The 144,179-nt window shown below is 35.9% G+C and overlaps 7 protein-coding genes and 2 long non-coding RNA genes across 26 annotated transcripts in view; 5 read left to right on the top strand and 4 right to left on the bottom strand.

Annotated features, from left to right (window-relative positions):
- LOC147845667 (uncharacterized) overlaps window positions 1–2,192 on the top strand; it is a 6,734-nt gene extending 4,542 nt beyond the window's left edge. The window contains exon 3 of the long non-coding RNA XR_015480982.1: window positions 1–2,192. This exon is cut by the window's left edge and continues 590 nt beyond it. This is a non-coding gene — a long non-coding RNA (uncharacterized LOC147845667).
- Window positions 1–5,563, bottom strand: part of ap2a1 (adaptor related protein complex 2 subunit alpha 1) — a 34,457-nt gene extending 28,894 nt beyond the window's left edge. For all 6 annotated transcript variants that reach the window (XM_087244733.1, XM_087244734.1, XM_087244735.1 and 3 more), the window contains exon 1: window positions 4,816–5,563. In XM_087244733.1, the coding sequence (XP_087100859.1) occupies window positions 4,816–4,882 (67 nt within the window). In that variant the 5' untranslated portion in view covers window positions 4,883–5,563. The remainder of the gene's footprint in view (window positions 1–4,815) is intronic.
- The window catches only part of tbc1d10b (TBC1 domain family, member 10b), a 442,453-nt gene extending 430,165 nt beyond the window's left edge, over window positions 1–12,288 (bottom strand). For both annotated transcript variants that reach the window (XM_087242780.1, XM_087242781.1), the window contains exon 1: window positions 12,169–12,288. The gene's annotated coding sequence lies outside the window, so the exon portion shown is untranslated. The remainder of the gene's footprint in view (window positions 1–12,168) is intronic.
- On the top strand, window positions 8,316–14,518 carry prmt1 (protein arginine methyltransferase 1). The gene is given in 10 exon segments (NM_200650.2): window positions 8,316–8,433; window positions 9,416–9,511; window positions 9,603–9,758; window positions 9,891–9,954; window positions 10,328–10,470; window positions 10,578–10,665; window positions 10,758–10,873; window positions 10,965–11,115; window positions 11,221–11,342; window positions 13,251–14,518. Coding segments are annotated over 10 exon segments (1,047 nt in total). The 5' UTR covers window positions 8,316–8,406; the 3' UTR covers window positions 13,335–14,518.
- A 9,087-nt stretch (window positions 14,519–23,605) lies between these two features.
- On the bottom strand, window positions 23,606–24,953 carry LOC147845666 (GTPase IMAP family member 4-like). The gene is made up of 2 exons (XM_087244722.1): window positions 24,922–24,953; window positions 23,606–24,827 (listed from the first exon to the last, which is right to left on the bottom strand). Exon 2 carries the CDS (start codon window positions 24,819–24,821, stop codon window positions 24,036–24,038), a length of 786 nt encoding a protein of 261 aa, XP_087100848.1. The 5' UTR covers window positions 24,822–24,827; window positions 24,922–24,953; the 3' UTR covers window positions 23,606–24,035.
- Window positions 23,790–42,837, bottom strand: prl (prolactin). Of its 2 annotated transcripts, XM_087243385.1 has the most exons (7): window positions 42,597–42,837; window positions 29,292–29,463; window positions 29,038–29,159; window positions 28,818–28,925; window positions 26,429–26,611; window positions 24,922–26,296; window positions 23,790–24,827 (listed from the first exon to the last, which is right to left on the bottom strand). In XM_087243385.1, exons 2-6 carry the CDS (start codon window positions 29,320–29,322, stop codon window positions 26,108–26,110), a joined length of 633 nt encoding a protein of 210 aa, XP_087099511.1. In that variant the 5' UTR covers window positions 29,323–29,463; window positions 42,597–42,837; the 3' UTR covers window positions 23,790–24,827; window positions 24,922–26,107.
- On the top strand, window positions 34,012–46,519 carry si:dkey-16p21.8. Of its 2 annotated transcripts, NR_170131.1 has the most exon segments (4): window positions 34,012–34,105; window positions 37,372–37,499; window positions 43,052–43,157; window positions 46,234–46,519. It is a non-coding gene; the product is annotated as a si:dkey-16p21.8 (long non-coding RNA).
- Window positions 46,520–47,437: 918 nt separating this feature from the next.
- brsk1b (BR serine/threonine kinase 1b) lies at window positions 47,438–78,100 on the top strand. Of its 8 annotated transcripts, none has more exons than XR_015480965.2 (20): window positions 49,875–51,175; window positions 54,317–54,411; window positions 54,779–54,864; window positions 55,046–55,186; window positions 56,730–56,846; window positions 56,927–56,960; window positions 57,072–57,140; window positions 59,866–60,012; window positions 60,849–60,880; window positions 60,991–61,155; window positions 61,851–61,948; window positions 64,960–65,110; window positions 68,096–68,156; window positions 68,969–69,257; window positions 69,532–69,580; window positions 72,046–72,169; window positions 72,270–72,483; window positions 72,561–72,650; window positions 74,895–77,075; window positions 77,388–78,100. XR_015480965.2 is itself a non-coding variant. In XM_087244701.1 (19 exons), the coding sequence occupies exons 2-19, from the start codon at window positions 54,406–54,408 to the stop codon at window positions 75,110–75,112; spliced, it is 2,091 nt and encodes a 696-aa protein (XP_087100827.1). In that variant the 5' UTR covers window positions 47,438–47,542; window positions 54,317–54,405; the 3' UTR covers window positions 75,113–78,100. The 8 variants fall into 8 exon arrangements, 6 of the variants coding, with proteins under 6 accessions (XP_087100827.1, XP_087100825.1, XP_087100824.1 ...); XR_015480964.2 differs by having other exon boundaries at window positions 68,648–69,257; XM_087244701.1 differs by lacking the exon at window positions 49,875–51,175 and adding an exon at window positions 47,438–47,542 and having other exon boundaries at window positions 74,895–78,100.
- A 3,786-nt stretch (window positions 78,101–81,886) lies between these two features.
- On the top strand, window positions 81,887–141,458 carry cpt1a2b (carnitine palmitoyltransferase 1A2b). 3 transcript variants are annotated; one of them, XM_087244704.1, is made up of 19 exons: window positions 81,887–81,959; window positions 86,406–86,548; window positions 86,779–86,918; window positions 92,677–92,848; window positions 96,210–96,311; window positions 96,457–96,594; window positions 97,786–97,863; window positions 102,834–102,941; window positions 104,951–105,038; window positions 105,120–105,315; window positions 112,377–112,565; window positions 112,647–112,752; window positions 113,656–113,772; window positions 122,647–122,811; window positions 123,039–123,167; window positions 126,334–126,489; window positions 127,515–127,628; window positions 127,728–127,820; window positions 137,695–141,458. In XM_087244704.1, exons 2-19 carry the CDS (start codon window positions 86,408–86,410, stop codon window positions 137,803–137,805), a joined length of 2,343 nt encoding a protein of 780 aa, XP_087100830.1. In that variant the 5' UTR covers window positions 81,887–81,959; window positions 86,406–86,407; the 3' UTR covers window positions 137,806–141,458. The 3 variants fall into 3 exon arrangements, 2 of the variants coding, with proteins under 2 accessions (XP_087100830.1, XP_087100829.1); XM_087244703.1 differs by having other exon boundaries at window positions 104,951–105,315; XR_015480966.1 differs by lacking the exons at window positions 112,377–112,565; window positions 112,647–112,752; window positions 113,656–113,772; ... (4 more) ...; window positions 127,728–127,820; window positions 137,695–141,458 and adding exons at window positions 110,330–110,468; window positions 110,794–111,165.
- Window positions 141,459–144,179: the final 2,721 nt, after the last annotated feature.

Here is a 144,179-nt window from a genome sequence, read left to right as displayed (position 1 = left end):
AGACTTATTCTTATAATTTTCCTGATAATAAAGAAAGTAATTTTGGAAACCCTGTCACCATAAAAATGCTATCATGAAATATGTTGTGTGCTTTATTGTGTGTAGGAGACATCATTTCACAGAAGCATGTGCACTCAAGTTCAACATTAGCAACGTTCACTACAAAGGGCCATAGTTCACTGTTTGCGTAGCTTTTCAGATGTCAATATTGCAGCATGATTATTTGAGATTTGACTACTGCATGATGATATCGCATGAAATATTTTGCGTAGCTTGGCATAAAACCATGGCTTTGTGACTGTAGTAAACTCTGCTCCAGCTGAACCCATGCCGGAGATTCACAACCAATATTAGAGCTAGCTTTATAGACAACTGTGCACGACAATCATATGTGACTAACTGTGCAGCCCCAATGTTTCATGCAATTCCGCTTGCTATCTTTGTCATCCTATGCAGTCCAGAGTCAATCACAAACTCTAGACTAAACCTTGAGTTAACAGAGAAGGTTTAGCCTGTATCAAGCACTATGAAACCACTGATGTAAACCCGATTATGTTTGTTTGTCAACTCTAAACCTACTCTGACTGCAACTCAGAGTTTGTTTAACTAGCTTCATGCAACCGACCACTGAACTATAGAGTGGAGCAGGATACACATTCTACTCTCAAATTTGCATAATGTGCAACATTTTAATGGGCAAATAAGTTAATAGGCAAAATCTGTTTACACAGGAATAGCAATTCCATCAAATTACACCAAAATAAAAGCAATATGAAATTAAAAAAAAAAAAAAACTTTTTATAACTGAAGAAAATAGGTCAAAAGTACTGTAATTTCACTAATGTAGCTCAAAGCATAATAAAAAAAAAATCTGAAACATTTATTGATTTTTTTTTTTTTTTACAAAATTCGGTTCAAATGTAGACAGATTACAGATTATATGCAGGAATCCTAAAGGAAATTTTAATACCTTTTTTAGACTTTTTAAAAGACCTTCTCAGAATATTTTAAGACCTCATCGCAACTTCAAGTTTTAATCACTATCAAAATTTAACTTTTAAACTGTTGATAACTGTAACTTTTTAACTGTAGTTAAATAAAGCAATGGAGCACAACCATGCAACAGAACTCAGATAAGCTTGGAAGAAACAAAGTTTAAAAGAATAAATTACACCGTTGTCTTCAGCCACAGGCTTCAGCCACTGTTTAAACTCGTCTTTCTCCAACCAGGAGTACGCAAACTTACATTTTCCCATTTTGCCCTCTGTTTTGCTCTGGTTTCCCTACATGTGGGAGAGCGTCACATCACCTTTCTGCATTTATCGTGAATTACGTGACATCACCTGGGCGGAAGTGCTTGGCCGGATGCACCCCGGTCTGAACTAATTGCGTGGATCGAGCACGCCGTTGTTAATATTAGGAGGAAAATAAATATGTTTATGCTTTTTTGGTGTTAAACACTTTGGACAGCGCTTGAACAAAATTTAAAACCTTGTAAAACGCGATTAAGACCTTTTAATACCTTTTAAGGGCCTTAATTTTCTGATAATTGATTTATCAACTTTTAATAATTTAAGATCCTGAGGACACCCTGGATTACATTGCAAAAAAAATTATATAGTTCCCTTTAGATGGGCCAAGGTCCCCTCACCACAGTCTCAACAAATCCTGGGAGAAACTGCAACATTTTCCACTGCCTCAAAACCATCTCCACACAGGTGGTCCTTTTCTTAATATTCCCTCCATCAATCACTGTTAGGAAAATCTTTAGATTTATTATTTTATTCCAATGTTACTTGCGCACAATGGATAAATTGAAAAAGGTATAAACAAAGGTCGGAGCCAGTCCAACCTTTTGTGTTTTATGAATCTCTACACCTACCACAAAGCTCTAAACCTAACCTCACAATGACCTGTTACGTTTTATTAACATACACCTACCCCAACCCTAAACCCAACCTCACAGTAAACTGTTGTGTTTTAATGTCTACCACACGTACACCAACCCTAAACCCAGCCTACTTGTGGCGTAATCTCTCCTATTTGGAGATCTCTGGGCTGCAGCGATACCTACATGGATAAAGATGCTTTGCTTTGGATTCGCATTTTTCAAAAAGGGATTTGATGACATCTTATTAACTGCTGAAACATAAGATAATGTTCAGAGAACCAAAAAAGTGCCATTTTGAACCGCTATAAATACATTAGTGCTGACATCATGTTTTTGTGGACTATGAAGCCTGCAACCTCTTTTCTAAACAAAAAGTATCAAAGAGTACTATTAGAATCTGATCCACACACAAAACATTCTTTCATTTCCAATGCACAAGTCAGACTCTCTGTTGACCATGCAGGCAGGCTTTTACTGGTGTTGTAGTTTTAGCAATTCCTACAATTGAAATTGTTTTACAATGCAATTTTTGATGAATTAATTAACATGACATTTACAGTTATCACAAGCTATCTTTTTAGAAATTGTAATGGAGTCATCCACCTATTTTTTTATGCTGGCCACAATGAAGGATCAAATTAGTTTATCGACGCATTAATAAAGTGATTCTACCAAACTAACTTGACATAGCTGTAAGTGGCATGGGGTCAACATAATGTTTCCACAATTTACAAAAAGTTCGAGCTGTGTAATGGCTGGCTTATTGGTGTGAACGCTTGCAGTAAAATGTGATGTGATTGCATATGAAGCCAACAACACCCATCATTGCTAAATCTCAAAGCAAGAGAATAAACATGGCAAAGAATTTTTTTTTTTTACATTTAGATGCAAGCAAGATTGCTGGAATGAAACATCAAGTGTCTTAGACCGCACAGTACTAAAAACACATACACCTAATGTGCTCTGTAATGGACAAGCTAACAAAAAAAAAACTAACTGACTTCAAGGCATTGATAACTTAAATCTTTTATTCGTTTTGCTCAGCTCATAATGACCTCAAATCAAATGTGATTACGCATTTGAAAATCGTTTTCTGAAGTAGCATTTTTCACTCACTAGCACACAAAGCTGAAATTAAATATATCTGAAAACAGATCACTTAAGTAGTGTCAGCTATCAACGAACATCTGAGAAGAATAGCAATTAATGAATTATACATTGAACATATCCCTTAACTACCAAACACCCACAAAGCGCTCTGATGTCATCGGGTGACACTCCAAAAACTAATAAATCACTGAGCATGGATTGTAAGAAAATTCATACATTTGATTTTGATTTTATAAGCTATAAAAGAAAGTACAGCATGAAAGATGGGTAGTGGGTAGGGCCAAACCGAATCAGCAGACATTTTGGAAGAAGATTTTGCAAAAACAAATCTGCAGATTTATCCAGAATGAGTTTGGGAGGATCATAACTAAAAACTTAACATATCAAATGTTTTTCAACATTTACTATACAAATCTAATTAGATCTGCTTTGTTTATTAAACAAGTGGGTCCCTAATATAAAATGTCTACTAAAAGACTAAAATATGACTTGAATATGAAATTAACATTTTCATATGAGTCAATAATATTACTGAAATTAATTTAAAAACTGGACAGACATAAACGTATGCATATTTACACAAGTAAATAAATAGACTCAATGATGGGCTAAAAATCTACGGATTTCTGCGCGTGAAGATTCCATATGGTCCTATTAATGGGATACAACACAGGCTGATGAGCTGTGATGAATTGATTAAATGAATAAAAATATGTATAAATATTACGTATAAAAGCAATAAATCTTTGTGACACTGTATATTGATGACATATAAATAATAATAAATAATAATTAAACCATAATAGTACTGTGCCATGTTTTGATATATCTTCAAATGTCATACTGACAATCAATCAGATTGTAACATGTTTGTGTGCAAATCGGACAGTCATTTTCACAAACATATGCATTATACATCAAGCCTTGATTCTGTTATTTTTTGTATGCAAAGATGTGTGCATAAGATCCCTATAAAATGTGCATATAAAACAATGCATGCCAAAAAACAACAATCTCACAAGATTCCTGGAATTGTGTGCATGTGTGGTGCCAAAATATGATGCAAGATACAAACTACACTACTCAGACCAAGCCCTCTGGTTCCAATACTAAACATTTGGGCAAAACAAATGACTATCATTTATATCTTGTTATTCAAATGACAATAAACCTATTTTACAATGATCAACAGAAAACGAAAAGCAAAAAATACACCAGCATAGATCTTATTTTGTGCCATTCTTTAAAACCCTTAAAAATGCATCAAGTAACTGTTATCAAACTCAACAGCAATCTTTAAGAGGTAAAATTGAAGGTACAAAACAGGCAGATGCAGAACACCAGAGATACATCTTAACAAGATGACCCTCCTATAACGCTTAGCTCAAGGCGACAGCTTGATAACTGGATTATCGTGAAAAACACAACTGAAACGTGTCCTGTTGGCGAACAGCGATATCAACTGCTATCCAGCAAGTCAAGGTGACGAGAGACAAGACATGCTGGATAGCCGATCTGCAGAGGAAAGACGCGGTTTTCGGTGGCGGCCTAGCGGACTGTCTGCCGATGTAGCATCACTCCATCATCACCGGAGCTAAAGCTAACGGGCCTCAGAGATCAGCGATTACTCTCCTGATCTCCCTCATCAAGCGCCACTGATCTGACTGGCATGATTCACCCCGGCTAGAAAGCACAGCGAAGCAATGCAGAACAGAGCAGTTTGATTCAGCGTAGGGCGTATGTAGGAAGAGCTGAACACAGATGTTTGCGTTAGAAAATGACTAATGGTGTTTGAGTGTGACAGGGGCACTTACAGTTCCTGATGTCCGAAATGAACACCGCTAATCCTCGCATTCCGTCTCCTTTCGACACAGCCGGCATGTTTGCAGGGTTCTTCTCTCCAAGCCGGCTTCAAGACGAAATAAATGACTTTCAGATGTTCAGAGGTGCAGGTTTGACTGGCGCTGGGTGAGTTCGCCGAGCTAGTGAGCTAACTATCACGAACTCAAACACTAGCAGCAATTTAGCCTTGAATTGAATTTGAAACGCTCGTTAAACACAAAAATAACACCGCGAGATTATTCAGGGGTAAAAGAAGTGAGTGCTGTGAGAGAGAGAGAAGCTGGGGAGTCGGCGCGACTGGGGTTTCCGTTGGCTAACGTTAATTCATTCAATCCCGTGAACTCTCTTCAATGGGAAAGCGATGCGAGGCATAAACTTACGTTGCGACACGAGCTAATTTAAAAAACAAGCCAACGTGTTGATTTAACTGACGGGTACGCACCTAAATGTCGATGGTGCTAAAATATCAATTGATACCTCTCTGACTTTGAGTCACGCACGGCAAGCTAGCCAAACAGCTAGCGAGCTGGGCTAGCTCTATCAAATGTTAGAATACATCACCCAAAGGACCGCGATAGGACAACGGGGAATCCTGCTTCTTGACGAACTAATCTGACAAGCCTGTTTCTCGACAGAAAGGTGAATATTGGCTATAATTAGTCGTCAATTATGTACGAGACTTTTCGTTCGGTCGGTGTTCCCGGACGGAGCTCGTGACAGAACGGCCACCGAGCTCGCTCTTGCGCTTCCTCCACACAAGTCCCGCCTCCTGCTTGTTTCTCTTCATTTAATTGGCTAGTTACACTTTTGTCTCTGTCATTCGCTACTTGATTTGTCCGCTTATACATCAATTAAAATTGATAACTATTCTAATTGGCTTGAAAACAAGATCGGCACTGTTGAAAGTATCAAAGTGCAAGTATGTGGGAATGGTGATAAGTTGGCAAAATAGAGGTTGTAAATGGCACTAATTCCATCTGACGATTGCTGTTCCTATATTTATTTGCAATAGTGTGCAATTTAATGTGTGAAAGGAGAGAAATTACTTTTTCTGCTTAACAGAACTGTTTGGGAAAATATCTAATTGCGATTTGTCTGACAGAGATTGCAATATGATTTCTAATTTAATTATGTGAAGTAAAGCTTTAGCTCAGTATTGTCAACAGTATGCAGCACTCACTTGTCCAATGATCTAAACTAATTAAATCTTACAGTTTTTGAGGCATTTTCTAAATCTCTTTAATTAAATTTAGCATTTAAGGCAATATCAAATATGTTTATTGTGGACAATGGTGGCCAATTCAGTTAGGTACCCACTGCAGTATAAATAAATAAATTAAAAAGATAAAATATGTTGAATATATTATTAATAAAATTACACATTTGATTTGTTTACAGCATTCGTTGCAAATATGTTTGTTTTTTTCAACAAAGTAAGCTATATTTGATGATGCATAACCATCTTGTACATGGTAAATAAATATATTTTCTTTTTGTATGGTCTCTGTTACAATTCACCAGGAACTGAACAATGTTATATAATGTAAACTTTGATTTATAGGAACTATTCATCAAAGAAAAAGTGTCATGGCAATTGTTTGCCATGATACATAAATACAAGATCATATTCTCAAGAATGTTGTCCAAACAATATTATTTCCTGTTAAGTATGAAAAATGAAAAAATTACCAAACTAACTTTTTTTTCTCATAGAAGATGTAACAAGGAGGACATTGGTCTTAATCTGAGCTAAATCCCATAGTATGATAATGTACAAACATCCATTTTCTCCAGATGTTGTTTTGTAAATAATCATTATTGTCTCCTATTTTATCAATGCCTTCTTTTTTTTAGAAATGTGCTTACTTTGCAAACTTTGCTTACTTTGTATAATTATAACCATATAGTTTATTTTGTGAACAAAACACATGACTAAAGGATGGTTTCCTAAAAAGATTTTGTAAGCTTTTCTATTAGCTTGACAAAAGTCCAACTAATAAAATTTACATGAAAACAATGAAACCATAATTCATTCATTCTCCTTCATCTTAGTCCCTTTATTTATCAGGGGACGCCACAGCAGAATGAACCGCCAACTTATCCAACATATGTTTTATACAGCGGATGCCCTTCCAGCTGCAACCTAGTACCAGGAAACATCCATACACACTCATTCACACTCATACACTACACCAATTTAATTTATTCAATCCACCTATAACACATGGCTTTGGTCTATGGGGGAAACCGGAACACCAGGAGGAAACCAACGCCAACACAGGGAGAACATGCAAGCTTCACACAGAAATGCCAACTGACCCAGCTGGGGCTCAAACCAGCGACCTTCTTACTGTGAGACGACAGTGCTAACCACTAAGCCACTGTGTTCCATAAACAGAAATAAAATGGAATACAGAAACTTGTGCAAAATAAAATATTTTTTCATATTTATTGTACAACATATAGATACATTTGGTACATAACATTTACAATAATAATTATATTATTTACAATGGTACCAATAAAGAAACAACACAAGAACAAAAAACAACAGAAATCAAAACAAAGAAATATGATATCAATAGGTTATCTAATCTGAGAATAGATGCAACAGATAATGAAATTGAAAATAAAAAGGGCAAAATAAAAAAGATAACAAAGATTGGGATATTTAATAGATTACACATGTTGTGCAAATTGTTTACGTTTTGAGTGCATTCTTGTTAAGTGAATCTGGAATTGTAAGTAAATTTTGATCTCTTGTATAAAATACACAAGTGGATTTTATATTTGAAAATTTTATTTATAAATATAAAATATAGGCAGGGCGAAGCAGTGGCGCAGTAGGTAGTGCTGTCGCCTCACAGCAAGAAGGTTGCTGGGTCGCTGGTTCGAGCCTTGGCTCAGTTGGCGTTTCTGTGTGGAGTTTGCATGTTCTCCCTGCGTTTGCGTGGGTTTCCTCCGGGTGCTCCGGTTTCCCCCAGAGTCTAAAGACATGCGGTGCAGGTGAATTGGGTAGGCTAAATTGTCCATAGTGTGTGAGTGCGTGTGTGAATGCATGTGTGGATGTTTCCCAGAGATGGGTTGCAGCTGGAAGGGCATTTGCTGCGTAAAAACTTGCTGGATAAGTTGGCGGTTCATTCCGTTGTGGCGACCCCGGATTAATAAAGGGACTAAGCAGAAGGAAAATGAATAAATGAATATAAAATTAACATAAAAATAGAATAGGGTTTATTGTGAAGCAGACATTAAATTTGTATCTACAACCCAAAATAATAAATGTTGGATTCACAGTAAAATTCTGTAAAATAATATTTGAGATAAAATAAATAAATAATAATCATGTTACAGTTTGGACCAATGACAGTCACGCATCAAAAGAGCGGAAAAACGCATAGTAGAAAAGCCTATGACGAAGAGCCGCAGGAAAGTGGGTGTGGTTATTGTAAAACCACGTGATTGTCACCCAATCAAATCATACAGTCACAGCAAAGAGGCGGGAGCAAAACAAGTGTGTTTTACATGAGCTTTGCTGCAGTCGCGGCTGTGTCCAGTTTATCGAAATGGCGGAGACGGCAGACAGAATGGAGGTAAGCTGAAGCTACTCAAGGCCGGTTCGCCAAAAACGCTTCTGATGCTAAATATCTCGTAACCGTATCAGAATCGACACGGCGATTTTATTTACGTCACACGCCGGTTCCGAATCTTTGGTCTGTGAACAGATTTGATTGCTGCGTATGTAGTTATCAGGTGGCTAGAAATGTGCGCACACGCATCTTGAGCATCCATTTTAGCCTGCCGCAGATAATTCATTCATTTCGCATCACGTGTATGCTAGTGCTAATGTGCTAAATTTGAGCTAGCTTCGAGTTTTTAGTTGTTGAGTGTAACCACAGATGAATTTTGAGATTAAATGTATGAATATTTCTGTCATGTTAGCTACCGTTAGCTCGCTGTTCAGTTTCCACGTGAGCACGCTGGCGGAGGACTTCAATGACTTATTGTTGGGCAGAGACCGCATGGGACTGATGGATAGGAGCTAACGTTACGCTTTTTTTCCTCTCTGCTAATCACAGTGATTGGGTTTTTTTAATAAAACATCCTGTATTGTTTACTATGATCTAGTACTTGCGTCGTGACTAAGTTTTCTTTTAGACCACTTTTCCTCAAATGTGTATAATTAAAAAGTAGAAAAATTTAAGCTTAAGAGGACTCTTCAAAGGTTAACGTTAGGCGTGTGAAGATAAAATATGACTTTTTTTGCTTAACTATCCATTTAAAAAAAAATGTGTAAAATGGTTCATTGCCTGCTGTGATATTTGCCAAAAGTTGGAACTAAATTCAGAGGAAGCCACCGACTTTATGTAGTTCTGTGTAAAAACACTGTTTTCTCAGGGTTATTTACACTTGGCATGTTTGGTTTAAACATGTTTTGGGTCATCTCATGACTGCTACCTTATTGCTTGCTTGTTTGTTTGTTTTAATATACTGAAGATACTGCAAATGTTTGAGAAAAGCCCAGCTCATGACTTTACTTGCTTATTTACATTTTTCTTATCTATTGAAATTGAGGTGTCCCAGGGAGAGAGCTCAGCGAAACCTGCAGCTGAAGACATGACGTCCAAAGACTATTACTTTGATTCCTATGCACACTTTGGCATTCATGAGGTACTTTCTTGTTAGTTCATTAATCTCAGCATTAGTGGTGAAGTCAATTTAATTTATTTATAATTAATGTAAACCCATTGAATGTTCACAGGAGATGCTAAAAGATGAAGTTCGTACTTTGACGTACAGAAACTCCATGTTTCACAACAAGCATCTCTTCAAAGATAAGGTTGTGCTGGATGTGGGAAGTGGTACTGGCATCCTCTGTATGTTTGCAGCCAAAGCTGGAGCCAAGAAAGTTATTGGGGTGAGAAGTAGTCCCATGATTTATTTAAAGCATTTTTGTTACATTTAAGCCATTTATTTGTATGTGGTATTATTTGATCATGCTGTGTATTGTCAGATTAATTTATTAATTTGTTGGTCATTTATTCCTTAGATTGAGTGCAGCAGTATATCAGACTATGCTGTGAAGATTGTGAAGGCCAACAAGCTGGATCATAGTAAGGCCTTCTCAGAGCTTTTGGCATCTTCATTGTTAACTTATTTTCTCAGCATGTTTCAAGGGATAGTTCACCCAAAAATGAAGTTTTACTCCCTCTCAAGTGGTTCTAAACCTATCAGTTTCTTTTTTTCCTGTTGAACACCAAAGAAGATATTTTGAAGAAAGCTGTAAACTGGTAACCGTAGTGACAGGTTTGCATCTTTCTTCAAAATATCATCTTTTGTGTTCAACAGAAGAAAATCACAGGTTTAGAATGAGTGAGGGGAGGTTAAACAATGACCCTTTTCAGTTTTGGATTAACAGTTTTGGCCTATACCCATTTTATTCTTTATGTGCCTAAAATTTTTAACCATGTACTTTTTCCTGTCCAGTCGTCACTATAATTAAGGGCAAAGTGGAGGAGGTCGAGCTTCCTGTGGAAAATGTAGACATAATCATCTCTGAGTGGATGGGCTACTGTCTCTTCTATGAATCCATGCTTAACACTGTCATTTATGCCAGGGACAAATGGCTGGTGGGTGTATGCTAATGTCTTTTACCATGTTGAAACTGTTCAGTATAAAAATCGTATGTGCTTTCTTGATTTAATCACTGTTCACGTTTTCCATTGTTGGCTTTCAGAAACCTGATGGCCTGATTTTTCCTGACAGAGCCACCCTCTATGTCACTGCTATCGAGGATCGGCAGTACAAGGATTACAAAATCCACTGTACGCATCAATCTCATAATGCACTCTTAAGTCTGTTCAGCTTTCTTTAAAGCAGTAACTCATTTAATTGTTTCATATATGCACTTTTTTAGGGTGGGAGAACGTGTATGGATTTGACATGTCCTGTATTAAGGAAGTGGCCATTACAGAGCCGCTGGTGGATGTTGTTGACCCCAAACAGCTTGTTAGCACTGCTTGCTTAATTAAGGTTTGTTTGCAACCTTTTATTTTATTTTCCAATGTTCACATAATCCCTGCTTTCCTCATTTAATATTCAATACGTTTTCTTGATTCCTTAGGAGGTGGACATCTACACCGTGAAGATTGAGGACCTGTCCTTCACGTCACCTTTCTGCCTGCAGGTGAAAAGAAACGACTACATTCATGCTCTGGTAACCTACTTCAACATAGAGTTCACTCGCTGCCACAAGAGGACAGGCTTCTCTACCAGTAAGTGCTGTGTGTGGTGTTCACCACAAAATCACTTTGTATTCACCATGAGTTTATTGTATTGAAGGATGGTTGAACCCTGTTTAAAGTGAGTTTTTCTTGCAGGCCCAGAGTCTCCTTACACTCACTGGAAGCAGACTGTGTTCTACCTTGATGACTATCTGACAGTAAAGACTGGAGAGGAGATCTTTGGCACTATCAGCATGAAGCCCAACGTCAAGAATAATGTGAGCCTTGTGTGCACATCTCACTTTTAGCACCTTTAGTGAAAGTGTAGGGATGGTCATATATATCTTGTTATCATTTTAATGGGTTGATTTCTGTATTAAATTGAACATTTTTCCAGTTTCTAATTTATGAAGTCTAAAAGCTCAATTCATTTGGAAATTATATTGTAGAATTACAACTTAATCACTTCTAAACGTTTTCACTTTCTTTAATATTAATTAGGGGTGTGAACCTACACTGGTCTCACGGTTCGGTAACGATTATCATGCCATCGATTCAGTTTAATTCGATATCTCAGTGCAAAATGAGTTTTTTTTTTTCTCCCAACACTATTTTTTTTTTTATTAAAATCTGAAAATATATTAATATTTATATATTATTTGTAACACAATTTTGTCCTTTAATACAAGAAGTAAGATATATGAACTGTACCTTTAATTTGACCTGCTCAAAGAAAACACTCTTTTTCAAGGTATCAAACAAAACTCCCAATACATACACAGAAGACAACATGAGCATTTTTAGGCAATAAACTTATGGAAATATTATCCCACTTGCTTTTTGAGCGTTGTTGAGTGAGGTCTTGCCTCTATTACTGGTTATTGTCTTCACCCGTTTGACAGAAACAGCTGTGTTTGGCTTTAGACATAAAAGTGCTGTTCACTGATGAGTGACACGGGAAGAACAGCCATGGTTACAGTCTATATGTGCATAATATGCAGTTATCAAAGGTAATCCACAGTGGAGAAAACTCGCACCTCAGGGAGGTTCGTGTCTGGATCCACAAGTATCGCTTTACCAGCCAAGAGAAGGGGAAAAGTTAACTCATGAACAGGCCAGCGGGTCAAATATACAAAAGTGAGGGAGGGAGGAAGGGAGAGAGAGAGAGGCAGAGATGGCTTTTTACAGCATTTCTCCTTAGTAGTGAAATAGCGGCTCATGTGCTGTGTCTTCTTCAGTCAGTCTCAATGAAAGCCTTTCCAGTAAACTCACAAGCAGTTGAACTGCAAAATTATCTACCTTTTCAGTAGTAGGAGCGTTTTATTTACTCGCCCTCTCCTACTTCGCCATAGTATTCTACTGCGACATTGTGCATAGGAGATAAATGACATCAGTATCCAATAGTTTTTTGACACCCCTAATATATTAAAAACTTCTTTAATATCGGCCAAATGTTATTTGCAGAAAAGTTAATATATTTAGACATGCATCTCTTGACTAGCCAATTTTTTTTGCAGGATCATGTACACTCTGCCTGCCTGCACTCCAGATTCAGTGCAGCCCTAACATTTTTAATAGTTCCTCCCCCAAAAATGTTTTGTTGCTTAAGTAAAATTTTCTGCTATACATAAGTCATTAATGCTTTCAGAGAGAGGATTTTTTTTTTATTATTATTTATTTTCCAAATTATCAGCATTTGCTTTTAAAATGATCAAGATTCATGTCTAAAAATAATAATATAATAGTACTAAAAAAAGCATGCATTAAAGCATATAATCCTTGGACTTCTGTAAAATAAGAAAATAGGCAAAAGTTAGTTACAGTGGAAAATTGCACATGTTGGTTTGGGTTAAACAGTAATGTAATTTAATAACGCAAATGAAAAATAAATGGATTCTATACAGTTTGTATATTCTGATTTATATATTCAAATTAATTTTATATTCTATAGTAATGTTGGAAAATTCAGCAAAAAAACAGTATTATTGGCTAGTCACACTTACCCAAAAAAAGTCTAAATCAGCCACGAAAATTGCTATCGGTACATCTGTAAATTTTGTCTTCATTTTAAATGAAGCTTGTACTAGAAGTTGTCAGTGTTGCTGCAACTCTATTGATTTTCAAAACTGTTCACGCTCTTATAATTATTACAATTTAAACATGTACTTTTTTCCCTCCCCCTACAGAGAGACCTGGACTTTACTGTCGACATTGACTTCAAGGGTCAACTTTGTGAGGTGTCCAAGACATCAGAGTACAGAATGCGCTAGTTTCCATTAGCATCAGTGCACATGTGTGGAGCAAATCAAGAGAGCAGTGTATGCCTGTGTGTTAAACCATGACCCTTTGTTCCATGACTGCGCAGTTTTAGAGATCTTGTTTTGCAGAATGTTGTCTGACATGGAGGATTTAGAATTGTTTTGTAAGTGAACTCTTGATTTTGTGTAAAATGCGCACGAGAGGACTAAACATGGCAGAGTTTACCGTGTTTTTTCCATCTTGTGTGTTAAACCTTTTTGGCCCTGCCTTTTTCAAAGTTTAGATGCACCATCTGGGAAAGGATTCCTTGAGTTCATACACACATGCACACACTTGCGCCTGCTCTTTGCCCTCTGTCTGCATCTGAGACATGTCATTCATGTATGTTTTTTTTTTCTTCCCCTGCCATGCCAGCATGTCTTTATTGGTGACAAAAAAATGCTAATCAGCCATATCTTTTGATAATCCATCTGGTAATGCCAGCATTTTTCATGTAGGTAAAACCTGTTGTCATGTTTGACTGTGGACTGAAACTCTGCCCTGTTACTTGCCGAATTATTGTTTTATTTTTTTTCTGTCTGTACTGGAAGGCAGTTGTCTTGGACCATCACTAGAGGGCGCCTCCATAACATGCCATTAGTCTGAGGAGTAACCATTTTAATTTCCATTGTGCTCCTATGTCCATGCTTTTTTTTTTTTTTTTTAAGTGCTTGTGGCAATGACCCAGTCAGAGGATAATATTGTGTCATTTGAGATGGTGCAATAATCTCCTGTACAACTCATAGATGGTGTTAATAAGCACTCTTGTAGATCTTTTGGTCTTTTTAAATCTCATGTAGGACAAATGTTCATCTGATGACTGTTTAGTTTAAGCTTATCTGCTGCTCTTTTGCACTGTAAGCACTTAACTAAGTTTCTCAGACCCAGAACTACAATATTATAATTCCACTGAAGGAAACCTTCAGCCTAAATTTTCCATTGAAATGCTTTTATTGAAAAATGATGCATTTCCTGTGTTTGGGTAACTTCACGTTTGTTGATCTTCTCTGTGTTGCTGTGTACTACAGTGTTTTTGTGGAGGGATGCCAGTTTGTGTCTGATGTCTAGCACTGGTGTGGATTGTTATCAGGCAGACATTTGTCTAGGAAGTGTATTATTTTCTTTTCTTTTTTTGAAATAAAAACATTAAACCTCATTCGTTGATTTCAGTGATTTGAAAAATGCAAAGTTTTTTTTTTTTCCATTTTGAGTGTACAACTGATGATCAAAAAAATTATAATCTTTAATGTTTGAAACGCTGCTTGTTAAATCGAAGGTGATGTTGCTGTAGATGTAACGGGGGCAAATGATGAACTGCCCACCCACTATAACTGTCCTTTCAATGCATTTCAGAGCTTGATTAGATTTGCTGTTCTTTTGTTTAGTGCAAACTAGTAAGCATAGAATTTTAGTGTACTACCCTCTGCTTGTGTTTTTTCAGAGCCTTGAGATTTACGTTCAAACTTTTTTTTTGTGCCTGTATGAACAACATTGGACATTTTAATTTTTTATTTATTTTGTGATGTGAAGTTGTGTATTCTGAGATGAACACAATTCTTACTTTGAACTAAATAATGTAATGCTTAGCCTATAGAGACATGCGATTGAAAAACATTTTTGCATTCAAGCTAATCTGTTATGTATTTTTTTTTTCTTGGCTCTCTGGACTTGCGCAAAAACCAGGAGCTAAAGTTGTTTTTGATTACATTTCAACAAGTATATAGTTTTAAATGTCCATGTTGCTTTTAATACTTAAAATATATCTGAATTATTAATGTGCAGGACTTTGTTGCCTAATGCCACACAAACAAATTGATTAAAATACTGTTTTATTTCAGCATATTTAGTGACATTTGTACAAATTATACCTATAAGTCTGTGAAACTTTAAAAACCTTGTAAGTAGTTTATGAAATTCTGCATTCATGCTTTGAGATTTTTCTTTATAATTTCTTCTCTTTCAGCTTCAACCTTCCCTTTCTGTTTTTCCAGCAGGAGAATTCTTGATTCATTATTTCTTTCAATGTCTTCTCCTTTTCCAACTTCTCCTGTTGTAACTTTAGCCGTTCTCACTCCATATTCAGACTCGTTCAGTTTTTGGTTCTTGAGATTTTTTCATTGACATTCATCAGCCTGGGCACTTAATGCTTACTGTTTCTTCCTTTCTTAACCAAAAAACTTATAATACACATAATGGTTAAGATTCAAAAGTCAATTCTGTGGGTTCAAGTAAAAATACAAAAAAAAAAAAAAAAAAAACTGGATTTTTTCCATTCATTGTGCCTCAGTTTGCCAGATCAGAGAGTATAGGAGAGGAAATAGAGAGTTTTTAAAGGCATACTTCAGTCCACCTCCTTTTACGGGAACAGCTTATCAGTTTTTCAGATTATAACCTGAAATCAAAACTGAAATACAAAAGAAAATATTACTGTTGTTTTTCGAAGCATTTATATTCGACAGTTTTCTCAGTGTAAAAAAGTCTCCCTTTATACCATTATTAATTCTATGTTTGGGAGGGTCCATTTAGTGCTGATTACTTTATATTTCATAAATTTGAACCTTGTAACCTGAAATGTTTATTGTTTAAAATCTACCTTTTTCTGATTTGCATTTTGATTATGAATACTAAGAAGGGTTGCTTTTTTAGCAGTTTTTTATCCAAGAATTTTTTTTTAAATAACTGTCTCTGAGAAATGCAATAGAAGAATGTTTGTTAATTAAAAAACAGGTGCATTAATCTAAGATATTCTTTCCTTATCTTTTATTGCAGATGTATGAAATTCAAATTCCTGACTATAAAGATCTGTAATTTTATCACATAAAATTCTTATCTTGAAGCTGTTACCTTACCCGGAAACAAACAGCAAACGCATATCATGCTGTTTGAATTTTTGATAATTGTATAAAGATTATAGCTGCATACAGATAAAAAAATCCTGAATAAAGTTCACACTGAGAGGCCATTAAGATAAAAAAAGGAAAGCAATTTATTAATTTATTTTTGGCCTTTATTATTAGATAGGACAGATTTTAGACAGGAAGCGAAGTGGGAGAGAGAGACAGGGGATTAGGAAAGGGAAATGTCAAACCGGAATCCGAACTCGCGACGCCCTGACGTGCTATTGCATGATATGCCGGCGCGCTAACCACTAGGCCAGTGGTTCTCAAACTGTGGTACGTGTACCACTAGTGGTACGCGGGCTTCCTTCTAGTGGTACACGGAGGAATGAAATATCTCATGTACATGCTACAAATAATTAAAAATTTATAAAAAATGATGTATATAATATGCCATATATTATATATAGGCTATATTTCTGAGGTAATCTGCCAGGTTTTTTAACTGTGCAGAGTTGTAGCTGCTTTACTGGGCCTACTACGCTACTGTATTTCAATACTGCTCATTTTGGTGGTACTTGGAGAAACTATTTTTTCTAAGGTGGTACTTGATGAAAAAAGTTTGAGAAGCACTGCACTAGGCTATTGAGCCGACTCAAAAAGCAATTTAAAACATCAGCAACTGACATAGTGATAAAACACCGTCTTTAAACTTGACCATAGTTGAACTATGTTTTTCAAAACATTGAAAACAAAATAAACACAAAACAATAAATCAAGTTATTTTAAAAGTCATGGTAAGTAAAAATGTATATCGTCCAGAATTGTCCAGAACAAATAAAATAAATAAATAAATATATAAAAATAAATAATAATAATCGTTATTATTATTATCATTACTATTATTATTATCATCATCATTACTATTATTATTATTATTTATTCTTCCTCCTTTTTCTTCTTTTTATTATTAGTATCTTTATTATTATTATTATTATTTATACTTCTTCCTTTTTTTCTTCTTCCTATTCTTCTTATTATTATTATTACTGTTATTATTATTATAAATAATAATTAGTATTTGTAGAATTATTATTGTTTCTTTCTATACAAGCACACTGGAACCAGTGAATGGTGACCCCTCTGCTTCAAAGTTTTAAAAACAGCTCTTTTAGCAATAGTTCATGTGACACACAAGCTGGCAATAAGGCAGTGTGGTGGCACAGTGGGCAGTGCAGTCGCTTCACATCAAGAAGGTTGCTGGTTCGAGCCTTGGCTGGGTCAGTTGCATTTCTGTCTGGAGTTTGCATGTTTTCCCTGTGTTCATGTGGGTTTCCTCCGTGTGCTTTGGTTTCCCCCAAAGTTTAAAGATGTGGTACAGGTAAATTGGGTAAGCTAAATTGTCCGTGGTAAATGAGTGTGTATAGATGTTTCCCAGAGATGGGTTGCAGCTGGAAGGGCATCTGTTGTGTAAAACATATGCTGGATAGGTTGGTGGTTCATTCCGCTGTAGCGACCCCTGATTAATAAAGGGACTAAGAAGAAAAGAAAATGAATGAAGCTGGTAATCTTTTTGGTAAATAAAAGTAGGCCTATTACTTTGTTTAAAATAGAAAAGTGTTACTTCCACCATATGGTATGTCTTGCACAATTTAAAACAAGTCAACCCAAGTTGCAATGTTTACTACAAAATTTATGTCACAAAAAAAAGTCTATATGGAATTTGTGAATGCAGCACAATAGAATAAAAACATGCCTTTATCATATTCCTTATAAATAAAAAAAACTTTATTAAGTTAGTAAACTTCTTTTTAACCAGAAACAAGACAGCATACTTTGTCTGCATTTTATGTACTACTTTAAAATGTACTTTTCTTGGGATAAAGACGTTTATTAAAGTATTATTACTGTTAGACCTAACTGTTGGACTAAGTGATGAAATCACAGGATATTTGGCCAAATTAGCTATTATAACTTGGAAAGCTAATTTTGTCTGGCCTCTGAGATAATGGGCTCTACTGTGATCGATCCATGCGCAAAGTGCAGGGCGCAAAAGCAATTAGGGTGTGTCAGAATCCACTTTTGCTAATTTAAGGACGGAAAAATCCACTTTGCGCCATGGCGCATGGTCTAAAAGGGTTGAGTTTACTTTCTCAATGAGTTATAGGTGTGTTTTGAGAACAAACAAATTAGAGTCTCATCTCCCATTTCCCTTAAGAGTCAGTTGCGTCGCACCATAGCGCATTTGCTATTTACATGACGTAAAGTAAGGGTAAGTAGAAAAACTGAGCGCTTCACTAGCAAGAAAACAGTTAAACAGAGCATCCACAGCATGAGAATGAAAGATAAGACGTCCTCATTATCTACTTTCACTTTCTCTAACTCTAATATGTGGATGTCTTGATGTAGTAACCAGCAGTATAGATGCCATCTTTACTAGCACACTAAATACTGTGGCACCCATCAAACTAAGAAAGGCAAGAGAGAATAAAACTACACCATGATATAATAGTCATACTCGTGCTCTCAAAACAGCAACCTGTTTAACCCTGGAACGTAAATGAAAAAAAAAAAACTAATTTAGAGGTCTTTAGAATTGCGTACAAAGACAGTATGTCCAGCTATAGAAGGGCTCTAAAATCTGCCAGGGCTGAGCACCTCAGCAAAACTGATAGAAAATAATCATAACAATCCAAGATTTTTATTTTACACCATTGCTAAATTAACAAATAATCGGTCATCCTTGGAACAAAATGTTCCACCGCAAATAAGTAGTGATGACTTCATGATTTTTTTTAGAGATAAAATCGAAAGGGTTAGACAGAAAATAGGAGATGCCAAACTTTCTGCACTGCCTTATACTCCAGATCCAGTAAACATTTCACTGAATCATAATAATAATAATAATAATAATAATAACCTACAGTGCTTCAAAATCACAGAACAGGAAGAGCTAGATAAAATTATAAATATAGCTCTAAACCAGTTATGTGTATGTTGGACTCAATTCCAACAAAATTACTGAAGGAATTGCTACCTGCTATAGAAGAACCTCTTCTTGATGTTTTCAACTCTTCCTTATCTTTAGGCCATGTTCCAAATTCTTACAAGCTAGCTGTTATTAAGCCTATTATTAAAAAACCAAAACTGGACCCCAACAACTTATAGCTAATTATAGGCCTATTTCAAATCTTCCATTTATGTCTAAAATACTAGAAAAAGTTGTTTCCACCCAATTATGCTCCTTTCTGCAGAAACACAATATTTTTTAAGTGTTTCAGTCAGGTTTCAGGGCTCATCACAGTACAGAAACCGCATTAGTTCTATTCGGTCTTAGTGCGGCATTTGACACCATTGACCACAACATCCCCATAAATCGCTTAAAGTCTACAGGTGTCCAGGGACAGGCTCTACAATGGTTTACGTCATACTTAACTGACCGTAACCAGTTTGTGAATATTAATTGACAGCCTTTACAAGCCCAGTAAAGTATGGGGTGCCTCAAGGATCAGTTTTAGGCCCTTTGCTGTTTACAATTTACATGCTACCTCTGGGAGACATTATTAGAAGACATGGGATCAGCTTTCACTGCTGTGCAGATGATACTCAATTATATATTTCAACTAAACCTGATAAGATGGCTGAACTGTCTAAGCTAACTGAGTGTATTAAAGATGTAAAGAATGGATGACCAACAATTTTCTTCTCTTAAACTCAGACAAAACAGAATTATTAGTTATTGGGCCTAAATCCTGTACACAGCAGATCTCGCAACTCAATCTACAATTAGAGGGATACAAAGTTAGCGTTAGCGCTACTATTGTCACCGACTCGGTCCCAGTCATTCCCCTCGCTGGCCAGCAGAGGCCGCCATCTCCGGACTTTTAAGCATTACATCATCCACTTACACTGATCGTGCACACCTGTTTCCCAATCCAGTTAATTGCCCACGACCCAAGCCTAATACACGGACTCTGAATCACGCCGCCTGCCTCTGACCCATGCCTGGTAAATCACTCTGTGTCTGTCAGCCGCCAGCCTTGAGACCTTTATTGCTACTGTTGTTGTGTGTTTGCACCTTTGTGCGTATTGAATGTTTGAGTGAGAGTGTGACTAATAAATACTGCATAATGGATCCCTCCGTGTCAGTCTTGTTACAACTATAAAAGATCTGGGTGTCATAAGACAGCAATTTTACTTTTGAAAATCATATATCGCATGTGACAAAAACTGCGTCCTTTCATCTGAGAAATATTACTAAATTACGAAGTATGGTTTCGATGTCAAATGCAGAAAAGCTAGTCCATGCTTTTATGACTTATATGCTGGATTACTGTAATGCTCTCAAAAGTTTCGTTTTGAATTTTAAAATCTTACAAGCTTTAAATAATCTAGTTCCTGTTTATCTAACCAACCTTCTGTCTTACTACAATCCAACTCGCTCTTTAAGATCTCAAAACTCAGGGTTTCTGGTTGTACCTAGAATAGCAAAGTCGAGTAAAGGAGGTCGAGCCTTCTCCTTTATGGCTCCTTAACTCTGCAGTAGCCTTCCTGATAACATCCGACGCTCAGACACACTCTCCCAATTCAAAACTAGATTAAAGACCTATCTGTTTAGTAAAGCATACACTCAGTGCATCACTTAGTGGGTTGTCACAAAGTTTTCTGTATCTTGTTTATATACACTATGAAAAGCAGCTACGCTGATTATTCTGTTTTTTTTTTCTCCATTTTCACCTGAGGATACTCATCCCGAGGCCCTCAGACTATACGGAGTCACTGATTGGATCCAAGACCAGTGACGAGATGATCCCAAGGTTTCCATATCCTAAACCAGGCCGTATCCTGAGCTGCTGCTGCGCTGGTGGTCATGGGGGAGTGGAGAGCATGAGACTGATTCCAGTGAGCTCCAGGGACAAACGAGTCTTTGCTGAGGCCATCTTCCAGCCTCCACTGCTGAGACTGCAGCTCTGCACAAGACATTTGGCCAGCAGAGAAATTTCAATGGTGGTGCCCAACTGGTTTCTCTCAAGGTTTTTTCTTCACTCGCCAATCGGTGAATTTTTTTTCCCTCTCTGCTGTCGCTTCTAGCTTGCATAGTTTGGGATCGGTAGAACTACGCATTGATGGATTTGCTCTTCAGTGTTTGGACTATCAGTTATGATTTTAAACCACACTGAACTGAGCTAAACTGAACTTAAACACTAAAAAACTGAATTACTCTGTTCCAATTTACTATGACCATTTATGGGTAGCTGCTTTGAAACAATCTATTGTAGGAATAGTTTACAGTTTAACCCAAAGAATGACCAGTCTGGTAGATGAAGAAGAGCCGGAGTGAGAGATTTAAATAAATAAATCAAGTTTACTGAAGATAGTTTGCAGTTTCATTAGCAGAAGCCAGCTTCAACACTCGCAATGAGTTCCTAGGCCGCTCTGCTTACAGTTTCAACAATCAAACAATTACAGTATACTCTTTACACAAGTACAGAAAGGGTGGGATCCAGGTAAACAGTTCTCATTGGTTTACAACAGAAATAGACAATTCTAAATACATGCGTCAATGAAACATAGTATCTACTTCCAGATATGGATGGCCTTAATGTGTGCGTCAAAGAAAGCATTGTATCTGTTTCCAGATATGGATGGCAACCTGATGCCTAGAGGTGAGGTCGCCCTAAGTTATTAGGAGCTGATCTCCGACCTGTAAAAAACTAAACCAGGAACACAATAGACACATAAGACCATCTTGTGTCAAGACTCAAGGATGTTTCTTGTACGTTCAGCTGTGTTATCAGGCTGGTTCAAGACTGTTTCCATCAACAGTCTGCAACAATATCTTGGCTACACACAGTCTATCTCCACACAAAAAGGAATTACATTAAAATTAATTATACTCAAAAACAGATCAATCAAACAGCTATAATATTATAGGCAATATCAGGACAACTAGAACAGGTGTCTTCTTCTCCTCTGTATTGGACCTCCAGTCATAGGAACAGATGGGGAGAGAGAGAGAGATCTCCATGACCTATGACCTGGTTTGTGTGTCTCCAGAAAACAAAGTTAAAATAGACAGGCAAAAAGAGAAACAAGGACACAGAACATTCTTGCAGTAAGCAGTTTTAACTTATTCATTAGTTAAAATCAATTCACAGTTAAATACTGAGAAACAGGATGATGAAAAGGATAAACGGTGGTCCATGATGAGACGAATTGGAAAGCAGAAATCCGAATCCTTCACTATATTGTAATAGCGCTATATAATTAAAGGTGAATTGAATGTCTTTGGACTGTGGGGGAAACCAGAGGAAGGAAACCCATGCAAACATGGGGAGAACATGCAAACTACACAGAAATGTCAACTGACCCAGCCAAGGCTCAAACCAGTTACCGACTTGTGTGAGGCGATCAAGCTGTGCCTGTGCCACTGCACCCCTACAGTCCAACAGAAGTTTTTGTTTTTGCATATGTGACCCATACTTGTTCATTGACATAATCTATACTTAAAATTATAATTACATATTCTTAGTATACTTGATTTTATTACGTTTTACATATTATTACATACAGTACATTACTGGTTTTAGAGATCACAAGTTAAAGGCTAGTCTGAGACTAGTAATATTACTTCTACTGCTGTTAGTATTGTTTATACAAACCTTTTCTTCAGTATGAGTAAGCGGAGTAGTCAGAGGAGTACAGCATAATTGCATGATTGTATGTTTGACTTTGGTTTTCAAGTATTCCTTTTGCATTTCTACTGTTTTGTCTTATGTCTACTTTGACTTAAAAAATAAACAAGCAAAAAGAAAAGTAATCTAGTTAACTACGAGTACACTGAGAGCATTTCTGCATTCTTGACCTGGTGAGAGTCAGACTTATGACGGGTTTGTGTCTCAGCACCGATAGGTATCTAGTTATACTTCAACTTTACTGAATGAAAAAAAAAAATAAAAAAAACTTGAAATATACTTCTTTTTCGTAGAGGGTGTCTTTATAATCTTGCTTCTCAGTTATGTGAGAGTAGATGTCCCACTCCCCACACATTTAGAAAAAGGCAAATGCAAAATGTGCAAATGCTGGGTGCAATGCACTTTTTCAAATTAAAACAAAATATGCCATTTAATGTAGCGACTTTTCAATGGACCAGTCACACGAGAAGGCAACACTACTTTATTATTAATTACCAAGTGTATTTACTTTTTGGATTTGTTTAACCACCAAATTAAAAGAAAAGTTCACTAAAACTGAAAACTGTCATCATTTACTCACTCTTTACTTGTTTAGAACCTGTTTGATTTTCGTTCTTCTGTTAAACACAAAAGAAGATATTTTGATAAAAGCTGGAAACCTTTACTCGTTGACTTTTTAAGTACTAACTTTTGCTACTATGGATGTCAGTGGTTACATGTTTTCAGTGTTCTACGAAGTATTTATTTATTTATTTGTAAAGAAATGTGTAGAATCTTTTGTTATGTCAACAGAATAAATTTTGGGGTGAACAATCCATTTAATTTCTACTATAATCTAAACAGATGTGAATCGACAGATGTGAATTCACTTTTATTACATTTAAACTAAATTAGATTTTTGTTGTTTTTGTTATTTGTCCTTTATTTAGCAAAAGAAGCCCCATTAATATAATACAAAACAATCACTGTAAATTACACACAAAAACATAAACAACAACAAAACAAAAACAATTAATTCCTTCAAAACGGTTTGAAAAATATTACATACTACGATTGATTCTTCTACGCACAGACCAATTGAGAATATACAAATGATTATTACATGAAACTGTGTTTATTACAGAAATGAGGTGATTGTGGATTAATTTTGAGAAGTAAAGAGAGTTTGAACTTGTTGTATAAATCTCCTCCAAAAATGATTTGTTTTGCTTTTTTCATCTTGCAAATTTGTTTTTGTCTGCTCAAATAATTCCTGAAGATCTTCCATTTTCCTTCGTTGCTCATTTAATTGATTCATCACGTGCTCCTTCTCTTTGAGCCACATTACCTCTCCATTCTTCAGTTCTTGATGGCGTGCTGTTGTGTAATATTTCCCCTCATTCTTCTCTACCATCATATTGATTTTCTTCAGAAGAGAAGAGACTTGATGGTGATCACTTTTGTCTCTGTTGTTAAAGACGTGATATCTTCCTTCACATATCTGAATGATTTTCTTTAAATCTGAGTGGACGTCCTTCAGGTAGTCTTTAATGGGTCTGTCCTCCAGATCATCACCCCTGGTGAACAGCACAATCATGTATTTGTCAACTTCATCTCCAAACACCTTCAGGATATCCATGATTGTGTTAATCTCTTCATCAGTAAACCTGCCAATGGGTAGCACCAGGAGAAACGCATGTGGCCCAGGACTGGACAAGGCAATGCATTGGCTGATTTCCTTCTTGATGTCAGAAGAATCACTCCATCCAGGAGTGTCCGTCACTTTGATTTTTAGCTTGTCTACAGTGCACATGCCCATTGAACAAGCTTTGGTAACTCTCTCTGAACTGGCCGCTGAGTGGAATGCATTTTTATGAAGAAGAGTGTTTCCTGAAGCGCTCTTCCCTGCGCCCTGCTTTCCCAGCAAAACTATTCTCAGCTCATCCATTTCAGCCTTTCATTGACAAAGAAAAGACACGAATAGATGTGAAAGTCAATAAACATTTTTGCAGCAACATATTAATGCAGAATTTAAATTATTTTAGTACCTTTTTCCTCTGTGTCCTGTTGCTTTCTGTTTGTTACAGTGGAAGCATTCCTACACATTTATACTCTTCCAAAAGCAGATGCTCCACCTGTGTCTGTGTGTCACACATGCTCCACCCTTGTCTGCTCCACCCCTGTCTGTATGCCACACACTCTGCTTTACAAAGAGCACCATCCACTGGAGCTCACTGGACTTCCAGGTTTTTGCTTCATTTCAACTGATGTAAATTTTTTTAACAGCTGATGTAAAATTGTCTATGTACTCACCATTTTTGTGCATTATAAAAAAATAATAATACAGTTTTACTACGTTGTCCATATCGTTAACTTTTATTTATTAAAATTAGTTAAAGTTTAATTATTTTCGTTCTCAGAGTAAATTAAATATAAAAGAAGTTACATTTAAAGATGGTATCATTTTATAAATATTTACTGTGTTGTTTATGAGTTTTACTTCACTAAATTCATGAGTCAATCTGAACATGCATGATAGAAGTTTATTGTTATTGGTGCAGAGCTTTAAATATCACATTAAAGAAAACGATGTTAAAATACATGTGCTTAAGATTATTTTCATAATAAATACATTTTAGTCACTTAATATAGGCCTACAAATGTCTTATCAAACTGCGGTCAGAACTTACCTTAGAATTATAAGGTTCTATCATCCATTTTTGTCAAAATTAGGTTATTGACATATTCCTATTATTTGACAACTTATTTACATTATAGGATTTTTTAAAAGTTGTTTACATTTAAAGACTTTTTATTTGAAAAACAATTGTTACACACATATGTGTGCTATGGAATGCAAAATCTTAAAAGCTCAATATCTCAAAATCAATCAGAACGCAGATAGATCCTTATAATTTCAAGGTAACGATACAGTATTATCACATGCAGATGTTTTAAGGAGTCATTTATTTTATCGCTTTAAAATTAACTTTTATCTATGGGGACAGTGCAGTACAATATTTATATTTATGTAATTTATTTAATATGTATATGTATGCAAGTATATAAGAAGTATAATCAAGTATATATTAAATGAAATATCTACATCTTCCAAACAAACAATAAAGAGGGTATATTTTGCCATGTGATTGTAATGAATCACTCTGAAGCACTCTCTGCTGTCATTTTAAATTAGCATTCACACCGAGAGCAGCAGAGAGCAGTGTTTTCACTCTAGCACATGTCAGGCCTCTTCTTGGCTGCCCGACAGCGGAGGACTTTGAGAAAACTGTCAATTTTGTGGGAGTCTCTGCGGAAGCAGGACAGCAGGAAGTGGAAATTGACAAGTCGAGACGTTTTATCCTGACCAAGGTTATTGCCATTAAACGGGAGAGTGGACAGGTTGTCAGAAGACGAGCCCATCTGTAGAGAAGAAAACACATTGGTCTGGACAAAATATAAATCAACCTCAAATCCAAATGATCAAGAAATCAATCAGATTTCGTCCAAATTGCAACATCAGAATCTTTATTCTCCAAATGTGCAGTCCATCACCTTGTGTACGACGTGCTCCAGGCCTGCTCCCAGACTGTTGATGTTGTCCTGCAGCTCTTTGGTCTTGCTGTTAATGGTGTTGCGTTCTGGATGTGCCAGACTGGACGCCTCAGAGGAGAGCAGGGCGAGCGGATCAGACCAAGCCAGCAGCAGAGACCGAGCCAATGACAACAGCTCATCCTCCTGCACAAACCAAACTTCAGAAACTTGCCATATACTTTCACCCGTCGCTCCACACGAGACCACAAGAGGGAGCTGTTTCACTTAAAGAGTTTATTCAATTTCACCTTGGATTTAAAATAAGGCTCTATCCACTGATCTATAATAGAGAACAGTCATTATTTACAGATGAGTGTCTCTATCTGAGATTTTAATCAGACTATCACATAATTTTATTTTGAGGCAACTTGTTTACATTTAGTTTTTTTTAAAAGTTTTTTTGTTTTGTTTAAAAGTTTAAATCTAAAAAAACCCTAAAACAAAAATTAAGTTAAACTCTCAAACTGTATTCAGCAGGCCTACTTCAAATGAGATGAAGAGGACCAATCTGAATCCTCTTAGAGGCCAAGATGAGTGAAAAGTCTATTTTCAAAAGTATTACAGTGGTGTGTTAGATACATGACATTTTATTTCACATAAGAATGTAATCTAAAAAATGCAGCACTTGTACCCACATTTCCAGGTCCAAAGCAAGGGGGTGGTTTGAAAGACCCACTCTTTACTGACAAAGGTCTAGACGTTGTTCCATACACAAGCTCATTTGTCCTATTTTGACTGCTATCTATGCCATCATAATAGTGAAATTAACCCATCGAAAAAGCTTTTAAGACCAAGTGAAATCCTCTGTCGGCTGTCACTTCAGTGTGACTTCAGCTGATCGGTTTTGGCCAATGCAAACTTATTTTTCATGATCCAACACCCAGCTGTGCAAGAAATGCATAGGCCTACAATCTGATGTAAGTCAAGTCATCGTTGGCTTTTGTATTGTTTTTAAATGAAGGAAAGATTTTACAAGCAACTTTTATTCTAAACCGTTGAACAAAAAATTACTAATGAAAAGGTGTGAAGCACCAAAAGCGACCATTATCAAAAATTTATTTAAATATTATTTTTGCTATTGTTGTTATCCAAGAATTTTCAAATGTGCTTTCTTGGTTATGATGACCATCCGACAATCTGTTTTAACTAAAATAGTGCTTAAAATGTCACTAAAATGCAGTATTTAAATCTCAATATTGAATAGAAGCCTAAATGAGGCCTATACAAAAAGTCAACTTTTTGAGAAAAAAACAACTACCCCTTTCACCAAGCTGGCTACCTGATCTTTATGATAATTTTAAATGCAGAGCTCATGTAATTTATTAAGTTAGATTAAGATTCAGAGTTTTATTTTAATAATTTGGGAAACCTGAGTTGTTACAATAGAAACAATTTATACATTTTTAAATACATATAGCTGGTAAAAGAGTTTTGCTGAAACATGGTCTGTTGGGTGAAAAGGCTTTCAACAGAGGAATGGAAATCTTCTCGATATATTTAGCAATATTTCACTTGTGTTTGGGAAATGATGGATATGAAAGAACATGGGCTTGAGTAAATGATGACATTAGGTGTGCTTAAATTTGCTTAAACAGGTTAGATTCTCTAGATAAAAACTCTTCACATTTGCAAGCTTTATAAAATAATTATGTTATAATTGTAATGTTTTAATATTTTGTTTTGTATATTAGTTGTCTGTGTAGATATTTTAATTTAGTATTTTATTTTTGAATATAGTGTAAATACTGTTTAAGTATTTTTTATTATACAAATAGTTGACATTTTATTATTTTGACACTTTTTTGACATTTTTATTTTTATTATCTAATAATAAAAAAATTGAAGTCAGAACTATTAGCCCCTCTGAATTATTAGACCGCTTGTTTATTCTTTCACCAATTTCTGTTTTACGGAGAGAAGATTTTTTTCAACACATTTCTAATCATAATATTTTTAAAAACTCATTTCTAAAAATTGATTTATTTTATCTTTGCCATGATGACAGTAAATAATATTTGACTAGATATTTTTAAGACACTTCTATACAGCTTAAAGTGACATTTAAAGGCTTAACTAGGGTTAACTAGGCAGGTTAGGGTAATTAGGCAAGTTATTGTATAATGATGGTTTGTTCTGTAGATTATTTAGAAAAAACATAGCTTAAAGGGGCTAATAATATTGTCCCTAAAATGGTGTTTAAAAATGATTAACTGCTTTTATTCTAGCTGAAATAAAACAAATAAGACTTTCTCCTAAAGAAAAAATAGGGGGCTAATAATTCTGACTTTCAGAATGAATTAATTTGACATTCTGACTTCAACTGTATATATGTAATAAAGTACACTCTTACCGGCACTTTCATGGCTTGGTCTTTGTCATTAGGGATTTGAAGAGATGACGTGTGGCATAAGGATGGGCGCGGCATCATTCCCCTTCCAATAGGAGGGAAGTGAGAATCCTGTGGTCAAAAAACAATAGAAACACTATCAAATCAATGGAATGAACAACAATTTGGATAAAACGGAAGTCACAATAGACCCAAAAGACAGTAAACAAATGCATTTACTGACCAGATCATTGGTGAGTGAGGTGCTGAGATAGTGAAGCTTGTCTGAAAGTTGAGAAGCTCTATCCAGCAAATCATTCAGACCCACACCATTGATGGAGACAAATGCACACATCAAAATAGCCACTGAAAAGCATAAAAAATGTAAGGTCAATACAGATATGAAACCGGCAAAAGTTGAAAAGAACAAACTTAGGACTAGAGGAAAGATAGCCATAAAGTGTAAAATAGGCAATGTTTAGATTGAGGATAAGATACCTGCAAAGTATTGTCTAGACCCTTGAGCCATTACTAGAACAGGTTTCTTAATTTTCTTGCGTGAATCTGTGTGGTCCTCTTTCCTCTCTTGTGTTTTCCTCTCATTATATAGACGTTCATTTAAATATGCAGTATAACACACTCCAGGTGTGGGGCTTAAACTAGTTCAGACCTGAAAATAATGAAAAACATTGTTTTTTTGAGGATTAGGTCAGTCTTTGCAATTGAGAAGATTCAGGACACTGAGTCAGATGAAGTGCCAAATAAATACATGTCAAAGTGTCTTTCTTTAATTAAACAAGGGTCATATTTTAATACACAATCTAAATAATAAAGGTTCCAACATTTTTTTGCAGCAGTGCAATAGAATAGGAAAAAGTTTGGTTTCCAAAAAACATATATTGATTAGTCTAAAGAACTTTATTTTACACACGTAGTCTCTGCGTTAAATTCATATTTTTTATCAGGAACCTATACAATATAATATTTGTGCAGCGGTATAATGCATGAATGTGCATGAATGTGCTCCACGCATCTCGTTTATATACACTAAGAACAGCAGCTACACTAATTATTCTTATTATTCTTTATTTCCACCTGGGGAAACTCATCCCGAGGCCCCCAGAGATTATTCAGTGCCACTGAAGCCATGCAAGACCTGATTTCTTTGAGACTCCAGGAACAGACAAGTCTTCGCTAAGGTCCAGCATTCTCCAGCCTCCGGCGCCTAGACTGCAGCTCTGCACAAGACGTTTGGCCATATGAGAAATGGCCATGACCAACTGAGCCTGGTTTCTCTTGAGTTTTTTTTCCCCCTTCACTTTCACCAACTGGTTAAGTTTTTTCTTTGCCACTGTTGCCACTGGCTTGTATAGTGCAGGACTTGTGGAGCTGCGCATCAATAGATTAGGCTACTCTTCAGTGTTTGGACTCTAAGCACTGAACATTAAACACACTGAATTGAAGGGCGTTTCCCAAAGCCATCAATAGCCAACTAAGGCTGCAAGTTCCGTCGTTACAAACATAGTTTGTTGATTTGCCGTTTCCCAAATCCATCGTTCCAACGAACATTCGCAAACTTGTGCACTTGCAAATAGGCTACACCTCTGGTCTGGAGCTGTAGTTAGAAACAGTTTCTGGCTGTGTTCTATTCCCACTTATTCCCCCTATGCCCTATTCATTTAGACCATTCTAACATTTAAACTTGGAATGATTAAAAATAAAAAAGCATTAAAGTCATCTCTCTTAAGTGTAATTTGCTTTCAAAATATTATTACAGTTCAGTTTTAGCAATCTTCATGTTCACAATTGTGCTCCCTCCGCAGTGCACTTTGAAAACATTGATGTCATTTTGAACACAGCCTCATGACGAAATCTATTTAGGTGACTTATTATTTAAAAGCGGAATTCATGTTATGTCTCCAAAGCTTGTAAAAACAAAAAACATGTAAATGCTGTTAATTTATAGTAAGTTTCTTAAATATAAATAAATAAATAAATAAATAAACAATATCTCACTCAATAATAATAATAATAATAATAATAATAATAATAATAATAATAATAATAATAACAACAATTGAAATCATAATAAATATTATTAATATTACTATAAAAAATATTTTTTTCATTTCCTAATAAATACTAAATTTCATTTGTTAATAAATTGCCTCATTATTTTTTTTTTATGATTTATATATGATATTAGAATACATGTTAGCTTTAGTAAGTGATTTTATGTTTTAGAATAGAATATGTAATATTTTCTGTAATACTTGCAAAGGAAGCATTGGCCCTAAATGTCAGGGTTCTGCCACTCTGGTCATGTAAATTCTTGTTTTGGTGGTAGAGTCCGGACACTAGTCATGTCTAGTCCTGTCCTGTTGTGCTCGGCTTGAGTTTTCTTGGGTCGAGCACTTGCCTTGCCTTGCCTTGCCTTGCCTGCCCAGTCAAGTTAATTTGTTTATTTGTTTTATTTGTGCTTTCCCCTTCGGGGTAGTTTGTTTTGCCTTTTTGTTTTATTTGTGCTTTTATATTAATAAAACCCATTATTTTGTTGCAATTGAGTCCTCGCTCCTTTTTCCCCTCACCGACCGTTACACTAAATGTGCCATTTACATATATTTCCATTAATATGGAAAATGAGTGCATGTTTTTAACAAAACTAATATTGGATTTTATTTTAAATGCGTGTTTGTGTAAAACAATATAATTTTCACAAAGAAATTGTGATGTTCTTTTCTAAAGAAGTTATTACCACTCCGTTTAAAGCATTATTATGGGTGTTTTATGTTCTACCTAACATAGTTCAAACAATGGATCTGCGACAGGGAAACTACGGGTTTAGGAAACATTGGTCACTACTTCGTTTTATTTTCCAAACGATGCATCGTAGTTATGTCGTTGTTTGGGAAACGCACCCCTGAGGTGAACTAAACTAAACTGAACTAAACTAAACCTAAACTCTAATAACTGACACTGTTTCAATTCTCTATAATCTTCTATGTGAAGCTGTAACAATCTACATTGTAAAAGCGCTATACAAGCAAAGATGTATTGAATTGTACACTAGATTAGTCAGAACTAAAGCCAAATCTGGAGCTTATCTAACAAAATTTTAAACAGAACTTATGATAACACTCCAAAAAGTAGTACACCAAAATTTATGTTATAGAAAAATATTATATACAAAATAAACATGAGGAAAAATCAAGAGAAGCAAAAATAAATAAATAAATAAATAAATAAATAAATAAATAAATAAATAATTTGGTTGAAATTTTGTAGGTTGTATTTTTTCTTTGCAATAGTTTGCTTGATATTAATTGCATTATCTTTCAATTTCTAAATACGTTTGGTGACTAAAATAGGATTTTAATAAATATATCTGTTTATTATATGTTTTGTTTAAATGCATAAAAATACCTTGACTATATCAAATCAAATCAAAACACTTTTATTGTCACATCATCAGCAGCACGTGTGTTATGATGAGTGAAAAGCTTTGGTCCTGACTCCAGACAGTGTAAAATACAGACAGTGCAAATATTCACTGAGAAATGGATACAAATATTCATTTTCAACATGTGGTGTACTCAATTATGCTGAGCACTGTAAGAACTATTTAAAATACCTGTTGCTATATTAAAAGTCTTAAACAAATTAGATGTGAAATGCTGAAAATTTGGTTTTATTTTAGTTATTTAGTTTTTTATGTATTTATTTTTGGTGTTTTATATTTAACAAACGTTTGTTAAATAAATGGTTCCTTCTTTATGAAACCCTTAATTGTAACAATTGGAAAAGAAAAGATTGCACCAGCATTCTGATTCTACTCTTTTGCAGAAATCATTTAAGAGTTTCTCTATTCTGCTGAACATAAAAGAAGCTATTTTGAAAAATTACAAAAATCTTTAACCATTGACTTGCATAGTATTTGTTTTTCCTGTATGTCAATGGTTAAAATTAAGTTTTTCTTCTTTTTGTGTTTAACAAAAGAAATAAACTAAGATGTTTTGAAACTAATTGAGGGTGAGTAGATTTTCATTTGGGTGAAATATCCCTTTAAAGAAAGTCTATATGAGAGACACATCCTCAAGAAAATACTTTTTTGTCATGTCCTGCTGTGGACTAAAAACTTATTTTTAATGTCCTTTGTTGCTTTTTATTTATATCTGAGTATGCTGGTTGAGTCTGATTCTTAAAGTTTCTTGTTGTTCAAAAAATATCTCAGTGGGTGAGTTTGCATTTTTCCAAGTCTGTGTGGGGAAATTCCTCTGTTACCCCCTTGTTCTTGAGGTCTACGTTCTACATTATTATTATTACACAATTTAGCCTACCCAATTAACCTGTATCGCATGTCTTTGGACTGTGGGTTGAAACCGGAGGACCCGAAGACAACCCACGCGAACGCAGGGAGAAACATGCAAACTCCACACAGAAACGCCAACTGACCCAGCCGAGGCTCAAACCAGCGACCTTCTTGCTGTGAGGTGACAGCACTACCTACTGTGCCACTGCGTAACCCAGAGAGAGAGTCATGTCTTTTAAATTCACTGTGAAATGTGATAAGTTGACTTTAAACCAATTACTAAAATTATTAAGTAAATGTGTATAATTCTAAAAATTGAGTTGAGTCAACTGAACAGTGCAAGTTACATTAGGTTTACTGTGTTTTAAGTCAACCTATCACTTAAGGCAACAGGTTTAACTCACTTTTTTACTTTACTTTTTTTTTTTTTTTAAAAAGTAACTTTTTACTTTTAGTTCTCCTCAAAACGGACATTATAAATGTTTTTTTAGGTTAGGATAGTTATAATTACATTTTTATTGTTTGAAATATTTTATAAAACATAAATTTATACAAAAAATATTTTTAGGTATAGACTAAGAGCAGTTAAAAAATGTATGCCAGTTTGAGAGTAATGAATGATTAATTGTAACACAACATTTCTTGCATAAACTTACCTAAGGTTTAAGAGTGTTACATTTTTGGGTCATGCACTCTATTAAAATTTTATTTTTTTGTTTTTAGAATTTCATTGCTCAAATTTAAACTGCAATTAAGAGTAGGTATAAATCTCCACTGATGTAAAATATATATTTGAAGAAGGATGACAAATCCAATGAACATAATCGTATAATCTCATTAAAGCGAGGGGTGTGTTGAATTCCCGTGGGTTCGCTGTTTTTGGGCGGTTCTCCTCCCTCAAGGCTCCATGGAGAAGGGGGCGTGGATCCACTATTTGGTAACTACGCGTCCCACTTCACTTTCCAGTTAACTCTTACCTGAGCTTTCCGGTGTGCAGACAAAGGTAAAGTAATTGGCTCACATTTTATGCAAATGTAATTAAAACCCTTTAGCTTGTTGACAGCAGCGTCCATGCATGTGAATGAAATATTGTTCAAGGAACACCGTGTTCTGGAGGAAGCTAAAAGAATACTCCGTCAGATGCGCACGCTGCCTTCACTCATTTGTTCCTGCGGGTTTTATTGTGACCTTGATTTATTAAGACGGCTATAGGCTTATCCAAGCTTAACTTTTTAACTAAGCGCTGAGGAAGTGATTTATTAAAGAAATCCGCAAAACTTTTCGATTTTAGAAAAGTACGCCTAAAACGCGCTTTTGTTGCAGTTAAACGCTTCCATATGCCCATACTGTGTTTTTAGGCCAGCTGAAGCTAAGATAGAAAATGTTAAGCATTACAAATCGAAAGAAACATATTGTAACTTAATAATTTTGTATATTCAAAAAGCTTAGTGCAACCACCATTAGCAAAATAAATAAATAAATAAATAAATAAATAATTGCAAAATACAAAAGACACATAATACAAAATAGGCTGCTAATGATTCACCTACATGTACTAAATAACACCTTTATGATTAATATGATGATTGTGCAGCACTTTTCAGTGTTCTTGGGTGGTTATAGGGCTGTGAATTACAGCCTATCCAAATGTAATTTGTTGTTAGATTTAGTTATTGATTTAGTTAAAGTTTTCATAGAATACGATCAGCAATACATTTAAATATTTAAGAACTGGTTGATAATAATTTAAAAAACACAATGACAACTGTTGTGAATACCAGTGCACCATTAAAGGGCTCCTATTTCGACCTTTTTACAAGGCTTAAAATAAGTCTTTTTGTGTCTCCAGAATGTGGCTGCGAAGGTTGAAATACTTGTCAGATCATTATATCCTGTTGAAAGTTTTGTGGTCAGAGCGCCAGTGCCTTCAAATGAAAATAAGCTTTTTCCCCCCACCCACTTTTAAGATATTTTGCTTTAGAGAAGTATAACCATGGTTGGATGTCGGGATAAACAAATCAGAATGACAGACAACAACTCAGACATGATGAAACATGGACCAGCAGTCACATATACACCATAGTACGATAAATGAGCCACACACAAATCTTTTAAACGATTGCTGCTCTGTGCTGTTTTCACTCATGCTCTCACAGTCAATCTGACAGCATATCTACCAAATCGGTAACTATGCGAGAAGGATTGGCTGTAGACTGGGTGCAGATGCAAGCTGAGCTGCATGCAAGGCTTTTAATGTGCACGCCTAACTCCGCCCCTAACCCTACCCCACCAGCTCTATTGAGTGCATTGTGTCTGAGATTGTGTATCTGAGATTGCATGTCTGAGGGTGCTTTCACACCTGTGGATTGTTTTAAAGATTTAGATCATTTAAATTGTTTCAATGTTGCACTTTATTATTGGTGCGGTTCACTTTTGCACAGGGCAAAGTTACTCAACGGACCAAAATAGCTAAAACAAGTCACGTAGCTAAAACAAGTCTTGTCACATTGGTCAGAGCTCAGCTGTCATGTGTCCTTATTTTAATTTATGATGATGAACAATAAGACAATATAAGCGAAAAACTGTGCTTTCATTTTGAATGATTACACCCACAGACATCGGCACCATGTATAAAATCAGAGATAAGACTTTCTCATACATAGCCGTTGGCTAGAGTTATGCATTATAGGCTTCACATTATAGAGAGAAATAACAGATGAACCAAGACTGCTGTTCAGTCAATTTTCCTAATGGATAAACCGCTCTCATTAATAGTTCAGCTTGCTTTTACTTTGGTATTTGACATGAAATGCACATTTACTGGTAGGGATGACATCCCATCCTACTCATAACTCCCTCTTTATATAGTCATATATATGTCTACATATCCATAATACACTGTGATATAGCCTGGTTCGGATTGTATTGCTCTCTCAATTCAATTGATCCGCTCAAGAGTTTGTTTCAATCGAGCCAAAACCACCTCATTCAGGCGATCTCGGACCAATTGTTTTGGCGGGGATCCGAGCACAATTGCGGGTTTGAAATATGCCAAACAAACTGGGCTAACTGGGGAAACACACCAGGTTCCAAAACAAAAGTCTAGGTGTGAAAGCACCCTGAGACTGTGTTTCTCAGCTTGCATGCAAGTCCGGAGTCAGATACTTTAGAGATCCATTATAAATAAAGAGATCCATTCTAAACAATTTACTGTACAAAACAAACCTGATTTAACAGCCACAAACCAGACTCTTGTTGTGTGAGTGAAGCATCCTCGTATGTAGTTGTGTACACTATACGTCTTTGGTGATTCCATTGGTTAGGAATTACGTTTTAAATGTCAAAAAAAAAAACAAAAGCAAAGTGTACCACTTAATGCTGATATTTTAATTTCAAGTTTCTTTGCAAATCATGTTTTGTGGACATGATTAGACCTGTTAATACTGAGACATGGTAATGCTGGTGTCATAAATATTGGTGGGCAGGGAAACTGCACTGCTACATCACAGTGCAGTGGGCCTCCAAATTGCAGGGATTTGGATTCAGTGTCAGTTTTCAAAAGACACATCACACCAGTGTGACAGTGGAAACACTATACTTCAACCCATTTCTGTCCAAACAGCTTCAAAATGTTGATGCATGACAGATACCCTTAATAGTTCTGTATATTTCACCTTATTGTAAAGCGGAACTGTTTAGCTGTTAAAAACATTCACATTAAAAATGCATTCACATTTTTAGTTGTTGGTTTCCTAATTTACATTATGTAAAACTTGCTAAATAAACATGTTTATAATTTTATTATAAATGTGATTTATTTAGCCTAAGCCTGACACTTTTTTTTTTTTTTTACCACAAGTTGTAGTGTAATGAAGATGTAATGAAAACATGTTACCAATAGAGGGTGTCCTAGCACAGTTCACTATATAAAGCAACAAAAAGTAAAATTTTTCTGAGTCCAATTGCAACTGAAGTTTGTCTGCATACTTTAGACTGCCTCGGCATACTTCATTACACACTGTGCCTCAAGTTGCAGAAAAAAAGCACAATTATTTGGTTCTTGCATTTAAAGCTCCAAACTTTTCAAATGTTTCTTTTTGCTGGAAAATGTTGAACCTGATCACCTTTTGATCTTCTTCTCATGTACACATATGTGCCCTCTCACGTTCCCCCCTCCTCCCTCCCCGTGTACTATGTACACTCCCCCCCCTCCCTCTTGCAAGCACTAACTCTTCATTCTCTCTGTTTCTCTTGCACATGCAACTACAGGAGCGCACAGAGCACAGGCACGCATACACACCAACGCCATAGACCATGTCGGACTCAGAGACTGCAGCTCCTGCCGAAACCCCTGTCCCAGCAGCCTGTGTGGCCATCAAAGCAGATTTAGACAAATGGTAAGTGACTGGAGTAACAGTCATGTAGTGTCCATAGTACTGGTCCATTGCAACCCGGTATGGACCGCATGAAAAATGTTTTAAATTCTCATGCAGTATTTAGATTTAATCCCATAGTTTCACTGTAGGGTTTAAATGGTTGAAATCATGTTGGGATTGATTATATTTGTAGAATTATGATGCACAGTGTAAATTCCGCATCATGATGGCGATTCAAAATGGAGGGAGGGAAGGAGTTTTCGACGAATGCGAAGCGGCGGGTTCGCGAAGGGGGTATTTTTAATAAGACAAAACATGATTAAGTTTTGTGAGTTTTTTAAATGGTTTGATTGGTGTCAGATTGATGAGAGATGACAGCAGTGGTGGGGCCGCTCATTAAAAGCATTCTGGGGGTTTTCTTCACTTCAGTTCTTCCTCACGGCTGATTGGCTGTTGGGAATGTGTCTACGTCATGCCTTTCCTCTCGCTCGTCCTGCCATCCCTGTTTCTCCTCTCAGCCTTTGCCATTTCTGTCCCTGCAGCCCCCCTGGCCTCGATTTGGCATGTTTAATTGTCAACCACTAAAAAAAAAAAAAAAAGGAAATCGCTGATGTTTGCTTATGAACCTTTTCACCGTTTTTCCTTGTCCTCCCACTAATACATTTTGTTGGTTTTATATCATGCAAATGATGGAATTAAGATGGGCAGTGATGAATGTCTGTTCTTTATGTCATTTCTTTTCTCCTGTTTAAGATATCATTGTGTTCCCTCTGTCTCCTGACCAATGACACCAGTCATTGCTCAAGCTGTATTTTGACCCTAATCCCCACATGCACCTAAAAATGCAGATTGTCTGTTTTTGGTGTTTGTAGTGTCGACAGGCCTGGGCTGCATGAGAAAGCAGATAAGGTTGCACATACCCGGACCTTTAGTGTGCAAGGACCAGATAGCAGAAGGGTGTGGATTTATTAATTTGGTAGAATAATGTGTCAATTTAATCTAAAGTGCTGGCCCTCTCTTAAATTACAGGTTATAAAATAAACAAAATCTACTAATTCGTCAAAGATTAAACATCTGTAGTTTCCTCTTTCACAAGCAGCCACTTCAAACATGACAAAGCAAGGACCAGAAGGCCACAGGACCAGATATGACACAGATTGTTGGGAGAAAGGAGGATAAGCAGTTATTTAAATCATTAAAATGCTATTAGCAGGTCAGTTTGACATTGACCTTCCTGTGATCATTATGATGAGCAACTTAAATGTGTTGCTGACTAGCTGAATGTTTGGAAGGCCAGCCTTTAAGTAACATACACCACATTAGTATTTATAGCACCCTCACACATGGTCCTATGTAGATGTGTGCATCTGTCATTCGTTATACAGTGTGACGAACATGTTCTCTGGATCAGTTTACACCTGGTGTAAGCATGTCGCAGTGGCCATCTTGTCCCTTTTTTATTTTTACTGTTCCACAAAGGGGATTCATCATGGGCTTTAAAACTAGAAGAGGATTACCATTACCGGTTTAAGCCCAGCAGTTATCCACTGGGAGGATGCATCTGGCCAAGTGTTATGGAAGATATGACCTTTTCACAGCTTTATGGTGGTGTAGATTTATGCACAGTGGTGACCTAATGACCTTGAGGCGTTCTCCATCTTTTACTGCCTCAAAGTTTATAACTAAACAATAGCTATCTCACCTGCAGCCATTTTGTCCGAGGGGTGTCCTCTTAAGAATGATGAAGTTAATCTTTTACACCTTAAGCAGACTTTTTCATCTCATTTCTCTTAGCATGCCTGCTCTTGTAGCGGTTGGAATGTGTTGTTCTAGTTTTGCAAAAGCCCCCCTCAGGGTAAACAGTGGTACTCAGTCTATCAATAACAAAAAGCAATTGGTTTATTAGAATGGGATGAGCTTTTGTTGCAGGAGCTGCACATTAAAATCCACCAATCAGTTCCATAAATTCAAAATGTATTAGAATCTTTATTAGAGAAGTAAATCTGATCATTTGAAGAGTATTATTTGCAGTTTGTTGTGTTCTAAATCATGCACTCATGAGCCGTGCCCTTTTTCCTTTGCATTATACATGAGGAGGACAGGCCATCATGTGAATTATTCAGTCTTAATTTGGGAAAGGTGATCAATCCAATGCCTATTTGAATACTTAAGTTGTCATTTTAAACCCTGTTTTAAATTAATATTTAACTCTTAAAATAGGTTTTGATCTGTGTAATAATTTATTATCTGTTAAAATAATAAAAAAAAAAACAATAAATAATTATAATAATGAAATCAAAAATTTTTTCAACATGTTTTTACATGCAAAATACAAAGATATTTTGAACCAGAAACCATTTTTCTTGCAGACTACACATTTAGGACTAGCCACCGCTTTCAAATTTGATTTTATGTCAAAAGCTCTGGCTCCGTCCTGGCAAACATTTGACCTTGAGGCTGATATGTTAACAACCATGTTACATAGAATAACATCTCACTATTTTGAGGACATTTATAGAAGTTTTTTTCAGTAGGTGCATCATTAAATTGTAAGAACCAACTTGACGTTTTTGTCAGAACAGCTGTTTTTTGGCCCGCAACTACAGTATGCCATCTCAGTCATTCTTCTGAGGGGACTCTGCAACTGGAATCTAACGATGTACACAGATTGCTAAGCTATTTGTATACATAAATATTACATTTTTCTCTCTCAGCCCTATATATCCTTAAACTCTGAAAACTATACTGACACAGTTTGAAATTATAGAATGTCTATGTTAAGTTGCTTTGACACAATCTACATTGTAAAAGCGCTATAGAAAACAAACCTGGATTGAATTGAATTAAATTCATCACATGTGAATCACTTACTGCTGCCTAAAAAAATAAAATAAATATAGCAAGCAGTGCAGGTGACCACAAATAATTACCAAAATGGTGCCTATTCACACATTGATCTCTACAAACTGCCAAAACATTGTATTATGCATGCCAGGCCAATTTTAATAATTATTATAATAAATACTTTCTTACATTTATTTAGCACTTTTCTGGAAAGTCCTTTACAGATGTTGGTAGGAATCTCCTCATCCACCACTTGTCTGCAGCATCCACTTAGATGATGCAATGGCAGCCATATTGCGCCAGACTGCACACCACACATCAGCTTATTGGTGGAGAGGAGACAGAGCAATGGAGTCAATTCTGAAATGAGGATGTTTAGGAGACCTTGATGGACAGAGGCCAGTGAGAAAATTTAGCCAGAATACAAGGATTACACCCCTACTCTTTTTGAAGTACATCCTGGGATTTTTTTAATGACCACAGAGAGTTAGGACTTCGGTTTAACATCTAATTCAAAAGACTCACGGGACAGCATAGTGTCCCCATCACTATACTGGGGCATTTGGGACCCACATAGACCGCAGGTTGAGCACCCTCTGCTGGCCTCTCTAACACCTCTTCTGGAAGCAAACCTAGTTTGTGGTCCCCATGTGGTCTCACAACCAGGTACCAACCAGGCATAGATCTGCATAGCTTCAGTGGGAAACCATGTGAGAGCAGCAGAATAGAGAGCAGCTAGCTTCTGGCTATAGTATACAAGTGAGCAGTTGGTGAGGTAATTTATGTGCCCCCATTGACACTTCAAAATGGATTATGCCTATTCCCAAACCCTTTAAAGGGTTTAGGGTGTGAACCCGTCTTATTGAAACACTCTTTGACACCAAACAACTTCCTCAAGGATCATGGGGGTAAAGTGTCAATCAGTTATACACTTAAAAAAATCCTTCATTCCTTTAGCAGGTTATCATACTAAAATAATTGATATGTGTCTTGTTATTGCAAGGCGTTTGATAGCACTCTATTGGAAGAACATAGAAAGTCCATCCATTGATCACTGGCTGAAAGATTTGACACATTACATTGCATTGGAAAGAATGACGTACAGTATAAAAGGCGAATTAAAGAGGGATCATAAAATTTGGGATCCGTTTAAACAAATTTTGGAACATAACTATACAATGGCACAAGCAAATATCTCTAACTCTTATTGGTTAAATAATTGATATATGTATATGTGTTTTTTGTATGTGGAATACAGTATATGTTTTTCTTTGCCTTAGCCCATGTATAACAATACATTTACCTGTTCAACTGAATCTGAATGCTTTGGGGGAGGAAGGGGGAAAAGTTAAAATGTAAAAAGTGTATTTTAGTGCTAAATATTAAGTGTTTTTCTGCAATAAAGAAATGTTAAATCCTTCATCCCAAAGGCCCCTTCGAAGTGGTCAGATTTGTGCACTTCAGTTTAGAACATGGCCATGATCACTACAAAAGTGCCTTTTGGAGGGAAACATAGCCAGTTTGGAATACACTGACTGTCCTGTAGTTCATTGTTGTTGTTTTTTGGTTGCCAAGTACTCAAAGATGACTACATGCTGAACACATTATGCATATAATGCACGTTTTTACAGTCATGCTTTTATAGATAAAATAAAAGCATAGTTTTCCGAAAGGTTGGGGCTGTTTTTCTAAAGTTTGTTTTTAAGTCACTTAAAATGCTGTGAAAATGAAGGAGCATAATTAATTTAAATGCATTGTTAGTTTTAAAAAAGCACTGTCAGCTAAATGCATGCTTAAACCTTAATAGGTCATCCAAGTGGTTTTGTGATCTCTATTGCCTGTTAAGGATAAGGGCATGATCTGACCCTAATTGGCTTTTGTCCATTAGAATGCAGATTTGTCACACTGTTGATTAGTCTTGCACTTCACAATGGTCCATTCTCTCCTTGCATGTCCTCACTCGAGTATTAAAATGGCTGCCTTTAAAGAGGAAATGCCCTTGGCTTATGCTATCCCCTCATACATCCCCACCCCTGTGTCACATGGCTCATTAGAACCAGTCTGCATAAGGCTCTTTATATTTAAATTGACCAGCTGTGTGTTACATCACCGCTCGCTGAGGAAAGCGTGATTATGTCAGTGTGTTAGATGCAGCAGATGATCAATGGGGGAGGGAGACACTCAAAACGCTTTCTAACCGGAGGAGGGGCTTTAATTCATCGTAAGTCACGACATCGCCCTCTTTTAGCTGTATGCATGTCTCTTTTTCATTACCTGCTGGCTTTGTCACATGACTCTAGGGCTCTGTTTTTCTCTGGTTCAGATGATCCCCGCCTCGCTCTCTTTTCATCTCTTTTCGCCCTTTGCGGCATCATTCCAACCCTCATTTTCGCTCCATCACTCTAATGCAGTGTGTCAGTGTCTGCCGTTGTTTGGTGTGGAGAGGCTCAAACAATCTCACTCGCACAAATGCATGCATACTCCCTCATTCAGCTCCCAGTCTATCATGAAGTCTGTGTATTACATGACACGGCAGAATCTAGAGAAACAACCAGAGTTATGTAATATGTTTTTAACACTTTGTGGTACAGAAGCTCTCACACTTGTTCATGCAGTCTTGAAGCTGCAGAATGAAATTGTTTTTTTATGTTGAATATCTGAAACAACTGATGGTGAATTAATATGTGCATGCGTGTTAAAGTAATGACTGTGTTTTGTGTGTGCTACAGTGTAAAGGAGAAAGGTGAGGATGGTTGTAAGGAGCTGATGGAGGCGTTTGCTGCCTGTGTGAAGAGCAATGCTGAGGCATCATGAGGAGCTCAACATGCAGGAAAAGTAATGGACATTTCCTTGCTTCATTCATCTTTACTTTTTGTGAAATAGATTGTCTTGTCAGTTATATCATAGCTTTTTACCTTCCTATGTGTGACTACTCAGTTTTACATATTAGTTTTTTATTATCGATGCAAGTTATTTTCGATGGCAGACAAACTTTTTTTGCAAAGACTAGACCAACATAAATGATTATGTAATAACATGGTTTGCCTTATTGACCTATTTTGAACCGAACTTTTAACTTCAAAATTATTACTTTAAAGGACTTACTTTACTTAAAGTTTTACTTTCCCACAGAAATGAACATTTCTTAACCATTTACACACAAGTGGTTCTCATTTATACTTAAGTGGCTCTATAACTTAATGAATTTTTGTCTTCTGTTGATCACAAAACAAGATCTAAACCGAGGACTGTTGTAAAAACTGCAGCCATAAGAATAAAAACATAATCTGGAGGTCAATCTCTGTTCCCCGATGTTCTTCAGTACATCTTCCTTTGTGTTCAACAAAAAAAAAAAACTCTGGTTTAGATCAAGTAGTGGATGACTAAATAATAACAGAATTTTTGTTTTGGGGTGAACTGTACCTTTAAAAAATAAGTCACTAGTCCAGTGTTACGTTCCTGACGTGAAGTGTCTGAGAGTAAGAGTAACATTAAAGAGATTAAAGTTGGTTGGGGTGAGTGTGGATCAGTCCCCTGCCTTCACGACAACACACCAAATGCAGTTAAAGAATTTATTAACAATGATAACACAATTATAGACTTTCAGGAAGGGGAAAGGCCAAAACACAAACAAAAAAGTACACTCTAGCAAGTTAGGGAGTAAAACTGTCTAACCTGACAAGGTAAAATTAAATTAACAACAGAAACATGCACTAACTCCATAACTAGTGACTCTTTCAAGAGTTCACACTTAGCTAATGATTGATTTTAAAGCTTGCTTGCTGTTCTGGAAGAGAGCCCTGGGATCATAAGATCCTCGAGCACGGGGCTCCCTCCCGTTGCAAGGCGAGAGGGGAGTTTGAGCATAGATGGAACTCGAGACCTCCTCTGCTGTAGAAGCTAATAAACAGATAGAGAGCTCTTAAGTGATAGCTAATTGCTACGTGCATGTCTATGGTGCCGATTTGGATTAGTGAATTCATTTAAGATGCATGTTTTTGGACAGTGGGAGGAAACCGTGGGACCCAGGGGAAACACAAGCGAGCACGAGGAAATCGTGCAAACTCTGCACAGAAATGTTTGCTGGTTTTGTAAATGACCAGAACCAAAGACGTTCTTGCTGTGAGGCAACAGTGCTCATCCAAATATGAAAGGAGGAGTAGGGGTAGAAGGGGGATTCTTCAAAATGAATATGGTTGCATCCGAAACAGCATACTTCCATACTATACAGTACGCTAAAATCAGTATGCGAGCCGAGAAGTATGTCCGAATTCATAGTATTTGAAAATCAGTATGCGAGAAGTACCTGGATGACTTACTATTTCCGGCAAGATTCTGAAGTGCGCATTCCATGCACGCTGCGCTATCCCATGATGCCCTGCGAGAGAATTCATGAATGGGACTGAATTGACGCAGGTTTGTCGCCTGACCATGACAAAATGGCGGATGTAGTACATCCGAATTCCATTCATACTTTTCACATTCACTGTATAGAACGTACTTTTCTAACAGCCGAGCAGTACCTTTAAATTGAAATGCAGTACTACCTACTGAGTAGTAGGTGGTTTCGGACTCAGCCTATGTCTCTGGTATGAAACTTAGGGCACTTATAGTGGCTTAGGAATCGTCTGATTGGTGAATCATAAATTGTATAATGCAGAGCAGCTGCAAGCAACCATAAGCACGTGATCCTCTTGAAATTACTTTAAGAATAAACTTCACTTGTGACATAAAATGGCACACACCTCCATACGACTTCTAAACACAATGTTAAGTTTCAAAAGCAGAGTTTAAGCAATTTCAAATGCTTTACAACAAATTTTAACTTCAATAAGTTACAATAAGTAACAATTACCTTTCACAAAACAACAGGCAGGAGAGAGACCACACTCTGGTAGCAAGCTTCAATGTGGCTTGCAATGAGCAGCAGACTCAATTAATCAACTTCCTCTCCTTTAGACTAGTTGAGGAACAGATAATAGAGAGAAAGAGAGGAAGAAACCAAACCCAACACAACATTTCTTCATTCATTTTCTTTTTGCCTTAAGCTGTGGTCACACTAGAGTTTGAAAATACAAAATTCTGTTGTATGGCGCTACGAAAAAGGGGCGGTAATAAATAATAAGCTGATTAGATATAAAAAAAACAAAGATTGATCCTTATTTTAAATTTCTGTCCAGAGGTCATGTTTTGATCTTTGATTGGTCTCACGGAATCATGTGATGCGATTTACGCAGGTCAAAGTTCACCAAACTTGAACTTTTCAACGAAGCGAACTGCGAAACCTGCCGCACGAGTCCGGTCTGACGCATTCGTGTGCACATGAATGGAAGTCTATGGGGAGAAAAGTCCAGTGTGACTGCAGCTTTAGTCCTTTTATCAAACAGGGGTCGCCACAGTGAATGAACCACCAGGTTATCCAGCATATGTTTTACACAGCGGATGCCCTTCCAGTCGCAACCCATCATTGGGAAACACCCATACACTCTCATTCACACACATACACAATGGAGAATTTAGGTTACCCAATTCACCTATAGCGCATGTCTATGGGAGGAAACCCATGCTAACACATAATGTACAACAATAAATTTAGGGTAAATGGGATGTAACACCAGGCATTAAATGTTTTTTGTTTCTGTAATGAGTGAAACCACATTAACTGGATTCTTTTTTTGTTATTTTAACTTAATAAGATGAGTTGTTTTGAATGTGTAAACTGCCTTAAAACCATTTTGTCTAGTGTTAAAATTGAGAACATATATATTTCATTTAATCAATGTCTTCTGTAAACATATATAAAATATGATGCAGATATATTGTATTCCTGAAAACATTCATTGAATTGTTACATTTTGTAGCTGTCATAATAAAAATGAATAAGATTGTCTTTTTTTCTGTTTCTTCCCAGGGGTTAACTGCACTGAGTCCTCCACCTTCCCAGCATTCCCTGCAGCTCATGGCACTGGACTAAATGATGGGGTTTGGCTGCAGAGACCATTCTTGTGTCTCTTCCCTTCTCCACCCCTCCTGTGAAGCTTAAATGGATTCCTTCTACCACCAACCTTCCCTCCCCTTTTTGTGGCTGATTGTATTGATCTGATTTGTAGACCGTTCGGAGCTCATGAATTGATGTAAATGATGTGTCTCAGATGCTTACAAAATGGAATAAAGATTTTAAAATGGTCCAATGTGTATAACTGAATTGTTCACATTGTTTGTGCAAAAAAGGGTTTTAATGTATTCACTTAGCATATCTTGTTTTGCCAAAAGTGACTTCCAGCGAGTCCCTGTGGTTTTATATAGTCCAAAACTTTAGATGGCTTCAGTAAAGTGGATTGCTTGGCAAGGATTATGTAGGCATTTGTAATGGGTTTAGGTGAACTAAAGAAGCAGATTAAGATTTCCGATGTCACTAATACTCTAAACTCCTCACTTTGACTCATTAGGATGCACACAAATACACCCACTCAAATCCCCAAAAGCACTTATCTCACCAGTCAATCAATCAATCAGATCTTAAGCCCTTTCATGCACTGATCCAGGAAAGAAGCAAGCTAAAAGTGTGAAGACTTGTACTATAACCAAGACGAAGAAATCTCCAGGGTTTGTATTACACTCACACATGCAGTACTAAGGATTATACAGAGTAATATTAAGGGTCCAAAACAACAACAAAGCAAGCTCAATGCAAAAGCCTTGTCATTTTCGCTTGCCTAATATTTCAGAAAAAACGAACAGATACATAAAATATGCTAATACCGACTACCTTCGACTTACCTATTATGTTGTTGATTACGCAAATGTTTACTACAAGTCTTTAATAACATTTACTTAAAGTCTAATAAAGTATATAGTGTTTAGGCCGCTTCTAGTTTAAAAAAGAATCCCTGGGGCTGGGGTGTGTAGGTGTGAAACATGGCGGTTAACAGGTTTGTCATGAATAGTCACCTTTCAGTTTGCTTAATACAAAATGGGCTGAATGTTTTCGCTCATTAACACATGCATATCCTAAATGATTAATAAAATGAAATAATATAACGTAAATGTGAAATCTGAAACATAGAAAAAGTTATAAAACTTCGACTTAAATGGCCTTTGCCGGAATCTCCTACATCCGGTCAAAAGATCTGCAGTCTCGCCTCTGGGCACTATAGGAGGAGTGAGGGTCTACAGATGTTTTCCTTTGTTATAAGCTTGCTCTGAATGCTTCCAGACAGGTAGGAATATTTGTCAGTACAAAGTTAAAGAGGACCCTGAAGGTCATCGAATGTGTTTGACTTTGAAAAGTAGCGCGTGAGGAGCAAAATGAAAGTGCTGAGAGGAATTTCAGGTAAATCCTTGTGGAATCCATCCGCTGATCTCTACACATAACACAGGATATTAAAACATCTGGGTCTAGCCAGAAAATGTAAGATATGTGCATACATTCACTCACAAAAGATGCAAATGTACACACGCTCTTTTGAGTGCAGTTCTTCAATTACTTTAGAAATACAGTATGAGCTCAAAAAAGCTAGACCAGTAACCCGTGCTGTCTGCACCGAATCTGCTTGGTAGCCTAAACAGGCAGAATCTGGCACAAGACGATACATAACACATTTCGCAATGACAAATGTTTCTAGGTAAGGTTACAAAAAACAAAGCCCAACATACATGCGCATTAGATTGTTGGGATGTTTCAACCTCTTCTGAACACTGTCTTTGTCTCTACTTCCATCTTGTGTTCACACATTGAACTGCATGGACGGTGCTTTCATTTTTTTAAATAAAAAGTTTCTCTTTCCAGTGAGATGACAACAAAACAAAGAAAAACCACCAACAAAATTATTGTTAAATATGGTAATTATGGCTATGGTAACCACAAATTCACCAGGGTTTTGCTAAACTGGGTATAGTTTTAACATGGCATTCATAGTAAAACTCTATAAAAGGTAGGCTACAAATTACACAAATAACAAAAACTTCTCCTAAATAAAATGTGGACACTTTTACAGTTTGAAAACCATGGCTGATTTTCATAAGGGCTTGTCATTAGTCACAGTTATTAATATAAAGAATATTATTTAAGTTTTTCTGCTTAAAAAAACGTGTTTTATTCAGTGTGATTTTTGCATTTTTCTGTGCATGAATATGATTGAATTTTGTTCTACATAAATATCTTATCATTAGACAGCAGCTAGACAACAGCTTCCATAAAAACAGGATAATTGTTATAGTTCACCCCAAAAAGAAAATATTTGCATTGTTTATTTGCCAAAGAGTTGTTGTAGGCTATTTATTTCTTTTTCTTTTTTTTCTTTTTTATAGATATGGACGTCTCTATGGAGAAGATACTGTTTGCTTGTTTTTTAAATTTATATGTGTTCAAACCAGTTAAGGTTTGTTACAGGATGAGAATATTTAAATTTTTGGATGCATCTCTTTAGGCTTATTAAAATGCTAAAACAAATACATAATAATAGACCCACCCCAATACTAATATTAATACAACAAAATTAAAGACCCACCCCTCATCGACAGAGGTCCAGAATTTGTCCCATAATGAGCTAATTTGTCCTGTTTTAACATAAATAGTGAAAAAAAACCTTCGAAAAAAGGCTTCAAGACTAAGAGGAATCCAACTTCAGTGTGATTTAAGCTAGTTTTGACCTATGCTAAGAAATATTTTTCATAAGTCCAACGTCCAGCTGTTGAAAAAAAGTTTGTTATTTGCCTAATAAATGACAATAGGCTTCCGTTCTTAATATAAAACTTTAACAGATTCCCTTTTTGTCTGATGATATATGATGTGATAAATTGGTATTTAAAAAAGTATTTTTTCACATTTCTTTATTCTAAATCTTTAATATACTTATTTGGTACATCAAAAAGTGTGATTATGATGATCATCCGACAATTCAGCTAAAAAATAGTGCTTAAAATGAAGTAATGTTATTTAAATCTCACAAATAACTGCAAAAACATCCACTTTTTGAGGAAAAAAAGAGCAACCCCTTTTACCAGGCTGCTATGTATGTTTCGGCAAACAGTAGCGTATGTGTCTGAAGAAGACAAATCGTCACCTCGGAATTATAAGGTTTTATCTGCGTTCTGAATCATTTTAAGATGTTGAATTCAAAGTTTTTGCATTCCATAGCAAACAGTATGTGTGTAGCATTTGTTTTCTTAAATAAAAGTTTTAAAATGTAAACAACTTATAAAAGAACATCCCATAATGTAAATAAGTTGTCATTTAATAAGAAGATGTCAGTAACTCAATTTTGACAAAAATGTCAGATAAAACCTTATTCGGTGACGAAATATAGAAAGATAGAATAAATCAAGTTTCATTAACAGAAAAACAGCTACTAGGCAGATGGGACAGCCAGTCCACAAATATTATGAAAACAAATGATGTGGAAACGTATCTATAACAATGTGTCAGATGCGTCCATTGGCAGTAATAGTTCCAGTGATGTGAGGGACGTGCTCTGTGGCGGAAATGGGGTGGGGGTCTGTGACGAGTATGTTCGATGGGAATCGCGTAAGGGAGGGGACGCAAGCGGCGCAGAACCCGGATGCTGATGCTGCTCGTGTCGGATGGGGAGAAGGAATACAGGGAGAGTGAGAGCTAGAAAACAGAGAAAGGCCCCACTTACAGAGGGACTGCTACCCTTGCGGTCGCAAGGCACCCAAAGCGCACGGATTAACACCAGGGGTTTTCAAGCGACCGTAAACGCGGCGCGGAGAGAATGAGTGGCCGCGCGGTAGCCGAGGTGACGGGAGGAGAGCGAGAGGAGATGCTGTGATGTGCACATAGCGAGCTGGAGAGGGAGGGGGAGAGGAGGCTCCTACGCTAGTTAAAGATGCTTGTTTTTTGACCAGGAATGTGTTCCGTAACGAATAAAGCACGGGATTTCTGCGCCGACACCATAGCTGACAATAGCGCAATGCACACTTGGCACGCGCGCGGCGGATTCGCTGGCGGATTCATGTGACGGAAGACACTGAGGCTTTCTTTCGCGAAAGGGTGGCTGTTTTCTCCCGTACAATTCTCCCGTATTTCCGGATGTGAGGCCTGGAAGATACCGTAGTTTATATGACGGGCACGGGACGCTCCTCTTTCACGTCTTCAGATTGATCCAAATCAGACAAAACACTTTGAAGAGTGAAGGAGACACAGAAGCGCGGTCAGAATAATACGCGCAAGGTGTAACAGACCGGATGTGCGCCTCTTTCGCAGGATAGATGTGGCCAAGTTTTTAATAAATAGGTCACTTCCACTTCCATGAATATATTCATAAAGAGATAACATTACCGGTGAGAATGAACTGATGACTCGAGCAGGCTTCCTAATATCCCTGCTATCTTTATCAGTCTTAAGTCTCCATCCTCATTTCACAGCTATTATCTGATGTAGTCCTATAGTATCGGCCCATATGCTGACAGATCTGGTCGTGTCCCCTCAACAGACCCCACTGGCCGCGCAGTTCGCAATAACAGCTATAGCTTGACGTATATGCTCGGCCGGACACGCAACCACTTTTTAATCTCTGATTTATCTGAGGTAAAAGATGCATTAGCGGGAACTTTAAGGAGACGGCAGATGTTTGGGAGTAGGCCACGGCACTGACATCACGCCTCAGCATCCCTGTGTCATCATCGCTCACCGTCTGTGATGTCTGTACGGCGGAGCTATTACGTGAGCAGGACAGACACCAGTGGATACATTGTGAAAATACACTGATTTAGCCCCTTTATATTGTGACACAAAACGAACGCAATGTCCAGTAAGGAGCTGTCGGGGAGTCAGGCAGCTCAGTATGTCGGGCCCTACCGACTGGAAAAGACGCTGGGGAAGGGCCAGACAGGTAAGAGCATTTCCTCTGCGGGATATTAGCACTCAGTTAATGCATTGGAATAAATTCTGCTCTACTTCGCGCGTCTCATTAAAGAATTAATCTATTGAAAGGTGGATTCGGCAATAAGCAAAGCGGTTAATGTGTGTGCAGGGGTATTTCAGCTGATGAAATGAAATGAGGCACGGAGGCAAGTGACAGCATAAGGGCAGTGTTTGAGGGAGGATGATTATTTCATCTCTCTGGCGTTTTGTTTTTGAGTCATATATGTGGCAGTGATTCATTAGTACTGCTTCAAAGCTTAAATGTGACTGCAAGCTGTTGTACTTTTATATCTAAAGACTGTAAAGACAGATACTCAACTGTATCTATTTATGCTGGCAGTAGTGAATAGCCTACCTACTAACTTTATTTATCACAGGCCTACACTAGAGGTTCAATCACTAACTTTTGTTATTAAAACTTGTTATTTTGCTTTAATAATACTTTAGATACTTCATTGTTATTTGTATTAAAGCTTATGCCAATAAAGTCTATGGGAATCTGCTAATTGAATAACTGTATATTGCTGAATAAAATCCCAGCAAACAATTTAGTGTTTCATAGACATCTAATAGACATCTAAACATAGACATCTTGGCTAAAACAAGGCTAAACTTGCGCTCTCAGTGAAAATCTAGATATCTAAAAATAGCCCAAAGCTAGACTAGTCATCAAATAAACAGATTAGACAGACTTTATATGTGTAGTAATTCATTTCTGTTTATTTGAGGACTAGTCTAGTTTTGGCCTATTCTTAGACGTTTCCAACAGCTCAAATTTAGCCCTGTTTTAGCCAAGACAGCTATGTTTAGATGTCTATTAGACATCTAATAGACATCTTTTAAAAACAAAAAAATGCTTGCTGGGATGTGTCTCCAATGTTGCTAAAGCCTATACTCCAGATGTGCTAGAAACTGATTAAAACGTTCTAGTTCTAGTGATAATTAATATGATACTAGGTTTATGTGTATCTAATTTTTGCAATGTTTCCTTTTACACCAGGCAGCTACAATTACTTATTTTGCCTTGTTATAATGACTAGTAAGCGCCAGTAGTTCAATTAAATGTGCAACACCTTGAATACACAACATATGATTATTATTAGCCATCATGTAAAATATTTTTTTCTTTTTAAAACATTTACCAAGTGATGTTTAACACAACAATGACATTTTCACAGCATTTCCTATTATTTATTTTTGTTTTGTTGTTATTTTTTAAAATACACTTTGAAAAGTTGCATCAACTCAAAACTTTAAGGCAGCTTGCTGCCGAATTTTTGCCGTGACTCAACTTTCAACCCAAGTACTGCACTTGACTCAATTTAAGTTGAGTCAACTCAAAAATGTCCTGAAGTTGGTTGCCCTAAAATTTTAAGTTGAGTCAACTTTTTTTTTGTAGTGTAGTTTTTGGTAAAAATAAATATTATAGGCTCAATATCATTAGCCCCATTAAGATTTGTTTTCAATTGGCTGCAAAACAAACCACTGTTGTCCAATGACTTGTCCAATTAATGGAGTTAACTTGTTAACAAAGGAACCACGCCTTACTTTATCTTCTTAACCAATCAACCACTCCCTAAAACATCATTTAAGGCAGACCAGTCCTTTAGCTAGGGCTGGGCGATTTGGCCTAAAATCAAAATCTCGTATAATTGAATATTTTAACTCGATTACATTTTAACTCGTTTTGCCCTCACAGTTCACTGATAAGTTTTGTACAGTAAATATGCTCACATATTATAAATGAGACATTTTTGAATGTAGTGTGCATTGTTTGATTTTAAATTAATTAAAGTAAACACACTCTATCTACTATCTTTGATTATTTACTGAACACCAACGCTGAACAACTGAAATTAAAACATTCATTGCCTAAATTGCGGCTCTCTGCACTGCCCCCGTCTTCACCGATACCAAACCTACCAATCACAAAGCTGGCGCTATGCGTTGTTGTGACGTGTAAGTAAATTTCTTTGAGAGGTCCGCGGGTATGCGAAGGCTGCGCTGGACTATCATAATAATATAACAAGTATAAATCCGAATATAATAAGTATAATTCAGCCTTAACAGAGCGGGGTCATTTAACTCCACACATGGCAGGGAAAGTAACTGAAAAAATTGACCTGAAAAATTAGATCCATTATAGATTCTGAATGTTGACTTCGAAAACTTTTCGATTAACCGCCCAGCCTTACTTCTAGCACTTTTCTTCTCATTCTGTCAAATCCACCCTCCCTTTCTCTATTTTCTCGCTTCCCAATAACAATCCTATAACCCTCTCTTCCCTCCTAGGTTGAAATGGGGGGTCCAATTACTCTACCAAAATATTACAGAGACGGCACCCCCACTCTGCATCTCTGAGCATCATCGTAGGACACCTGAACAACCTACCTACCTGTTCACTAATTATCCTCTAATTTCCCTTCCCCTTCATCTAACTGTTCCCTTACTATTCCTTTCATCCCTACAATAAAGTCTAGCTCAAAGTGTGGCGTGGTCCATGCTGTTGAAACCAAATTTAAGCTCTGTATTAGTATCTTGCAAAACAAGTAGTACATTTCATGCAGTGTCATGGAAAAGACTAAATCTCTCTATTAAACAGCACTTGGGAAATATTTGAAAAAGAAATACAATTTCACAGGAGGGCAAATAATTTAGACTTTAACTAGATTAGATAGTAAAGCTAGTCAGTATTACCAATAATACGTATACTAGTTATAGTTTTAAGGAATGACGATGACTGTTCTAAATTCAAACGCTTTAGAGATCATTTTTGCCAATACATAGTAAGTTAAATGTGAATGTACACTAGATTGATATAGATCTACATTAAGAGGTTGATTATTTTTGGCAACTGAAAGAGGCTGCTCATTAACAATATATGTTATCGTCTACAACAATATGCCCTGGTGTTTTTCTGATATTTTTTAAAGAGTGCATGAGTCAATATTATTTTTAATTTCATGTACGAGTTTGTAAATGCACATTGATTGCATACTATTTTGCAGTCTGAACATTGCAGATGTACATTTTAAGTTTCCACAAGGGCCTCTCATCTGATTTGACATAAGCATCTAATGAAAGGTGACCATCTGTGCTCCTCTTGCAGGTCTGGTGAAGTTAGGAGTTCACTGTATCACAACACAGAAGGTGGCCATAAAGATAGTTAACAGAGAAAAGCTATCAGAGTCTGTTCTTATGAAAGTAAGTTGACACACAGCGAATTTACAACTAAAACATCTGAAAGTTGTAGTTTCTCTCAGTCTTTTTGCGCTTACGCAGAACTTTCTTATTTACCTTAAAAAAAACACAGCAGCTGCAAAACTCCAACTGCTTTATTAACCACAGTTTATTCTGCATCTGTCCTAATGTTCTGCACTAAAGACTCCCCTTGCTAAGGCATTTTTGTCCATGTCTGCTGTTGATGTTTAGACTCTTGTTAATACATAGACTGAATTATTTCACTTCTAATTAAGAGTAATCGTCTTTCCTTGGTGTTTTCCTACAACAAATTGCTTCTTTTCTCTATTCGACACTCATTGGATGTTCCCCGCTCCCCCCGTTTCTGCAGGTGGAGAGAGAGATAGCTATTCTTAAACTAATAGAACACCCTCATGTCCTAAAACTGTATGATGTGTACGAGAATAACAAATATCTGTAAGTACTGCTCTGTTTCTGCACACATCTGAAGCATGCCTGGCCTTGTCTTGTCTTGTCCTCTCTTGTCTCTTGTCTAGACCCACACTCTGCTGCATTCTCTTGTGGTGTGCTTGTGTGTAATATATTTTATATGCTTCTATATGCATGCATGTGTTTTATAATTGTCTTCTTTTCTTAGGTATTTAGTGCTGGAACATGTATCTGGTGGGGAGTTATTCGACTACCTGGTTAAGAAAGGCAGATTGACCCCTAAAGAGGCACGAAAGTTCTTCAGACAAATCATATCTGCCTTGGATTTCTGTCATAGTCACTCTATATGGTAAATATTTCTTTATTTATTATTTGCATATTTTTATAAGAATACTTTTTTAATATATATTTTGTAGCAAGCGTTGAAATGTAAAAAAGATGTGGATGCATGTTGAGAAAAAATATATGAGTCCATGTGGATAAAAGAAGAGTTGATTTGTTTTATTATGTGCAAAACACACTGCCGTATAGTGGAAATAGTTATACAAACAGTTGAAGTCAGAATTATTAGCCCCCCTAAATTATTAGCACCCCCATTTATTTTTTCCCCAATTTCTGCTTAACGGAGAGAAGATTTTTTTAGCACATTTCTAAACATAATAGTTTTAATAACTCATCTCTAATAACTGATTTATTTTATCTTTGCCATGATGACTGTAAATAATATTTTACTAGGCATTTTTCAAGACACTTCTATACAGCTTAAAGTGACATTTAAAGGCTTAACTAGGTTAATTAGTTTAACTAGGCAGGTTAGGGTAATTAGGCAAGTTATTGTATAATGATGGTTGTTCTGTAGACTTTCGAAAAGTATATAGCTTAAAGGGGCTAATAATATTAACCTTAAAGTGTTTTTATAAAAATAAAAAACTGCTTTTATTCTAGCAGAAATAAAACAAATAAGACTTTCTCCTAAAGAAAAAATATTATCAGACATACTGTGAACATTTCATTGCTCGTGAAATATTTCAAAAAAGGAAAAATTCAAAGGGGGCTAATAATTCTGACTTAAACTGTAGTTATATTTATAGTTTTCTTCTTTAAACAAGCTAATGCTTTTGTTTAGCATGCAATAATGTAAACAAAAATGGCAGTATAGATGTTTATGATGTTCTTTTAAGACTTCTGTTTCAAATAAATATTGTTCTTTTGAGCTTTATATTCATCAATAATCCTGAAAAAATGGATCACAGTTTTCACAAAAAAATTAAGCAGCACATATGTATTCAACCTGTTAATCACAATTTTTTTCCTTGAAGACTAAATCTTATTTTTCTGTATCAATTTCTGAGGATGTGACAATAAAGACTTGATTAATTGTTTGTTTTTAAAACAAATTGTTGTTAATTTTTAAATAATAATACAACATTTTAATACTTTTTAAAATATATAAAAATAGAAAAAGTTATTTAAAATAACAAATGTCATAATTTTTATTGGATTTGTTTTTTGTTGATCAAGTAATGCATCATTGACAAGCAAAGTTGACTTTTCTAACCCTTTATTATGCAAGGAACCACATATGGTAAATTCCTTGACACCGATTACAATATAATTTTTTATCATTCTATTTAAAAGCGCAAATGTAAATTCCCCCAGTAACTCTACAGGATGTTTTTCTATAAGGATTTCAATTTGTGCCCTAAAAAGAAAAAAAATGCTTAACTCCAAACCTTTGAACAGTAGTGATGATTTTAAATTATTTATTTGTTTATTTATTTCATATTACACAATTTCTCATTTATACTTGTGCTTTGTTCTGATTGTGCAGCATTAGAAATTGTCAAAAAAAAAAATGCTACAATGCAATCATTACATCTTTTCTGTACCAGTCACAGAGATCTTAAACCTGAAAACCTCCTTCTGGATGAGAAGAATAATATCAGGATCGCTGACTTTGGCATGGCCTCCCTACAGGTTGGGGACAGTCTGCTGGAGACCAGTTGCGGGTCGGTAGTTTATGTGTTTGTGGTTTTATTATCGTGTTAATGAGGATGAAGCATTAATGCTCTGTGTTATGAATCTACAGATCACCCCATTATGCATGTCCTGAGGTTATCAGGGTAAGGACAAAACTCTCATAACATAAGCACCTTGTGCTTTTGATAGAGATTCCGCTCTTATAAAATAGCCTGTGATTGTATGCGCTTAGTGTTTTTTTTTTTTAATCACAGGGAGAGAAATATGATGGACGTCGAGCAGATGTATGGAGTTGTGGGGTTATACTCTTTGCTCTGTTGGTGGTAAGAAGCTTGCTGCATCTTATATCTGTCAGGGCTGGGCGATATGGCCCAAATTTTTTCACAAAAATATTTTTGTGTCAGTCAGTATTGATAATTATCATGTTGGGAAGAGTACTGAAAAACATACTTAAGAAAAAGTATCATTACATGACAAAAAATGTAGTGCAAGTAGAGTAAAAGTATTTTACCTGTGTAAAGACTACTCAAGGAATGAAATGTGGTTTACACCAGTGCCGTTTTATTTTAAGGGTGTTTTTAAGTGTAAGTTCAATTATTTGCCCTTCATGGACTATAACTTTAAAATGTTTGATAAATGTAATGTGAGAACACATTGCATTAATATATGCACCTATAATAAGCAAGTTAATGTGTTTAAATGTAAAGAACAATTTGCACAGTATTTTTTGCACTTTAAAACCTGACAAACCAGCTACGAGTGTCCAACAGTTAGCACTGCAAACCAAGTTTGTAAAACACTGACGGAATACATGCAGTTTGTGCATATATTTGAAAACGTAATGTTCTGTAGTTGCATTTAGTTATTTTCTAAGGCCAAATGGTCATTTCATTCACCATACAGTTGACATCTTTTGATCGTTGCATCCAATGATTTTGCATCTTCTTGGACACTTTTAATTCTTCAACATGAATGCTGCATTTAAAAAAATGTTTGTGTCTTGAGGTTGGCAGATTAAATTTTTCTCTATGCAATTTTTTTACTCAAAGGTGTTTTTATTAAACACATTAGATATGATACATGCAGTACTAATAGCTTTTCACTTTTTCTTTTTTTTAAACAACAAACAAACAAAACCCGTCACACACGTATTTATTTAGAATTATATTAAAATAAAATAGAAATAAATAATATTAAGTAAAGAATATTTTACTTTTGAATATAAAATAAAAGAAAATAATAAAAATAACAAAGATTCTACTCTTCTAAAGTAATTTAAGGGTCCATCTTCTTCATGTGATATAAAACCAGTTGCTAAGTGAGTATCAGTACAACCTCTTACAGTATATCTCTGCTATTTGACTGAATGGAAATTCTGTGACTGATTATTCTACTTAGCTAGAAGAAAAGAGAAAATAAACATTTACAATAGGCAATACAGGTTAAGGGAAACAAATGCAGAAAAAGCTCCTTGAAATGTACTTAAAAGTATAAAAAAATAATATTTTTAAAACTGCATTGTAATTACAGTAATGTATGAGTACTTGTAAATTGTTACTTTGTTACAATTGGAGAACTATATTTAAAAATTCAGATTTTAATTTAGTTAAAATGACACATTGTCCTCCATTATAGGCAAGGGGTGGTATACGTTTTTGACAGTTTGATAACCCTGGCTAAAAATATCACGGTGTTGTGATTACTGCCCTAAAATGTATTCTTTTTAAATGTCTGGGTAAAAACAAAAAACATTTTCCCCCTTTTAACACAATATATTTTTATTTTGAGAAACATTTTTAATATTTTGGAGCAGTAAACACGTCAGGCTGTACTTCTGCTGGCTTCATTAGTTTCAAAAACACTGATTTCTTTACAACACATTTTAATAAACACATAAAAACTTTACATATACCTTAGGAACGGTAAAACAGAGGATTTTTTATGGTTTTAAAACCTTGACAAGTCCAGACCATGGTAAAGCTAAAAGCCGGTTATCATCTCATGCCTAATCCATGATATAGATTTAGACCATCGTAAGTCATATGTATCATCACACATATATATCAACTCATTACCATATTGAAATGTATCAATGTGGATTCTATGACAGTATGAAAACACATGCCGGAATACATTAAGTATAAATACAAATACACAAATGCTGTAGCTTAATAACAACAATTACTGTAGTTATCTTCCATTACTCATTGAATACAGTTCTATATTAATTCAAGAATAAAATTCAAATCTCTCAATGCTGCCACAAAAAATCATATTGCAGTTACGGGTACTACAGTGAATCCATGGTAGATTTATGGAATAATCTTGTTTATCCTCTTTGCCAGTTTCTGTTTGTCAGTTTCGTTGTCAGAACACAAGTGCTGTTTCATGGCTTCATGATAAATAACAAAGACGTTTATGTGCTTTGCTTAATTCAAGTGGTTCTTTTTGGAAGTAGCCACATGATTGATGTGAGAACTCTCTGCATGTAAACAAACCTAACCTTGCACATCACCACAGCTTAGTATGTGAGGTGTTTAGTTCTGTTCTGCTTTAAAGGACAAATTTTATATTAAACATGTGAAGAGTTCAGATGCAAAAACCTCTAAAGGCCGTCTGAAATTTTCTTCTAAAATGAGCATTTTTACCAAGCTCCGGTGTGTAGATCCAGTAATTTCACTTGTATTGCAAAGAATAAGTTCCTTTCATGGTCTTCAAAGTGAAATAACTTAATATAAACAAAGGAGGATAAGAATAATGCTAATTTTTTATGGAAATTTCAGGCGGCATTTAGAGGTTTTTGCATCTGAACATCTGATCATGTTTTACCAAGGAATAATTATATCTTCCTTATATCATTATGATTTTATCACCTAGCCTTTTTCAGCATTTTAATATCCTTTCTTCCATAGCAACTTTTTAAAACATAAGCGGCTGTGGAAATGACAGTTTTATGTCACAAGATGGTCATTGATTGTAAAGATATCACAGGCTGGATGCTCTCGTCTGCTCTCAGAAAGTTGTGAATTGTATCATCTCACTTCACAGGGAGCGTTGCCCTTTGACCATGATAACCTGCGTCAGCTGCTGGAGAAAGTGAAGAGTGGAGTATTTCACATGCCTCACTTCATTCCTCCAGACTGCCAGGCTCTGCTTCGTGGCATGATTGAGGTCAACGCTGAGAAACGCCTCACGGTATGCAACACAAAACAAGAAAAAACACCTGTTATATTTAAAAGGATTGGATATTATATATTTACACTAGTGTGTAGAAGTTTAAAGATAGTTAAAGGAAGTTAAAAACAATAAATATTATCACAGTTTAAAATGATATATCTAATATATAGTTATTTATATAAATGATTAGCCCTTCTGTAAAATTTTAATTCCTTTTTAAAAATTTCCCAAGTGCTGTTTAATGAAGTAAAACAAATTTTTCAACACATTTATATACATAATAGTTTACTAGTTATTTTGCAAGACACCATTGACTAGGTTAATTAGATAAAAAACAATGGTTCTGTAACTAATCTAATAATAAAAATCTTTAAAGGGCTAATATTGACCCTAAAATTATATTTAAAAAATGTAAAACTGCTTTTATTCAACAAAAAAAGACTTTTTTCCAGAAGTAAAATAATATAGGAATACCGTGAAAATGTCCTTTCTCTGTTAAACATCACTTGAAAATGAATAAAAATGAAAAAGGCAATCATTTTGCTATCAGCTGTATATTAAAATCCCTGTTTTTGACTGCGATGTCAAAGTTAAATTTTTAATGTCTGATTTGCAGCCGAAGAAACATTTTTTAAAAATTTGTAATTATTATTGTTTAAAATGGTTATGTTGCTTAATGTTTTTGTGAAACCATGCTGACATTGTTTAGATAACGGAGAGCATGTTTTTAAAATCTGTTATAGGATTTTATAGTCTTTACAATCTCTTTTGATCAATTTAATGCTTTTTATTTGCAAAAATTAATTCATTTCTTGATGCAATGCAATGTTCATGTGCCTATTTTCATTTCCCAGTTGGAAGAAATACAAAAGCACCCCTGGTATCAGTAAGTAAAACTATTCATAATAGAAAATTCACCATTCAGTCGTTATTTATTTAATCTTTCTTTTTTCAAAACTTTATGCTGTTATTTTCCCCCTTGTCTGTGTTTCTCAGAGGGGGCAGGAATGAGCCGTGTCCAGAGCAGCCGCCACCGAGGCGTGTGTGTGTTAAGAGGATTCTGTCTCTCACAGATCTGGACCCCGATGTCCTAGAGAGCATGCATTCCCTGGGCTGCTTCAGAGACCGAGTCAAGCTGACCAGAGACCTGCAATGTGAAGAGTGAGTCTGAGACATCTCAGACTTGATATTAAGCAACAACAAGAACACACTAATCTTAAAATCATAGTTCATAGTTTTGTTTCATTTACTAGTGGTGTTTTTTAGCAATTCATCAGTACAAAAAAAGTGCCCCATATTTTGATACTCTTTTTATAGTCCTGTTTTGGATATTTAGATATAAATTGTCTTTATGTGCTGTACAGAGTTTCAAAAGCTGCGTGTGCACTTAAGATCTGCTTCATCGCTGACACGGTAGAATACCATCACAAGTTTGTTTCCTAAAATAGATTGTAGGCAAATATCCACTTCATCACGCACTGTTTTAAAAAAACATCCCATTAGTCTGATGAGTGTGCAAGTGTGAACTGTCTAAATGAAACAAACTGTAATGTGACTGATTTGCATACCTCTTTTAACCAATTACATCAAGCGAGTGGTGCATTTGTGTTTTTAACTGCTGACAGACACAGCAAGATTGCTGAAATATGAATTATTCTCAGGTTTTTATATAATAATCTAAGTTGTAATAATAATCTACTGCAGTATTTGTGACCCAATATAAAAAATCTTGTCATTTACTCATTCCACTCCTGTGGGATTTATTTTTGTCAGTGTAACTTTAAATAAGATGCTTTAAAGAATGATTTTGATGATACAATGAAACTCACTCATGCCTTCTGGTATCTGTTTTTAAGAGAAAACCAGGAGAAGCTGATCTACTACCTTCTGTTGGACAGAAAGGAGCGCTACCCTAGTTATGAAGATGAGCATCTTCCTCCCAGAAATGACGTTGGTGAGTGAGTTTTGTGGTTTAGGGCTGCGTGTTGCCCATCATGTTTAAAGCTATTCATTGAATGCCAGGAGAATAGCTGGTAACCTAGAAAGCCTGCCGGTGCTTTAGGTCTGAAAGTAAGCCAGTTTCATTAAAGGGCTCTAAGGCAAACGTCAGTGATTTGTAAATGTAACATATTGAGGGCTCCTTCCCCAAAATAAACAGATCAAGACCAGACGGAGACTAAAAACAGACTTCAAGGTGGAGGATCATCAGCGTTAGGAGCTTGAGAGCGGAGTCGGAGCATGTGCTTGCTAGGACAGTGTAGTGAGGGGGAGAACAGGTGCTGCTGGTTTTTGAATAAGATCAGGATCTTTTTTATGTACTGTAAATAGAGCATATGAGTCAAAAGCTGTCACTCTGGTAATGACACTCACATAATTTTTCACAATACTCGCATTACATTTCTTTATTATTATGCATATTATGTGAAAAGAATGGTTCTCACCAACAGGGCTGCAAAATAGTTTTGAAATACATTATAAATGATACATTGCTTACACTCATGTTGATGGAAATAATATTATAAGCAGGTTTTTCCACCAAAATAAAACCTTTGGTGGAAGAACAGAAAAAAAGTAAAAACATTAGGTGGTAAATGTCTTATTGCAATTTACTATTGCTTTATAAAATAAAACATTATATATAATAGTATTAATAAGAACTATGCATACATTAATAGTGAACACTGAAAGAAGTCTAGTTTGGTTATTTTGATATAAACGACCCTGAGTAACTGTATATTGTCTGGGTCAAAATTATCAATTTTACCTTTATGCCAAAAATCATTAGAATATTTTGTTAAATGAAGACATGTTGTAAATTTTCTATTGTAAATATATCAAAACATAGCTTTTGTTTTGTAATATGTTTTACTAAATTATCAATTATGAAGGGGATTTTGTCAATATTTAGATTTTTGCAATCTCACATTTTAGATTTTTTAAATAGTATCTTGTCCAAATGTTATCACATTTTAACAAACCTAATACCAATTGAAATATTCTTATCAGATTTCAGAACATGTGTAAATCCCAGTTTTGAAAAATCAATGCTTATGACTGGTTTTGTGGTCCATGCTCACATATATGTGGGCCAAATGTAAATTTCAAAATTCATTGCTTGTTATTTTGTAGGTTTTTAGTCATGTTTACATCTGGTATTAAGGTCAACACTTTAGAATAAGGTTTTATTGGTTAATGTTAGATAAGATATTTAGTAACATGAAGAAAAATACATGTATTACAGTGTTTATTCATGCTTGTTAACATTAGTTGATGTTCAGTGTTGGCTCATGTTAGCTCACAGTCCATTACTACTGTCAACAAGCATGCATTTGTATTTTAATAATGCATTAGTGAATGTTGAACTATGTTTAATAAAGGCTGTACAAATATTGTTCATACTTAGTTCATGTTAGTAAATACATTAACTAATGAAACCTTATTCTAAAGTGTGACCAAGATGCGTGTTGTTGGATCACAAATAGATGAGGGAGACACAGTATTATTGACACTCTTTTTGTCCACTTTTTCTGACAAGAGTCTAGGCCAGGGGTGTTAAACTTCTGGAGGGCCGCATCCCTGTACAGTTTAGTTCCAACCCTGGTTCAACACACTAACCTGGAGGTTTAAAACAAGCCTGAATGACTCAATTAGTTTGATCATGTGGGTTTAATTAGGGTTAAAGCTAAACTGTGCAGAGCTGCGGCCCTCCAGGAAGTAAGTTTGACACCTGTGATATTGGCCTATGCTGGTGTATGTCTATGAATGTTGCTGTTTACTTGTCAATCATCTTTTTTATAGGGCTTTTACAGTGTAGATTGTATCAAAACCACTTTACATAGATGAACAGAAAAATATAAATAAAAAGCCATAACTATATTTCAGATTATGGAACATAATTAGCATATAAGGCAATCAGCAGATCAGTGGTAGAATGTTGGTGTAGTTGGATTAGATCATCTTAATTAGGGCTGCATGATACTGGAAAAAACTGACATTGCAATATTCTGTTTTTCTACAATGTATATTGCAATATGAACATAATTTCACAAGATGACTCTATTTGGAAAAAAATCATAATTTTAAAATCAATTAGGATCATGTTCATAAAATATACAAAATTATACCAAAAAAGTGACACAGATCAAAAAATAAAAATAAAAAAACAACAGCAACACTTCATAGTTTTTGTTGGAGTCTAGCAGTACTGATTAACACAAATTCTAAATTCAATAATCAAATGTAATATAATACCTTAAAGTCTTCAATATATATATATATATATATATATATATATTGTATATATATATATATATATATATATATACAATAATTCTGTTAAAGCTGCAAGCTATAAAATTTAAAATGTCTTTAAAATATTTAAAAACATAAAAATAAAAACCTTTTACTCTAATTATATTAAAGTTAAACTTTGCAATGACTCCAAAGATCACATGTCTTCTGAACTGTGGTTCCTATTAATAATAATCGCAAATGATAGATTCTGTGATGTGACTATTGCAGATTCACACAGTATCAATGATATATTGAGCAGCCCTCATCTTAATACCAGGCGTAAGCAAATCTAAAAAGATCTAGATATCTCTGATTTATTAAACCAAATCATGCAGCCCTGATACCTTCCTGTCCATCATTTCAATGTCATGCCCTGTTTCATCTGTCATCCAGCAAATGTTGTTTGCAGGTAATGTTTACCCTATTTGCTTAGAAGCTCTCTGTCTCTCATTGAAAAGGACTTCTTTTTCAGCTTCTATGCTAATTTCCCTCTAAACACTGTAATACAGATAATTCCTCCTGCATTGCAGCTGTGTATTTTATATATTGTGATATATATATAAAACCAAACCTTATTCCAGCTTGGATACAGTAAGGTTTGTGTGTGATGGATGAAGTGTTGATGTCTGTGTTACAGTGGGTGTGTGTTTGTTGTTGTGATTATGTGATCAGATCCTCCCCGTAAGCGGGTGGACTCGCCCATGTTGACTCGTCATGGGCGCTGTCGGCCGGAGAGAAAGAGTCTGGAGGTACTGAGTGTGACAGAGCAGGGCTCTCCAACACCCCCCCGCAGAGCACTGGATACCTCTGCACACAGCCAGAGGTACACGCAAACTCTTTTTGATCGCTCTGTCTTAACCTTCATCTGAAAGTCAAGCTTGGTGGACCACACGTGTCTTATGTTCATGTGCTTTCCAAAAAATGTGCAGATAAATAAAAGACTAGTTCACACAGAGGATGAGAATATGACGGATATACAGTCGAGGGCCAAAAATTTTAGCCCTCCTGTGAAATTGTTATTGATATTTTTCCAATATTGTGATGTTGACCAGAGAATAGACATTTTTACAGTATTTCCTGTATTTTTTGTCTGTTGAAAGTCTAGTTTGGATGGAATGAAAGCAGTTTTTAATAACATTTAAAAAATATTTAAAAAATATTTTTAGCTCACATTTCACACTTAGCTGATGATTGATTATGAGCTTGTTTGGCATGGTGTCCTGGGAGAGAGCCCTGAGCTCAAAAGATCCTTGAGCAGCAATGTTCTTGCTGTGAGGCAACAGTGCTAACCACTAACCACCGTGCCGCCCAATCTAAGAAAAAAAAGTGGGAGGAATAGGGGAGGATGGGGGATTCTTCAAGACGAAGAAAACTGTAGTATGAAGACTATGGTTATGATGACTTAGGAATCGTCTGATTGGAGAATTGTATTAGTTAATATGAGTCCTGCCGTGATCAGTCATAAGCATGTGATCCTCTTGAAATTCGCGAAAACAGAAAACTGCAAAAAACGTAGCTCCTGAGAAGTAGTGACCTTATTCTTCGCGTTTGAGCGGGTGTAGCCGTTTGAATCTCTTTGGGCCGAGATTTCTTATTCCTTTCCATTAATTGTTAGACGTTTAAAACAGCTTGTTAGGCTGCTTAATATTGCAAACAGATTTTTCTTATTATATTATTCTACTTTGTCTGTAGTCATGAACACAATTTGTTTGTAGTTTGGCCGTGTTCTGCCGTTTCCGTCAATCAGAAGTTCTAAAACAATAGCAAAAACAAACCCACTTCCACATTGAAGAATAAGGTCAATATAGCGATACGTTTTCAGAATGAGCCGGGGTTGAAAATATTATGTACCGTTATTATGGCAAAGATAATAGAAATTAGTTATTAAAAGGATTAAGTTAAAAACTTTCCATCAGACAGCACTTGAGAAAAATGTGAAAAATAATTCAAACTTGACAGGACGGCTAATAATGTTGACTTCAACTATACATAGTTTTACATAAAGTTGAGCTTTGTAGAGTTTGCAGCTGTAATGATAATGACATAGAAGCAATAATACAATTTCATCGGAGACACTTTCGAAAGGTATGATGATAAATGATAAAAAACACTGACAGCCAATCAGGATCCATACTTCTCTTAAAGAGCCCAAGTATTTAAAGTAAGCAGACAACAAAACTGCATCATGTGCATAAAATAAACAGAACATTATTGTGTGTTGTTTGAATACTCATATTGTTATCAATAAACTATTTTTTAGTAAACATCCTTGGTGTGAACAGGTCTTCAGATGCAGATTTTTTATCAGATGATATTTTAGTGTAAATTTATGTGTTGATTTTACTGTACATTTGTGTTTATTTATTCAATAAGCAAGAACAATCCAATGTAAATTTGCTGAAATAGTAAAAGTTTGTATTTAATTCTACTTTTATTATATATTCAAACTGAACAAGCCTAATTTCTGTGTATGTTAGACTCAGAACATAGAGTACTTTATTCTTAAACACTATTCACCTTCTACATCTTTGACTTTGTAAATTGTAAACAATAAGTTAAGAGCCCTTGTGCACTTCGTTCCAGTCAGTGGCAGAGTTCTTGGCAACTGCAATGGGCATTTTTCATGGTACATGTTAGTTGACAAAGTTTTTCTTGGTTTTTTATCTATCTTTTATCTTTTCTTATATCTTACATGTTTTTATTTTTGTTGGTTGTGAATAAATTAACCTCTGAATGATAGTTAGTGACGCGTGGCTGCCGACATCCTGTCTCCGGCAGCATCTCATGTGCCTTTCAAGTCAGAAATATCATAATTCTGTATCAGAGTTCTGTGCACATGAATGATCAAGCAAAGTTGTCTTTACATATGAAATACTCAGAATTCTAGACAATAAACAAGAAATTAATGTGTAATAATGTTATAGATTAAAATGTTTTAATCATTTTTTAACTTATAGTTTTGGTCTCTAAGAGTATTTGTGTTTATTGTTTACAGTATAATTATTTGTCTTGGTTGATGCTGCTTTTATTAGGCAGCATGTCTGGCAACCTGTGGTCATTGCATGGCATGTAAAGTGCCTTTAATTCATTAAAGATTGATCAAATGAATGAAAAATATTTTTTTGCTGGACACATATTCATAATACAAAAAAATAGTGCTAACAGTGGAGGCAAATTATTCTTAAAAAGTATATCTATGCTCACAATAAAGTCCAAGTGTTTTTGTTGATCATTTAAGGGGTGAAGGTCTTAAAGAATTGGGAAATCAGGGATTTCAAAAAGCATGCCAAAACATTCTAGACCAGTTTCCTTTAGCTGGTCATCACTTTAATATTCCTTTAGGTTGATGGTGATTTAATAGCTAAGGATTACCTTTTTCAGTCTATTATAAAAAGAGCTGTATTTTTTAACATAGGGTGACTTGACTGCTGAAATGCAGATCTAATATGCATATCGCTATGATCAGATGATTTCTTAACTGCTGCTCAGGTCTAAACTTCTTTTACCCATAATGAAGAATGTAAAAGAACTGTGAGCTGTGAGCATATTGGATTAAACTAATTGTATCAAGTTATTTAGCTTGATAGGATACGCTCTTTGGAACCAAAATAAGCTCAGCTTTATAGCAGTGGATTTACTTTGTATTGATTTTGTATTTAAAAAAAAAAGTTTGAATAAAATATTTAAAAAAATTTTTTAATTAATTTCGCCTCTTTTTTTTTGCAAATGATGTCACAGTGGTTTGCTCTTTGATCTTCCTTGTAGTACATCAGGACGGTTTTACTGACACGTGTCGCTCTTCTCATAGGTCTCGGTCTGTTAGTGGAGCATCAACCGGCCTCTCATCCAGCCCCCTCAGCAGCCCTCGAGTAAGTAACCCACATGTTTTTGACCATATCTATGTTGTATACAATGTAAAACACTACTATGTTGTGCTCAGTGACGAATGGTGAAACGTATTGTGCTTGTTTTTGTTATTGTGGTATCAATAGCAAAGCTGAAATGCATTCAGCTCCTCTTTTTATGTTCATCTATCTCATACTGTCCTCATACTGGAGCCATTATTCACACTAAACACACACACACACACACACACACACGTGCACACACACTCACAGGTATATTTACCTAGTTTTAACTTGCATTCTGCACTCTAGTGAATGAGCTAACAACTGTCTACTAATTTCTACTTTCACGTGCTTCTCAAAGAGAATCATTTTGCTAACTCTTCACAGTTTCAATGCTAATGTTAATGATCATATACCATAGCTCTCATTAACGCTCATGACCATTGCTGTGTCCATCTCTCCATTCCTCTTTCCCTCTCCATCCCTCTGTCCTTTCTCTTCCTACCTGTCAGAGCCCAGTTTTCACTTTCAGCCAAACTGAAGTCACCTCTGCTTCCGCCACCCAGTCCAAAGACCCCAAAGCTGGAAGTTCCACCACACCCCGGGCGTCCCAGCGTGCGCCTGAGCAAAAAACCCAGACTCTGCCCACAAAAGCAGCTTCTGACCGCCCCCACCTACAGTCTATGAAGTCCCTCCCCCTGCAGACTCCCCCGTCCCCCTCGCCCTCCCCTTCTCCGCTCCTGTCCCCCATCCCTCGCTTCTTCTTCCCTGCTCCTTCTGTCCTGAAGTCTGTCACTAAGACCATCTATCCTAACTCTGCCCATGTGTCGCAGGTTACCCCGCAGGGCTCCCCACTCCCCACCCCTCTGGGGACCCCTGTGCACCACCCCCAGCACCCCCCTCCCACCCCGCCCTCCTCCTCCTCCTCCTCGTCCTCCTCGCGGGCTGAAGGAGGTGGTGGTGGTGGTGTGGGTGGTGGTTCCCTGTCCCTCACCCCACCCTCTAGTCCTGGGGGAAGTGGTGGAATGGCTGCCAGTAGTTCAGCCCACTGGAGGACGCGCCTCAACTCCTTCAAGAACAACCTGCTGGGCTCGCCACGCTTCCACCGCCGGAGGCTACAGGGTGAGAAATGCATCTGTCCACTTCCTGTCTGCTTGTAAAGTCTTGACGTAAAGGAAACTTGTTCTGGGTGCAAGCGTGTACTCGTGTGAAGAACTATCTTAACATTTGATGCATTTGATGCTAATCTTTAAAAAATATTTACTTTACTGCAACTGTTTAAGCCTGGAAAAAGTGATGTCAGGCTTAACAAGCGGATTATTGCTATTATTGAGTCAAATATCATTGCAAAAATGTTGATTTATTACTACTATTTATCTTTTTCTTGTTTCGATAGTTCCTACGTCAGAAGACATGTCCAGTTTAACTCCAGAGTCCAGCCCAGAGTAAGTATTTAGTCTTTTTTGCTTATTTTTTCCCCTAATTTCTGTTTTAAGGACACCAGATTTTTTCAACGCATTTCTAAACATAATAGTTTTAAAAACTCATTTCTAAAAACTGATTTGTTTTATCTTTGCCATGATAAGAGTAAATAATATTTGACTATATATTTTTCAAGACACTTCTGTACAGCTTAAAGTGACATTTAAAGGCTTAACTGGGGTAATTAGTTTAACTAGGCAGGTTAGGGTAATTAGGCAAGTTATTGTGTAACGATGGTTTGTTCTATAGACTATCAAATAAAAATATAGCTGAAAGAGGCTAATAATGTTGTCCTTAAAGAGGTTTTTTTAATTTAAAAAACTGCTTTTATTATAGCTGAAATAAAACAAATAGGGCTTTCTCCAGAAGAAAAAAATATTATCAGACATACTGTGAAAATTTCCTTGCTCTGTTAAATCATTAGGGAAATATTTAAAAAAGACAAAAAATTAAAGAGGGGCTAATAATTCCGACTTAAACTGTATATACTGTATATGTACTGTTAAATGTAATACTTGGCAAACAGCTTTTATTTTTATACTTCATATTCAGTATTGAATTTTGCAAAATTCAGAATTCAGTAGAATACAGAATTTATTATAAATAACCTAATTATAAAGCTTGTGATGTTTAAAAGTGCGGTAGGTGATCTGCCATATTGCTAAAAGGTTAGCATATTAGCTTTGGATGGCAGGGGAGGGACTGTGTTTCAAAGCCACGCCTCCTGAAATCGTAAACGCGCGCATCGCGACACGACAGCAGACAACCCACTAGTTCATGTCATTCGCCAGTTAGAAGTGTATGTAGTGTTTGGCTCGGTGTTGTGCAAGAATTTGCACAATTACATGCTATTTCAGAGCGAATATTCAGATTAGCATGGTAAACAATATGGGAAGCGCGTCATTGGCTGTCATTGTTTAGAAATGACCCAATGTGAATATAACAGCAACTTCAGCTCAGTAAAGCAGGTTAGGCAGAATAGCGTTATTTACTGATGTTTTGTTGTCAATCTAAATATAAATCTACATTATCGATGCTTTAAAAGGCCCTTATGAAACTGAAAATAGTCACATTAATCTTTCGCCCGAAGATTTCAGTGGCTGAACAACACGCCTGTGCATATAGCTCATTTGTAACAAGAACATCTGCATCAGCTCTGCATGAAGCTAAAGTTTAAAACAGAACATTATCTGTCTAACAGAAATACTTCAGCCATGGTGTCGTCCTTCCTTCAGCATGCAAAAGTAACTCCAATATTGATTCAAGATTTTTAAAAGTTTTAATTCGGCATTTGATTTTGCCCGACTCGCGGCGCTCATGCAGGAGTGCTCACGCTAATGGCGGATATGCGAAAAAAGAGATGCGCAAAAGCACAAATCTGCATTTCAGCTTAAAAGCTGTCTAAAACCCGCCCAAACTCACAAAAAATGCCCAAAATATTAAATTAATATTTTATTTACTTAATGTTTTAAAATCAAAATTAACCTAGTTACTTTAACTGTAATAATTTTTAACCATACAGCAAAAAAACACCGGCAGTTAGAGAACCACAACATAACTGGATCACTCTCTCTCTCACTCACACACTGCACTCATGTTGTGTAGATTACACTACCTATTAAAGTATGTTTTACTTTCAAAATGGGGTGTAAATTTGTCCCATTTGTCATTTTAAATTCTTTTGCGCATAATTAGGTGCGGCTCGTCAGACAACGCTTCTATGTTTATTCTTGCTTTCAATCCTAGAAAAAAAAATAGGTAAAAGTGTTGTGATAAATCGCGGTAATTTTAACTGCAGGCGCTGTGTGATGCACGTGCACGCGAAGGGGAGTCAAATTTGTTCAGGCAGTCAGAACTTTCCTTCATCTCCTCTCGTGGGTGGGCACACGCTGTTTGTGCAATGCAATGGTCACTACTAATTGAAGAGAGTAGGAGCACACTGTTGTATTTTGTTAAATAAGCTGCATTTAAAATTTACATTTCAAAACCGCCCAAATTTTGTTAACCCGACTATGCCATTTTTTACCCGCACAATCAAATTCAAAACCGCCTAATTAGAGGTAAGGGGAAAGGTTAAGGGGTAGAATTGGAATTGGGCCTCAATATCATTTGTTAGTTTATAGATAGAAAAATAGTTTGTTTTTAAGCATATTTGTCTACTTTTCTCTGAAAGTGTACTCAGAAATAAAGACAGATGAGCTTCACATTTGCTGTATTATTTGCACTCTTACAGGATTAATTTCTGTATTTCTTTCTACTGATAAACCTCTTATATAATCAATTATTTAAACATCCCTAATATGTGTCCTTTGCACATTAGCAGCCATGAAACAATAACAATAATACATACTATATGTGTTTATGAGTATTTAATAAATGTTTATGTGTGTTTGTTAGCATATATTTGCATCTGTGTTCACTTTTTTAGGTTGGCAAAGAAGTCGTGGTTCGGAAATTTCATCAGTCTGGAGAGGGAAGAGCAGATTTTTGTGGTGATCAGAGACAAACCTCTAAGCTCCATCAAGGCTGACATCGTCCATGCTTTTCTATCCGTTAGTAGTATTTCACTTCCTCTTCCCCTTCATCTTCCTCTTCTTTGTTCCTACTTGTTTGAAGATTGAAACTTTGATGTGCGTCTCTGCTCTCCTCTAGATCCCCTCCCTGAGTCACAGTGTCATCTCTCAGACAAGTTTCCGGGCGGAGTACAAGTCCTCCGGAGGTCCGTCTGTCTTCCAGAAGCCAGTCAAATTTCAGGTTGACATCGCCTTCTCTGAGGGAGAAAGAGAACGTGAGAGGGACAAAGACAGAGAGAGGGAGGGAAGGAGGGAGACAGGCATCTACAGCGTCACCTTTACTCTATTATCAGGTATTTTAAAAGATGAACCTGTTTTACATGTCCGCTCAAGGTATATTTTCTGTTAATGTGATAATGTTGTTTTGCAGGTCCTAGTCGCAGGTTTAAAAGAGTGGTAGAGACCATTCAAGCTCAGCTTCTCAGCACACATGACCAGCCGTCTGTGCAGGCACTGGCAGGTAAATGTTGAACACTACACTTACACTCAAACATGTACTCCTGCATGAAAAGTTAAACTTAAAGGGATAGTTTACCCAAGACTGAACATTCAGTCCTCAGTCACTTTACCCCGTTTTTTGTTTTAAACCTCGCAGATTTTCAGTTGTATGTCGCAAATAATAGAAGATATTTGAAGAAAGCTGGAAAACGGTAACCATTGACTTTCAAAGTATTTGGTTTTTCTATTATGGAAGTTAATGGTTACAGGTTTTTCTTCCTTCAAGATATCGTCTTTAATGTTTAACAGATAAAGAAACTCAAAGGTTTGGAACAAGTAAGGGGTAAGTACAATTTCATTTTGTGGTGAACTATCCCTTTAGAAAAAGCTTGTGCCAGTGCAAACCCTATTTGGCACTAAAAAACAAAGACATGCAGTGAAACATGCCAAACCATGACATTATTTTTGTGGCTGACACTGTTGCATATGCATTTTTAGGTTTTGTGAAAAAGTATTTTAATGAATCATGTTATGAGATTTGCTAAGGTTTGTGGTGGTTAGTTTACTGAAATTTGCCCATTTTATTAAATAACGCAAAACTGATGCCTTAACCCATTTTGCTACTGTGTTAGAAGATTACTTGCATTTATTCACCATTGACCCAGCTTTTTTGTGACCTGATTTGCTCATGTTTATTTACTGCATTGAATAGGATGAGCTGTTCCTTGTCTATTATTTAATTACTACATTGTCAGTGAAGTACTCTCACAACATTAAACTTTTCTTTCATTGAGGTTTAATTATATACCTTTATATGTATATTATTATACCTTTTGTTAAACTGTTTATTTTAGTTTGATTTAAATATTTATTCATACATCTATATATTAGTTTAGTTGTAGTTATTTTAGTATATTTAAACCAAGTTAAACTTAATGAAACATTAGACATTAAAAGTTAGTTAAAACTGAACATAAGAAATATTTTTCTTCATTAATCAGTTAACTTTTTTGAATAACAAAAGGGATATTAGCTTAGTTTTAAGGTGCTGTATATAAGTTTTACACCCAGTGGTTGAACTGGATATTGGACTCCTAGATCAAAACAAACGCAAGCGCAGGTTGCCAGATTAACGATCAGCAGAAGCGAACCTGACTATCGAGTCTAAAGGCTGATTTCGTGTTCTAAATAAAAGCTACATCACGCAATAGAAGGAATGTTTTACATATTAAAAGGAGTTTTTGTCCTAACCAACAACTCAAATTGAAATATTTGAAACAGCTTGCAGTTGAACAACAGAAAACAGACAATGCTCACCTCAAGTACACCTCACGTTCTTTATTCAGTGTTAAATGCTAATAATGTGATTTTGAATGCATTTTACATGCCTTACCACTGAACGCAGAAGCAGATAGTTCACCTCAGATCTTGAAAATTAAACTTTAGAACTCAGTGCAGGCCAACACATATTAGTTATTCAGCATCTACATTTAATATATTTAATGTTAAAGAGGTTTAATATGTATTACTTAGATTATAAATCTTATATTTTTGTGAGTGAGTGCATATTCTGTGCTTCTAAATGGCTGTATTTAAATTTCTGTCTTGTTTCATCTGGTGCAAACAACCAAATTGCTCGTCACTGCAGTTCTCGTCACTTAGCATGTTGTTAGGACATGGGTTACTATGTAACCTGCTCACCTAATGTTTTCGCTCGTAATATTTATATTATTTACTGATTATTTAATTCCATATGTGGAACTCTGAATCTGCATCTCATATCGAAGTCTGCTACTGTACTACTGAGGCCGCATTTCGTTCACGGGTGCATGCTATGAGAGCCTTTCTGATTGAATGAATGACTGAATAATTCGTAGTTTTCACCAAGGCAATCTGGGGTGCTGAAATATGATTGGCTAAACTGGCAGTGGGTGGGTTATAAAAAACAAACCAAAGACAGACGTGCTGTCACATAACAGATATTTTCACAGCAAAATATCTGACTTCAGCATTGTTTTTCAGATAAACAAGAATGTTCACTTAGCATGTTTCCTAAATATCTGCAAACATATTATGGTATTTTATTCTTTAGAAAAGTCAAAAACTTACACACAGCACCTTTAAGAATAAAATCCCTGATGTATTAAAGTATAAATCCAAAACTAAATTGTGACCAGATAGTGTACCCTGATTTTTAAATTGACATAAAAAAATGTTTTTAAGCACAAATCACACTCTGATGGTTCCTGTTATTTTCTCCTTGCAGATGAGAAGAATGGGCTTTCGTCCCGTCCACCCAGCACACCGACCCGTCAGAACTCTCGTCGCTCGGAGGGCGGAGGTGATCGCGGGGAGCGGGCAGAGCGCGCCGATCGAGGAGAAGGGAGCAGTATTGGTGGTAGCGTGAGTGTACTACAAAGGAAGGGATCTGGCAAAGATAAAACTCGCCTCCTTTCCTCAAATGGGACCCAGTCTCAACCCTAAGTGAACTAATCAGACAAGCTGTAAAGGGGTTGACACGAGTCGCTCATGGTCCATCTGCACAACACACAACGACAGGTAAACTTAGCCCTGAATTTCACATCACACCCTGGGATCCAACTGTAACAAGTCAGGAGTCTGTTCACACGGAAGTGTTCTTACATGCAAGTCATCGTCAGAAGAAAAAATTATAATATCGTTTTTCCGATTCTAAGCATTTACAAACGTGAAATATAAACCCCAGCAACAAATTATTCGGTTCACTACAAAGAAGGATCAATGCTCAAGTGATCTAATGGCAACAAACTAGACAAACCATGGGACAGAAAAGAATGTCTCTCAAACTTATCATCATCATCTTCATCTCCATCATCGTCATTATAAGCAATGATCATCAGAAAAATCAGAATAAGCTGCTTAAGGTAGAGAAAAGCAAACAGAATGGCAAAAAGCAGGACCTTCTTCATTCTTAACACCACTTGGAGCACAAAAAAAGGATTTCTAAAACTTTTTTTTATTATTAAATTTTGTATCACAAAATGCAATTATAGTCTTACATGACTATACCCTCATGATCTGAGGATGTGTGTTAAGTGTTGAAGATATAGCCTGTGTTGTTGTAGATCCTAAAAATCGGTCACTGAAAGATATGCAGTGGAAAGATGGCCACCGGAAGCTACACTTGGAGAATGTTGTCAAAACTGGGCTGTTGTAAGTCATGGCAGTTCTCAGACTATACCAGATCCACCCCACTCACTAAACAGGCACAGAGGCTTAGAGATTTCCTATGACATGTTCAAACACAGACCGAACAAGAGGAATGAAATAGCCTGTCGTGCTCTTGTGTCCTACAATTAGACAAGAAAAAATATGCCTTCGCCATCTTAACCATCATTTGTTTTTCCATTTCTTGTTTAGATTATATTTTTGTTATATTCTGAAATAACATGTTTCCATTGAGTAAATGGAAAAAAAGTGAATGTGAAAAAAAACAAAAATAGAAATGTTGAACTATTTATTGATTTTAAAACACGTTATTTATTTATTTATTTATTTATTTATTTATTTATTTATTTATTTATTTATTTATTTATTTATTTATTTGATGGATTGTTTGCTAAATGTTCAGGCTGGTAAAATAAAAATCGCACAGGTTACAATTTAGAAAATCGTTTAAAAAACGACCCATTTCTGTTTGTTCCCAAATATCTTCTAACAATGCTGCAAAAGTCCTCTAAAAGACATTTCAGTAGTTTCCTGTCTCATTTTCATTTCATATCACATAAAAACAGAAGCCAACTCACAAAGGAGAAAAACTGGAGAGTAATGAAAAATCAACCAAGCAATGACTCCATGCCTTGGATGTCTCCCACAGGGAGAACATTTTAAAGCCCTCCAGGATGCACGTAAACCTAAAGACTGAAGTGAACCTTATGGAAGACGAGGAACAAACAGGGGAACGAGAATGAAGCCCTCCATGTTCGCTCTCCATCTTTGAGAATGTTACCCAGACAAAAGCCCAAAGTTTCGGACTCGTATGTACCAGGCCAGCCCCTCGTACGAAACGCGAGCAGTATTCTGTCTTTTTCACACACATGCACACACACGCACACACACAAAAAGACTCAAAACTGACAATATGAAACAAAATGAATGATAACTGGACTTTGAAACTGGAATGCACTGTCCTAAAAAGAGAATTGTATTCAAACAAATAGTTGTCCCTTTCCTCGCCCACCCACGGGAATGGGTGAAGTGCTCTCTTAAGTGCAGACTCAGGATCAGCAGGGCTTTTTACTGCATTACGGTTGTGAATGGAAGGAACCTGATCCTGAACATCCACTTAAAAGCTCTTTCTCCAATGAGTCTTGGCCCTGAAGCCCAGAATCTGACCGTAAAGCCCCCCCCTGCCTCTCTCTCTTTCACCCTCCAGTCCACTCTTTTCCTGACGCAAAGAGCACTAAATGCAAAGCAAGGTTTTGCTCTGGTCCTCCCTCTGCCACCATCCTGCAGCCATCACGTTAACTTCTACCCAAAAATAGCATAGCGGAAACGACAACGAGGACTGTTTTGTCATCCAGCAGCTCCTGCGTCTTCCTAAATTGATTTCGAATAGCACATTGACTTTTCTTCACTACTGTTGAATGTTTAGGAGCAGATATAATAAGGAGTACGTCCTTGTTTTAGTACACTATGAATGCCTTAAATCCACATCTACCAAACGGTCAAGCACGTGCGCTCTCAAATATGCCCGGTCATGAGGCAGAGGAAACGCCAGAGCAAAACCCTGACGATGTGTGCGTGTTCAGTTCTGTTAGTTCTCAGGCAGGGTAAGTCTGGGAGTGTGCAAATACAGACTGTCTGTCCAGCTCTGAGTGAATGTGAAATACACTCCACACACTTTCTCTGATCATGACGCTCTCCCGCTCTGTGTGTCCCCGTCCCCCTTCCCCCTCCCTTTCACATTATGCACTGAATGAGATTCTGTTTTAGTTACTCGCCTCACGCATACAGCACACGTATCACATTTCATATGTATCGTTACTCTTCACTTATTTACCATACATTATATACCTCGTTCCGCTCCCGATCATAGAATTATACTTTAGACCAATCTCCTTCCCTCGTCTCTCATTATATACATACGCCCTGCCTGTCCCCAGTGTATGCTCACCCCCTCCCCCTTCATCTCTGTTCATTGTAAACAGAAAATATTACTCATATCTTCATTCTTTATCCATTCTATATTCACCTGATGATTATTGATTATCTTTGTCGTCATTACTGATTACTCCTCTTAAGATTGTAAAGCTGTACTCTTTCTTTCCCATTGCGCACAGTAGGAACTTTTTTCATAAGAAATGCAAGTCATTAAATTGGAGGGAAAAAAATAATGACGAGAAAATAAATGTCTGTGTTATAATTACAAAAAAATGAAAGTGCACTATTGTTATTGCCTGTGATAAAGAACAATAAACAATACAAAAACAACCTGTTATGCAGCTTTTTTTGCTCTCCTTTTTTACCTTTCTTTTTTGTTGTAGCATCTGCATATTAGTTCAAATTTTCAAAATAATATAATTTTTAAGAGAATTTGTGAGCTATAGTTCCCTATGATATAGTACACAAAATATATGACAAAGTTGTTTAAATTCACAGTCAGTATTTTTCTTTTGAGTTTTTTTTTTGTGTATAGTTTATTTATATTGAAGATTAGTTTTTTAAGCTTTTTGCCTTTATTAGGTGGATAGGACAGTATTTCAGACTGAAAACAAAGTGGTAGAGAGAGAAAGGGTAGAAACAGGAAATGTCCTCAAGCCAGGATTTGAACTCAGGACGGCTTGAAGTGCTACTGCACCATATGTCAGTGTGCTAAACACTAGGCTATTGTGCTGACAATGTTTATAATTTCTGAAGCATTATATACTACATTTTACTTCACAATGATTCAGAATAAAGATAATTACTTTGTTATTTGTTTAACTAGCACTCCTCAGAGACACATTAACTCTATTTGATTCATGAAAAAGCTGGTTCTTAGCTAACCAGTTATATTTTTTTGGTTAGCTAACCAGTTATATTTTTTTGGTTAGCTAACCAGTTATATTTTTTTGGTTAGCTAACCAGTTATATTTTTTTGGTTAGCTAACCAGTTATATTTTTTCACAAACAACAATTCAACTGAACTGATCAGATTGCCTCTGCTCTCGTCAAGGCAAGTCTAGACTAACTGATTCAGATGATTCAGTCTGAACAAGTCTCCAGGTTAAAAATTAACAAAATCACAAGTCCGACTCAAAATAAGGAAGAACCAAGAACAGGGAGATTTTTGAGTTGAAGTACATGTGTGTAAATGTGCTATTTATTAATGCTAAGTTTAAGGATTTATTGTTTAAAAAAAAAAAAAATTTAGGTCATTAAATCAGTTGTTCATGTACTAAAAGTGTGATGAAAGGCCAACTTGAAGGGATAGTTCTCTCAAAACTAAAGATTTACAGCAGAAAATATTCTGAAGAAAGCTGAAAACTGGTTACCATTGACTTCCATAGAAAGAAAAACAACTACGATGAAAGTCAATGGTTACAGATTTCCACCATTGGTTTTAAATAAATGAAGTGTGAGCAAATGATGACAGAATTGTCATTTTTTTGGGTGAACTAAGCCTTGAAGCCCACTGTATGAAACGCTTGAATGTGGACATGTCTGCATTTGTGATATACATTCTGAAAAACCTTGTTGATGTCAGAAGAGATTGCCTGGACAGAAAGGCAAAAGTACCCCATATACCAATGGTCTTAAACTCAATTTCTGGATGGCCGCAGCTCTACACAGTTTTGCTCCAACAACCTCCAACTCACACCTGCTTAATAGTATTGAACATCCTTGATTAGTTGGATCAGCTGTGTTTGATTAGGGTGGAGCAAAACTGTGCAGAGCTGCGGCCCTCCAGGAATCCAGTTTGGGACCTATGACTTATACAAAAGAGCATCTCTGAAAACAGAACATGTTAATCCTTGAAGCAGATGAGCTTCAGAAGCAGAAGAGCCACAACAGCGACACTCCTGACAGCTAAGAAGGGGAAAACGATTGCAATTTGCCTGCCTTGTGTGGTGTTATTATGTTGTGGATATATTCTTTGCACGGCATAATTTCAATGCCACAGATCATCTGAGTTTTTATTTTGCACAGCACGACCATGCCTTTGTGTGGTTGATGTACCCTGATTCTATGATGGATACATCCAGCTGTCACAAAACTCAAATCATCTAAAACTGGTGTTTTGAATATGAGAGTAAGTTCACTATACTCACATGACCTCCACAATCACCAGATCTCTATCCAGTAGAGCATCTATTGGGTATCCAATGACAATTTATGCTAAAAGCAATGTATCTTAATTTTAAAAATTACATGTAAATGTAATTAAAAATGTAATTAAAAATGCAAAAAATCAGCTAAGGAAGCTGATTATTATTATTATTATTATTAGTCATAGTAGTAGTTGTATTAGTAGTAGTACACTAATTTATTGGATTAATAATTTTTTTTAAGGTAAGTGATTGTACATGATATATTTGGGTTCATTCTTTTTCTTTTTTTTCATGCTTAGTCCATTTAATCTAGGGTCGCGGCGGAATGAACCGCCAACTTATCCAGCATATGTTTTTTGCAGCGTATACCCTTCCAGGCGCAACCATCTCTGGGAAACATCCATACACACTCATTCAAACACATACATTATGGACAATTTAGCCTACCCAATTTACCTGTACCGTATGTCTTTGGACTTGTGGAGGAAACCGGAGCACCCGTAGAAAACCCACGTGAATGCAGGGAGAACATGCAAACTCCACACAGAAAAGCCAATTGACCCAGCCAAGACTCGAATCAGCGACCTTCTTGCTCTGAGGCGACAACACTACCTACTGCACCACTGCGTTGCTATGGTTTAAACTTAAACATATTAAAATCAGTACTATCTAGTACTTAAGTTGTTTGTTTTAATTCAGCTTATATGAATTGTTTGCAAGATGTTGAACCATTTTTTTTTTCAGTGCAGGAGTAATTATACTAATAGAATGATAGTAATACAGAAGGCAACTCTATTCAGTGTAGGGCAAGATTATTTTTCTAAATTAAAATAAAAATATTAAAATTTTCAATCACACATATGACTTTTTATTTTTGTAAACAAACCAAGAAAATACAAAATTATACAATATATGTAACTATATACAAAACTTAAAAATTACAAATCATATTTTCTATGTCGTCTTTGTTTTTTTATTATTAATATTCTCTAAACTGCTGCAGTAATCTCCAATAGCCTCTTAAAGAAAATAAACAAAGTTTGGCTTGGACCTAGACCATTGTTATGTGAAACTTTACAAAAAAATAAAAAATAAATAAATAAAATATTTACAAGGAAGATAAATTTTTTTGGTTATATTAACATAATAGATGCATATTTTATCATTTTATTTTCATTTGAATTTGCATATTTGTTTTCTTCCTAAAAGAATTTTCCATATTCACCTATAAAATCCTTGTGTAGCCTATGTACAATATCAAGACAGATGGACAATAGGGTACTTTTCCATAGAACAAAAACCAGAGGGTTAATTAGTATCCAAGTTAAATCTCTTTATAACCTCTTTAGCTTGAGAATTTTAAATGTTCACAATATAGTTGCCAAGAACAATTTTTTTCCATTTCATATTTATAAATACACTGGTCCATTTTAAGATGTATAACTGTATCACCTGTTATAATATTTCTGATACATTTAATGGTATAACTTTGTTTAATTATATCAAAGTCACTTATACAAAATGAAGTTGTTGATCAAAAAGTCATTAAAAAGATAACAAGGTATTTAAATTTAGGAATTATCTCACTTATATAATATAGTTTTCATACCATTTTCTTTGTAAGAAAAAAGATGTTACCAAAGAGGCTATCATTGTTTGGGGGAAATGTGCTTAAATAAATAGGCAATTTTTAAATAAAAAGATGTAAATGTTTGTATACATTAATACACTTAACAGCTTTCTTATTTCTCAGATTACAGATAGTTTTTATATACAGCTAAAATTTTGACCTCAAAATAATAGACTTGCAATCATTGAACTTGCTTTTGTGAATACTGAATTTTGCCAGCAGAAGTAATGACTTGGATGCCTATAGGCTACATCAGTGGCGCGTGATGTCATCGCGTATTGAAATGAGAGGCAGTGTTTATACACATTTTACCTCAGGTATGTGTTGCTGCAAGTCAAAGTGTGGAGATCGCAAAGTTTACATCAGTCGGAAGAAGCTGTTCCCGAACTTTCATTCAACAAACTCACAGGTATGATTTACGGACGTAATGCTTCTGTGGTGAAGTTCTGTTTCTATTTTAGGAACTTAAAAAACTGCAACCGGTTAGACTATTATGATGTGTTGTGTAAGTATGACATAAAGCCTTCTGGAATATTCCCGACAGCTGAAGGCGTGGGTTAATGTAGCCAACAGAAATATTCCTCTCTGCTTGCTTACTTATTCAGTGAAGCCATTCGTTGAATGAACACATTTAAAGGTAGAAATTAAATTTGGGGCAACTTTATTTGCTAACACTTTTTGTCTGTGTAATAGCGTAAACTAGCACGCAACTTGGGAACTTTTTGCGTATCTTATTGGGCTACTTATTTTTTTCTTGTGATGCTGTTTATCTACAGTAGGTATTGTCCATGTGCAAAATAAACTATTATCGGCATGCACAACATAAACTTGTTCGAGGCGAGCTGTCAGAGTTCCTTTGAAAATTACTTTTTTCTTCCGAGATTTCAGGGTTTCCTCTTAAATTAAAGATTACGTCAGGCGACACGTCACTGCAACGACATCTCCGAGTGGTCTCGTGCTTCCTTTTAAAAGCACTTGAGATGAGTCTGTGGACGGCAGCGCTCCATTGCGCGCGCGGGCTCTAGACATGGAAATCGTTGGGCCTACTACTGTTTTACCAGTTTAACAGCATTCACACCTTTCTCGTTAACATTTCTGACGTTTCCTGCTAGATCCCTATCTGACAATTAAAGGGATAGTTCACCCTCCCAATAAAGTACACACTATTTATACCTCCACAACCCTCCAGCAGTTGAAACTGTTTAAACTCCCCAATATATCTGAATTAAACACATAATTTTGTTAGCTCACATTGCTAGTTTTGAGGTAAATAATTAATCTGTGCATGTCCCTAAGAAAAAAATAGTTTTCTTCTAATCTTTAATTAAAATCTGAAAATGCACTTCCTGTTTGTTTCCAGTTAAATGAGGTATTTGCACACAGACTTTTAATTTCAGTAAGCCAGCCCCAGGCTTCCGGTTAATTGTCATCTCATACAAAATAGCAGCGTTTAAAATCTGATTTCTGGAAAAAAAAAAAAAAAAACAGCAACACTGCCTGCCTCAGATACGATATAAAGTGGGTATTAGACCATACAAGAAGCACTGCATTAAATTATATTTTGCCCCAGTATTTTAATAGTTTTTGCGCTAGACTGCTGCTAATGATGCCGTCTGCTTTTAAGTGGTCTTTCGTCTCTTTTTACGCTTTAACAACAAAATGGATGCTTAAGTCTATTTAACTGATTATATTTGAATTGCATCACAACATCGATGCTGTAAAAGGAACCTTATAAATGAAGCCTTATACATAAAGCTTTCACTGGAAGTTCATCGTTGGCTGAAAAACACTAGCTGCGCATATAGCTCATTGTCAAATTATGTATATGTTAGCAAATGGGTGTGGCTAACATATGTAAACCCACTGCTCCAGCTGTCAGTTTTGACAACAAACCGTAAGAGTGAGGAGGAGAAGTCTGTTAGGTTGTAATAATTTTCCCTTAACACTTTTCCCGATTTTTCTGAATGAAATGCCTACTTAACTACATCCAATCAGCCCACAGTAGAAAAAAACAAGCCACACCCACTGTTTTCTTATTTAATATTTCATTTTTATAGGAACTGCATGACAATACCAATAAAATAACTGTCGCAGCTTCCAGTTCATGGGGACTTTAATAGCAGAATATGCCCTTAAAAGTCAGTGGTTACAGGTTTCAAACATTTTTCAACATATCTTTTGTGTTCAACTGAATAAATAAATACATAACGGTTTGAAACAAGTTAAGGGTGAGTAAATGACAGAATTTTCATTTTTGGGTGAACTATCCCTGAAACAAAAAAAGCTCTCTTCTTTCTTTCTTTCTTTCTTTCTTTCTTTCTTTCTTTCTTTCTTTCTTTCTTTCTTTCTGCTCAGTATGTTTTTTGACTAAGGTTTCTTGGCTCTTCACTTTTAAGGGCATACGTTTGGGCATAGGGTTTGTTTGATGAAACTGTAAATGTCTAGAGGTGGACATAGGTTACATTACTGCAGAGTATGTAAACATTTTTTAAATAAAATAGTCCAGTTATGCTGCTATAATTTAGAATGTAGTGCACATAACTGTATGTGATGTAAAAGGTCTGCAAAGTTTAAAAGATCAAAGTGCATAATAAAGGTTATTATTGTCCTCTAAAAGAAAGTATTGATTAGATAACTGTAGATCAGTAACAAATTTGTATAATGCCAGATAATGATCGTATTTGCTGCCCGAGGACAACATCTACTTTGCCCGGAACATGACCTTTACAAACTAAAAATCACATACAGTTGATGAACTGATTACTTCCTGTCGGTCTGTGTTGTGTAAGTTGTGTCAAAAGCATTAAAAAATAATTATTTATTTTCATAAAAACTATTTGTTATATGTTATTATTATATGTTTTAATCACTGAAGCTGCTAAATTAATCTATTACACTTAGTTTCAACTTTTAGTATGAGAGAGTGTACTAGAGAGGGTGGCATGGTGGCTCAGTGGTTAGCAATGTTGCCTTACAGCAAGAAGGATGCTGGTTCGAGTCTCGGCTAGGTCAGTTGGCATTTCTGTGTGGAGTTTGCATGGAGTTCTCCCAGTGTTTGCATGGGTTTCCTCCGGATGCTCTGGTCTCCCCCACAGTCCAAAGACATCCAGTATGGAAGGGCATCCGCTGCGTAAAACATAAGCTAATAGTTGGTGGTTTATTCCGCTGTGGCAACTAATAAATAAGGCAGTAATCCAAAGGAAAATTAAGAAATTTATGATTTTACAAGAGCTCAGAATTATCCACTGAGTGTTCACAGCTACTCAGTTACTCAAAACATCTGATCATGTCTGATGTCTGTCTGACCATGACAACAAGAAAACACTAAGAAATGTCTTGCTTAAATCTTGTATGTGCAGTTTGGGTTGATTATTTTAATTTCATAATCAAACTGACGCTCTGATATAAAAAATATAAATATTATAAAATTTGATATTCATTCATTCATTTTCCTTTCGGCTTTGTTTCTTTATTAATCCGGGGTTGCCACAGCGGAATGAACCACCAACTTATTCAGGATGTTTTACGCAGCGGATGCCCTTCCAGCTGCAACCCATCTCTGAAAAAATTTGATGTGGTATGGTAAAAATAGTGGTGGCCAATCAAAAGCTGGTCCATCTGACCAATCTGAGCAGAGTACATTATTTAGAAGGAGGGTTAAGTCACAAATCTTAGTGAAATGATGTAATGTTCAATGCATATTTAAGCAAAATTAAAGTGTTTATTTATTTATGTTTTTACTTTACCAGCGTTTAAATCTATTTGAAAGCATCCCTGATATAAAATAGTGATCTTTAAATAAAATATCATAAATAAAAATTGACTGAATTATATTATTTCCATTTTGGCACTCATTAACTGTTCATGGCCTGAAAAAATAGAATTGGTTAATTTAATTACAAAATTATCCAGTAAGTTCTGTCTTTTATAAGAATAGGCTCATGTTTGTGTTGGGTGTGTGTTTGTGTGGGGGATGAATGCTTATTCTCAATTAAGACACATTCTGAAAAAACCCTTTTAATGTCAACTGACAAATGCTCCAGATTTTATAAAGAATTTTAACTTTGTCTTGTTCGGTATTTGCTATCAAAGTATTTGTAAATGGTGGACAGAAAAGGGAGAATTGAACAAGTTTTTTTTACACAAGTCTAACTGGGGGCGTCACCGTGGCGCAGCGGGTACCACAATGCCTCACAGCAAAAAGGTTGCTGGTTCGAGCCTCAGCTGGGTCAGTTGGCATCTCTGTGTGAAGTTTGCATGTTCTCTCTGTGTTTACGTGGGTTTCCTCCGTCTTAACTGTTTAAAAGTCTTAACTGTTTACATTAACCTTCTCTGCTAGACCACATCATTTCCATTTCACACTGTGTTGCGTGATCAACTTGGTCCTGTTGCACCATTTTCTGTGTTGTATTATTATTATTATTATTATTATTATTCTGTATATATGTAATTAATGCTAAATCTTCAATTCTCAGTTTTATATTCAAAACCAAAAGACCTTAAAGCAGATTCTTTTAAACTGTGTTCAACTGTACAATAAATGTCAATGGTTGTTGTACATAAATGCACCACTAGGTGTCATTGGTGTTTTAGTTGTGGCCTCAATTTGTTTCTAGACGTAAATGGTGTATCGACAGGAATTTACTTGAGAGGCCTTCCCTAAGATATTCATGTCTTTTACTCTGTTCCTCGTGTGTTTGCCTTAACAAACAGTGTAACCATTTCAAACGAAATGTAACAAAACTTTGTAGTTTGAATGCTGTATTGAGACCAAATTACACAAGTGAAGTATACATGTTTCAGACAGAGTTTTTTGTTCATTTTGCTGATGATATTGTGTTGTTTGTGTCCACAGTGATGGCTGAGGCTCACCAAGCAGTGGCATTTCAGTTCACCATCAGTCCTGAGGGGATCAACCTGCATCTGTCTTACCAAGCCCTCAATCAAATCTACCTCTCCGGATTGCGATCCTGGAAGAAGCGCATCAGCAGGATTAAGGTCAGTGAAAAAAAAAATCATCAAACTCAGTGCACTCATAGAATTACCTAAAAAAACAAAACAGTTTTTTTTTCTGTTGGGAAATTAAGCTAGTTATCTGCACAGAAGAGTTTTCTTCAATACATTTTCTGTGACATCATGAAGATCCTAATATAGTCAAATGTGCAACGTGTGTGCATGTAAATAAGTGGCATTAATAATTATGAACTTTTTTGCTTTTCTGTGGACAGAACAGGATCATTAAGGGTGCTTATCCAGCTAGCCCCTCCTCGTGGCTTTTTATTGTCATTGCAATTCTAGCCACGATGTACATGCAGTCCGATCCATCTATGGGTCTCATCGCCAAGATCCAGGAACACCTGCCCCTTAGGTAACTCTTATGGTTAAGTTGCATAGTAAAATTCAAGCTGATAGAGATTAAGCCCTTAGAACAACAAACCTCATTCAGACCTATTCTGTTTTAAAGGGCACCTATGGTAAAAAATCAACTTTTCAAGCTGTTTGGACAGATCTGTGTGTTGGTATAGTGTATAGACCGTCATACTGGGGTGATATGAACACACCCAGTCCTTTTTTTTCAATTTAACTACAAAAAAAAGGGTCGGCCAATTGGAGCTGTTTTCAAATCGATCGCACCATTACGTAGGTGTGCGATCCCCCCCGCCCACCGAATTGATTGACAGCTGCGCGCATTAACATGTTCCGGTAGTCACGTGTATATGTCAACAAGACCAGGCAGACATACGCAAAGCAACCGGGAATAAAAGGTCTCTTCTGTTCGCTAGGATCAGCAATCATCATCAAATGTGATTAAGAGTAAGTTTCACATGTTTAAAGTGTTTTAAAACAGAGTATGTGTGTAATTAATTACAGCGTTTTACTTCAGCTTTACTTCATCAGCACAGCCGCAAAGGTTTATTTTGTACATTAGCATAACAGATATCCACACAGTACTTGAGGTTAGCCTTAACTAAGCTAAGCACGCTCTGTCTGTTTGCCTGCCTGCGTGTGTGTGTGCTTGTGTGTGTGCGCTCGCGCGCGTTAACTTTGTAACGATATTGTGTGTGACTCATCAATGCAACTTCACAATACTGATTAGTAAAGGTTAGTTCTTACTGTAGTATCTCACAAACGCTACGTGAGACCTTCTTCCTTTAAGTCTGTCTGTTGTCTGACGCAGCTGAGGGAGGAGGCATGTAGTGGGCGAGAAAGTGGGCGGGAAAGACTCGTCTTAAAGGCGCAGTACGACAAAACCACCCCTTGCTGGAAATCAGTATAAAACAGCATCTTGTAAAAGGTATAATGAAAAATCTGATGGGTATTTTGATCTGAAACTTTATATACACATTCTAGAGACGCAAAAGACTTATATTAAATCTGAAAAAAGGGGTAACCTAGGTGCCCTTTAATTCCCTCAAAAAGCTGCCCAAGCAGCTCTGTTTTTTTATTAAGCTTTCAGATAGTCCTAAATGCATGAAGTATTTTTTTAACACAAGACTACACACATAAAAAAATGAAGGGTCATTAGTGGCATCAATGGTGCCTTGACAAAACTTTAACAGCAATGGAATCTTCATACCACATAAAGTTCTGTACAGTGGAACAAGTTTTTTTTTTTTTTTTAGAAAATCAAAGGTCCTTCACGGTATGCAAAAGAAAGGATCTTTGTAGTGGCAAAAAATTATGTTGACTGTTTAATTAAAGTTCAATAATGTATCAGAATTAATGTCGATTTAGATCAACAAAATTAAGGTTAGTATCTTACAATGCTTGCACATTAATCGTCTACTCAAGAACATGTGTTAGCCCACAGGGGTCAAACTCGTATATTTCTTAAACAGGTGCACTCTCTCTCTCCTTTGGCGCGCTCTCAGTGTCGCGCGCACTCGCTCTCTCTCCTTTCCTGCACACTCGTAATCTCTGTCAGTTATGGTGCTGCATGTCTCAGTTTCCCGCATTCGTCAGAAGTTAACCCCCAAATTGACAAAGCCAGGTAATAAAAATATTAAACTACAGTCATGTTCTGAAAAATTATCAAAATGTCCACAGTTGATTGTATTAGACTTTTGTTTTCAATAGCGATTTAAAGCATTATTATCATCAATCAGAAGTTGAGTGTACATAGTTTAACGTTAGAAAATGCTCTCTTGAATTTACAAGCAGTAAATCCAGAGAACAGATAGATGAAACACATTGATCAAATGTAGTTTTCAGTCACACTCATGTAAAAGTCATATTTAACTCACTTAGTTTCGCCTTCATTCATTTGTTTTCATTCGTGACATAAAGCACGAGTCTTCAAAACATAATTGATTTACATCACGTTTTTAAACATAATAGTTTAACCAACTAATTTCTAATAACTACTTTTTATCTTTCCCATGGTGACAGTCAGTGCATAATATTTTACTAGTTATTTTGCAAGATAGTTGTATTTAGACAGTCCTTTTAAGTATTCTATAGTCTTTGATTCAGATTAAAGTTTAATTTAAAGATTTAAGTAGGTTATGTTAACTAAAGGAAAGTTGGAAGTCAAGTTATTGTATAACTGGTTTATTGTGTAGACAATCAACAATGCACAATAAATATTTCTTAAGCAGGCTAATAATACTGACCTTAATTATTATTTTTTTAATAAAAAAAAAAATCTCCTTGGTTTGTTAAAGATCACTTGGGAAACATAGTTTTTAATTATGGGAGGGCAAAAAAATGACTTCAACTGCATTTGTTAAAGTTTGCAAATGCAAAACTGTGCATTGATGTACAGTTGAAGTCAGAATTATTAGCCCCCCTGAATTATTAGCCACCGTTTATTTTTTCCCCCAATTTCTGTTTAACAGAGAGGAGATTTTTTTCAACACATTTTTAATCATAACAGTTTTAATAACTCATTTGTAATAACTGATTTATTTTATCTTTGCTATGATGACAGTAAATAATATTTGACTAGATATTTTTCAAGACACATCTGTACAGCTTAAAGTGACATTTAAAGGCTTAACTAGGTTAATGGGTCACACTTTACAATAAGGTTCATTAGTTTATGTTAAGTAATGCATTTACTAACATGAACAAACATTGTACAATACATTAACTACAGTATTTATTCATGTTAATAAATGTTAGTTAATGAAAATACAGTAGTTCATTGTTAGTTCATGTTAACTCAGGGTGTGTTAACTAATGTTAACAAGCGTGGACTTGAATGTTAATAATGCATTAGTAAATGTTCAATTATGATTAATAAATGCTGTACAAGTGTTGTTCATGATTAGTTCATGTTAGTAAATGCATTAAATAATGAACCTTATTGTAAAGTGTTACCGGTTAATTAGGTTAACTAGGCAGGTTAGCGTAATTAGGCAATTTATTGTATAACGATGGTTTGTTCTGTAGACCATCGGGAAAAAAATATAGCTTAAAGGGGCTAATAAATTTGACCTTCACCTTACAATGTTTTTTAAAAAAGTTAAAACTGCTTTTATTCTAGCCAAAATGAAACAAATAAGACTTTATCAACTTTTCAAACACAGATCAACTTTGAAAATTGCCACATGTGTGCATACAATTCTGAACAATATCTTCAATGATATCTCCAAAGCATGCAATGATCAGACATACAATAACAGGAGGATATTTCTGTGGTCCAGATGACAAGAGATGAAATTCAGCTTTAGGCTGCATCGGAAACTGCCTACTACTCAGTAGGTACTGCGTTTGAATTCAAATGTACTACTCAGACGTTAGAAAAGTATGGTCTATACAGTATGAATGTGAGCATTATGAGTGGAACTCGGACGTACTACAATAAGCATCTTTCCACTGGCAGTTAATTAAGCATTGAAGTTTTCTTTCATACAATCCAATCTAAAAATATTTTTTTCTTTGACATAGTAAAATTCACATCTAATGACAGCTGTTCTAGTAACATCAAACGTCCAGTTCCACATGACAGGTCTCTGTGACTTCTTGACTAGTCCTACAAATCCTGAGGAAACAAATAATTTGACACACTGAAAAAAAGCAACAACATATATTAGGGCTAAGCGATTAATCGAAAAGTTAATCGAAATCGTCATTCAGAACCTACAATCTGTCTAATATTTCAGGGTCCATTTTTTCAGTTACTTTCCCTACCGCATGTGGAGTCACGTGACCCCGCTCTGTTAGCCACACTTTGCCGTCACATCTGATCTCTGGTCAAGTAGGACGATAGACCTGTTCTTGACCTTTACTTTGCATTACATTGATGATGATTGGAAGCTGCGCCACAGATGCCTTGAGGCATCCATTACATAAAATTATTATTTACATTCAAATATGTTTACAGAAAATGCAAGAAATACAGTTGAAAATATTATTTACAGTATATGCAAGAGTGATTTTATTTAGAAGAGATTTTATTTTCTACTTTTAATTTGAAACTGAAAAACTGAATATAATTAATTTTGTTAAAAAAAAGTGCAAGTTATTTATTTTCACCTATGAGGAAAAAGTAATTGAACGTTTTAGGCAATGTGTGTTTGAATTCCAGATTGTTCATTGATCATTAATCATAATTGAATTAAAATGTTTAATTAATTGAGATTTTAGGCCAAACGCCATGCCCAAACACAAATATTTTCTCAGAAGAGATGACACTAAGGGTATTACATAAAGAGTTCAGACGCAAAAACCTCTTAGTGTCATCTGAGATTTTCTTCTAAAATTAGCATTCTTCCCGGGCTCCTATGTTCAGTAATTTCACTTGTATGGAAAAGAATAGATTATTTTCATGACCTTTATTATGAAATAACTGAACATAAACACTGTGCTGGATCACCTTTATTTAATCTTTTAATTAAATAAAGAAAAACCAGGATCCTCTCCTGGCTATATTTCTTAGCTACAGTTTAGTTAAAGGAGCATCTTTATAATGTTTTGATCAAGAAATAAATCAGATTAATACTTTACCACACAGAGTAACTTGATGGGTTCTGCGATTGAATTCAATGTCCACTCTAGTGAAGAAAATTAATAAAATACACTTTTAGTAATAGAATAAAATTCAGTGAAAAGGTTCCCCAGCTGGTTCGGTGCACCTTTAGTCGGAAACGTCTCTCTCTTCCTTTACGCTTGGCTGCATTAGAGAGTGTAGTGCTCTCAAACATTTGAATGTCAGCATACAAAAGGGGCTTTCAGCGTGGTTTTCATGTAATTAATGTCACTATACCAATGTGACATCACAACACAAATGCTCATTTTAAAAGAAAACTTCAGATGGCACTTAGAAGTTTTTGCATCTGAACTCTTCATGTAATCTAAGCCCTTAAACAATCAACTTTATTAATAATCATAAAGACATAAGACAGAATATGTGTTACTCCATCCTGGAGCAGACATCGTTCAGAAAATTCACTCCTTTGTAGTTTTTTATTAAAAACTTAATTGCCAATTAGCCTTTTTGCTTGCCTTGCACTACTTTTATATGATAAGAGAGATAGGAACCACTAGCATCACTGAAAACCCCAGTTTGGTTCTTCCTGGCACTTTTATGTTTATAAATGTTTAGCGTAGGGTCTTTAATTGCAAATAACTGTGGTAATTTCTAGTCATTTTCAAGAATTATTAAGAATTATTTGCTGTTTAATTAGATGTTTTCTATATGAAACTCAAAGAATACCATTTACATAGAGAAAGATTAAAGGACTGTTAAATGAAAAGGAAATATAATAGCCTAATAGTTTGATATTTGGAAAAGTGAGTTAACCTTGACATTTCTAATTGTATTAGAGATTGGCAACTTGGTAAACGTGCACATTTTAACACTTTCATTTTTTTTCTGAAAGTCCAGTATTTGAGAAGTTTGTTTGTCACTTGAGTATTTTATTTTTATTTTTTACTTTTTATCAAAAAAACAAAAGAGATTCTGTGTTAACAAGAAAGATTATTTGTGTCTGATTCTGACTTGTTTCATTTCATTTATTATTAAAGCCCACTGTTTGCTCCACATTTGGTGTGTAATCATAAATCTGCATGCTTGAAAAAAGTCTAAAAATTAAGGTATAGTCATATTTGTGTTGTCTGCAGCTAATGTTGACCAAGAAGTGATGTTGCTGATTGTTTCTGCTGTGTTTGTGTACTGTCAGTCTGTCATTGAGTCCTCAAGGTCAGACCATGCTGTCGGCGCTGCTGTTCAGTACTCTGCTGTGGATGTCTCTCATTCTGACTCTGAGGTTCTGCCTGAAGCTTCTCTTGTCCTACCACAGGTGGATGTTTGAACAACATGGTCATATGTCTACCAAGACCAAAGTGTGGGCGGTTAGTGCTTCATTACTTTCAGCCTGGTTTTTAATTTTTTTTTCTTAGTTCATTCTTTCTTGAAACAATAACAAAAAGGATTTGTGTTCTGAGCATGTGTTCAGATTTTTACTTGGCCTGCAATACAATACATTAATAAAGCATGCTTATATAGTAGAATTTGTATGTAATCTAATCTATATGTAATCTAGTTTAATATGTTACTTATTATTATGATTATTACTGAACACACATGCATGTACAGCTATCTTTATAAGGACTTCCCACAGATGCAATGCTTTTCATACTGCACAAGCTATATATTTTATCCCCCTAAACCCAACCCTCACAGGAAGCAATCTGCATTTTTACATTTTCAAAATACATTATTCTTTGTTGTTTGTGTCATTTCCCTGATTAGGCTCAAATAAAATGTCCCCACAATATAAAAATGACTGGTATTGCTATATTTGTGAGGTCTCCACAATGTTAGCCATACAAGGATACATTCATAGGTTGTTGTTTTGGGTGATTTTGATGAGCACTCTCAATAGATGTAATGTATTTTATGTATTATATGTACTTTGTAAAACAGTATGATGGCACAAAGTGTATTATTAATCTATATTTATTTGATAATTTTTCCCTATTTAAAATACACTCACTGGCCACTTTGTTAGGTAAACCTGTCCAACTGCTTGTTAACGCAATTTTCTAATCAGCCAATCACATGGCAGCAACTCAATGGATTTTGGCATGTAGACATGGTCAAGATGATCTGCTGCAGTTCAAACCGAGCATCAGAATGGGGAAGAAAGGTGATTTAAGTGACTTTGAATGTGGCTTGTTAATGCCAAATGGGCTGGTCTAAGTATTTCAGAAACAGCTGATCTACTAGGGTTTTCATGCACAACCATCTTTAGGGTTTACAGAGAATGGTCTGAAAACAAGAAAATATTCAGTGAGCGGCAGTTCTGTGGGAGCAAATGCCTTTGTGATGTCAGAGGAGAATGGTCAGACTGGTTCAAGCTGATAGAAAGATAACAGTGACTCAAATAACCATTCGTTACAACCGAGGTCTGCAGAAGATTATCTCTAAGCATCAACATAGCAGCCCACAAGATAGCAGCCTTAAGTACAATATTTGTGCAAGGCTGCGTCTGAGGTTAGATACACAGTAGTGATAGTAAGTTCAGATCTTTAACGTGGATGTTAGGACTCAACATTATGTAGTCAGCAATAGTAATTTCAGTCAGTTAAAGCCACCATGATCTGAAAAATGTCTTACAGTAAAGTTTTGCAACCCAACTGAATCATAATTCACTAATTTAAGTTCCATTACGATTTTCTATTAGGAAATAAACTTACGTTTTTCACCAGATCCTCTCATTTAAGCCCTCGGTTTACTCACGGTTCTGTTGTTCAAGTTTAGTTCAGTCACAGCATGCTGTCAAGTACTGTTTGTCTTTGGTTCACTGAATCACGCATGCTCAGAATAATCGGTTAACCGCTTCTCAAATTCGATCTTAGTGTAACATTACTGTTTTAATAACTGAATGAGAGTATATATTGGATTATTTCGAGTCAGAGGGGGGTATTGGGCTTGTTAAAAAGGAAGTAGTTTGTGGATAAGTGCTTACTGGAGACGAAAATCAAATGATTTCAAAAAACTTTTTAAATGATTCAGTTCAATTTGGTGTACTAGTTAAACTGGTTCACTTAGAAGATCCTGTTAAAGATTTGTTCGCGATACAGAAACAAACCCCATTATTGGACACAAATGTGTTAAAGTTATAATCGGGTAGATCTGGCCCATGGCAGCAAGACTACAGACTCTGAGGTGCCGTACGGGTCAAACACCTGCAGCGCGAATTATATTTACTTCTAAAAGGCATACAGTAAGATTATGTATGAAATACATTTACAAAGACGAAAATGCAGGAGGTTTTTGCTATAATTTTAGTTTCAGTTAGTTTTGTATGTACACAATACAGTTTCAGTTAGTTCTAGTTTTTTTTAAAAAAACTCTCTTTCACTTTTATTTCAGTTAATGACAATTATTTAAAATGTTAGTTTTCCTTTTTTTTGTTAACTATAATAACCTTGTGGTGGTGTAATGGTGTGAGAAATATTTTCTTGACGCGCTTTGAGCCCATTGGTACCAATTGACCATCATGTCAACGCCACAGCCTACCTGAGTATTGTTGCTGACCATGCCTATCCCATTATGACACACAGTGTACCATCTTCTGATACTGCACTGTACTGAAATGGCCTTCACAGTGACCAGACTCAATCCAATAGAGCACCTTTGGGATGTGGTGGAACGGGAAGATTCGCATCATGGATGTGCAGCCGACAAGTCTGCAGCAACTGTGTGATGCTATCATGTCAATACTGACCAAAATCTCTAAGAAATATTCCCAGTATCTTTTTGATTCTATGCCATAAAGGATTAAGGCAGTTCTAAAGGCAAAAGGGGGTGCAACCTGGTACTAGTAAGGTGTACCTAATAAGGTGGCTGGTGAGTTTATATAGACTTTTACATTGTCGTTTTTGGATTTTCAAGAAATCCTCATCTGTATAGAGCTTGGAAACATGTTGTAAGCAGGACAATGCATTCTGGGTGTTTAGGAAAAGGGAGCCTGAAACCCATTGATCGACATTTTTTTGTACACTCATCAGTAATAAACTGTAAGTGCTTGTACAATAGGTAATGAAGAAAATTACATCTGGAAATGTTTTCTTGCGGCAGCTTGTTGATACCCTATCAGTAACGGATAAACTGGTCTGTTTATTTCATCCGCTCCCTCTGCATCTGTGTTTGGCTTCTCCTGTTACACTTCGATGCTGGAGACAGAATACATATTATCATCTGCTCAGACACACAAAGAGCGTTTATAAAAGTGTATACACGTTAGTCCATTTTATTCTTGAGTGTTTGTGTGTTTTTTTCAAAAAGATTTGTTTTCTCTATTGTAATTTTCACTGGTTTACATTGAGCACTCCTGCTTTTGTCCACAAACATAGCCAGCTACAACTTGTGATGTAGATTCCCAGGCTCTATTAGCCAGCTAGAGAATATAACCATGGTGATGAACTCAAAGAAGAACAGTGTTCGACAAGAAAATTAAACACATCCAAAGAGCTTAGTAATTCTGTGCTCTTTGAGACATCCCAGTGCAAATCCTGAAGCCTGTTTATGGCATTAAAAACGTCAGTGCATCTGGAATGAACTGAAAAGGCCAAGGCCAACCCTTCAGAGATATCTCATTACAGACATTTAGGGAACAAAAATCTCGCAATCAATCTGATCAGATTTGCTTTATTGAACCGTGTATATATTTGTGTTGTTTACCATTTTTCTTGTCTTCCCTGTCAGACCCTAGTGAAGTTGTTGTCCTCTAGAAAGCCATTGCTGTACAGCTATCAGACGTCATTACCGCACCTGCCAGTACCTCCCATTAAAGACACACTGGAAAGAGTGAGCCAATAAAATATGTATTAAGTTGGGTGCTTATAATATGCATGAGTGCTTGTTTTCTGGGAAATGTTATCTTACCAATGACCCTGCCTGCAGGGTTTATTTGGCGCCAATGAATGCTTCTCAGCTGTTCTCTCTGTTTTAGTATCTAGAATCAGTCAAGCCACTGCTGGATTTGGACGGTTTCCAGAGAATGAGAAGACTGACTTCAGAGTTTGAGAAAAGTCTTGGTAACCGCCTGCAGAGATACCTCAGACTCAAAGCACTGTGGGCCACAAACTATGTATGTGATGAAATCGGTTATTTTCTGGTCATTACTTTAGCTGTCATAGTTATCATGACATGAGGATGTACTATAGTCGCATACAGTACCGTAGCTGTTTAAAACCTCTTAGCATAATAGGTTAAGTTAATTAAAAATGCATTAGTATCGAATGATAAATGCTTCAAACCAAATTGAATTGCTCTCAAGAGCAGTTTGAGGCATTTTATTTCAGCATAAATATTGATAAATTACAACCCTTTTATAACAATCATGAAGCATTCAACTTTTTTATTTTCATTTTTTTTATTTAAAGAAGTTTTTATGAAAACATATCATCAAATAGGGTACGTCATGCATACATGTTAACAAAATTATCTTTATAGTGTTATTATCTCATACCAACTAGAACATGCTCCAAAACACTAGCAAACAATACAGTACCATTAAAAAAAAATCTTAGACAGACTACTGGAATAAGAAACAAAATAGAATGATGTGTAAATAAGAAGAATAAAAAAAATATATTACAAAAATAATGATTACAGAGACATTATTAGACATCTAAGGAAGGCGCCCTATTTTTTGTCATACATTTTTTTTTTGCCACACATTTCTAAACATAATAGTTTTAATAACTCATAACTAGGCAGGTTAGTTTAAGTAGGCAAGTTATTGTATAATGATACTTTTGTTCTGTAGACAATATATATATATATATATATATATATATATATATATATATATATATATATATATATATATATATATATATATATATATATATATATATATATATATATATATATAGCTTAAAGGGGCTAATAACTTTAAAATGGTTATTAAAAAAATTAAAAACTGCTTTTATTCTAGCGAAATAAAGCAAATAAGACTTTTTCCAGAAGAAAAAACATTATCAGACATACTTTGAAAATTTTCTTGCTCTGTTGAATTAAAAAAATACATTCCCAAATATTTAAAGGGGGACTAATAATTCTGACTTCAAATGTATATATTAAAGCAATGTTCTGACACTTGTATAACCAACTACATGACCATGTTAAAGTCGTGTGTGAAGGGTTAACATAAAAAGAATGTAGAGCCGTTGTAGATCTTCAAGTTGTATTTAGTTATTTTTAAACATTTGATTAAAATAAAACAGTGTGTCATTTCTAAAATTGAAAAGGTGAATTAATCCTTTGCTTCCTCCAGGTTAGTGACTGGTGGGAGGAGTATGTTTACCTCCGGAGCCGGAGTCCAATCATGGTCAATAGTAACTACTATGGCATGGTAAGTGAGCCTTTAAGATTTCTCATTTTCACTTATCACATTTTTATTGGATCAGTATGAAACTATTCTTTTTCCTTTATTGTGAGCAGTGGTGTAAAGTAACAAATTTCAAATCCTCAAATTACTGTAATTGAGTAGTTTTTCTCAGAAATTGTCATTTACTAAGTAGTTTAAAAATGTGTACTTTTACTTTACCTCGAGTACATTTTTAGTGCAGTATCTGTACTTTTACTCCACTACTACTATTAGAAGAATCAGTCCTGTGATTCCTGTCCAATCAAATCGCACATAGAAGTTAAATCGCATAATAATAAGCGACCTCAAGACCTCAAGGTGATTTATTACTGCTTGGAAGCATTAAAAGTGTCCAAGACGATGTCCAAAACCTTGACCCAGAGACTGTTTAAATCATGTCACTGATGAGAAGATGATGGATGTTTGCTGTATGATGACCGAAATAGTCTTAAACACCCAGCATGCACAAGACATCAACATGACATCAAGTTGACGTTATACCCCAACGTCGTGGAGACATTGCATTTTGCTTGGAAATTAAAATTCAATATCCAATGTCCAATGTTTAACCTGAAATAAACCAAATATCAATGTCTAATGTTGTTACAGGTTGACGTTGTGTGAACGTTATCGTGATGACGTCTATCAGACATCCTTTTGGTTGCCATACCTGACATATAAATGTTATCAGATGTTTGACGTCAATATGAAGTTGGATAAAGATGTTGGCTTGACGTTGGGTTTTGATCACTTTCTAAAACAACCTAAAATCAACCAAATACCATCGTCATATGACATCATTATTAGACTTCAAAATAACGTTGTCTTTTGATGCTTGCTAAACTTGAATTTTGGTCCCCTGACATCACAACCTAAATCTAACCTAATATTAATGTCTTATGACATTGTGTGCCTGCTGGGCAATAATTAAATGTATTGCATAATGTTAAATTTACACACATCCACAAATTACATGTAAATGCATCAGCATTTCACTTTGTAATACTCACTACACACTACTTTTCTAAGGTCTACTTTTCACTCATAATTTGAGTAGTATTTACAACAGATACCTAGTACTCAACTTGTACTACATTTTTAGGCAGATAGTGGTACTTTTACTTGAGTGATCTTTCAGTTCTCTTTCCACCACTGGTTGTGACATATCTGTGAAATAGAGATAAAGTTGGTTGGAATTTAATTGATTGGATTTTGAGAAACTGAGCATTGCAAACTAAATTACAATTTTTCTCAGTGGCTTTGGTGCATTTCTCACAACACTATTTAGTAGCAGTTTCTCATTCTTTCCAACAAATTGCAAATGTTTTTGGACATGCATCAATTGCTTTCACACAACTCTATTTGTAATTTATAACATTATCATTTGCTTATGTCACATCAGTCAAAATTAACTAAACTTGTAAATGCTGAACAGTCATTCTATATAAAACTAATAGTCCTCATTTCATTACTTGAGTCATTACAAACAAAAATGTTGAACTAGTTGTCAAAATCTGTCAAGCAAATTTTATTTAAAAATAATGAAATCTTTATTTTCCTGAAAATGTCTTCTAAATTGAACAATTTCATGAATGATTTACAGACCTGTGTATGTTGTGGGTTTAGTTCCAATATGTACTGCAGTATTGTTTACAGTTGTGCAGAGCTCCACCCAAAGGGAGTTTATGTTTGTTGTAAATAAGGGTGTGTTTATTATTTTGCACAATGCTGTGAATAAATTTGAATTGCAACGAGCAAATGCAGTAAAAATGGGAAACATACATATTCAGTGTCTTGTACTCAGATATCTCACTAAATGCAGTGATGACTAACTTTACGGTAGTTTTCAAATGACTGAGTATATACTGCTGTCTTGAGCATTTTCAGGAAGTGTCACCAAAATCCGACTTTTTTGCATTGAAAAAAATGTCCAGAGTAAACTGACATAATGAAAACATGACAGCCATTTGACTATCTTGTTCATAAACAATGGTGTCAGGACTTTTCAATATGATGATTCTGACACTTTGATTGACATCAATACTTGATTTTGAGGAATGAACTATCTATTTTAATCAAGTGATGCACAATTGCAGGTTATAAACTAGGTTTTGCAGTTTGTACTAATTGTTTTGAGAAATGCACTAACTATTGTGCAGAAATGCACTAGTGTTGTGAGAAATGCACCAAAGTGACTGAAAAAACTGTAAAACAGATGTGAATTAGGGTTTGCTGTCAGTTGTGGAGAATTAAAGGTGTACACTACAACATCATATTTTTAAACTTTAGCTGATGTGTAATGTAGCTGCATGATCATGTTTGCTGAGGAGCTATATATAATCAGAGTAAGATATATGAAAAAAATAACGTGATTTTTCACAAGTGAAGCATGAACACACATTGCTTTGCATCATATAAACACAACCAAGCCTTAAAAATACACTCTGGACCACCCCTTTAAAATGCTTATTTCCACTGAGAGCACTGACAGCATTTTGAGAAGTGAGAAGGGGATGCTGATTGAAAATTACAAGTGCATATAATGTTTTCTGAAGCCTTTAAAATGAGAAGATCAGAGGTCCTTGCCTTGAATGATTTCAGCACATCTGCTGCTACAGGACATCACTCGCCTAATGTGAATTTCTTCAGTCACTTTCACAGTCTATAGTGGGTTTCTTAGCCATAAGTTTGTTGTTTTCACTTGCTTTTCACATTTTGGTGTGTTTGTCCTGTATGTAAATTGATGACTGGAATCACTCACTCACTCACTCACTCACTCACTCACTCACTCACTCACTCAGTCACTCAGTCACTCAGTCACTCACTCACTCAGTCACTCACTCACTCACTCAGTCAGTCACTCGCTCAGTCACTCGCTCAGTCACTCACTCAGTCAGTCAGTCAGTCAGTCACTCACACAGTCACTCGCTCACTCACTCAGTCACTCGCTCTCTCACTCACTCAGTCACTCACTCGCTCACTTACTCGCTCAGTCACTTGCTCACTCAGTCGCTCACTCACTCACTTGCTCACTCAGTCACTCAGTCACTCGCTCGCTCAGTCACTCACTCACTCACTCAGTCACTCACTCAGTCAGTCAGTCAGTCAGTCAGTCACTCACTCAGTCACTCAGTCACTCACTCACTCACTCACTCACTCACTCACTCACTCACTCACTCACTCAGTCACTCACTCACTCAGTCAGTCACTCACTCACTCAGTCAGTCACTCACTCACTCAGTCACTCACTCAGTCACTCACTCACTCAGTCACTCACTCAGTCAGTCACTCGCTCACTCACTCACTCAGTCAGTCACTCGCTCACTCACTCACTCACTCGCTCAGTCATTCGCTCACTCAGTCGCTCAGTCACTCGCTCACTCAGTCGCTCGCTCGCTCGCTCACTCACTCAGTCAGTCAGTCACTCAATCACTCACTCGCTCACTCTGTCACTCGCTCACTCAGTCACTCGCTCACTCAGTCACTCACTCTCACTCGCTCGCTCACTCACTCACTCAGTCAGTCAGTCACTCACTCAGTCACTCACTCACTCAGTCAGTCACTCGCTCACTCACTCACTCACTCACTTGCTCAGTCACTCACTCACTCAGTCGCTCACTCACTCACTCGCTCGCTCACTCGCTCACTCACTCACTCACTCACTCACTCACTCAGTCACTCAATCACTCACTCGCTCACTCAGTCACTCGCTCACTCAGTCACTCGCTCGCTCACTCACTCACTCACTTGCTCACTCAGTCACTTGCTCACTCAGTCACTCGCTCGCTCAGTCACTCAGTCACTCGCTCGCTCAGTCACTCACTCACTCACTCACTCACTCACTCACTCAGTCACTTACTCACTCACTCACTTTCACTTAGTTCCTGATTTATTACTAGCAATTGTTTTTTATGCCCTTCCAGCCGCATCCCAGCTCTGAAAGTACACTTACTTGTGCTGGAGAAAACAACACCAAACCACTAGTTTTCCGTCCCTGGCATCTACACACACTGGGTTCAGTCTCTTAGTTTGATGATGAGCATAATGTTTCCCATCAGATCCAAAGTAATGAAGCTTGCGTCACTAAAAAGAACTTCTGTCCAGTTTTCTTCTGTTCACACATTATATTCCTTAGCTAAGTAATCTATTGCCTGTGGATTCTGCTATTAATGGGTTTGGTAACTGCTGGAATTTCAGTCCAAATTCTCTTAAATGTCAACACATTTATCTGAAAGTTTTTTTGTATGCCGATTGAAATTGACTGTGTTTCAAATGGCAGACATGCTTACTGCTTCCTGTCCAGTATACAGTACTCGCTACTACATTCATTAATTCTTTTTCTTTTTGGCTCAGTCCCTTTATTAATCAGGGGTCGCCACAGCAGAATCAACCACCAACTTATTTAGCAGATGATTCAACATATACCTTTCCAGCTGCAACACATCACAGGGAAACATCCATACACTCTCATTCACACACATACACTACGGACAATTTAGCTTACCCAATTCACCTATAGTGCATGTGTATATATGTTTTTATACTGTGGGGGAAACCGGAGCACCCGAAGGAATCCCGCATGAACACGAGTAAGAACATGCAAACTCCACACAGAAATGCCAACTGACCCAGCCGAGGCTTGAACCAGCGACCTTCTTGCTGTAGGGTGACATCGCTACCCACTGCGCCACCGCACCTACTACATTTTTTAAATACTGTCTAGTATACACTGTATACATATATACATACATACATACATACATACATATATATATATATATATATATATATATATATATATATATATATATATATATATATATAGATTCAAGTGATCCTTCAGATTCTCATCCTATTTAACAAGGATGGGAAAATATCACTTACATTTTTGTGTGGAAAGTATTAATTCTTTCAGATTTGCTTCTTTTGTAAATTGTTTGCATGTTTTTGTACAGGATTTCTTGTACGTGACTCCAACTCCTAATCAGGCAGCTCGAGCTGGGAATACTATCACTGCCCTGTTCCTGTATCGCCGAAAGGTCAACCGAGAGGAGCTAAATCCTGTATGTCACTCAAAGCTCTCAGCAGCATTTAAACCGAACCCCACCCAACACCACTTTCACTTTCTTAAAGTGAAACTGCTCTATAATTTTCAGACCTCAGTCATTCCCTGGGATTTCCATGACATATATCAGTTTGTCTCTGACAGGCATACAAAACAAATATTATTTTGTGTGTAAAATAAATATATTTAAATGTTTAAATTCTTCTTTGTAATATCAATACAGTTAAATTGAAAGCATTTATTTTTTCATACTGATTTACAGTTGAAGTCAGAAATATTAGCCCACTTTGAATTTTTATTTTTTAAATATTTTCTCAAATGATGTTTAACAGAGCAAGTACATTTTCACAGTATGTCTGATAATATTTTTTTTTATCATATAAGTCTTATTAGTTTTATTTCAGCTAGAATAAAAGCAGTTTTTTTAAAAATACATTTTAGGGTTAATATTTTTAGCCCCCTTAAGCAATATATATTTATATATATTCGATAGTCTACAGAACAAACCATCGTTATACAATAACTTGCCTAATTCCCCTAACCTGCCTAGTTAACCTAATTAACCTAGTTAAGCCTTTAAATGTCACTTTAAGCTGTATAGAAGTGTCTTAAAAAATATCTAGTAAAATATTATTTACTGTCATCATGACAAAGATAAAATAAATCAGTTATTAGAAATTAGTTATTAAAACTATTATGATTAGAAATGTGTTAAATCTTAAACAGAAATTGGGGAGAAAAATAAACGGGGCTAATAATTCAGGGGGGCTAATAATTCTGACTTCAACTGTACATGTTTAAAGTGTTTGTAAATGTTTCCTTTTGTTTAGTGTTACTTTAGTTTTTTATTTTATTTTATTTATGAATAAATTTTTAAAATGTGAATTACATTTACACCAATACACCAATTGTTTTAAACCTGTACCCATTGACTTTGTATTTGTTTTTGTTTTTTTTACTGTGGATGTCAGTGGGTAAATGTTACTAACATTTTTCATAATATCCCATTTTGTATTCAAATTACCTAGGTTTGGAACCACTTTACCCATCTTTCGGATGAGAAGTTAAACTGAGGTTCTGACTCTCTGCGGTCATTAAAAGTCCCATGGCACTTCTCGTAAAGAGTAGGGGTGTAACCCCGGTGTCCTGGCTGAACTCCCTCTTAGTCCTTAACCGTCATGGCCTCCCGATCATTCTCATTCACTTAATTGGCTGTATCACCGTTTCTCCACTCCACCAATAACTGGTGTGTGGTGAGCGCACTGGCGCCATTGTCCTGTGGCTGCCGTCGTATCATCCAAGTGAATGCTGCACACTGGTGGTGGTGTGGAGAGACCCCCTCATGATTGTGAAGCGCTTTGTGTGTAGGTCATACATGATAAATGCGCTATATAAATACACATTGCATTACACTTGAGGGTCAGTAAAAATTAGCAGGTGAACCATCCCTTAAATTGATAAACTACTCTGAATATTTTCGCAGCTTCCCACATGTCACAATTAATGTGTCAAAAAGCTAGATTTCCATCTGCTTGCTCCTTTAACTATACTTGATTATTCTGTCAGTCTAGTATGGCATGTTGTTTTGTTGCCATGAATAGGTGCATTTATTTAGACAGCTGTGAGGATTGTGCTGTTGTCACAACAGGGCTTAAGTATATAGTTCACCCTAAAAGGAAAAATCTGTCATCATTTACACTCCCTTTACTTGTTTTTTTCTTCTGTTAACCACACAATAATATTTATTTATGAAGACACTGGAAGCCAGTAACTTACATAGTATTTTAATAGTTGGCGGCACAGATTTCCAGCTTTCTTTAAAATATCCTCTTGTGTGTTCAATAGAAGAAAGAAACTCATAACACTTGAACTCTTTTTTTTAACTAATGACTTGATGAACTGTGTGCTGTGACAAAATTGGTGATTTATTGAGAATGAGCAGTATAGGGCAAAATCTGAATCAGTTTTTCTGTAATAATTGACATTATGACATGATTATTTCTTTAGAGTCGTATTCCTGGTACGGTCATACCGCTGTGTGCTGCTCAGTGTGAGCGCATGTTCAACACCACTCGAACACCTGGAGAAGAGACTGGTAAACGCACATTCATACAGACATGCAGACATAAATACGCATTAAGAAAATGGCCTTTGATGCAGTCTCTTTGTCTCTCAGATGTTCTGCAGCACTGGCAGGACAGCGAGTTTGTTGCTGTTTATCACAGAGGCCGTTACTTCAGATTATGGGTCTACCGAGCTGGACGATTGCTTTCACCTAGAGAGATCCAATTTCAGATTCAAAGGATTTTGGATGACCCCTCACCTCCATCTCCAGGAGAGGAGAAACTAGGAGCACTGACAGCAGGAAACCGGTTAGACACTTGTGTTTTTCAAATTGGGGGTATTGTGTGGATTTATGTCAGCAGAACACTTTACTGTGTATATATTTCCTAGATAGGTCTAATCATTCCAGAAGAACTTTTAGACAACATCCTCTGTGCATCGATTGTTGTGGTATTCTGTTACATTCAAATTTTATTAATATTAATTTTATTAATTCAAATAGTTGTCTTTGATTTTATAATTTGAGGTAAAGACTCATGGTGTAATATAAATTTTATGGGTTATCCTCCAAAAAAATCTAAAGTAATGATATTATAAAGGGTATAATATAATATAATATAATATAATATAATATAATATAATATAATATAATATAATATAATATAATATAATATAATATAATATAATATAATATAATATGACTCAAGGAAACAGACTTTAGAGTTACATGCATATTTGCATAGAAAAAAAGATTATTTCTTGTTGGAGTAAAAGGTAAAGTAATAGCATAACTAATTCTGCATAATACTCCGTGACAAACAAAGCTGATAAATGACTCAATTATTTGGTTGTTTAACATAGTTTTTGGTCATGAAAAAATGTCAGTAATGCAGTTTTGTCAGTAATGTTTTTTTTTTACAACTACAATTTTAATGAATAATATCCTAATACATAATAAATAGATCAATTATGCAATGCATTAACACAACCTACAACAGTGTTTTTCAACCACCTTCCTGGAGGATCAACAGCTCTGCACATTTTCTGTGTCTCCTTAACCAAACTAACAGCACGAGAAGGCAAAGGAAACGCATCGTAATGTTTACAGTACAGTTTAACAAAACTCAGCACTAATGCATGTGTGTGTGCTGTTTAAATAGTGCTTGTAATCAGTCCATAACAATCCTCCGGCTGTGTGTGTGTGTAATCCATGGAAACTAGAACAGGTGTGTGTGAGGGGTGCATGACTGGAAATGTAGTCCAAATAATGGCAAATTTGTAGTTCTATAGCTATTTGTGTGTTTACCAGCGATCTGCAAGGATTAGGTTGCTGGCGATTGTAACACAAACACACCTGATTCAGATCATCAGCTCATCATCAGAGACTGAAAGACCTGAAATGGGTGTGACAGATAAAAGACACATCCAGAACATGCAGTGTTGGTGGTCCTCCAGGAATGCGGTTGAGAAACACTGACCTACAATATAATGGCTGCACTGCAATGCACTAGTTAAAATGAATATTCTACCTATGAAACATGTCTTCCTGTCTGTATAATTAAAGTGATAAACTACTTATTAACTGAAACTGTTTACAACAATGAACACCTTAGTTTTCCATTAACCTCAGAGATATTTGCAACCTCCACCAGTTTTTTCTTTCAAAAACGGATTTCATAATAGTTTCCATCAAATCCTCCCTGATTACGGGAAAGGAATGTTAATAATTCATTGCACAGATACCACACCTGCTCAAAAAAACAGCACAGAATATCCACAATGCAATTTTTTTCATACAACTAATCCAAAAGTTGTCAATAATAAAATATCATAACCACACTCTATATAACATTAGATTTTTTAAAATATATATTATATATGTTATGTGGATGGGATGCTGGACAAAGGAGTGCAGATCTAAAAGCAGGGTTTATTATGCAGACAAAGGTCAGGCAAGCAACAGTCAATACAGGAGCAAACGGATTAATACGGGCAATCCAGAGTCATGGTTAAAACACTGATGAATGGTCGATAGTCAGACAGCTTACAACCTAAACAAACAAACAAACAAGGCGAGCCTAAAAATCAGGCATATTTGATTTTTGTACAAACAATGTTATATAGTAACTGTAAAATGAGAAAATCCTTAAACAATGTCTGGTCCTTTAAAAATCGCTTTAAAAAAAAGGCTGAGAAACAATTGCCAAAAGAATTTAAATAAAAATGAAGGCTGAACTGAAGTATAAATGTAAAGTTGAGGAAAAGTTTAAAATGGGCAATTCAAGCATGGCCTGGAAAAGCCTAAATAGTTTGATGAAGAGGAAACAGAAGCAGTATAATATTCAGTGTTCTGATTCTTCCTGTCTTGTGACTGAATCGAATCACTTTTATGCTTGTTTTAACAGTAACCCTGATGATGTTTGGTAACGGGGCGACATGGTGGTGCAGTGGGTAGCACAGTCACCTCACAGCAAGAAGGCCGCTGGGTCGAGTCTCGGCTGGGTCAATTGACATTTCTGTGTGGAGTTTGCTTGTTCTCCCCGTGTTCGTGTGGGTTTCTTCCGGGTGCTCCAGTTTCCCCCACAGTCCAATATAATAATACAGAAAAAAATATGTGGAACGTGTTTTATTGCGAGTTTTAACCCAAAAATACATCAATATCTGGTACCAACTGGTGCCCAACTAACAGTTTTTTTTTTTGTTTTTTTTTTGTTAAACCTTAGGCCTGGGACCACCAAAAAAAGACACATGTTAAGGACCTTATCAATTACAGATCAGTTTCCTTGACTTCTGTGATTTTTAAGTGCATGGTTTGGCAAGCAACTCTATTAGTCAATGGCTTGAAAACTAGAATAATTGCAATTAGCTTATAGATAGGAGCGTGGAGTGGAACATGCCACCCTCACTTTGATGGATAAGGCTGGAAAACATTTGGATGCTGCAGATCCTTTTGTTAGGATTTTATTTATGCTTTATCATATATGATTTTGTTCTCCTCCACTTTTGATAAAGTGTATATGCATTGATTTTTTTGAAGCAGTTGTCTCATCGCAGAAAGTCATCACGGCATTTCACAGGCATGTTTGTCTTCACCTGAATACACGATTCTTTTAATATCTGCCTGAAAGGCTGTTGTTCTTTTTTATACCCAAATCTCAAAGTTCATCTCACAGGACAAGGATATTTTAGGTAATCCACAGAGCTTTGTATGTTTTCTAAAATGACATCTTCAGCCATTTTTTATTAGCTGTTGATAATGTCATGCGCATCGTCCAAACTGGGTTTTTCTATTATATTGCCAAGCACCTCAGTTCTTGCGTTATGTCTCGTAGAGTTCTTTGAGTTCAGTATTACAGTGTTTTGATGTCCAACTTCTTGGTGCATGTACTTTTTAACCTTGACTTACGATGGCGTGCTTGTTTGTACTTTGTTTGAACATTAACTGTTCCTGAGTGAATGCACACTTTCGTTTTTGTTCGTAAACCTTTTTTTACTATGGTAACACTGGTCTGGGTTTACCTGGGTGCAGGAGTGTTGGGTGTCAGCCAGCAGTTTGTTGGATTGAAAAGGGGTATTTAGATATTATTTGTTATATGTAGCAAATAATTGTCTGAACTGTTTGCAGTCATTACATACAGGGAATGCCGTTGGCCTCATTGTTAGGGTGCTGCTCCGTTTAAATAGTTTTTAGCTATCAAAGGGTATTACCACACCCTGCTTACAAATGAGCTAGACCAGTACTTAACCTGTGCCGTCACCCGCCGTTGAAGCATGTCTCTTTGTCTGTTCATGCTCATGACACAAGAAAAACAATGCCAAGCTGTGCTTTCAGATGTCTTTAGAATATTAGACAGAACTATAAAGAAAGGAATTTTTAAGTCTGTCATTCACATACACTTCAAAAGTTGTTGATAGGAAAATTATATTAAACCACGACATACACTACCTGACAAAAGCCTTGTCACCTATACAAATTTTAGAAACAACAAGTAATAACTTGACTTCTAGTTGATCATTTGGTATAAGGAGTAGCTTATACAAAAGGCAAAGGCCTCTAGATTACAACAAAATAAAATATGATCATGCCTTGATTTATAATCATTAATTAGGACAGTAAGGTCTGACTTTGATTAGACAAAATTATTGTCGCTTAATAGAAATAATGTACAGTATAGAATATAAAGTCATGGTGCAGTGTAAAGGAATTAATATTGTGTTTGACTACCATGAATTTGGAGGACTGCATCCACACATCTCTGCAATGACTGAAATGACTTATTAAGAAAGCCATCTGGAATGGCAAAGAAAGCATTCTTGCAGGACTCCCAGAGTTCATCAAGATTCTTTGGATTTATCTTCAATGCCTCCTCCATCTTACCCTGACATGCTCAATGATGTTCATGTCTGGTGACAGGGCTGGCCAATCCTGGTGCACCTTGACCTCTTTTGCTTTCAGGAACGTTGATGTGGAGGCTGAAGTATGAGAAGGAGTGCTATCCGGCTGAAGAATGTGCCCTCTCCTGTAGTTTGTAATGTAATGGGGAGCACAAATGTCTTGATAGCTCAGACTGTTGATGTTGCCATCCACTCTGCAGATCTCTCGCACGCCCCCATACTGAATGTAACTCAAAACCATAATTTTTCCTTGACCAAACTTGACTGCTTCTGTGAGAATCTTGGGTCCATGCGGGTCCCAATAGGTCTTCTGCAGTATTTGTGATGATTTGGATGCAGTTCAACAGATGATTCATGACAAAAATCTATTTTCTTCCACTATTCCTAATGATCGACTTGAAGTCAAGTTATTATCTGCTGTCTTTACACCTGTGATCTGACAAGATTTTGTCAGGTGGTGTACATCCTTGCCTTAAACCCTTAATACTTTGGCAGTTAGACAAAAATGTAATAAGCATCCACTTAGGGCTCATCTAATGCTACTACTTTTTATAACATCTATTACCTTCAAAAGTCTGTACATGTTGCAATGACAATAGCTTGAGCAAGCAATAGGGCATCAGGTCAGACAGGATATGTGAGGATTTTGTACACACCTGCACCATCACTTTAATGTGAGTGCTTAAATACCTGAAATGAAAGCAGTTTTATACTGTGTATATAACCTTCACACTTGGATGCTACTGTATGTGCACATTATAACATACTGAACTGGGAGTGTTTAATGAACTACAGCTATTCACATCACCTCCATAAGCATCAGTTTAGATAACAAAAAACATTAAGCAGAGCCGCCCCATATGTTTAGTGCTAGAATCAAACTTGTGGATATTTCTTTTACATATATATATTTTTTGTTGAAAACAGATGGTGTTTGTTGTTCAGTTGTCATGGGAACTGCTTAACCTGTCTGCAGTTGCTGGTTCATTCTTGACCCAGATAAAATGTGAGTCATTCTACAACTGTGATGGCAGTTTCACACACTGCAAATATTGTCATCACTTTTGTCCAATCTTCTCTCTTTCAATTTTGGTGAGCCCTTGCAAACTGTAGCTTAGGTTTCCTGTTCTTAGCAGAAATAAGTAGCATCCGTTGTGGTTCTTTTGCTGCTGTAGCTCATCTGCTGCAAAGTTTGATGTGTTGTGTGTTGAGAAATGCTCTTCTGCAGATCTCGGTTAAATTAAGTTGTTAGTGTTGCCTTTCTATTAATTTGCTCTTTATATTACTCCAAACTGAAGTGAAAGTTTTTCAAGTTTTAAAGTACATTACATTATATTAACAATAGATGAAATGACAAAATGAATGGCCTTCCTTATTCAAAGTCAAACGAGAAAACGAGAAAACAACTGAACAGACCATCTGTAGCACAAGGATAAAGAACAAGCCTCCTCCACTCTGCCTCTTTACTTTTTCTTTACTTTCACTCTTTACTTTACTACTTTTGTGGATAAGGAAATAGTGTTGTACGCACTCCACTGAAGACATCCATTAGCCTACATATTTCATTTAGTTTAAGCACAAAGAATTGTTCAAAACTATTTCTAAATTCAGTTCTTATTTCCAGCAAACTAATAAATGAACAATAATAATGAAGTGTGGCCAAAAAAAAAGTTATATCCAAGCAAACATTCTATTCTTATGATCCATATGGTGAAGCAAACATCTTCAAAACCCGACAGATGGACAAATCTAAACATATTTTTTATAAAACAAACATAAATGTGCATAAAATAAATAATACTGCTAATAATAATATCATAATAAAAAATTCTAATTGACATGAATAAACTGAAAAAGACCACTGTGATGAAGGCATGGATGCAGTAGTTTTTATGGCTATATAGAAAATAATAATTTTTGTTACATTTTAATCCTTTTTTTCATATTTAAAGATATTTGTGAATTGCTGTACATTAAGCATTTGTGTGTATTAAGCATTTAAACCTACATAGGTGCTTAACTCTGAGCGGGACTTTGGACTGGCTTTTACATGGTCAATTAAGTGGTCTATTTCAATTTCTCAGAATGCGCCAACAATGCGTCTTAACACACCTCCTTTATAGACCAGCACACCCATTGGTCCACAAAGTAGTACAAGTGAATTTGTTATTCAAACCGCGTGGCAGAAAACGTGAAAATTAGGGTAGAATTAATCTGAAAATAGCAACAAATCACGCCAATCACATCTTGTGCCTTTTTATGCCTGGTGTATGATAGGACCCAATTTCAGTGACTAAGAGAATTATAAATGTGGAGTTTTAGAATGTACAAATGAACTCTGTAGTCTCTATAGACTTTCTTCTTCTAAGACACTTATTTTGATATTTTCAGTCTTTCAAAGAGATAAAATTAGCCATGTTTTAAATTTGCCATTGTGCTAAAGCATATGCATTTATAGCTCCGCCCTTATTTGAGAAGAGCACAACCTCATTTTAATTAAAAGCGAAGGTCACCAAAATGGCACAATTTGAACCAAAACCAAAGGTCCAGGATCAACGAGTTTTACAACATTATTTGTGTTGTATTTTGAGCTGACACACACACTAGGGACACTTGAGACTTATTTGGCCTCTTTAAATGAACTTCAATTGCACTTGTATGTTGACACCCTGATGAAGGCAAGGCATTATCAGACAAATAGACAGATGGGCCAAAACAAATGTTCCAGAGGTGGGCCAGACAGCTTTTGCTATCTCGGAGGTTTGTTCTTGACCCATAGCTTTTTGTTTATAACTCATAAAGGTTTGTAACAAGTGAAGGGTGAGTTAATTATGAGAAAACTTTCATTTTTAGATGAACTATGCTTTAAAATTAATTTAATATCTCAATAAGATAGGTAAAAGGGAGTTTGTATCTGTTATAGGCGCATGTTATCTTCAATGGTTAAGATGCTTAAATATCTCTATCCTATCAGGACACCCTGGGCTCGTGTGAGAAAGCAGTTCTTCAGCTCTGGAGTCAATAAGCAATCGCTAGACTGCATTGAGAAAGCAGCATTTTTTGTCACGCTTGATGACCAAGCGGAAGGCATGAAGGGGGAAAATCCCTCTGAGAATTTGGACCGATATGCCAAATCTCTTCTTCATGGAAAATGCTATGACAGGTGGGAGAGCAGCATATTTTGTTTGTACTTAAAAGTTTTTGTGTCCACAGCTTTGCTTCACTCCTGTTTTCTTTCTCTAAGGTGGTTTGACAAGTCATTTTCTGTTGTGGTGTATAAGAATGGAAAAAATGGGCTGAATGCAGAACATTCTTGGGCCGATGCACCCATAGTAGCCCACCTGTGGGAGGTGAGTCTGCGAGTCTCACAGCAGCAATTTACATGATGAACTTAAGTCATTAGAAATCAAATGTCACACTTCAAGTTTCAGTATTAGTCACCAACCCACTGGCCATTTATTTTAATTTTATCTATAAGCAGATGAATTGTCTGTGGGTGTTGTGAATAGACAAAGACAGAGTTGATCTCTCACTCCCACAGCAGCATTCATGTGTTTACAAAAACCATGGACTTTTAATCTTCTATTCAAGCTTCCAGACACAATAAACATTTACATCAAATGAATATATATAGTTTGTACACATATTTAAAAATTTGTTTTCATAACAATGAGTTTTTTTGAGTTTTCTAAATGAGTGTCTGCATGCACAGTGTGATTTCCCTAAAACATACTCAAACAATAAGTTTTCTTCTTCTCTGCTTTTTCCACTAGCGTTTTCCACTCTGCAGACGTTCTCGTGCTAGTTTAATTCTCCAGCAATAACATTAAATTTGCCATAATCCTAACCATTCACTCATACAGCTCTAGAGAACAGACTCATACTACAGATCTTTAGCCAGCTGTGGGCACATGTACTTTATATCTGCCATGTTAGGTTGTTTATAAGGCAGCTGTTTTGTCACGTTTCTCAATAACAAGACATGAAATATGAAAATAATCCAAGAATATCACCAAGGGAAACATTTTTTGACTTTTTTTTTATTTTTTATGAAAAGCTACCTATTGCATTGGTTAGGCTTTAAAGTATCTTGGCCAAAACAATCCAGAGACATTAAGCACTGGAATATATACAGCAATAGATTATTTAGTATTTTAATTTTAAGAGTCAATGCACCAGATGTTTAAATTAACAGTCCAGTGCTTATATACAAATGGATAATTAAAACAGCTTTGTCTCTTTCACTCTCCTAGTTCACTCTCGCCACAGACACATTTCACTTGGGTTACAACTCAGATGGAAATTGCAGGGGAGATGTAGACCACTCTTTACCACATCCTCAACGCTTGAGCTGGGACATACCGTTGGAGGCAAGACTAAAAATAATCTCTTTTCTCTATTTACACTTTCTTTCTTCCACAGTTTATATTGCCAAGTCATATGGCAACCATTTTTTCAAGGAATCTGCAAAACATCCAAGAATGATTATAAAACAAGCATGTACACTGATGCTCTTTTTTCATAATGTTTTGAGGAAATGTTAATTCACAGATTCTATGTGATATATAATGTATTTCTGGTTAAGGATTGTGCTATTGTAATGTACAGGTGTCAAACTCAGTTTCTGGTGGGCCACTAGAGCCAGACGGAATCTGCGGACATTTTTTGCTATTTCTGCAGAGAATTTTGTTAAATTTCTGTGGAATTATTTTGGGTGTATCATAACTAAAACCTTAATATATGAAATAAAAAAAGAATACCTTTTTAACTTTTATTTAATGTTTAAAATGCAAATCTAATTAGATTAACTTTAATTGGTAAATAAAGCAAGTTTGTCATATAATATATTTAGTAAAAGACAGAAATATTACTTTACATACTGTATTGTAGATAAATCAGATGAATGTTTTTATATTAGTCAATAATATTACTGAAATTAATAAAAAAAAAACTGAATAAATATAGATTTACACACATTTACTCAAGTAAATAAACAGAATTAATGATGGGCTAAAAATCGGCGGAAATCTGCAGAATTCTGCGTGCGCAGATTCTGGGTGGGCTTACCAGCAGAGTTTAAGCCATGATCACACTGCACTTTTTGCTCCATAGACTTCCATTCATACGCATGTAATTGTGAAAGACTGGAAACGCAAGTAAGTGCAACAAGTTTTGCAATTTGCAAAGTTCAAGCTTGGTGAACTCTTACCTGTCAAATCGCATCACATGATTGCTTGAGACCAATTGAAGATTTAAACATGACCTCTCTGAACAAAAATTAAAAATATAAAAATATGGACCAATTGCTGCTCTTGTTTAAGCATGCCCTTTTTTTCAGTTTTTTGCATGCTCAAACTGTGTGACCGTGTTTCAACTCTAATTAAGCACACATGGTTAAAGTAATTGAGTACTTTAGGGTTGTTTGAAACCTACAGGTAAGTCTATTGAAGCAGTGTTGGAACTAAATTGTGCAGGCCAGCGGCCCTCCAGAGACTGAATTTTACACCTCTGTTGTAGCAAAATAAGCTCACATAAAATTTAATATTAATTATTAATAATATATAACATATAACATAGTTTGTTGAGTTTTTCCCAAATTCATCGTTCCTGCAAACTGCGACCAAACTTGTACGTTTCCAACTAACCCTCTTGAGCTGTAGTTAGAAGGATAGTTCCTAGTTGTGTTCTAATCCTAGTTATCCCCCTATGCTTTGTTCGTTTAGAACATTCCAACATTTAAACTTGGATTGATTTAAAAAAACATTAAAACCAAGTCATGTCTTTTAAAGTATTTTTACAGTTCAGTTTTAGCAATCCTCAAATTGACATGTGCGTTCTCTTCATAGTGCACTTTGAAAACATTTATGCCATTTTGAATGCAGCCGTGGATTATGACGAAAGCTATGGGTTACCTATTATTTAAAAGTGAAATTTACGTTACATCTCCAAAGCTCGTGAAAACAAAAATATATAGCAAATGTTAAATATTTAAATTTATATTAGGTTATTTGTTAAAAAATTTATCTGTACTGTATATGACATGGGCTTGTTGGTTCAAACATTTCTGCAGTGGTTTGAATTTGTCAAATTGTAAAAGTAGACTTACAAAAAATAATAAACCTTATCCTAGTTAATAATAATATTAATAATAATAAAAAATGTATAATAATAATAATGGCCCTATATTTGCCATTTACATATATTTCAATTATTATAGAAAGTGAGCCCATGTTTTTATCAACACTAATAATGATTTTTTTTAACGGGTGCGTGTAAAACAATATAATTTGCACAAAGAACTTATGTTTTTTTTCTCTAAAAAAGTTTTTACTCCACCTAACAAGTTTGAAGTGTCATTATGGCCGTTTTACGTTATAACTAATGTGGCTCAAATGATGGATCTGCGACAAAGCAGCTACTGTTTTGGGAAACACTCGTCACTACATCATTCATTCCAAAATGATGCATCGTATTATGATAGTTCAGCCACAAGTTATGTCGTTGTTTGGGAAACACACTCCTGCACGTCTGAGAGCGGACCATGTAACTGTCTAATAAAGACCAAATAACTATTCTGTCCAGGAAGAATAATTGAATCTCTACCGAGTTAACAATTAATATAGCACCATGTAACTTTTGCATGAAGCTTTATCTATAGGTTAAAATAACCGTTTCTACTGTATGTGTGAAAACAAATAATCAAATGTGGGCACAAACATTTAATGACAATTACAGTACTAGATACTATACATCTATTTACAAATTGCATATAATTAGAAAGAGAAAGAGAGAGGGGGAGGGGCAGAGACTCAGGGAGAGCATGGCCAGAAAACCCCCCAAGAAGCCAGAGAGACAAGATAGGAGTGAGAGAGTTGCAATTCAACATCAGTAACCCAAAACAGATCATCACACAAATCTGAATCCCCTTGTTTTAACAAAAAAATGTAGTTATATATCTGATATCTAAATCATACTCGCAGAGTCTCTTTGTTTGGCTTGGAAGTCTCTTGATGATTTGTTTATATTGCGTCTTCATTCTGATTGGGTGAAAAGAACTAGTCCTGGGATATGCTTGGGTCACATTTTTTTGCTGGTGACCACTGACATTCAGGAGAAGCTGGAACAAAAAAGCAGAAGCATAAGAAAACATAATGTCAAGGGCAATCTCCTTTATAAAGGAGCCAAGGGGAAGTTGCCCTTCAGAGACAAGTTTTGGTCATGTCAACACCTCATTTGCATACCAATAAATTTTTATTAATTTGATCGACTTTTACCAAAGATATAATATCAGACTAAAAGTGTGACATACCGCAATGTGTGCATTATCAGTCCAGAAATGTAAATACTGTTGATTATACTCTTAAACAAGTCGGGTATCGAATAAGATCAAGATGGTTACACTCTTGAACTATTAAGTAAAGCTTCATAAACATTATTTAGCATAGACTTAGTGTTCTAACTTAGTCACTGAGAACATGAACATACACACACACACACACAAAAACTTTATGTACATTCTAAAATATAGTTGTAGATATATCTTACAGATACATTTTTAACAGTTCAGTGAGAGATTCAGATGTGAGAAATGGGACAATTGACACTGGGCTATCAAGGATCTCTGATGTAACTTTCTTTAGGTCTTTCTTCAGATTAAAGACTCTAGTATGGTCATTTTGCAGGTCTCAGAGGGGGAGTTATATGTAACAGTTACACTTGTCTGATCTCCCTCCATTTCCTAAAATACTAAGAACAGTAGCATCAGCTCTATATCAACATTAGTTTTGTCAGATTTTGATGTAAACAAGGCCCACTTTAGGCTCTGTTTGGACCATAAAAACACTGCTTTGTTTTCTGAAGTGAAATACATTTTTAGGGCTTTAAAATTCAACTAAAACTTAAATCAGTTTTGTGACTTGACATAAAATACATGTTAAATGAAAAATTACAATAATTAAAAAACTTAAAACTCAGCTAGAACTATATAAGCCTTTAAAATAGTTAATAAATAAAAATGATGCACACAATAGCACTGGCCTGTCGAACACTGCACATATTCTGTGGTAGCGTGCAGAACTGAACATGTGTCCATTCAGTCAGGGGGTTCCCATGAGCCTCTTCTCTTTGTCAGTTGTTCAATAATGATGTAGCAGTGGGGATTTTTGAGAGCTTCTTCATTTACATTTGCGTCAGTGGAAGGAATAATTGCATGTTGTGTAATATTAGGGATGCGTCTGTTAGTTTTGGCACACATTGAAAATGTAGTATATATAACCCATAAAACTTAATAAAGGGATAGCACACCCAAAATAAAACAAACATACAGGATAAAGATGCAGAGAATCCAGTGTAATACCTTTGATATTGTCTAGATTATACAAAAAAAATGTAACTAAAAAGTTATATATATTTTTGTTTTGTACTTATGTATTAGTCCGTCATACTCAGTTTCATACATTTAGACTGAGTTGTGATACTTAAATCACTCAAGCTTGAGCATAACTAGTGCTGGTCACAAGTAACAACCTTATTGATTACTTGAAAAGGGTCACATGAACATTGCCTAGTTTACCAGTAGTAAATGTATCTCTCCCCTTATATCCTGTGTTGTCCCACAAAATCAAATGTGCGATAATTTAGCAGTTTTGTGATACACTTCAGGACTTTGTATACTCTCTTTAACATGCTTTCTTATAGTCATTTATGTTTTTATGTTTCTATAATTATAGTAATTTTCTTTTCACCTCTCCTCTGTATTCTCTCACATTAGAGTTGCCAGATGGCTTCACTCACCTTCATGAACTGCAATTTCATCAAAAAAGTAAATGTAATCATTTTATAATGCAGGGGCGCAACTGCACGTTTGCTGAGAGGTATAGGGGTTCAAGTTTCCCCTAAAATCCTAATAATATAAACTGTTGCATAAAAAATGTCATGTGTAAAAAATAAACAAAGACAAACTGCCTGAAATGTTCTATTTCATCAAAATGTTATGGGCAAACTTTTTTTGTAACTAAAATTAAAATAGTTTTGAGCAAAAAAAGATACCTGAAGTCCAGATGTAGCAATATGATGCATAATGAATTTTTAAAAGCATGTATATGGTATAAAATAGATCTTAATAGAAGGATTAATAAAATTTCAGTTCCAATAAATGTAAATATTCTGACTATTTGTTCATGTGTCAGTTTTAACAGGGTTAAGAATTGTAAAAGTCATTTATTCATTTACGGCCAGCATGATGAGGGGGGCCCGCATAATAATTGCCCCCTTAGGCCCCGTTTACACTAGTGCGTTTTAGTTTTAAAACGGCGTTGTAGAATGAAAACGATCCGCGTCCACACTCGCGTTTTACCCAGCGTTTCTGAACAGCTCTCCGTCCACACCAAAACGCTGAAAACGCACATCACGTGACCACACACACACTCTCGGGCAAGCGCTCCAGCATTTCTACCCAGATGAGAGCTCGGCTTGTCGGACTGCTCATCAAGCATCTCCCGCTGGATCTAATCTCACTATATTTGCTAAACGTGAAATTTCATTCATGTTGTTGTCTTTATCTAACGACATAGGCCAATTCCCGGACTTTGGTCATTGGAATCTTTTAAGTTACTTGTTCACGGGTAACATGTTTTGGTTAAGCGCAAAGATAAGTTAATGATTAATCCAGGTACATTGACTGATCGCTTGCCTTTATTTCCTATAATGTATAAACTTATTGTATGTTATACTTTTATAATTATCGATTATTAAAACTGATATTCAGCAGAAGAGAGGGTGTGTTTCGTATTTTCACTGCAATTGAAAGGAGACAGTTGTTATCGGCTCCGTTTTATAAAGATCCACACAGTGAAGATGACGCTCATATATGCAGCACGACGCCTCAACATTTCTGCTGTCTGTTAAGTTGCTAATATTAAAATGAAAATAGGCAGTTCCTTAAATCATGTATACATTTTATTGTTGAGAAAGGGAAACAACGTAGCCAAGGTGATGTGAATGAAGTTATAAAGTACACTGTTCCCTTTGAAGATTTACCCGTGTCCTCGGTATGTTTTCCATATCAAACTGAGAAGGGGGATACTGCAGCCTTGATCAAACTTGCGAAGTCTGAACTTATAAGAAGAGGATGCGAGACTGAACTGTGTGTGGGCTACTTAATATTGAGGAAAAGCCCCAATCAGATAGGCGAACGTTTGCAGCCCCGCCTCCGTTTTCAAATGTCTCTGTCTTTCCCCATCCACACTGAGACGGAGCAGCAGCGTTTTAGAATGAAAACGGCCTCTCCAGCGTTTTCAAAAAGCTCCGTTTTCGGCGCTCGAGAACTCCAGCGTAGTGTGGACGGATGGCGTAACCGTAGCAAAACTTATGCGTTTTCAAACTAAAACGCACTAGTGTAAACGGGGCCTTAGTCTTCAGTCTTGAGTGCGCGCAATCACAACTCACCTCATCCTCTGTCCCCCTGCTTGAAAAAGACCCACCTGGTCTGCATTCATGTTAAGTAAAAGCCCAGTGACTAGCTGATGATAATGAATAGTTAATGATATGGCGGCCCCGTTGCTGCCAAAAACATTAGAAGTTGATTAAAAGCATGGTGATAATAGTGTGGGTTAAGCTTAACAATCTCTTAATATCCAATTTGTCATGGCAGCTTTCATTTTAAGGCATTGTTTGTTCTTTTTTCATTTTCTATTTTGCGCTCCACATCTCTTCATTCATAGGGTGTTTTTATGTTTACTAAAGAACTTTTAGTAAAAATGTAATATGGAAAAACCATGTTTTTTTATTATCAGTCAAGACAAACAGTAAAGCTGAAAAACAGATCTTCTGGCCACTCTAACATGTGTGTTTTATAGAGGATAATATTCCTTTCCGATTTTAAGGCCCAGAGAGGGACTGTTTTCTGCCCTGGAGATTAATGCCTTACACCAGTCCTCCTTAGTTAATGACTGACTAGTCCTAACTAGCTTAAAGCTTACTTTACACTGGAAAAAAGCCTCATTGGATCAACTTTAATACATTATTTCAACTTCTTACACCTAAAAGAATAATGGTTGTCCAAATGATTTATTACTGAGAATCGTAATAAGTTAGGTGGAAACTAATTAATTCTTGTAGTTGTAACACGCTTAAGGGTGTACTCGCACTAGGTTATCCGAATCATGCCCAGGCACGTTTGTCCCCCTGTTCCTGGTTCGTTTGACAAATATGAGTGCTCCCAAATGGCCCGGTTGGCAGAGGTGTGCCAGAGCGCGGTTCGATTGGGCTTTTGGCACCTGAGCGCAAAACTAAAGACGCAACGTCGCTTTTAAGGGATTTTTTCATATAAATTTATTAATTATTTTTACATTTCAATGAACGCAAAATCATTCATTCGTTCATTCATTCATTCATTTTCTTTTCGGCTTAATCCCTTAAATAATCAAGGGTCGGCACAGAGGAATGAATTACCAACTTATACAGCTGATGTTTGACGCAGCGGATGCCTTTCCAGATGCAACCCATCACTGGGAAACACCCACACACATACACTACGGACAATTTAGCTTATTCAATTCACCTGTACAGCATGTCTTTGGACTGTGGGGGAAACTGGAGCACCCGGAGGAAACCCACACGAACGCAGGGAGAACATGCAAACTCCACACAGAAATGTCAACTGAGCCGAGGCTCGAACCAGCGACCATTTTGCTGTGTGGCAACAGCACTACCTATTGCGAACTGTTTTAGTTAATTAAAGATGCAAATAATACCAAGCAGTATAACTAAAGCAATCTCCACTGTACGGAGTGAGAGCGCTTCTCTTCTGGTAAACTGAACAGTTGCATCATCGATGACGTAAGCGTGCTCTGGCTCGGAAGGCAAAAAAATGCAATGTGAGAGGGAAGGAGTGACAATTGTGCCTGGGCACAGTTTAAGACAACCATGTCTAGTGTGACTACACCCTAAGTCTGGGGTCACCAATCCTGGTCCTGGAGTGCCGGTGACCCTGCAGTGTTTAGCTCCAACTTGCCTCAACACACCTACCTGGGTGTTTCAAGTATGCCTAGTAAGACCTTGATTAGCTTGTTCAGGTGTGTTTGATTAGGGTTGGAGCTAAAAACTGCAGAACACCAGCCCTCCAGGAACAAGTTTGATGACCCCTGCCCTAAGTAATTAAAGTTTTAACAGTTCCTTATTAAAAATATGCCTAGTATGTTTGCTCACATCAGTTTTAACAGCTTTCATTTCAGTTTACGTTTATTTGTACAGCTCTTTTTAAAATAATTGTTTCAAAGCAACTTTACAAAAAGTGCACATTATTGCATTATAGTCAAAATCAGGAAAGTTAAGGTTATTAGTTACTATAACTTTATTAGATACTAATAACTTAAACTGTTATTAGTAATTAGTTATTAGTTAATTAAAGTTATTATATATATTCATAGGGTCACAGGCTGAAAAGTTCGGGAACCTCTGAAATAAAGAACAATAAATAAAGAAAATTAGCTTCAAATGTGAAATATCTCTTTAATTATTTGTTTACTTTTGTATAAATTGTGAAATTATCCTTGTCAACATTTAGTTTTCTTTAACAACTGATGATTGATGCTTGCCTCAGTTGAGGTCATCAAAAATAGTTACATCGTCTAATGAATATGAAACCGCCTGGGAGAGCATGAATAGCATACTTGAACCCAGTGACACGACAACAACAGCCCTCATATACAAAAAAAATAAAACAAACACAGATCAGCTATCTAGGAATTCTCCCAGTACTCCCGATTAGCCAGTACAGGCCTGTAATAAAATCTCTGAAATAAAGTCTTCTACAATCATGCACATTCTCAGATTATAAGGTTAAGAGGATTTCTTTAAAAAAAATCTAAATCTAAAGGAAATTTCTCTTAATTTGTCCACTGACACTGTACAGCATGTTCTAGAATGTCTTTTAGGAGCCAAAGAAATGTGTAAGGGCACTGGCTCTGTATTAATGTTTTCATTGCTTCTGTTTTCTGTTCCAGGTTCTCTTGTTACATTACACTTTACCTTTCTCCTTTTGATTGCCAGTTGTGTTGTAAATATATCTTTTGTTAGTTTTTTATCTCTGTTTTTAGGTTGGATTTTTTATGCTTCTGTGTTTCCTTGTTTCCTGTGGTTGAGCTTGTATTCTTAGCTGCATGCTTATCTCGTATTTTCCTTGCCCAGATTTATCAGAATGAAAAGCTGACAGGCACGCTGTTTTGTTTTTTGTCTTTTCTCAGGTTCAGACTCAGATATCAGAGTCTCTTGCTGTTGCTCAAGCACTGGCCGATGAAGTGGACTGTCATGTTTTTCCCTTCAGAAAGTTTGGCAAAGGCCTCATCAAGAAAATGAAACTCAGCCCAGATTCATTTGTGCAGCTGGCTCTGCAGCTGGCCTATTACAGGGTACACATTCATGATCAAGTCATATTATCAAATACTGATGTTTATTTGACAATGCAGGGTAAAGTCAACACCTTTTAAAGCTATTTGTTTTTTGGTCCTAGCAAGGAACTTCCTCTTATTTGTCTCTAACTCATTCTGCTGGCAGTACAGATCAGAATGTTTTCTTAAAGAGGAAATTCTTCTGGATCAACGCGTTTGTTGTTCCCCATTTGTTGTTTTAACTTTAGGATAGGGGGACTTTCTGTCTGACATATGAAGCTTCCATGACGCGCCTGTTTCGTGAGGGCCGCACTGAAACCGTACGCTCCTGCTCCAATGAAAGTTGTGCTTTTGTCCTTGCACTGGAAGGAGGAGAGGTAACGTTCTGTTTTTAAATCCTTCCTTTCCCCTTTCACAATGTTTTTACAGCAGTTTCACTTGTTCCGTCTTGGGTATCAACAGCGCTGCAGAAATTAGCTGCAGAGGATTTGGAATGCTCCTTTAAATTAAGGAATTAATGATCAATTTAAAAATCTAAAACACACATAGAAGGTGTCCGTGAGGTCTTAAAAAGTATTAAAAGTTAGAAAATAAATGTAGAGAAATTTTAGGCCCTTAAAATGTATCAAAAATGCTTTTTTGCCTGGTTTAAAATTTTATATCATTTTTGATTATGCAATGTATGGTTGTATGGTACCTAAATGAAATCTGCGAATATCAGGATGCTGTGTAGTTTAGGAAATCAATGAAATCCTACTAGATTTAACATTTCTGCTTTGTCTGCCATGGCAACACCATTTTTTCTGCAGCTCTATAGGCGCCAACCTGCAGAATTAGCTAGATTTAATAGATTTTTATTCAGTATATGAATGATGTTTTAGTTTTAGACTAGTTTCTTACATGAATATTTAGTAAATATACTGTATATTAAAGTCTTGCCAGTGTGAAAAGTGGTTATAAGATCTTAAAATGTATGGAAAGTCTTAAAAAAGGTCTTAAAAAGGTATTGAAATTCACTCTCTGATTCCTGTATTTACTCTTGACATACTAATACGAGTTGATGTTTATTCTGTAGATTAGATTTTAGATCCTAATATGTTTGTACCTTTTTTAATGTAGATAAATTAATGAATTTCTTTTCAAATTCTCAAACAAAATGTTTAAAGCTCACAAATGATGACAAATAATTTTATTAAATAGACACTTTTATATTGATGAGTACAATAAAGAGTGACTCTCTTCCAACTGTCAATTGAAAAGAGGTACTGAAAACTTTGGTTCTTACAAAGTTCATGGGCTGTCTTCATATATACAGTGCATCCGGAAAGTATTTATAGCGCTTCCCTTTTTACACATTTTTTTACAGCCTTATTCTAGAATGGATTAAATTAATTTATTTCTTCAAAATTCTATGCACAGCACCCCATAATGACAATGTGGAAAACGTTGTAAATTGTTGTAAATTTATTACAAATAAAAAAACTGAAAAATCACATGTATTCAGTGAAGCTCTAAATTGACCTCAGGTACATTCTGTTTCCACTGATCATTCTTGAGATGTTTCAGCAGCTTAATTGGAGTTAAACTGTGGTAAATTCAGTTGATTTGACAGGATTTGAAAAGGCATACACTGTCACGTTATGGATTGAAACGGGAACAAAAACGGGTGTTGTGGGAAGTGCAGATTTATTAAATTATCGTGCAGCAAACAGAAAAACAAGACGTACAAAGTAACAATGTAACAAATAAACAAAAAAAAACAAGAAACTAAAACATGGATCAGGAACAGGGCTCAGAAAATAACAAACTCGCTATACAAGACTTACTAGATATTGCAGACAAGAAAGACAAACGACGCAGTGACGAACAGTGGGTAAATAGTTGTATAAAAAGTCCAGGAAATCAACAGGAAACAGGAACAGCTGTGAATGGCTAATCAGTGTAAGTGATACCGGGTGTAATGCACGTGGGATGTATGGACTTGTATTTCTTGGGCGCTATAGTTAACTCTCAGAGTTTGTTGAACTACAGTGCCCTCAGGTGGTTACTAACAGTCATGACATACACTGGTCTATATAAGGTCCCAGGGTTGACAGTGCATGTCAAAACACAAACCAAGCATGAGGACAAAAGAATGTCTGTAGACCTCTGAGACAAGATTGTCTCGAGGCACAAGGCTGGGGAAGGTTGCTGAAAAATGTTTGCTGCTTTGAAAGTTCCAATGAGCACAGTGGCCTCCATCATTCGAAAGTGGAAGATTTCTTTTTAGAGCTGGCTGTCCATCTAAGCTGAGCAATCGGGGGAGAAGGGCCTTAGTCAGGGGAGGTGATCAATAACTCGATTGTCACTCTGTCTGAGCTCCAGCATTCTTATGTGAAGAGAGGAGAGCTCTACAGAAGGACAAACATCCATGCAGCAATCCACCAATCAGTCCTGGATGTTAGAGTGGCCAGACTGAAGCCACTCCACACCTGCAATTTGTCAAAAGACATCTGAAGGACTCTCAGACGATAAGAAACAAAATTCTCATGTCTGATGAGATTAAAATTTAACTATTTTAAATGAATCCCAGACGTTATGTTTGGTGAAAAGCTAACAGCGCTCATCACCAGGCTAATACCATGCCTACAGTGAAGCATGGTGGTGGCAGCATCATGCTGTGGGGATGTTTTTCAGCAGCAGGAACTGGATGACTAGTCAGGATAGAGGGAAAGATGAATGCAGCAATGTACAGAGACATCATGAATGAAAACCTGCTTCAGAGTGCTCTTGACCTCAGACTGGGGCAACGGTTTATCTTCCAGCAGGACAATGACCCAAAGCACATCCCCAAAATATCAATAGAGTGGCTTCACAACAACTCAGTAAATATCCTTGAGTGGCCCAGCCAGAGCCCAGACCCAAATCCTATTGAACATCTCTGGAGAGATCTGGCTGTACACCGTCGCTTCCCATCCAACCTGATAGAGCTTTAGAGGTATTGCAAAGAGGAATGGGCAAAAATTCCCAAAGACAGCTGTGCCAAGCTTGTGGCTTCATATTCAAAAAGACTTGAGGCTTTAATTGCTGCCAAAGGTGCATCAACAAAGTATTAAGCAAAGGCTGTGAATACTGATGAACACATAATTTTTCATGTTTTTTCTTTGTAATAAATTCGCAACAATTAAAAAAAAAACATTTTTTCACATTGTCATTATGGGGTATTGTGTGTAGAATGTTAAAGAAATAAATGAATTTAATCCGTTTTGGAATAAGGCTGTAACAGAAAAATGTGGAAAAAGTGAAGAGCTATGAATACTTTCCAGGTGCACTGTAAACTGTCCAACATTTGATTTGTATAACTGACGAAAATCATTTGGCATAATAATAATAATAATAATAATAATAATAATAATAATAAAAAGACACAACAATGTAAACACATGGCAGTTATAAAGCTTTATTTAGTATATATAGCTAAATGTTTAATAATTAAATAAGCAGCCTAGTGATTTTAATTTTCTCTCGACAAACATTTGAGTTGGCCTGATTTTTTTCTTCTAGGACAGAGAACAATGCAGAAAGCTCCTCCGTAAAACTGCTGAGAAGCATCAGAACCTCTACCGCTTGGCCATGACTGGATCTGGCATTGATAGACACCTCTTCTGCCTATATGTAGTCTCAAAATACCTGGGGGTAGAGTCTCCTTTCCTTAAAGAGGTCAGTGTATGTTTGTATTTGGAGAGACTGATTCATTTTGCAAAGTCTATGATGCATTTTTTTATATGATCAGCTTATAAATACTTATTATAGATGATTTGAACACTAACTAACTTTAAAATAACTACTTCTTTGGCAGAACTTATTTGCTTAAAAAATAAATGAATTCCATTCCAAGAAAATTAGTTGGCATTAATTTTTTGCTGGCTGTTTGTTAAAATGCTTCCAAGAAGTGCTTTGAAATGTGCATTATTTAATGTGTGAAGTTATATGAACTGAATAATGAAGACAGCGCAGGACATAGTGTAGATTCTTCCCCTTTGTAAACATCTGCCAGTAGTGTTTATTATCACAGTTCTGCCACTGACAGTGGTTGAGCTAAAGTGCAGGTAGCAATAACGTCTTGAAGGGGGCAGAGCATGTCAAATGCTATAGATCAGGGGTGTCCAAACTCAGTCCTGGAGGGCCGATGTCCTGCATAGTTTAGCTCCAACTTTAACTTCAACACACCTGCCTGGAAGTTTCTAGTGTACTTGATTAGCTGGTTCAGGTGTGTTTAGTTGCAGTTGGAACTACAATATGTAGGACACCGGCCCTCCAGGATTGAGTTTGGACACCCGTGCTATAGATCATTTGATGGGCCAGAAGATTTAATGAGACGCACAAGGTGACGTCAATAAAAAATCATTGATCCATTTACGCAGAAGTGACAAACTGCAAGTTTATATCTTCCTAATGGAACATTTTGGAGCATGCTAGTTTATAGATATTGTTAAAGTGGGTTGTATAGAGTGTAATTTTAAGGCTTGGATGTGTGTAAAAGATACAAATCAATGTGTGCTCATGCTTCATTTGTAGAAACTAGGGTTAAGACTAACATACTGAAAACATCTCAAAATTTCTATTAGGATTTTACAGGGACTTTAAAAATGAAGTGTGACATTAAGGTAATTTATGAGTAGGAGATAATTAGCATGGATGTGAGGGCGTGAAGCTGTTTTTATATGCGTTTATGTGAACTGTAGGTTTTGTCAGAGCCCTGGCGCCTCTCTACATCTCAGACACCTGTGCAACAGATGGAGCTGTTTGATCTAGTCAACCACCCAGAGTTCATCTCCCTGGGGGGAGGCTTTGGTCCTGTGAGTTACTGATCAACACACACATTATCTAAATGTAAATTCCACAAACTGACTGCGGCTCTAATTTGATCACTGAGTTCATGGTTTGTTCCTTTTTAGGTGGCTGATGATGGCTACGGTGTGTCTTACATCATCATGGGAGAGGACATGATCAACTTCCATGTGTCTTGCAAGCACTCCTGCAAAGAGACAGTAAGAGCAAACCTAACAATTTAACAGCCACAATTTAAAACCTTGCTAAGCCTCCTGGTGACTGTTTGTTTGTTTGTTTATTTATTTATATATATATATATATATATATATATATATATATATATATATATATATATATATATATATATATACAGTATATTTATTTATTTATTTATTTATTTATTCTTTTTTTTTACCATGAACCAATATGTGTATGGGCAGTATTATTATTATTATTATTATTATGAATATTATTATTATTATTATTATTTTAAACACTGAAGTAAAATTAAACTGAAAATAAAAATCATTTTCATATAGCAAAAAGCAAATTACTGAACTGAGCCTGAGGAAAATGCTAATTTTAGAAGAACAGTTCGGAAAACACTTTGGGGCTTTTGCATCTGAACATTTCATAAAGCTTACATTATTCTTTATAAAACACATTTAAAACTTTAGTTTTAGATGCCACCTAAACAATCTTGAACCTATACAGACTGCAACGTTAACAGGTTAAAATCTAAAACAAAGGTTTTCAGATTTAATTAAGTTTTCAGAATTGAATAAAAGTCAGATTTTGTCAGCAGTATGAATACTTTTGGGCTTGACTGTAAGTAGATTGTGAATATTATTGCATAAATAATAGCCTATAGTTTGTTAATCAATTAAAAAATAAATAATAAACAATGAAATAAGTAAATAGCCATGTTATAGTCATGTGATCTGTTCTTTTGTCCTTGGTCATTGTCACATATAACTCACTAGCCATTTTATTAAATTCACCTTACCAGTACTGGTTTGGACCCATTTTTGCCTTCAGAACTGCCTCAATCCTTCGTGGCATAGATTCAACAAGACACTGGAAATATTTCTCAGAGATTTTGCTCCATATTTACATGATAGCATCACACAGTTGCTGCAAATTTGTCAGCTGCACATCCATTATGTGAATCTCCCGTTCCACCACATCCAAAAGGTGCTCTATTGGATTGAGATCTGATGACAGTGGAGGCCATTTGAGTACAGTGAACTCTTTGCCATGTTCAAGAACCAGCCATCAGAAGATGGGTACACTGTGTCATAAGGGGATGGACATGGTCAGCAACAATAATCAGGTAGGCTGTGGCGTTGACACGATGCTCACGTGGTACTTATGGACCCTGATACCCTAATTCTGACCCTACCATCCAAATGTCGCAGCAGAAATCGAGACTCATCAGACCATGCAACGTTTTTCCAATCTTCTTTTGTAAAGTGGAATTTTGGTGAGCCTGTGTGAATTGTAGTCTCAGTTTCCTGTGGTCTTCTGCTGCTGTAGCCCATCCACCTTAAGGTTCAATGTGTTGTGCGTTCAGCTATTCTGCATTCCTCGGTTGTAGCGACTGGTTATTTGAGTTACTGTTGCCTTTCTATGAGCTTGAACCAGTCTGGCCATTCTCCTCTGACCTCTGGCATCAACAAGGCATTTGCGCCCACAGAACTGTCACTCACTGGATATTTTCTCCTTTTCAGACCATTCTCTGTAAACCCTAGTGATGGTTGTGTGTGAAAATCCCAGTAGATCAGCAGTTTCTAAAATACTCAGACCAGCCCATCTGGCACTAAAAACCATGCCACGTTCAAAGTCACTTAAATCACTTTTTCTCCCTATTCTGATACTCGGTTTGAACTGCAGCAGATCGGCTTGACCATGGCTGTTTATCAATATGTGTTCTTCAGCGTTCTTGCGTCCTCGTGTTCTCGTGTAACGTCATCATCAGCTGCCAAAGTTCAGTTCCAATTCTCAAGACCGCAAGTACAGAGGACGCGTGAAACTTACCGGATGTGTTCTTGATACCGCTCTCGCTCTAGTAGTCCCCGAAGTCATTGCGACTGGAGGTGGGAAGTGCAGCATTTTATTTAGATTCATTATTAAAATTCAGAGATATAACTTATTCACCTCAGGAGTTTCCCTAAAGGAAACGGTTAATATAAACATTACCATGAACATCTTAATAAAGGAATAAACACATTAAATGTGTTTATTTGCTGAAATTCGTATTAAAATATGTTTTATTTACATTGTGCAACGTATATTTGTAAAGTCTTTATGCATAGTATATATTTTGAAAAGGGGAAAAACAATAAATCGTTGTATGAATGCTGTAATGTTTAAATAATTTATCATTAAAAAGCGTGAAGGTCATGTGACCATCAGAAAGAACGCAGCATCTCATTCCTCAAAGGACGCGTTTTCTGTTCTCGCGTTATCTGATTCAAATTAATTTTTTACATATCAATGATGCCCTAAACTGACAGTGTGAGCAGGGAACAAAATCATATGGATTCTGATATGCAATGCAAGCCCGTGTGATTTTTTTTTTTTCCTGCTTACATGTACATATTGTACGCCATATTTGATCTGAGCCACATGAGAAGAAAAAGTTTGCATTGGGTCACTTGAACCATGACGTGTAAATGTGGCCAAAATAGCTTTAAACTGGAGTAATTGTGACCTATTGTACACAGACAGACAAGTTTAGTTGGTAAACATTTTGTTTTTAGAAAGGATTCCAGCTCCAGTCCATCTAGCAATTCCATGCCATGAAAGCAGCAGTGCTTTCTTTGAGCAATTGTAGGAAACTGGGGAAGTACGCACTGAATAGAGACTAATGGATGGTTAATTAGAGACTTAGCAAATGTCTTTTGTCTTTTTTTTATCAAGGAATCTCAATAAGCTTTCTTGGAGAGCAGTCTCTTTTGCTTTGGGCATAATAAAGGGGTGGTCCACAACGTTTTTTTGAAGGTTTGATTGTGTTCATGGGGTGCAAAAAAAACTAGTGCTGTCAATCGATGAAAAAAATGTAACTAATTAATCACATTTTTTAAAATTAATCGCGATTAATCACATTTAAAATACTAAAACTTGTAATTTTGGCTATTCAAATGTAAAATTAATCTAAATGCAAGACAAAAACTATTTAAATTCAAAATATAATTGTTTATTAGAATTAAAATTCTAAATATTATTGTTTAATAGAATTTTTGTTTACTTGTAACACAGATTTCTTCATGTAAACAACATACCCACAATAAGATCCTGGCTTGACAGCCATATTTATTAAAGAAATTAAAACACAGGCATGTTAATGCCATTTGAATTTCAAAACAATCAATACCCATTAAGAAAACATTGATTTCCATGTTGGATTCTAAGTGGACTGCAAAAAAATGCCAAAATACAGGAATTGCAGATATGGAAAATGAAAAATTATAATAATAAACTAGAGAATAAAAACTGTTGCAGTCATTGTAAAGTTTTATTGCTGTGAGTTGAGAACATTAATTATAGAGTAGAAACAATTTTGCTTAATCCTCCTTTACATTCATCCAGTTGCTAAGACTAGGAGTATCACGCAAGTGCACAGAGACTCCCAAATGCCCACAAATGAATGATAATTTCTTGCAAACCGGTCGTTAAATACATTGCACACCCCTCTCCCCCGCATCCCTCCTAGCTCTTCAGGTAGCCTATGTCGCACGCAACTCACCTCACAAGGATTCTGACACAACAACGCGAAGCATACGCTTTCGTTGCGTTTAATGAGGAAACTCGCTAAACTTGGAGGGCTCATGCTGAAAGGCAGAGTAATGCCCTGTCTTTGACAGCTCACGTCTTCACCAGAGACTTTCTGAGTACATTTACATAAGACACCAATACTCCGATTTTAATATGATTAAGATTATACTCTTATTAAAATTCTACTGTGTAGCCTAAGCAGTGATTTTATTACCTTAAAGGAACACCGAGTCACAAAATGCGGAGGATTTCTGTTCGCCATGCGGTATCAACTTACAACAGAAGTCGAAAGTTAAAAATGAAACACCCGAAATTGCATGAAACTCTGGAGAGCCTGGTGATGCGACTAATTGTTTTATACTGGAACTTGCCTTCAAAAAGTGCTTCCTTGGTCTTATCCACATTTCTTGCATGTTAAACACACGTTCACCACAACAGGAAGTAAAAAAAACTTGCAACTGCGTTAATTGCGTAAATTTTTTTTAACGCGTTAATTATTTCAAATGAATCGCATGCGTTAACGCACTAATTTTGACAGCTCAAAAAAAAAACATTATTTGTTCACATATCTTACTTTAATTTTACACAGCTACTGAGCTAACATGGAAACAACCATCATATTTCCTGGTTTCTCCTATAAGGCTCGCATTCAAAGGGCTCTGATTAGTCAGGCAATCTAATGTGTTGTGACACAGAAAATGAAGAGGACACAGCTAAACCCATGCAAACACAATCCTACAAGATGTTTTTGAATGGTGTTTTTTTTTTTCGTTGGTAGCAGGAGGAATTTGGTCAAGCCATCAGCATTTAATTTCTGCATCCCATACTAGTGTAAATAAGAAATGGTACATTATAAAATGGCTATAAAGTCTTTGTTTTTTAATAGATAGTAGGTAAAATGGTCTACTTGGGTTTTTCGTTCACTTTCTGAGGTTTACCCAAATCATAAAAATGCAGTCGTAATGACATGTTACCGTAGTAAGGCTAGGACAAATTAAAGTGCACTTCAGGTACTTATAAAGAGTAGGTTTATGCTGAATAAATAAATGAAAACATACTAAAGCTTGGACAAACCTATTCTGAAAACAAATCTAAATGATGTGGTATTTTCTTTATTCTGAGTAAAATGGTTGACGAGATTACCGTAATAGTAATACGCGTGCTCAACAATCTATTGCTGCCGTCTTGACTGTTTTTTTGGAGTGCTGTTGGCTTGAGTAGTAGAGATTTGGGGTGTCTGTACATAATATACTTCATTATTTTAAATGTAAAACTCACGGAATGTTGACTCATACATACATTGCAATCGCTGGTGATGATCGTGGATGCTAAAACGAATACATGTTTGTAGCTAAATTATACCTGCCAAACTCCCATTTTTCACGAGAGTTTCTTGTATTTCACACCCATCTCCTGCCACCTTCCCATCTTTCTCTCGGAAAATGTCCATAGTTTCATCCCCACGTCAGGTCATCAATTTTAGTATGTTATCTGATCGCCGCTGGCAAAAAAACATGATACAGTCAATAACCCCACATACACACGCAGCCCAGCCATCTCCCCGGTTTTCAACTTGCGTCTCTCTCTCTCTCTCTCTCTCTAAAGTCAAAAGGAAAAACAAGATTATTTTGCTTACACCATTGGCAGATTATTTTGCTTGTTTTAGGGAAAAACTTGCATTTACATTTAGTCATTTAGCAGACGCTTTTATCCAAAGCGACTTACAAATGAGGACAAGTAAGCAATTTACACAGGGCAGATTGAACGCGAACGTTCGGGAAAGTGATTTTTCCCTCTTTGGGCTGAAACCACGAGGCGACGTTCATTCACAGAACGCAAGTTTCTGGAGGGCACATAGATCTGCAGAAGTGAGAGCAGATAAGAAGAAGCAAAGCCAGAAGTCACTTTGTAGGCAAACATTCGAGTTATAAATTTGATGCGAGCAGCAACTGGCAGCCAGTACAAACGGATGAGCAGCAGAGTGACATGTGCTCTTTTAGGTTCATTAAAGATCACTCGTGCTGCTGCATTCTGGAGCAGCTGAAGAGGCTTGATAGAGTTAGCTGGAAGCCCAGCTAGTAGAGTTGCAGTAATCCAGTTTGGAGAGAACAAGAGCTTGAACAAGGAGTTGAGCTGCATGTTCAGATAGGTAGGGTCGGATCTTTCTGATGTTATAGAGTGCAAATCTGCACGATCAAGCAGTTCTAGAAATGTGGTCAGAGAAGTTTAGTCGTTCATCAATCGCTACTCCAAGGCTTTTCACCATTTTGGATGCAGTAATGGTTGCCCCATCCATCTGCATTGAAAAGTTATGATGTAGAGTCAGGTTGGCAGAAACTACAAGCATTTCCGTTTTCTCGAGCTTAAGATGAAGATGACCGAAGATTATTGGCGTAATATTTCTGAAAACAAGACAATATGTTTTGCTTGTCTAGAAATTGGTTCTGATATAAGAATTTATAGATATTTGGACTAAAAAGACGACAAAAAATCTAGGTAAGAAAAGCATTTTCTGCATCAGACTTCTTCCACCAGCCATCACTTCCCAAGCTAAAAGGCATGCGCATACACAGCCTTCTGTGTAAACATGCTTCTCATCAGAGAATACCCAATGCACCATAGGAGTTTGTGCACTAAATACATTTTTTCATCTAACCACAAAATGGCATTCACTGTGGAATCCTATTGCTGAACGTTTCAAAATAAAATATAATTTACTTAAAGTGTAAGTTTGTATACATAAAAGAAATCGAATGTCTTTGTTATTACTTTTAGGTTGTTTGCAATTTTGCGGTTCTGGGGATGCGCAAAATTCAGATGGAGGGCAGGAAGGAGATTTCAGTGGAGATATAAACAGAAAATAACCACATACTGTACAGTTGAAGTCAGAATTATCAGCCCACTTTTTTTTTTTTTTTTTTTAAATATTTCCCAAATGATGTTTAACAGAGCAAGGAAATTTTCACAGTTTGTCTGATAATATTTTTTCTTTTGATGAAAGTAATATTTGTTCGATTTTGGCTAGAATACAGAAACAGCTTTTAATTAAAAAAATAATAATTTTAAGATCAAAATAATTAGCCCCTTTAAGCTATATATTTTTAGATTGTCTACGGACTAAACAATCGTTACACAACAACTTGCCTAATTACCCTAACCTGCCTAGTTTACCTAATTAACCTAGTTAAGCCTTTAAATGTCACTTTAAGCTGTACAGAAGTGTCTCAAAAATATCTAGTAAAATATAATTTACTGTTATTATGGCAAAGATAAAATAAATCATTCATTAGAAATGAGTTCTTAAAACTATTATGATTAGAAATGCGTTTAAAAAAATCTTCTCTTCATTGAACAAAAGTTGGAGAAAAAAATAAAAGTGGGCTAATAATTCTGACTTCGTCTGTATGTTGGGCATGATTCTTTTATCATGAAGAGTGCCAAGTTTTGTACTGAACTAAAATATATTTGCCTGTCATCGAGGCGGTAGATACTGTAAGCTATCAAATGAAAACATTCTATAGTAAATACTATAGATAATTACTTGAGTTAAACTGTCAAAATAATTATATTGTTGCTATGGTACATTAGTAATAAATGATCTAATAGGCTTCAGTTTTCTATGCTATAATCATCACAATGCACCACAGTTTACACGAACATTACAGTATTTAAAACAGTTTATCAGTTTACTATGCTACAGTATTTGGTAACATTCATTAACAACGAGTATAGTATAGAATAAATTACTATAGTTTTTTTCCCCATCCGGATAATGTTATATCTTCCAGACATCACAAAATAACAGATTAAAGCTTACAAAAGTGTGTCGCAGTCTACATTATGTTATTTACTTATTTTTGTAAAGGAGGGAAAGTGCTCCACAATAATAACCGTCTAGTTTTGCTCACATTTCTTTTTTGTTCTGTCAATCAACTAACCATCAACAAACATTCACCACTGCTGCACATCTCGATGTTAACGTTACGGTTGTTTATTCTGCTGAAATGCAAGTAAAGGCTTGGATTATTGCAAAACAAGACTTCATTGCAGCGTGGTGCGTTATTTGTATTCTCCTGGAGTTTGTATAAGTGTGGTGGTCCTTGCATCTGATTTTTATATATTTTTATATATAAGGCATTAACATATTTATACACATAGTTAGGCTATTGGTGCTGTCTAACTAAATATCGCATAAAAAAAGCTTGTACACCTGCATGTACTTGTCACAATTACCAGCGATCGTATTCCATAAGTTCGCTGGATTGCACTAATAATATCCATGGACTACAAATGCGCCATTTCTGGACTACATTTTCATTCATGCACTCCGTTCACATTCACACATGCTTTCTCATCTAGACTGATTACTCGCACCACCTGAGGATTGTCAGAGACTTATTGCACACACTATTTAAGCCACACACTCACCCATTCACTTTGCAGAGTCTTGTTAACTGTAATAGTAACACTACAACGCGGTTTGCTGGTCTTGTTTCTCTGTGTTTTGACCTTAGCCTTGTTTACCTTTTGTCTCCATCTGCTGCCTGCCTTTTGACCTCTTGCCTGTTATTCGACTACGTTTTTGGACTGTCTCCATATACCTGTTTGGACCTGTATGGACTATTGCTTGCCTGACCACTGATCAATCCTGCATTTGGATCCTACCTTTGTTGTTTGTGTCACTCCCCTTCATAACGGTACAAAAAAAAATCTTTATTACATGCCACCTTAACTTCAGTTTCTTGAACTTTCCCCCCTTTATGAGCAAAAACTTTTGGAAGCCTATTGTAGGGATAGTTTACAGTTTAACCCAAAGAATAACCAGTCTGGTAGATGAAGAAGAGCCGGAGTCAGAGATTTAAATAAATAAATCAAGTTTACTGAAGATAGTTCACAGTTTCATTCGCAGAAGCCAGCTTCAACACTTGCAATGAGTTCCCAGGCCGCTCTGCTTACAATCACCAATCAATAACAATTATACTCTCAAATAACGTCATTAACTGCGTCACACATACAGGTGTCCTAACCTGATTGGTTAAAACACAGATAGACTAGGAACTATTTCCACGTGGGGTTTGTGCGTATATTCTGAACAATATCTTGAGCATAAACGTCAGACATCCCTTAGGCTGATTAGAGCTAGCTCCAGATCTGTGAAATGGATCAACAATCAAATAGAACACACACACTTAAAGTATAATCTGTTTCTTATCCAAGACTGAGTGTACTGTCAGCCGTCTTTATCGAAACTGGATTAAAAACTGGTATAATCTACATTCAGGCAGTTATATTCTTACTACACAAAGTCTATCTTGAATAAAAAGTAGAATCACTTTAAAAGATTTAACCGTAAAAATAGCAAAATCACTTTAGACATTTTAGACAGTATTAACTCCTAGAAATAACAATAGAAACAGTTGTTTCCAGTCCTCAGCCCTCAGCCCTCAGTCTCCGTGACCTCTGACCTAGTTTGCTGGCTCCTAAAAATAGGTATAAAGAGACAGGCAAATGCACTGAACATTCTTATTTTAAGCAATGTGTTAACTTATTCATTAATTAAAATCCATTCACAGTTAAATACTGAGAAACAGGATGATGAAAAGGATAAACGTTGGTCCATGATGAGATGGACTGGAAAGCAGAAATCCGAATCCTTCACTATAAAAGCTATTGGCATTTCTCATTTTAGCCGATTTAGACAATTCGAAACAACATAAAACAGAAACATTTTGATGTTCTGATAGAGATTCCTATGTAGAGGAATCACTTCCTGCCCTCTATATGAATTTAACGCATCATCAATTATGTTATGGGAAAACAACCTATAGACTACTCACTAAGTGTTACATAATTATGCCATGGTCTGAATATAAGTTTAAAGTCTAATCCACCTGAGGGACTTGTCAACCAGTAAAACACAAAGCACCTTATTTTCCAGTGAACTCAGTGCCAAAATTCACTAGTTTTCATTCATACCTTTGAGTGGATTATATGGATTAATGTAAGGAATAACCAATGAGGGTTTAGGGGGTGATTAGTGATACAGCAAGCAGCTTAAATTCACAGATGAATATCATTCCAAGCAGATGGTACTCAAAATATTTGTGGGAAAGGGGACAAATGTAAACACCTAGAACGTTCCTGAAACCCATACATGCAACAGTGTCTATATAATTCTGACATATGATTATTTTATTATGTTATCTGTTGTGTTTGTGTGTGCCCTTAAGTGATGCTTTATGATCCACATCCTGTTTGTTGTACCATTAAGAAGCACATGAATCTAAAATGTCTTGTCCTTTTTATTGTTCACAGGACTCTCATAAATTTGGCTGTCAGGTCAGTCAAGCCATGGTGGATCTTATGACCCTGCTAAACCCTGACTTCAGAGACACCACAGAAGCCAACTCGGATGAACAGACTTAAAACTGGTTTATACTCATGTCTTTTATGATATATGCAACTATGTCAGTTTCAATGGGAGAAACAAAAGAATTTAAAATCTCGAATATGTCTACATACAGCGCCCAGCATAAATGAGAACACCCCAAACAGATTTATCTTTTAAATGAATATTTATATAGGGCACTATGCAACAATATACTTGTGTATATACCAGTGTTCATTTTGTTGGCGGAAATTTTTCGGCATAATTTTCGTGACAAGCTAGTTTCTACCAACGAAAAAGAGACGAAAGCTAAATAAAAATTAACTGATGATAATGACAACTATAATAAAAATATACTGACATTTTCGTTGACTAATAAAAACGAGACAAAAAAGTGACTGATTGACGAATCTTGGTGTGTGATGTATGATGCACACATGAACATTTGAAAAGTAACTGGTCCACAGTAGACACGGGATGCAATTACATCATATTCCATGGGGGGGTCTGTCAGATCAAACTGTTATAAAATGGCAACAGCTGCGAGAAAGGGAAGATTCACTTTAGATGTCAAGACAAAAAAGTAAACCGTATGGGGAGGAAATAGCTGATAAAAACAACAAAAATAAAGCGACATCCACATACTAGGGATTCATCTTTGAATTCTCACTAGAGTAGATTTAGTCAACTAAAATCTTATAAAATTTAGTTAACTAAAACTAAAAAGATTTAGAAGACTAAAATATGACTAAACTAAAATGGAATTTTTGTCAAAAATATGGTGGCCGAGAGAACTTAATGTGCTGCAATGTAAGAGAGCACATGCAATTACAAAAAACACCTGCAAATTAAGAAACGATCTTCGACAATTTGACAGCACACGTGTTGCAATTTCTCACAACCCAAACAACTTAAGAAACGCGGAGCAAATGGTCACAACACTATAAAACACGCCGCATTTCACACACAACACAACAGAAATATTTCAAGGAGACCCTAAAACGTGACGGATCCGGGTTTAGAGGTTATGGTTGTTTAGGCTAATAAATAATTGTTAAAAAACAAGATCTACAGCGGCGTCTGTCACGTTGGTGGGTCCCCTTGAATCATTTCCATTACATTCTTTTTGTTGTGTGAAATGCAGCGCCTATTATTAATGTTTGTGTTGTGTGTGAAATGCAGCGCATTTTATTAATGTGTTTGCGTTGTGAGGATTTTCAGCAGGTATGCTGTCAAACGGATGAAGATTTTTTCTTAATTTGCTGGTGTTTTTTGTAATTGCATGTGTTTTCTTAAAATGAAGCACGTTAAGCTCTCTCGGCCACCGTACAAAAGAGTATAAGTAAAACTAAATTAAAATTTGCTGTCAAAATTAACACATATAATATACACATATATATTATTAATATACTGTATTATCGAGTTTAACAACCAGCTGAAACTGTTGTGCTGATCAAAAGGGGTCTGGATTTGTATGCCAGTGAAGAAACTTACCATGTGTCAGACTATTCAGACTAACAGTTAAAAACAAAATACCAAGAGCCCGTGAAGGAATGGTAATACTGGTAAAATGCTAGCGAATTTCTTAGTCCAAGTTAATAACCTAGTGGCTACATTTTGAAACGTCTAAAGGAATGCAATAAAAACCTGAGAAACTCCTGAATATAGTGAATTGCAATAATCCAGTCTGGACATAATACTCCTTAATTGATAGAAACCACTTCTGACTACAGAATGAATGTGCTTGTAACTTAAACTTTAACTAAGAATCAAAAATAACTCCAAGACTGTGTGATTTTGGACCTTTGGTTTAAAAGGACCTGGTTGATCAATTATAGGTTCAGGAACATGCTGAGGGCCAAACACTAATACTTCAGTCAGTCTGATCCATTCAAATGTGATACTTAATATTGTTAAAACAGGTAAAAAAGGACTGTAAAGCCATATTTTCCCCCTTTTTAAAGGCATATGGACCTAGGGAAGCATATAAATGGTAAAATAAATGCCACCATCCATTCCTCAATATTGTTAAAACAAGAATAAAAGGACTTTAAAGCCATGTTTTATCCCTTTTTATAGGCATATCAAAATGTGTATTACCAGCATGAAAGCCATAGCTTATCATGCTACTCAGAGATAGCTGTCAAGGGAGGCATAAAAATGAAAAATAAAGCTAGGCCCAAAAGTATTATTATCCGTGATCCATACGAGCAGAAAGATGGATGGAACGTTTTCAGAAAATGTTCAACAGAAAAAGTTTCCTCTAAAAGATCAAATAAACCAATTTAGAACATTTCCTTGGTGTTCAGCCAGCAATCTTGTACTATGGTGTCAAGTGCAGCAGTCAAGCAGAACTAGATGTGCACATTTTTCTGAAAAGACAAAAACTATTTAAGAAGAGCTGTCTCTGTGCTATGCTTGAATGCTTAAACAAAATGGCACAACAGCACTCAGCAAACATATATATATATATACGGATATTGTCTTTATTCACTGGGAAATGGAAATATTCATTTTATAAAAGGGGGTGCCCTCATTTATGCTGTGCACTGTATTTTGTAGTTTTTGTAATTTTGCAGCACAAAATTACATGTTTTGAAGAATCGCTTTTGTCTGTTTGCATGAACATATAAGGTCTCTAGTGTCTGTAGTGCTGGTAGTTTCAGCTTTGCTGGTAGGTGTAGGCTTTGAAGGGTGTAGCAGGCTTTGCAATATGTTGTGATATTTTGGTAGCACTTTACAAAAGCATGAGTTAGTCAATTAACAATGAACGATCAGGTATTACAGTATTTGTTCATGTTGGTTAACGTAGTTTATGAAAATACAGCTGTTCATTGTTAGTTCATGCTAACTCATAGTGCAAATTGTAAAGTGGCACCAATACTTTTGTATATTTTTATAGTTGTTATGTAATATTGTGTTCTTTAAATTAATTATTTCAGGGAGTGATTTTTGTTGTGTTCACTGTCAAAAAAAATTAAAAATACAAAGTGGCATCTTTAGTTCTTACAGGGACATATTTGTGCCCTATACCCCTGCAAAGTGCCCATTAGTACTTTACAGCAGAAATATGTACCCTGTGTCTCCTTTAGGCACTAATATCAAACTTTCAAGGGTAAATTAGGTATAAAGTAGCTGCTAAAAATTATATTGTCCCATTATAAATCTGTTTTAACTTTAAAGCTACAAGTATTGCAACACTTGTTTGTAATAATAAAACTTTACGTTCATATAATTATTAATCACCTGTTTCTAAATGGTCTATCACTAAACATGAGGGGAGGATGTACAGTATACATCCCCCCCAATTGTGGCTTAATCTGTAAAGAATATTTTGCTGGATTCCTCCACACTTGATTTAGGATAGTTTGAGAGATGGATGAGTTTGTTTTTGGAATATCAGACATAAAATGTGTCTAGAACTCAAATTCTATTCTAGTGTAGTATGGTGCATGACTCTCTTGCAGGATGTTTAATGGATCAATTTGGCATTCTGACTAAAATACATTATGCTAAAGTGATAAATACTTATTAACTTGACTTTTTATTATATATTTTAAGTAATTTGTAATAAATAATTCATAATAATTCTTGGGGTTGAATTACATCATAAAATATACTGTACATAAAGCAAAACATTATTATCAATTTGTACAGATTTTCTGAATTAAAAAAAATGTACTGACTTGAATGTGACACTTGTGAATTATGTGTTGACAACGTCATATCTTCATATTACCATATTTGTGACATATATTCCGTATATTTCTTTCATCATTGTTTGTTGTTATTAAAATAGCAGTGCCCTAAAAAGTGAAGTGCAAATACTGTATTTTTAAATGGCTTTTATTTCCATATTTCCAATATAGTGGAAAAATACACATTAAACTCTAAATCAAGGTTTTAAAAGATTAATGAATTATTTTAAGGTAAATAAAAAGAGCAGTATTAATAATAAAATAATAAACTGTAAACTGAAAAACCTATAAAATAAAGCAGGGGTGGCCAACCCTGTTCCTGGAGAGCCACCTTCCTGCAGATTTCAGTTTCTACAAATATCAAACACACCTGAACCAATTAATTAGGACCTGAACACCAGGTGATAATTACAGGCAGGTGTGTCTGATATGGGTTGCAACTGAAATCTGCAGGAAGGTGGCTCTCCAGGAACAGGGTTGGCCACCACTGAACTAAAGACATTTTTAATCTTCAGTTCATTATATAAAAGCTTCTTGAATATTTGACAGGTAATTTGAGGTTCATTTTTATAGCACTTCTTTATACAGTGCATATGATGTCAAAAAAGATTTACAGTGAAAACAATAAATTAAAACTTTAAATGTAGTTTCATTAGTGTGAAACAAGTTTAGTTCAAGAGATATGACGTTTCACTAATGCTGATTTTGTTCTTGCATTGATTTGTTTTGATTTTGTTAGTTATTTAAAGCTTTAGTTCAGTTCAATAAAGGTATCATTGTTGAATATGTGAGTCACTGTAAGGCAGAAGATAATTCAACTACTTTCATAAGTAATAGTGACTAAATTGTACACAAAAAATAAAGTAAATAATAATTATTATTATTTATATTATCATTATTATTATTATGATTATTATTAATAGTAGTAGTAATGGTAGTAGTATCATAATCATAATAATTATGATAAGATACGTGTTATGGTAATACTTTGTGCATGCTTTATTGCATGAAAATAATAATATCAGGATTATTGATTTTGGGTGAAAGTGAAAGCGAAAGTGAAAGTAAAAGTACAAGGCCAAGCACAATCTGTACTAGAGTGGAAGTAAAAAGATCTTAGGAAAAATAAAACTGAGAGAAGATTCTTGTTTTATTTTATCGACTCATCATCTAAAATTAAATAAATTGGATAAAATGTTTTTCTATTTTGATTAAAAGGGAAAGGATAATCCAATTGCACAGCACATAACTATAAGACTACTGTACTTGAATAATTTATAGGATTATACACCACTTTTTTGAAGTACCAACATCTACACAATCCCCCTTTGTTGCACAGACAAAAAAAAACAACAACCATGAGCAGGTTACTATGAGAAAGTCATATCAAAGCTCATCACAAACAGGTTTTCCCAGGAGCAGCGAAACATACTGATATAAGTATAGAAATGTCATTCACAGTTAGTATTCATCATCATTACTAAACACCATCATGGTAACACTTTGTTTTTACTGCGTGTCTCAGCTTGCATGTGCAAGTCTGCATCCAGATACTATTGCAAAAGATTCACCCAGTGGTTATGACCAGCAAGACGACCTCTTCTGATGAATCAGTGTCTTTCTAAGCAAAATGATAACACCATGCATGCATGTAAAATACTTTTATACTTCTCTTGTTTTACTTGGTGTGGTTTTTAAAGGAAGTCATCTGCAACTACACTCTCCCACTACAACTAAATGATGGAAGAAGTATTTAAAAGAGTATACCTTTGAATTGAACAAAAAACAGTACTTGACAGCCATATTCCACAATATTTAATCATAATACCACTCATGTACTTCTGTTAAATCTTCATCTTTTAACATGTGCTATTAATTTAACTTAACATTTATTCAAACAATTTTTAGAGACCTATACCATTAAAAAGAAACAAAGCAATAATGCCCACCAAAATGTAATTTTAAACCTGTCTTCACTGTTTTGCATTTAGTGATGTACATTCAGCTGATATAACCTACAAAAAATGTACAAAAAAAGACTTTGAATGGACCTTTTTATTTTTTTTATTTAACACAAGCACACTCACTGGCCACTTTATTAGTACACCTGTCCAACTGCTCGTTAACGTAAATTTCTAACCAGCCAACAGCACGGCAGCAACTCAATGCATTTAGGCATGTAGACATGGTCAAGACGATCTGCTGCAGTTCAAACTGAGCATCAAAATGGGGAAAAAAGGTGATTTTAGTGACTTTGAACATGGCAAATGCCATGTTAATGCCAGAAGTCAGAGGAGAATAGCCAGACTGGTTTGAGCTGATAGAAAGGCAACAGTAACTCAAATAACTTGTCGTTACAACCAAGGTATGCAGAGGAGCATCTCTGAACGTCCAACCTTAAGGCGGATGGGCTTCAGCAGCAGAAGACCACATCAGGTGCCACTCCCGTCAGCTAAGAACAGGAACCTGCAGCTACAGTTTACACATCTTCTGATGGCTACTTCCAGCAGGATAACATGCCATGTCATAAAGCAGGAATCATCTCAGACTGGTTTCTTGAACATGATAATGAGTTCACTGAACTCAAATGGCCTCCACGGTCACCAGAACTCAATCCAATAGAGCACCTTTGGGATGTGGTGGAACGGGAGATTCACATCATGGATGTGCAGCAAACAAATCTGCAGCAACTATGTGATGCTATCATGTCAATA

Source organism: Danio rerio, chromosome 3 (genome assembly GCF_052040795.2).
Source record: "Danio rerio strain M-AB ecotype USA chromosome 3, GRCz13ab, whole genome shotgun sequence".
Classification (NCBI taxonomy): domain Eukaryota; kingdom Metazoa; phylum Chordata; class Actinopteri; order Cypriniformes; family Danionidae; genus Danio; species Danio rerio.
Note: the sequence above shows the minus strand (reverse complement) of the source record. Positions and strands in the feature narration are given on the sequence as shown.

Excerpts from the sequence above, each read along its gene's own strand:
- LOC147845666 (XM_087244722.1), bottom strand. The coding sequence starts at position 24,821 with ATGGATGAGCTGAGAATAGTTTTGCTGGGAAAGCAGGGCGCAGGGAAG.
- prl (XM_087243385.1), bottom strand. The coding sequence starts at position 29,322 with ATGGCTCAAGGGTCTAGACAATACTTTGCAG. Across the intron at positions 26,612-28,817 it reads ACCAAGCCATGAAAGTGCCG|GAGGATGAGCTGTTGTCATT; the intron begins GTAAGAGTGTAC and ends TGGTTTGTGCAG. Across the intron at positions 26,297-26,428 it reads TGGAGCACGTCGTACACAAG|ATGGGCTCGTCTTCTGACAA; the intron begins GTGATGGACTGC and ends TCTTCTCTACAG.
- brsk1b (XM_087244697.2), top strand. The coding sequence starts at position 51,088 with ATGTCCAGTAAGGAGCTGTCGGGGAGTCAGGCAGCTCAGTATGTCGGG. Across the intron at positions 57,141-59,865 it reads TACTCTTTGCTCTGTTGGTG|GGAGCGTTGCCCTTTGACCA; the intron begins GTAAGAAGCTTG and ends CTCACTTCACAG. Across the intron at positions 68,157-68,647 it reads GCCCCCTCAGCAGCCCTCGA|AGCCCAGTTTTCACTTTCAG; the intron begins GTAAGTAACCCA and ends CCTACCTGTCAG.
- cpt1a2b (XM_087244703.1), top strand. The coding sequence starts at position 86,408 with ATGGCTGAGGCTCACCAAGCAGTGGCATTTCAGTTCACCATCAGTCCT. Across the intron at positions 96,595-97,785 it reads CACTGTGGGCCACAAACTAT|GTTAGTGACTGGTGGGAGGA; the intron begins GTATGTGATGAA and ends TGCTTCCTCCAG. Across the intron at positions 105,316-112,376 it reads GCACTGACAGCAGGAAACCG|GACACCCTGGGCTCGTGTGA; the intron begins GTTAGACACTTG and ends CTATCCTATCAG.